This window comes from Atractosteus spatula, chromosome 8, assembly GCF_055471065.1.
Source record: "Atractosteus spatula isolate fAtrSpa1 chromosome 8, fAtrSpa1.hap1, whole genome shotgun sequence".
NCBI classification, from domain to species: Eukaryota; Metazoa; Chordata; class Actinopteri; order Semionotiformes; family Lepisosteidae; genus Atractosteus; species Atractosteus spatula.
Window position 1 is genome coordinate 20,527,710 of NC_142713.1, and position 144,179 is coordinate 20,671,888.

At 35.0% G+C, this 144,179-nt stretch overlaps 1 protein-coding gene across 1 annotated transcript; it reads left to right on the top strand.

Annotated features, from left to right (window-relative positions):
- Nucleotides 1–25,989: 25,989 nt before the first annotated feature.
- Nucleotides 25,990–94,519, top strand: sema3d (sema domain, immunoglobulin domain (Ig), short basic domain, secreted, (semaphorin) 3D). The gene is made up of 18 exons (XM_088923931.1): nt 25,990–26,035; nt 39,220–39,408; nt 50,019–50,179; nt 61,889–61,951; nt 62,398–62,517; nt 63,659–63,752; nt 67,207–67,335; nt 68,530–68,672; nt 74,727–74,841; nt 74,927–74,996; nt 75,238–75,382; nt 77,283–77,505; nt 78,781–78,869; nt 79,767–79,808; nt 81,578–81,735; nt 82,795–82,859; nt 83,134–83,273; nt 93,029–94,519. Exons 2-18 carry the CDS (start codon nt 39,255–39,257, stop codon nt 93,479–93,481), a joined length of 2,364 nt encoding a protein of 787 aa, XP_088780057.1. The 5' UTR covers nt 25,990–26,035; nt 39,220–39,254; the 3' UTR covers nt 93,482–94,519.
- The last annotated feature ends 49,660 nt before the right edge of the window (nt 94,520–144,179 follow it).

The window sequence follows — 144,179 nt, forward strand, 5'->3', positions numbered from 1 at the left end:
TGCCTTTGGAAGCAGTCCATGCAAAATAGAATCAATCTAGCACAGGTAATATTAATATTAATATTTTACGGAGAAGAAAATTCAGCAGAATATAATTTAAAGTAATATTATAACTAATATTTCTCAGTTGTGATGGACACTATAAGGTGGAATGATAATATTTAAATACACAAGCACAAAATGACAACATAAAGCCATCATAATAATCCCTCTGAACTTAAAATAAAAGTAGTACATTAGTTTTCTGTGACTGTAATATACAAGAATTTTGGTTTTCTTTCTCTGAATTCACATACACAGTTTGCAGTGCCTGTATAGGAAAATCAGCATGGATTGGGGGAATACCATTGAACAGTAGATTAATGGCATGGCCCAGACTTCAAGTGGCAATGTCTTGATCATAGTGGTAATCATACAAACTGAGTGAATGCTATTAGTATTTATCACAAATTTTAGGCTAGTAATGTTTTCAATAAATGCACTGCTTTATTTACTGTTGTCTTTCTGTATTACTGACATCATTAGTATTGTATTTTATCTGACAGTGCTATGTTATGAAGTCAAAACAGACACATCAGTCCCTAAGTAATAATAGAATAACAGGCACTTCAGCTGCTGAGAACATCTAATTATGGTATTAGAAGAAGAAGCATTAACAACATTGTCCTCACCCCCTACTGCTCTTGTAGCACATTTGTTGCTCCCAAACTTTTACTTTTGAAGCCAAAGGAAAACATTAAGCATTACATTATGTTGTAAGAACCGTTTTCCTTTTTCGAAATATGCCAGTGAGTTGAAATAAGAGCTAAAACTAAGGAACCTACTGTACCACAGTCATGTGGAATGGTGAATAAGCTTCATGTAAATTTCTTCTCCATGCTGTAATGGGAAGGCACACCTTTGTCTCAGGTAATGTTCACCAATAATTGCATCTATTTTTATGGTTTAAAGCTAGTTCAACACACTCTAATGACATTAGATTTGAAATGAATAAATTAAATCAAGTAGTCAAACAGTTCATTGAAATCAAGTTTAATAAAATGTCTTACCACAAGCAATCTGGTCATTTTTTAATATCAGAAAGGAAATTCCATGCTGCTGATATCCAATTGTCTTGATTATAACAGTCCCGGTGGAAACAGGAAAAAAGGTCATTGCTTGCTTAGGGCAATGTTTTTGAGCTTCACTATAAAATTATGTTTAATTGCTGAGATATTATCACATTGGGTTTTCTTAGGATTTGTCATTTTGCATTGTCACTGAAATGAAGCACACAGCTTGCACATACTATGGAACAATAACCCATGCACAACAATTAGGCAACAACTTGTCAAGCATTCCAACTTAACCTGGGGTGGGATTTCATATTTTGGGGTGTAAAACAGAAACTACAGAAGTTTATCACACGTTCTATGTCTGCTTCTGCAAAACAATTTAGTATATTTATAAACGTTTAAAGCATTTAAAAAATTTTAAAACAGTATTGAATCAGATGTAAGCTTGTATTCCAACCATTTGAATTGAATTTAGAAAACATTTGACCATTTTCTCTAAGCCTAAAATCAAGTTTATAATAAAGTTGTTTTTTAATGTTGGCACATTTTCTTTTCTTTAAAATATCTTTCAAAACAATAACACAATGCTACCAGAAATGCATAACTTCAATACAATATAAATACATAGAAATATTTATATTGATGTTGTGCATTTAAAAGATTCCTAGGATATCACAAAACAAGCAACTCAAATTTCAAAATTGTTAAGCTGTTTTTTAACACTACTGCAGCCTTTTTTGTTTGTGTTTTTTTTCTAGACTTTAATAGGAGGTTTTATTGAGGATGGTAAAGAGCAAGGTTTCTATTTACATGTCTTGGACAAAACACCATACCAATGTTAGAACGCTATGCAAAGTTGGAAAGTGCTGCGCTTGTATGACAGGTTGAGGAGTTTACTTTCTTGATCCTAGTGAATGCAAGGGATGTACTGTACAGGCAGAAAGAAGGCGGTCGCAACAGGAGACACACTGTGCAGGCAGGCAGAAGACAAGCAAAACAGGGGTTGCTCAAGTAGACAGAAGGCGGATGAAACAGGAAATGCACTGTTCATTTGGCTGAACAGGACAGGGGAGGCATGGCACAGCAAAGCAGAGCAGAATGGGGAAGCTGCACATCCCCACAGGTCTGGTAGGTTGCTGTGAAGGAGTAGCAACAATAAGGGGCGATCCAACTAGCTGTACAGCTCTATCTAGAGATAGGAATCAGGCTGTCAGACTGATTTGGGTGGATTCCTACACTTACAGACAGGCTGGATAGCACAAGGAGCACTTCCCTAAAACAGTAGAAAGCTCAATGACAGAGCGTCTGACTGTGGAGAGGGAAGGGTTTAAGTAACTTGGAGCTAATTACATAATTACCCATTAAGTAGGGGCAGGTGGCTTGGACAGCCATCCTGATAGAGTTCTTATCGGGAGGTGTTTGACTCAACGTGTGAACGTGGCCAGTTGCTGCGGAGACCAAGGGCTGGGAGCTCTGGCTTGTCCATGTGTAACAATCAACAAATGTTTTCTGAATGAATCATTGAAAGAAACATTTATCTAAAGATTATTATGGCTTTACACATCTGTTTGGAAATTTTATATATTTAGTTGATATGTTTTCTGAATGATCCTTGGTATATTGACTTTTAATCTAATATTGTAGGTTCCCAAACATCTTAAACCAGTAAAGGCACTAGTTAACAGTGCAGGTTGATATTTATCTTAGTGTTGGTGTCAGAGAATGACATTTAAATAATATTAAATAAGACTATTCTAATCAACTATTTACACACTACAATGCTAATTGTAAATGCCATTTTCCAATAATAACTCTTAAATGAACACAAATACTAATAAATAATGGGCTTTGAATCATCAGTTATCAATGGGTTTTGAAACATCTTCAAGCCCTGTAAAGTTCACCATTACACCTTCTTTGGAAAGACAAAGCCTAAATGACATCATATGAGGACTGGTAAGCTCAAATCTGCCTCTCTCCACTTCCACTTTCTCCAACAGGATGGAGGGAGAGAAAGAACTAAAAAAAACACTATGTGATACAAAAAAATGTTATTGTGACATCACTTTTACTCTTTTAAATTTTTTTCATAACTCTCCTTTACAAATCTTTCTATTTTTTAGCTCTAATTTATTATGTAATAACATTTTGTACTGGGTCTCAAGCAGAAACAAATATTTTTACCAATTGTTCAAATTAACTGTGAAAAAACATACATGTATGAAAGACTTATTACAAAAATATATTTGGCTTATATGTCCTTTGAGTCAATTGATAAGGATGAATATATAAGGATAAATATATATGAAAATATACATATTTTATCAATTATTTTAGAAAGAGATATATTGCAGATAGGTAGAGTGGCATGGTGTAGTGTCTTAGCATTGCAACATGCATACAGTAAGTGGGCTCTTGGGTTCCCAACCTTCAGGGGTGACATTTGTGTGAAATTTGTATATTCTCCCTGTGTGGGTTTCCTGCCACAGTCCAAAAACATACTGGTAGGTTAACTGACTTCTGGGAAAATTGGCACTAGGTGAACAGTAAGTGTTGTGAGTGTCTGACCCTGTCTTTATGTCTGCAATGAACTGGTGTCCCATCTACAGTAGCTCCTCTATGACTCAGAAAATGGATGGATATACTGTATTACAGGTGTCTCCTGTACACCATTTTTAATCAATAAATATAAACTATAAGGTGCAATTAACAAGAGCTTTGTCTGTGTAACTACTGTACCATACAATTGATGAGTTACGTTTGCTAACATACTGTAACGAAGGAACTGAGTAGAATTAAACATTTAAAGAAAGTAATACCATTACTCAGTGTGATGAATTTAATACCTGTGTGCTTATAATTAAGGAGACCCAGCTAGCATTGAAGTTTAAATTAAATATAAGTTTACCTTTTAGAAAAAAAAAACTTGCTTAAAGCTATTTTGAAATGCAGTGAATTAGAAAGCTTTGGATCATGTTAAACAGAAACACTGTGTGCTAAACTACCCAGAACATAGAACCAAGAAGAATCCCAGAAAGATTACAAAAATTACACATTAAACAATTAAAAAGCTTCTCACAGTTAAGTGCAGAAACACTTATTTTTGTCTGATAATTGCTGTTAATTTCTAAAAATAACATAAGATGAATGCTTATTACTGTAAAATCATACTAGTTCAATTATATTTGTTCTATTTGTACAATTCTATCTATTTGTTCATACAGTAAATGCCATCAAATAGTGGGGAGCAACAGCCTTAACAAAAATGCCTATTAATAGATTTTATTAAATGTCTTTATATATTTTAAGCAAAACAGAAATGCAAAACTATTTTCTTTGCTTTGCATTTCTCCATTGAAAAAAGTCAGATACCAATGGTACAGTAATTCGGAAAATACAACTTGTATATACAACTACTTCCTGTATAACAGACATTGCCTTTTTACTTTTTAAAACAAGAAAACAAAAACAGTTTATTGCTCCTTGCCTAGCTTTTAGAAATGTGAACTTTGTCCTTGACATGAACTTTTGATTAATTTTTAGTAATTATATTGATATTGGCAGGAACTTATACAAAGTAAACCTTGAAAATGTCAAAATGTTGATTTCCTTAAGGTTTGTTGATTATTTTTCAACTTTGCTGTAATTATTGGTAATCATGTACAGTAATAAGCTTTGAATATGCTCTATTATTTAGATTTGTGAGCAATATACATATTTATAAACACGCTTCCATTAAATCATTAGTATTTATATTGTTCAAAGCACCATTTTTAAATTATAATTTATTCAGCAATGACAGTGGTATTCTTTCCAGTACTTTGTGGAAGCATATTTACACAGGTCTAGTATACATTTTAACTCTTGTTTTTAACACACATACTTTACAGAAGACATAAATTAACTTTTTAATATGGAACTAAATTCTCTTTATAATATGTCCCTTGAGTTCATTCAACATACACGATAGTATTAAGAAATGTTCTACTTAGACATAGTTTTAAAAAGATGTACAGTATCGCAATGTGTTTATGCAGTGTGACAGTGAGGTGCCTCCTTGAACAAGAATTATTCCTGCCTCTTATACGACTATACCACCTAGTAATACAAACAGGATGCTAGGCCCCCTCTTCTTTACCACAGGTTCTGTTTATCTCCCAGAATCACCAATGCACACACAGACCAGCGACAAGCATTAGTATCACATAAGTGCCCTTTTCATTTTCTTAGTACATCAGCATTTACTATTACCCCAAGACACAAAGAAAACAGCATTCACAGCAACAAAAGGTACCTGAAGGGACATAATGAATTCCTGAGAGTCAGCTGTCCTTTTAGGTGATGTGGAGAGGGCATTAGAAAGTTTTAATGGTACAGAGAAGAAGAGCCATGCACAGAAGAGGGACACAGTCCAATATCCCCAGTCTCTGTCTGGGCTATATCGAGAGTCCTCCTGTAGGCTGCACTACGTTCCCCTTGGTTCAGTATCGACTCACCAGGCCTTGCCAATAGATTATCAGGAGGGAGTTTGGGTCATTTGAGAACTGTGGGTGTGCAGACCCTAGGTGCTTTGGGCGCCTTATCAATTCTTTTTTTGTTCTCCTGCTCCCCCCTTGGCCCAAGGTCTCCCCTCAATTGCATCAGTATCTAAGGAGTGGTAATTCCGTCCTGTCTGGACAACCTGGGTGTTTCCAAATTGTTACTGTTATTCCCTGCCCCACTGTCTGGATTAGAAAACCCGTTGAAAACTGAAGTTGAAAACTTTGGGTGGAAGCAAACATTGACACAGTCCTGGCCATCGACACAACCCAATTAATCACAGCCTGTTTCTCCTTCAACGGCCCACATTCTGCAACATCTGTACAAATTTAATGTAATAATAATAATAATAAAAATAATAAGTTTATTTTATATAGTGCCTTTAAAGGTGGCTTCTCAATGAGCTTTACAGAAAGACAGCAACAACAATAAAAAATATACAAGATATGCACAATAAAAATATAACAATGGGAGGAGACAGTAGATGGTGGTACTGAATACTGTAGGAACAGAGGGGTAGGAATTGGCACCAGATAAGTAAAGGCCCTTCTAAAGAGGGTTTTGAGTCAAGATTTGAAGGAGTTTAGGGAAGGTGACTCTCTGATATCCTTAGGGACAGAGTTCCAGAGCTTTGGACAGGAAAAGGCCCTGTCACCCATAGAGTGTAGACGGGCTTGGGGGGCAGATAGGAGACCAGAATTATAACAGTGAAGGTTGTGACATAGGGAGTAGGATGATAGTACTGTACTGAACTGAGGTGCCAAGCCATGCAGAGCCTTACAGGTGAACATGAGGATTTTGAAGTCAACACAAAACCTGACAGGAGGTCAGTGCAAGGACTCTGAGGATAGGAGTAATGTAATCACTGGCACTAGACCTGATCAGGATTCTGGCTGCCGAATTTTGGACATACTGGAGTTTGCTCAATGTGGATTTAGAAACCCCAGTAAGTAGAGCATTATAATTGTCAATTTGGGAGAAAACAAATGTGTTGATCAGCTTTTCAACAAGTCACCAATAACATAGGATGTAGTCTGGCTTCTGAGGTGGAAGAATGATGTTTTGACCATATGTATGTCGAGTGTCAAGACTGAGTAAAATATCACCCCCAAGTACTATCCATGATGGGGGGTGCTGATAAGCATGACTACAGTCTTTTAACAATTTAAATTAATTTTGAGTCATCCGTGTTTTTATGTTTAAGATGCAATTAGAGAGAAGAAAAACATCCACATTAGTTTCAGGTTTGGAATGGATGTACAGTAGATTTGAGTATCATCAGAATAAAAGTGATAGTTGAGGCCATGTGATCTTAAAAGCTGACCAAGTGGAAACACATAAATGCTGAAAAGTAGGGGGCTCCATGTCAAGCCATGAAGGAACACTAGACAAACAAGTCCAATTTCAGACCTAAATCTGCCAAGAGAGACAAAGTCACAGCAATCAGTGAGGTACTTTAATCAGTGAGGTACTGTAAGACTTGAAACATTTGAAAACATTTATAAACATTGAAACTCCAAACAAAGTCTCAAGACGAGATATAATGTATATGGTATGATATATAATGGTTAACAGTGTTGAAAGCAGCACTGAGATCAAGAAGAATTAGGATAGAAAGAGAACCAGAATCAGAAGCTATTAGAAGATCGTTAGTAGCTTTGACCAGGGCACTTTCTGCCCTAACCAAGGCAGTTTCTGCCCAGTTTCTTACCTTATTAAAATAAGGTAATCAAACCTTATGTTAATATAAGCAAAACATACTGTACAGTATGTGACTCAAACAAGGTTTTTTTCCCCCAATTTAGCAGTTTATAAAACCCAATGAACCATGCATGCAGACAAGATAACTGTTTGTTATATAATTTCAGAAAACAGAAAAAAAATAAGCGTGCAGATTTTTATTGGTAATGTAAGGTAATGATTTTTATTGTGTCACTTACAAGACTGTAGCCCCTTGGTGTAGTGTCTGTGATTCTATTAATTATTGATAATATGTTCAAGTTTAAGGTTTAAATTAAAAATATTTTATCAATAACAAATGTAATACATCCAATGTAATATAATTTTACATAAATATGTAACATCCTAAACTTGAAGACAAACAATCATATCCATTATAGAAAAACAGAGCCATGTATATTTCCTTTCTCAAGAATGGGTTAAGAAACTTATAGGTTTTACTTATGTTTATACACTGGCCCTCCCTCCAAGTCAACGATGAAGGTGATTAATAAGAGACCTGAACACCCTGGAAGATTCACCAGGTTTTATCTCAGGAGATATTGCTTGTCATGTACTGAACAATCCAGTCATAGTGAGCTCTCTTCCACAGGTTGCTCCTGCACTTTCAGGTGGTGTTGGATTTATTCTTTGGCCCCATCTTCTTGTCAATAATAATAATAATAATGATAATAATTGCTTACACTTATATAGTGCTTTTCTGGACACTCCACTTAAAGCACTTTACAGGTAATGGGGAGTACCCTCCATGACCACCAATGTGCAGCACCACCTAGATGATACGATGGCAGCCATAGTGCGCCAGAACGCTCACCACACATCAGCTATCAGTGGGGAGAAGAGCAGAGTAATGAAGCCAATTCCTAGATGGGGATTATTAGGAGGCCATGATTGGTAAGGGCCAATGGGGAATTTGGCTAGGATGCCAGGGTTACACCCCTACTCTTTTCGAGAAATGCCATGGGATTTTTAATGACCACAGACAGTCAGGACCTCGGTTTTACGTCTCATCCGAAGGATGGTGCCTGTTTACAGTAAAGCGTCCCCGTCACTATACTGGGGCATTAGGACCCACATGGACCGCAGGGTAGGCACCCCATGCTGGCTCCACTAACACCTCTTCCCGCTGCAACCTTAGGTTTCTCCCAGGAGGTCTCCCATCCAGGTACTGACCAGGTTCACACCTGTTTAGCTTCAGTGGGTTGCCAGTTGTTATGATGATGCCAGTCAATGATTTGATGTTCATGTGATAATTTAATGATTATTGATGTTGTCCATTTATCAGATGTCTTCCACCAGGAAGCTTGTTTGTGATCAAAAGGAGTACTGTATAGCCCTGTGAAATATTGAAATTGAAATAATGGTGCTGGTTCGCACACTCATTTCACTTCTATCAGCTATCTGAAGTTCAAAGGAATAAAACTAAAAATGTAAATCTGCTCATTTAAGTTAAAATCTTCACCTGGTAGGTGAACCTTAATATGTACATTTTAAAAAAAGATGATTTAGATATGATGTATGGATAAGTGAAAAGGTGAGATTGTTTTAGATTAGAAACCCCAGACTCCACTGCCATGCAACAATAAAAGACATACAAAGTAATAAGATAGTAGTGCTGACACTTTAAAATTACATGGATGCTTCCAAATTCAGTTAGGACTGGAATGAAAAATTTAAGAAGAGATGCCTGCCAAGTCAAAGTAAATTCAATGAGTAATATATTAACTTAAAAATATTTAAACATCATTAGTCTTACTACCACATGATAATAAAAAATAATTGTAATAGTTCACTGTAGGATTTATAGGATTCTGACACATGTGATTCTTCTCTTTACCACCAGTGAATGTCAAAGTCCTGCTTTTATTTTCTTCAAACATGTACAGCTTATGCAAGAACCATAGAAATCACAAAATATCTTTGGAATTTCACCAATGACAATAACTTTCTGCTATTTATAAGCTTTGGACAGCTTCCAGAAAAGATCTTGCTTCAGTATGATCCTGCTCGGTGGGTTCTGGCTCTTTCCCATTTAAGTTAATGGGACTTACGTAATGCATTACATAATATATCGTTTCCTGAAGGTTTAAAACTGAAAACTAATGGTCATTAACTTAAATCCCACTAACTTATTTTAATATTGGAGAAAATGAGTAACACGTAACACTTAAGAACTTCTATCTATATAAAAACTAGCATTTTTCTTCTTGTGATATACTGCACCTTAAAAGCAGAGCATTACTATCACTTTTTAAATGAAAATGCATTCATTAAATTATAATAATATGTTCAGTGACAGAAACCTGTGTTTAAAAGAGTAAAATCAAAATATGGTATATTTTGATGAATAATGGAAACGTGTAGATATGCACTGTATTTTGTGAGAGGATATAACATCCATGAAAGCTACCAATAAAGGTGTGAACTAATTTTAAAAATATCAGACTCCCACAACTCTTTTGGTAAAAGAAGGGTCTCCTCTTTTAATTTAATTCTAAATAGTTTCAGTTGCAACTTCGGGTTCTTTGTCTATGCCTTTGTACATTTTGAATATTTTACAGTATAAAATTATATTTATATAACAGCTTTTAAGTGTAAGAAATGCCTTTAAAGCCCAGACAATATCTGGTTGCTCTTCTCTAGCTGCTACAGAATGTCTTCTCTGTAACATGGTGAACAAAATTGTACACAGGATATGTAAATAAGGCCTTAGCAGTGCATTATACAATTTAATACAACATACCTTGAATTCAGTTCTACACTTTTAACTGCATATTCTAGTATTTTGTTTGCCTTTGTGATTATTTCCCCACCTTGTCAAGAATATGCAAGTGATGTGTCAACTTAAACACCTAAGTACCATCTTCTACCTCAGCGTTTCCCAATTTTTATCTATAGTTTAAATTTTTATGACCTGAATAAAAACCCTGCAGTTCTCTACATTTACCATCATCTTCCAGATGTTTGCCCAGTCTTGAACATTATCTAAATCTTGTTGAATTTCATTTTCTGCTTCTATTGTGTTTGCTAACCCTGCTTACTTGGTATCACTTGCAAACGTGACAAATTTACTAATTATTCAGGAATCTAAATCATTGATATAAATTTAGAAGAGCAGTGTTGCTATTGGAGATCTCTACCACCCACATTTTACCAGCCACATAGCTGCAAATCTTGCCAAAAATAAACTAGAGTGAATTATTTAACACAAAAGTGACTGTGTAAAGTAATAGGTTAGCTTCCTAATTGTCCATGTATATACAATATAGTTTAATTCGGTTCCTGGAGGTTTTATCCTTTTAACCATTATGGCTTATGAAGTCAGATTTTATTTACATTTAATTAATTTGATATTTTGTGTTTTCAGTGGTTGTACCTTTTGCCCTGAAAAAAATATTTCTGGGGCACTTGACATATTTCGGTTTGAAAAGAAAATTCAGCCACACTTCATTAGGTTATTTTATCACTAGACAACCACATGTATTCTAATTCTATCTCGTTCCCAAGATTCACAATTCTAACACCCCAGGATGCCCAATTATGTCTGCTTTTTAGTGCTAACCATGATGGATGCTAACCATGCTTTCCAGCTATCCATCAGATTTGAATTACAGAGTCTAGAATGTTCCATATTCACCATGGACATTACATCTGTATACATCATCACTTCCCATGGTAATGGCTTCTCAAGTCTAAAACACTTAACAAGCATACAGTTGGTTCTCACCTGGAATGCCTTTTTTTTCTACTACCAGCTAAGTGATATTGCCATGGGCAGAACCAATGCTAGCATTTTTGTTGGCTCAAACAAGGAAAAAATCTTCCTTCTATACTGGCTTTAGTCCCAAACTCTACAAGCATTTCATTCATGACTGTTGTTAATGGTTCTACCCAAGCTAGCAATCAATTATAGCATGTTATAAATAACTTTTTGTAATGCAACTTCCAACCATATCTCTTTATTGTTAATGTCAGTTATGTCCTTTACACTCCTTTTGTCTCAGACATGCAAAAAACTTTCTCTTAGTTCTTTAGACATCATCTCTTGTGCAGTGATGAGATTGACTTCTAATAGCATTAAAATATGGCATTTTGTCATGGATAAGAGATAGCTGAGACTTCTCACAGGCTAAAACAACTCTTGTAGCATTAATCTCATAGTATCCACCACCTGTAACACCACTGACTCTCCTGATGAAATGCAGTGGCCATGAGACTAAAGGCTGAATCCAGCTGTGAGTGTAGAAGCTGAACTCTTAGTGTAAGCACACAAAAATGAAACCGAAATACAGTCCAAGTTTATAAACAAGCAGGTGGGGGGTCAAAACTAGTAGTTCACAGGAAGAAAGTGCAGAGGGTAATGCGAGAGAGTAGTCAGAAGCCATCCAAGAAAGCAGGGTTCAAAACTAACAAAACACTAGGCAAAGACACAAATGATAATCCATGAAAGTTGTATAAGTAGCAAACCAGGAAGAACCACAAAAGGTAGTCCAAAGTGCAGTCCTGCAAACCAGGTTGAAGCAGGGAAAACACAGACAAAGAATAAAAAACAAAGCTTTTAAAGACATGGTCAAAAGCAAGTGAGTAACATGGTCAGAGAAAACTACACAGAGAGCACAAAGCCAAAAATGACTGAGCAGAGAACACTGTCATCTTAAATATCCGTTGGTGAACAATGTAAGCGATAGTTGATGGTTAATTGTGCACCAGTGGAATAGTGTGCTTTGGGTGTACAAAACAGCTGTTGTATATGGTTGTAAAAGGTTTCTCAACCATTTACGCCTGTGAGCTATGACAGGCATTTTTCAACCTTCAGGGCACTAAATCACCTGCAAATATACAGTCAACAGCACTTATTATACACATAAATATAATAAAAATTGCTTATACTCAGACAGTGCTGTTCTGGACACTCCACTCACAGCGCTTTACAGGTAATGGGGACTCCCCTCCACCAGCACCAATGCACAGCATCCACCTGGATGATGTGATGGCAGCTATAGTGCGCCAGTACTCTCACCACACACCTGCTATTAGTGGGGAGGAGAGCAGAGCGATGAAGCAAATTCATAGATGGGGATTACTAGGGGGTCATGATTGGTAAAGAACAATGGGAAATTTGTCCAGGATGCTGGGATAACACCCCTGCTCTTTTTGAGAAACGCCCTGGAATTTGTAATGACCACAAAGAGTCAGCACCTTGGTTTTTTGTCTCATCCAAAGGACGGCACCTATTTTACAGTATAGTGTCCCCATCACTATACTTGGGCATTACTACAGGGTGAGTGCCCCCTACTGGCCCCACTAACACCTCTTCCAGCAACAACCTTAGGTTTTCCCAGGAGGTCTCACATCCAGGTAATGACCAGGCTCACATCTGCTTAGCTTCACTGGGTTGTTAGTTGTGAGTTGTATGGTGATATGGCTGCTGGCATATAAAATACATGTACAATCTGGCCATTTTAGGATCACCCAAAAGCATCATACTTGTCTAATTTATTACATTTCTTGCAGAAAGTGCTCTGCCATCACTGGTAAATCAGGAGGAAGACATGTTAAGTGCTCCAGGGAACTGGTCAGAGCCAAAGGGATTGAAGATCTTTCCTAGACGAAAGGCACCCCTTTTATCTCCCCTCATTATGTTTACACCAACCTTTTTGTCTGTGTTCTTTTACAGTACTTCAAAGACTTCCATACCAAAACATATTAGAAAACAAAATCATTCTTAAGCTTTGTTCATACATTCATACCTTCCCCCAACACTTTTAGCAATCGACCAATCTGTTTTTAATCCATTCATTACAGATTGATGGCTTCCATGTTTGAATCTTTAACCCATATTTTCATCTCCCTACACTATATCCCTTTTACTTCCCCATCCACTCTCACATTTTCCCTTTAGTCTTCCCTACCACACCCCTTTCCCTTATATTTCTGCTCTCTCCCTTTCTCCAGCAAAGGAGCAACACCTTGAAGAAAGCCCCACTGTGAAAATGTTTTTATTCGTACATTTTAGCCTGGAATTAACCTCTGTTTGTTCCACTGCTTTCTGTATTCTGACGTAGCTTCCCACTCCATACTTCACATTGCTGTTGATTTGAAATAGGTCAGTAGTGCGAATCTCATAAAAAGATCAAAAGCTAATTCTACAAGAAATCCCACACCAAAAGACACAGCATGAGATTCCTTATTAGTTTTTTATTACCTAACTGTTTATTATTATAGTAATTTGATAAGGTTAAAGTAAATGAATTTAGAGGGTGTGCATCTTCATATACTATATATATATATAACATGCCTAAATAAGAAATGTTTAATTTTATTGGAAAATATTATTAAAATATTGAAATGATCAAGCCAGTAATGCAATGGTTAAAATGATATATGAATTTAGTCATGTAAACTATTTATAAACAAACATTCACTGAGCTGTATTTTAACTACAATAATGCCTGAAGGTTAATGCAGTAATGTCTGTTGTCATCAGGTTTCACATTCATTCCATGTGTAATGAGTACATATTTATCTTTAATTTGTATATATAGATACCTCTATTTAACTGTTCTGGACTCACAAAGTCAGTTTTTCACCAACCAAACAGAAAAGGTGATTGGATAATTAAATGGCAGGTCTATGTAAAAAGCAAGGCATGCACATAGATTACACCCACATTTCTATCCTCAGTGCATAAAAACGGGGCAATTAAATCAGTCTGAGACAATATGATAACAGATATTTCCTGAGAAAAAAAGCAAAAGCCTCATTTATGTGTTTAGAGGTAACACAGTGAATCTCCCATAAAAATAGAACTTTAAGCACATAGACAATCAAGTCATACATTTCTTTGGACTATTTGTGAAAAAAAAAGTTAATGCGTTTTTTCCTCTCGTATATTGTCATTTGATGTTATTAAGTTGAATCATCTTGCAGAGAAACACATAAACCATAATATACTGTATATTGGCTGACGACAGTTATTACTGCTGAAGGTGGATACAGATGGCTATTGGCTATCAAGCTGTGAAGTGACCCATTGAAAATGTTGCTTAAATGTTTTACATTAATGCTTTCTTTGTGTGCTAACACCATTAGTGGACCTGATGCCAAACATATATATCAAGATGGGAATAAAACAATAATTGGTCAGTAAGCTGCAACCAGAAATATCCTGCTGTGTGCCTCTCTCAATGACCCATTAATTAAAATGCACATGGAAGTCATTAACATTGTTACAGGGTGTGTTAGTTTTATATAATTGAAATTTTTTGTACCCTATTTGAAAATACATAACTCTCCAAATACTCCATACTCCCTTGTACATGAAGTTGTCTGACGTTTGAACTGAAGTAAAATTTGTTTAAAAAAATCATCAAAAAAGTGATATTTGAATTAATCAGAAGTAATATATGATTGTATGATTATTACTTTTCCCCAAATAAACTTTTAGGTTGTCACTGCTGTGATATAAAGTAAATTATTTAAAAATATTTTAAATGTTCCCCTTATAAATGGAAAATGGCTCTTCTGTCTTCATTTTTTAATATCTCTTGTACTGAAAGAACCAACATCTTATGTTTCAGATAAATGGTTTAAATGATTTTTTGTACTGTTACATGTAGTTTTCAATGGCGATTTATTTTGTTAACAGGAGTACAAACATTTGTCATAGAGACAGCCTTAAACCCCTTTGACTACAGTATGTGGAACTTGGTTCTCCTTTTGATTGCGAACATCATATTTTTTGTTTGCTTTTAAAAACCCTAAAAGGAGACTTGGTCAGTTTCTTCTGCTAACACCCTGTGGAGTGCATGCTGTGCAAATTATTCACTTTTCATGGGACTATGACCACCTACCCAGAACTGAATAGTTTTCTATTGAAGGGATGCATCCTAATATGGGTATACTGTACCTGATGAAACTTCTTTACCTAAGATGTTCTTTATATAACACAAAATAGTTTTGCAAGTATACTGTTAAGGACATAGCCACTTGAATTTTCCTTTGGGGAAATTTAAGACCTTAGACCTTAGAAATTAAATGACACAAAAGCTATTTACATTAAATTGCTTAAGATCACATACTTACTAGTTTATACATTAATTGATGTTCATACTCATGCAGGTAGCATGCACATGGCATCAGCCTAGTTTATGTAAGAGAATCCTCACATTCTGAAGTTTTTAAAGTTTGTTTGCTTTTCTGGAATGAAATGACGAAAAATGTGGATTTTTTTTATAGATCAAAAGAAATAAGTTGCTTAAACACAAAATGCCACAGGTAAACATATTTTTACTAACATTTTTTTTTTACAAATTAGAAGGTAATATTAGAAGTATATTTTATTTAAATTAAATAACAACTTGTAGTAGTTTTGCATCTGAAAAATCTTCTGAAAACCAAGTCAAATGAGTTCAGTAGTGTTTGGAGTAAAGGAACTGCAGGCTTTTTTTATTTTGGAACATTCTCACAAATCAGTTTTTTACAAGTCCTCTTGATGCCGATGGGCTTTGTTGTTATGTGCTAAATCATTGCACAAAGATGTTACAGAATTATCAATTGTTTTTAGAATACATAAGAATATAAAATAAACATTAGTGTTTTAGTTACTTATAAATTGTTGCTACGTAGCACAGAATTGGTTTTTAAACATCTTTAAAGGGTTTGCAATCTATGCTCTTCTATTAAATTGCTATTTCTGTTAATTAAATGCTTTGCTTTGACTACAAAGGTCATAATTAAATATACAGTAAATAAATATATTGCATTTTGTGCAAGAAATGTTTTATCTAGAAATAATGGATTTCTGTGATCTGCCACTTTGGTCTTTGATAGCAATAAGCTGTTGGGGAATCACTGATTTCACAGTTTACAGTTTGCTTTCCAATAGCAGATTGCAGTCTGTTAATTATGTACTTATTTTTCTGTTTACATTTTATATGCTCATTTTAAGCCAGAAACAGACATAATATGGTTAACTAGGTTAAACCTGCATACGAAAGAAACAAAACTTTCCAACATTGTAAAGAAAACAAAATTAATGCATGGGTTTAGTTCACATAATTTGATTTGGGACTACACTCATAGGATATCTTGGCAGTGTTCCTACAAAATTATTAAGATTAGTTAATTTTCTCTGTTGAGTTACACTAGGAAATTGATTGAAAACATTTCAAAGAATATTTTTGAGCATTTATTGCAAAACACGGTGTTCTTCTGAAGCTTACGGAGATCAAGTAAGTTTCAAGGATAGAACTGTAGAATTCCAAAATTCAAAACTGGAATACTAAAAACATAAGTCTCATAAGGTTAAGATAAGTTACAGTAAATCTCAGTAAAAACTAGGGCGAAAAAATTGAAACATGTTGATCGTATAAGCCTCTGCCTCTTTGGCAGCAATTACAGATGCAAGTTTTTCTGGGTAAGTCTCTACCAACTTTTCATAACACCTTGGTACAATTTTTGTCTGTTCTTCTTGGCAGTTTTCCTGTCTGAAGTTGCGTGGCAGTCACTTATGTACAGAAGTTTTCAAAATATTTTTTTTACATTTTTTACACTTTTATCCTTAAGTTGTTTTGAAATTGCTTGAAATACGCTACCTGACTGTGGGACTTGACAGTGTTTTACAGAGGCTTATTTTTCTGAAAACACGTGAATGCGATATTTACACACAGACTGAGGCTGATTGAGTGGCTTCTTAAGGTAATTGTGAGCACCTAAATGAATTTAGGTTTATGTAAAATAAATGAGCATTAATAATATAAACACAAAGTACATTGACCTCTTTTGAAAGTCAACAAAAAAAAATGACTGTTGTTGTTCGAAACTAAACATTTGTGGAATCTGACATGCAATATGCAAGTCTCAGAAAATGAAATTATAATTAAAAAAAAACAAAATATTTCTGGACAGTATTCCTCTAACAGAATGATTGTTCATCTTCACTTTCAAATAACCCTGTCTTTCTGTCAGACCTGAATAACAACTGCTGGATCGCAGGATTACTGAGCATTCAGCTGGCTGAGCTACAGATGCTGATTAAAGTCAGCCTGGGCCAAGAACACTTTAGCATCTGAGATAATCTAATAGTGTGATTGTTTAATCATTCAGACACTTTTACGCTAATATTTTAAGGCAGAACACAAACTGTAAGTGTTCCCCTGATTGTACTCACTGGCAAAATGCCTGCTTTTGTACCAGAGAATTATACATGATTAATAAGATATCAAATTACTTGCAGATTTTATTGTAGTCTGTTTTTGTTTTGTTTTCTAAAAACATTCCAACACACAATAAATAGAATAGTTTATAGACAATTAAGATAACTGACTTTATTTCTACCTTTTCCTTGTAGAATCTATGCAATACATGAGGTCCTATTGAGTGTACTGCATCTTTAAACAATCCTGACTGGAACTAGACATTTGGTGTCATACTCTGAAAAAAAAAGAATTATTCAGTGTAATAGGATCCCTCAAAGGTTGTGCAACAAAACAGAAACAAGCAAAATCAGCATGAAATGTAAAAAGAGGTGGTCACATCTGTTCCTGTGAGTGTGAGATCTCTCTTACATAGCACATAGTACATAGAGGCCAATTCAGGTTATCATATAGCAAACTGCATCATTTCTGTTTTAAAAACACTCTGCTGTCCTAATGCCAGGGATCTAAAAATCTCCAACCTCCCAAAGTCACAATATACTCCATGGTTACTGTATGTAAAATAATGTCTCTCCCAGTGCAATATAAAGTACTGGGACCAGTTCCACCAAAGTAACAGTAGTGCCATAATCCAATACATGAGGAAGCCTTAAGGGAAAGTTGAGGCAATTTACACTACACAAAATTTGCTGTAAAAGTAGCAGCATTATTGTGGTGAAAAAAAAACCAAAATGAAACTAGCAGCCATCTTAATATCATTCTTCTTTTCAACAGTATTCCAGTTACCCATATGCCAGTTTCACCTGTAACAAAACTTTATCCTGCCTGCTCCAAATGGTTTAAAATGTAAATGTAATATATCAAGGCATAATGAAATAAAATTCCAATTTACCAAGTTAATTTAAAATTGCACATGCCATACTTGCAGTTTATTCTGCAACGGTTGGTTAATGTTTTCTTTTGAGAGCTATTATTTGAAGTGTAAAATTTCACACTGTGCTTTAAAACTAAAGTTAATTTGAATCTGAAGTATTGATGCACATGGTGTCAACAATGACAGCAAATACCCATATTTTTACATGATATTTTCTCTGTTCAGGCAGTTTTCAATTACATTCTGCCATAATATGAAAGTTTGATTTTGAGGGTTAAAAATCAGGGCTATGGTCCAAGGTATATTTTCCAAAAGTTAGAATGAATGTGTAACACGCTGGCCTTCACATTTTTGCAGTCCCAGTAATATAAGGACTGAATTATTTAGGGAAGGAAAAAAAGGTAAAGGCCTGACAATTCTTTATGAAAGATGTCATCTGTGAAATGCATCTGGTGTGTTGAACAGCAGAAAAGGCAATTTTCTATAACAAACTATTTTATCTGTTGTGAGCTTTTAACTCCACAGGGACATAGATCCAACAAAAAAAAGGTTCCAGCTAAGGACTTCACTACTGGTATGTCACTGTGCAATGTGCATAAAAGCTTATTTGACAAAACATTATCACTAAACTGTCAAATACCAATGTGGAGACTGTTTTGTTGTTTTGTGTTTTCTTCAATTGACTGTGCTATTAACAGCAAGCCCCCTTGGTGCAGTTAGAATGTTACAACAAAGGAAATGGAAATGCTTTTTTTATTGAATTAATAATAGCCAAGTTTGATTCCACTTTTTTGTTTTAAAAATATACTGCATGTTTGACTAGAAATTATGTCCTCATACTGATGCTTGGTGTGTACTAAATGGCACTTTATAAGGCCAGTTTCTATTTGTGCTGCAGTCCAGCTGTTTGTGCTTTGTGACACCAAACTGTAACCTTCAAGCCAACCATCCACAAAGCATCGTAAGCTGGCTAAAGGTTAAAAGGTCTGAGGTTGTAGTATAGGCACCACATCATTCCTTTTTTAAATCCAACACCTACTGACAGAAACTGAACCACATAAATTAGTATTAATAAAATTTGAAATCCCTGGCTTTGTTTTTATAAAAATTGTCTAGAGGTTATTTCATTTTAAGTACTGAGAATTCAGCACTGTTGGACTTGAATATGGTGATTCGTCAGGCCTGGTCATATACTGTATATCACATTGAGTGGTCCACTGATCACCTAAAGGTCAATGAGTCTTTGTTTTCCTCTGTTCTTTGATTACTTCAGTACAGAGAATAAAAATACATGCATTATACATTGTACATTTGATACATTGTAATAAAAGAGATTTAAGATTATTTTAAAGATATCACACTGCAGTTTTAGTGATGTGTTATGCATTCATGACTGTTACAAACACTTGCTGGTGTATATATTGTCAGCTTTATTGAGCTACAGAATGAATTAGTTGTTGTTTATGTGTACTGTATGTAGCGGAGCTAGTTCGGATACGGTGGCGTCAGCGCCCTCACTGCGTGTAGCAGGGACCTCAGCTGCCTGGGCTGAGGGAGGTCTCCTTTAGCTCACGCGGTTGGTTCCCTGTTGAGTGACGCCGGAGACCCGGGTTCGCGCCCCAGGTGTGCGGGACGGAGTGGGCGGCAGAGGGCACGACACCGTGCGGAACCGCGACAGTCTAATGTATATATTCACCATGAGACAAAAGCTTTAAAGTAATTAGAAATCCTTAAAGGAAAAACTCTTTCCAACACTGGAAATACTGCACAGAATTTAGTATAGAATGTATTCTGAAGCACTGAAAGGACAAATATCATAATTTTATAGAAATGTCAGATCTTTCATAGAAATGCTGTTTTCTTCTTCAATAACTGCCTTGCATAATCCATCATATATAGTAGTGACATTTTCATCCTAGTCTAAATTTCTGTTCAGACAATTTGTGTTAAGGTATTAGAAGTATTTAATCATTTTTGAGCAACACTTTTTAGTTCATTCAAAAGAATCTGGAAACTAGGGCAGCCATTTTGTGTTTTGGTGGACAACCTGTTTCTTATCTACAGTATATAACTGCTTTCAAGATTGTTTTAAGAGCAAGCAGTAGCTATGAATTATGATAATTTAAATTGTAATTACAGCAGATCATTATACATACGCCAGCAGCCATATCACCCTGTAGCTCTCAACTGGTTACCCACTGAAGCTAAGCAGGGTTGAGCCTGGCCAGTACCTGGATAAGTCAAGATTGCATAAAGAATATACACTCTTTGCTGTATTATACCAAAATTAATTTAGGTGCAATAAATTACCTTAATGATCCAAACAATTAGTTGAGTGGTCTCTGTGTGGAATAATAGTAGTTATTATAATTTCAGAATAAGTCTGTGATATTCCTTAAATAGTGAATTTCGAACATAAAGTCAGTGATGAAGACTAAGGAGCTTTCAAGTCAAGTATAAAGTAGTTCCAAAGCACAGTACAGAAGCAGGAAGCAAAAAAAAGTATTGAGGTCTGTGAATAGTACAGTCTACTAAATCATTAAGAACAGATCACAGCCCATCACTCTAAACTGAGTAGCCGGGCAAAGAAGAAACTGAAAAGGGGTGCCCCTGTGAGGTCGATGGCAACTTTAAAAGAGCAAAAGTTCAATGACTGATTTTGGAGAAAATATGAATCACAACAATACACCAGTCAATCTATAAAGATGGCCTACTGTATATTGTGAAATGGAAAAGATTGTTTGTCAGGAATTTGTTACAAAGCATCTAAATGATCCTGCAAAAATGTGCAAAAGAGTGTTGTGGTCAGATGAGACCAAACTGGAGGTTTAGTAGTTTGAAAGTGTTATATTTGGTACTGACCCAACATACAGTACTACATCTCCCAGTCAAAACTATCCCTACAGTCACATATGGTGGTGGCTGCATCATGCAATAAATATGCAATAAAGAAAGTGAATGTCCTTGACTGGAGCAGTCAAAGTCCTGACTTGAAACCTATTAAGAATCTGTGGACAAACTTGAAAACTGATGTCTGTAAGTGATCCCTGAGGAATTTGAGAGAGTTTTAGTAAATCTGCCAAGAAGAAAGAGCAGAAATAGCACAGTCAGTTTGCAAAGTTGGTAGAAACTTATCTCCAATGACTTATGGACGTAATTGCTGCCAAGCACACTTCCACTAAATATTAAGTTTACAGTTCTGAATACTTATGAAATTAACATTTATCAGTTTGTTCTCATTATACTTGATGACATTTACAGTAACTTATCTTACCCTTAGAAGACTTCAGTTTAAGAATTCAGGTTTTTAATGAAATATAAAGTTAAAGAAATGTGTATGTAATATAATCTACTTTCACAAAACAAGCCATCGTAGAAAAAGTTTGAATGGTTTTGTAGGACACAATATACTGTATATTGGTAAACAAATAGTAGTTTTGTTAAGAATAAGGACCCCTGATTTGGTTTACAATATAAGCATAATCACATGCTATACACCATACAATTTCAAATAATGTAATCCATGGTGTTTTTGTGCTTTATGCATTATAGACTATAGCTAATGTCAGAATCTCTTTTATAAAGTTCTTTTTTTTCCCACTTCAAATGCTTTTGCATAAAGGTCTTTTGTGTGCAGCACATGAGTCTGATATCCAACTAATATTTATTATATATTACAGGGATCAATTGAATTTTCTGAAAATCTATATTGTAATAGTAGTTAAAGCTCTTTATCCTATAAAAAATAAAATAATAAATGAATTGTAGTGAAATTTAAAGCTGGAACAAAATTCCTTTCATTTATGTAATGGTATTCATCCCAGAGGACTTTATATATTGGAATTAACACACTTTATTCTGTATTGAAATATAGCACCCACCTGGTGACACATGGAAGCTATTTGATACCAGATGACCCCTACACACACAGATGAGTTAGAGAAGCAAAAAATTACTTTAATAATTGAATTAAGGCTAAAATTTAGGTAAACTAAATTGAGTAAGCCCAAAGTGGAATTTAGCCAGAACACCTAGGTTAATACCCCTACACTTAGGAACCTGATAAAACTAGAGTTTTTGAAAAATATTTTGTTGCCAAAACAGACTTAGACTTTGATTCCAAAGAAAAGTTCAAAAGTTTACGAGTTATTTGTTTTATAAACATGGCACATCTTCAATGAGCAGCCTCAGGTTGTTGTGGCCTCATCCTTACTCAACTATGTCCAAGATTTATAAAAATAAAATCTTTGACATTTTAAACAAATACCATTATTACAATTATTTGTTAGCCAAATGTGAAAAACAGCAAGGCAGCCAAATTTGGCCTCATGTCCTTGACATCTACAGTACCAATGTTATAGTAATTTAATTACTTGTATCAAGGATTTGTTTTCTTTAAAGAAGGAAGTGTCTTTATCAATGTAATGAAAAGCAGAATTGACTTCATACAAATTAACAATTTCTATCTTAACAAAGATAGAGGTGAACATTTCTGAAACTTTGCCTTTTGTGCTTTACTTTTTTTCAATGTATTTATTCACATTAACATAAATATTACATGACGGAACTCAAGGTTAACAAACAGAGGCCCCAATGGTTCCAAGTCAATTAAGTAAAAAATAAACAGGGAGAAAGAAAGTACTTTATAAAATTATTTTAAAAAAGTCAGGATACAGTTTAAGAAAATGAAAATAATGAATGGCAAATGAATTCCACTACTAACAAGAATATGAGAAAGACCAAGATGGAAGAAAGTAATACTAATTCCATCCATTTTGTAATCGCTTCTTCCAATTCAGGAAAGCAGGGGAGCTGGAGTCTATCTGAGCAAGCAATGGATCCAGGGCAGAGTACACCTTGGATGGGATGCTAGTCCATCGCAAGAGAGACACAAACTCAGATCAGGGACAATTTTCCTAGAAGCCAATTGACCTACCAGTATGTTTTTGGACTATGGAAGGAAACCAGATTACCCAGAGGTAACCCACGCAAACATGGAGAGAACATACAAACTCCATGCAGATAACACGCCATGTCTTGAACTGAACACAGGGTCCTAGTGCTGTGAGACAGCATTGCTAACCACTGCGTCATGACACCTTGCAGTAATAATAAAAGCTCAAATATAATATTTTTTCAGTATTAACTCAACAGAAAAAGAACAATAAAGGATGAAGTAAAATGTATCCAGGATAATAATGGGAAACATCTCAATCATGAAACGGAAATGGCTAATGCATTTCACTCAAGTGTTTACAAGATAGAAATAATAATTATGTTCCAGGCTGAGAAAGGATAAAGTTCTAAATAATAGTACTATCATAGAAGAGGCAGAATTTCTACAAGTATTAGAGGCATTTAACATAAACAGATCTCCAAGGGTTTGAGTGTATCCTATCAATTCTACTTAAGGAAACAAGAGATGATATTCATAGGCCATTAACCAAACGTTTTCTTATATTCAATCAAGACAGGGGTCGTATTCAATCATTAGAATTTGCAAACCCACTTCTCATCCACCAAAGGTTGCCAAAACTAAAACAGGCAATTATAGACCAATAAGTCTCACTTCTGTTGTGTATGAGATTATGGATGTGATAAGCAGAACTAAACTAGAGGATGAAGTATACAGGACTGGGATCCTGGGGGGATAGCAGCTCTCATAAGACAAGCAATAAACATTGAATGTAATGTATATCTTTGGATTGAAAGTACAGATAATCAGAGAATGCTCAAATTGTAACATGGATCTTTAGAACCACTGCTCTCCTTATTTTATATAATCTACTCTGGTACAGGTAATTCAAAACACCTGTTAGAAAGCATGTGGTGAGTGCATTATACACATGCAGAGTATTTCATGCAACAAACAAAAACAATGCTTAAAAGACAGGAAACATTAAGTTTAAAGTTGGTACAGAAAAAAAACAGGTGTGCTTCTAGGCAATGAGCAATAAAAAAGGGCAAATTGAATGCAAGATAGTTAAAAGTATACAGGTTAAATAAATAGATATTTATATTAAAACTGTAAAATGCACTAGTAAAAATCATTCAATATTCAGTTAAAATATATTGTACTATTTTGGTGACAATATTACAAAAAATGATGTTTTCTGCTTAGTATCAGTGTATTTCAATCAGTTCAGAGAAAAGCACCCAGATACTTTCCTTGACAAAAAGGAGTGTCCTACACTGTCAGGTTAAAAGAACTAAACCCTTTAAGTTTTAAGTAGCTCAATAGCTATGATGAAGCCTAATTCAAATACGCAAATTCCTCAAAGTCAGTCCAACGGGATTCTTTAGAATGATCTGTGGAACCTACATAGAATAGCATTTGAAACTGAGAACAGGAGGCACCTGTTTTACAAAAGAAAACTATCATGAATAATTAGATAACATCAATTATAATGCAGGTGTTTATTAAGTTCATTTTCAGCTATAGGAAATCCTGTTGAGTTGCTGTATATTCATAAAGCAATATAAGCCTAAATATTTTTTTTAGCAGATTTTCTTTATATGACATGTAAGGTAGCTATTTTCATTGATATCCAATTAGGGGTGTGAGTGTTAATGTGTAAGTGCATTTTATTTTTAGCACTGTGAAAGTATGCATTTTAAAATTAGATCACTGGGCTTCTTTTGGCAGTTTGCAGTTTACTTTTAAGAATTCTGCAGTTTAAAAACGTTTCATATTAAGACTATTGCCATCGGATCACAAATACCTGAAATGACTTAAAGCAAAGAAGAAATGGTTCCGTAATACGCAAGTAGACTAAAATCAATCAGAATATTTACTGTATATAGTATAAATCACATGCATGTTCATATAATTTTCTGCTATTTGTATCGGACAGTTATTTCCATTTAAATGTTTCCACAAGGGGGCCCCTTTTAACAACAACTGGGATACCAGTTTTTCTTTCAGAAAATTATTTTCCAATTGTTACAATGTTTATCTTTATTACCGCATTTGCTCATTTCTTAGTTTAAGAAATATAGCGGTATATTGCCGCTTTTAAGATGCTACACGTTAGATGCAGGATTGCAATTAATAATATATGAAGTGGGTTCAAATTCTCTAGAAACAATCTTTGAATTTGTAAAGCCTATGACGTTTTAGAGAATTGAATTTAAGATTGTAGTCAACTGACAGAAAGACAGGCTTATTTTGAATTGTTTCGTTCTTGACGTCTGAGAAAGCAAAACAATTCAACAGCGGGTGAGAAAATGACCCCTGATTCTTAGGGTTGGCTCTTCTCTGTCTAGTTTGCATCTGACCACTCCCTGCCTGGAGAACTTGCACCGCTAATTGTAGGTTTGCGGATTCCCGGGACTGCTTGGAGTTTGTTGACACACAAGAAGGTTTAGACAGATCATCTCCCGTGAAAATTATCTAAAGACGCATTAAGAGAAGACTTTAAAAGGACGAGCATTTTATTGTTTTGTTGTATGTTCTAAAAAAAGTCTTTGAAGCTGAGCTGCATTTTCCCCCACCGTATAAAAGTAACACCTTACAGTATATTCAAACCGTTTTGGAGCGCCCTCTGTACTCTCTAATTTGCAGGGAGACTAGGTGGAGCATGAACACATGCGTCTACAAATCTCTTTATTTCCAAGTCGTATGCAGGGAGGGAGACACCTTAACTGCTTGAAGACAAAGTAGAGCGCAGGTATGATGCTTACATTTACATGTTTTTTATGTAAGAATGAAACATAAATGATGCAATTTTAAGTAATCAATGTCACTTTTTCTGAGATATTGTGCATGTTTAAAAGCAATGCATTTTTTTCAGAGTTAACAGTATTATTGCTCGTTTACGCAATCCTAATTTATAGGTCTTGGAAAAAAATGACATTTATTTTACAAGGGAGGACTGAAGCTTGTTAAGACCAAATAACGTTTAAATCTTTAGAAAAAACATTTATATCCAGGAACTCCAAAAAGTATTGGCATGAGTAATGGCAGTAGTATTGCTAGTAGTTAATAGTACATGCTGTACAACAACCACATCTACACAATATGCAGTTCAATATCTTTTTTTAAATATACTTGAACATTAAAACATTAACATTGTATTTTACACATTATCACAGACTTTCCAGATTAACACAGGAGCAAATGAGAATTTATGGTGTCAGCACATCAAGACCTGTCCAATTTAGTCGACCACGAGCTTTTAGTGCATCAATGAAATCATACTTGGTGCAGTAAATCTGGAGGTTGCAAAGTGGTCTCCTGTGACGGATTAAAAATATTTACATATTAGTATAGCAGACAACTAACAGAAACAGTACGTTGATGATACTTATCTTGGTTGAAGTACATGTTCCTTGCTCAAAAAACGGTGTATCTGACGATTAATGGTTTTAAGATACACCACATGTAAATAAAATCTCAGGACATGCAAAGAGACCTTCTTTTAAGAAGTATAAATTCTTAAAAATGAATGTAAAAATTATTGGTGTTATGTCAAAATATAAAAGATTTTTGTTTTGTGGTTACTTTGTGGTCACTGCTACAAATATCATCATTAAATAAGTGGAACAGAGTATTTTAATGTTCTCTTTCTCATACCATAAAGTACAGTATGTACTGTAATAAGATTCAAGACTCATGACAAGTCTTTTTAACATTTTCACTGGCATTCTTCTGATTTTGCAACAGGTGCCAAAAGAAATGACCTCATGAGATATCTGGAACATCACATTTTGGGTCTCTTATCTCAGTTATTGTTCATAGTGGAGAAACATCACTGACATTTCAACCAGTATTTGAAATGACTGCTGTTACAGTACCAATGCATCTGATTTTACAAAAAGGCACACATTAATGAGTTTGTGTTAATTCTTAGGAGATCTGTTTTGCAAACAAACTTTTTAACTTTTTCCTAACATTTAGATACTGTAAAACATATTTGAAGAAGCTTCAAAATCGGACTTGTCTGTGAATGCTTAAGTGATGAATGTTTATTGAGTTGAGTTATTTCTGAATTTTAATCACCTTCCAGTTTTGAGCAATAATAGAATGTGATGATATTAAAAAAATTCAACAGTATGCCAGTTTAATATAGAAGTCTAATAAATTTTTAAGTGGCTGTGCAAGGAGATAGGATTATTGTATTCTCATTACATATTCCTTGACAACACTACAAGGATGATTCATTTTAGTGAAAGTAAAGATCAGTTAGAATCACATGGCATGTTGGTTGGTCAGTTTAGTAGCTATTTTCATTGGAAACAAGTAAATAATAGTCCTATGTAGAAAAAGTTTGGAATTAGATTTAAATGTTAAATGCATAAAGGGTAATGACATATACAGCATGTACATAAAGTTAAGTATTCATTTATTTTAAGCATATAGTGAAGCAAGCTGAATTCCTGTTTTTTGGCATGTTTACGGCTACTTGACAGTATACACGTTTTATAGACTTTCCCTATACATTTTTCACACCTAAGGTTTCATAGTAGTATTCGAATTGAATGCAAAACCCTAAAGAGGCTTTCGCTTTTGTGCCTGCATGTTTCTGTGTAATAGTGTTTTTGGGTTCACAACATATTTCAGGTTTACTTATGATTGTCTTCAAAGACTGAAAGGATTAAAATATTTTTTTCAGTCAAATTCTTAGACCTTGGAATGTTGTTTTTTAGTTAATGGGCAACATTCCAATTACTTTTTTTTCAAAATGACAGAAGAAAATAAATTGTGAGTTTAATTTGTGCTATGTAATTTTAAAAGCAAGTTAAATAAATATACCTGTATATACTTCATTATATAAAGGCTTTATAATGTGATTGCAAATTTCTTATGTTAAATATGGTAGGGGCTAAATTGAACATAGAACAGAAGGGTTCCTTGTGTCTTGCTTATATAAAAGGGGTGTGAATTGTTGTACTGTATTTGATTTAACTTGCATTGTGTAGTGTTCTATGTCCTCAGAACAATGCTGAGGACACAGAATGAGAAGGGAACTGCCAATGAGAATGGCACTAGAATCAAAATAATCAAAGGTGTTTTGGCTAAAATGATAAAATTCAGGGAGTCTGACCTATAGCCAAAGACGTGTTTTTATTAAACTCTTCTTGGCGTAACTTAACAGACATTTGAAGGTACCCTTTTTGAGTGCCATGATGGTTAAGTTGTTTTACCAACATAGCAAATCCATCATGATAAAAAAGTAAAAATATTCCTCATGAATACTGTTGGACTTGGCCCTAATAGTACTCTACAATCAGTTTTATCGTGGTTTCTGTGGCAATTATATTTCATCATCAGAATTAAAATAAATGAGCATGATACCAAAAAGGAAAGGTAGGAAAAAATATGATGTCTTGGAACATTTCCAATCAACCTGAAGCAATATTGCCCTTACCTACCAAGATGGGGTTGGGCTAATTGGCAGACTTCTAAGGCACTTGCTCATCTGGACAATACATTCAAAACTTGAATGTGGAGACAGATGACCCTTTGCTGTTGAATGAGATGTATTTTAGTTTGTATAGCATGGCGCTGTCTACTTACACTCAACAAAAAGTGTGACAGTGTTTGATGTGTACTTAAAAGTTTTTTCACTTTTATATAATATTTAAAAGAAATATGTGAGACATTCCACTGGAAGAAGTGGAGATTAATTGCACACTGAAAAGCAGAAGGAAAGGATAAAAGCATAATGTAATAGGTTTGCCTTCATCAGGTTTCCTCGTTGATGATTTTTTCTTTTTACTTTTCATTGTGGAATTAATCTTTACTCATTCCTTTGAAGCTTACTCTCTGATGTGGCTCCACTTTGCATCTCCAGACATTAGCATTAATTCATATAGAAGAAGAATGCTCACTGTGGTTAAGGTAAATGGATTAATACTAGGAGACTGGGAGGTCTGCGTTATACTTGGTAAGGTGCTTGGCCACCTTGTGCTTTTCCTTTGTCATTTGATAGTAAAATGAAAAACTCCCTAATCACTGTAAAATTATCTTCAAATATATTTTATTCATATTGTTATTACTGACTTGAGAAAGTTTATTGTAAGTACACTGACTTTTATTTGTAATCCAATCATTAAAAATAGTGGAGTTCTTTTGTATTTTGTGTTATTATAATATGTTTAACATGTCTGGGAACAAATAGTGTTGCACAGTTAAGAAATGCTGTTTTAATCCTGCAACTTGTTTTGTGAATGATTTTTTAAAAATTGTTATATACTATATAAGCCAACAGATCAAAACATTAAGAGAAAAGATTATAGATTAATGGAAGGAGCTTATCTGGAACATATTTTCTGTAAATTGTCAAAAAAGTCCCTGCAATTTAGCTTTACGCCGATCAATAACTAGAAAATCTACAAATGAATGAAGGGATATAGTCTTCACACAAGATAGATGTTCTGGCTGCAGTAAAACCCACAGGTAAAAGACATGCATTTACAAAGTTACAAAAAAGTTTAAATTAAAGGCTGAGAACTAATAAGTAAGAAAACAGTTGGTGTGGAGTGAGATTATGAAATTCTATTGCATGAAGTGCAAAGAAATTGATTAACATTTTTCAGATGTTCAATTTGTTTGCTATAATAGGGCCTAATCGAAAACAGACAGCAGGAGAACAAAACAGAAGAACTCATAGTCTCATTGGTTTAATTAACTGAAGCTGCAAGATCCAAAGTCCTATAGAGCCTTACCTTAAGTAAAATAAAAAATATTTTGAATTAAGTACTGCAAGGCCACCATTATCTTTGGGATGCTGTACAGTTGTCAGCCTACGCCTAGACTGCTTGCCCCTCCAAATAAAACCAGTTATAACAAGTTAATCTTATTTAGATATTTTGGTGGTATCATAGAATTTAATGCATTAATACAGGAAAATATACAATAAAGGTTGTACTTTGTGGGGTGGCTTAGTGGTACAATAGTTAGCATTGCTTCCTCACAGCACTGAGGCCCTGGGTCCAATTCGAGATTGGGGTGCTATCTGTGTGGAGTTTTTATTATCTTCCCGTGTTTGTGTGGGTTTCCACTGGGTGCTCATACTGGTATGTTAATTAGCTTCTGGGAAAATTGTCCAACACATATTTTACCTAGTTTCCATTACTTGCTGGAATAGGCTCCAACTAGAGGTCTGCACGGGCACGAAATTGAAGCCCAAACCCGGCCTGTACCTGAGACCTGACCTGATGGTACTGCCATATTTGAAACCTGAAACCGACCCAAACCCAAAATTGGTCACTCTCTTTTCCTCTCAGAGCGAGTAGACACACAGGCACACATGGAGACGGTTTCTCAAGGACGCGGTTTTACAATGCAAGCAAGCGAGCGCGTAAAATGAGTTACGAATTTCTTCTGATACAAAATAAATTTAAAACATAAAATAATAATTCATTTTCACTTCTTAGAAAATAAACCCGAACCCGGCCCAAGCCCGAAGTTGTATGTGGAAAAAACGATCCGTCACCAAACCTGATACTTTGTCGGGCCCCGTCGGCCTCGGGTTGGGTAGCAGACCTCTAGCTTCAAATCCCCTGCAACCCTGAATTGGATGAAGCAGTAATAAAATGGATGGATGGTTGTACTATGTAGTGTGACCTTTAACAAAGGCCATCAATCAAATCTACTTTGATTTTGATAAAAATGTCAAGTATATTCTCTTGATGAATTTACTAGTAGTGGGGGAAATGTTTAATGGCTAAATACATACATAAAAAGAAATATGACTGAAAAGAGATATTGTAGGTAAAACTAGCTACTATCAGTGGAATTCCAAGGTTTACAAAGTGACTGTAATAAATTTAAAACCATCTAATCTAAAATATTCAGGCTTGAACTAGATATATCAGAAATAATGAACAGTTTAATCAGCATAAAGTGAAATGTAATGTTTAGGCTAGGCCATGCACCACGAAGTGTTTGTCTCTCACTTGCTCATTTGTAACACATGAATGGATAGGCAGACCCTTTAGCTAAACCTTTCCTAGAATATCTGATTTATATGACAGAAATTGTAAATTTAAAGTTTTGGAGTGATATTTGGCTCAGTGGATGAAAGACTCAAGAACAGTGGATAAATTAGATTGTCCTGTCATTTTGCACTGCCTGAATAACCTTACTTTTAACCCAGATTTATTCATTGTCTTCAGAAACATCCATTCAACTTTGTAAACTGTGCATTTTAATACGTGTTCTGTGAAGTATATTTCTGGCTGATGCAAAAGACATAATTGTGTAAGGTTTTATACTATTTCTGTTGTCAAAACAAGGTTTAGTAAAAGGAAATGTTAAAAACAACTTGTTTTGAAAATATGTAGATATAAGAAATGGATTTAAGAAACTGTTTTCCTTGCAACTTTAATGTTCAGAATTTGCTAGGATTCCACATTTTCAGGCATGCTTTGACAAAGAATCTAAAAATTCCTTTGAATAATGGTCCTTTCACTACAAAGAATTTCAACTAAAATAAAGTTCTGGAATTGCTCCAGACTTCAACAGGTAAGTAATTACAGCTCAATAGAAAGGCTTTTCCTAAAAAATGTCATGTAATAATTATACCATTAAACGTTGATTCCATTTGAGCAAAAAAGAGTCGTCAAGTTGATATTTTTCCAACTACACGTAAATCCCTTTTGGCCGACCTTCCTGCTAAAATTATCCGTCTGTTTTAAGTCGTCCAGTATTTTGCAGTTTGCCTGGCATTTTCTTTTTCCCTCGCTTTTCTCGTGCTACTCTGTTGTTCCTTGTTATACTCATCTGAATTCAGAGCCCAAGTCTTTGTTCTGGATAACAGAACCTGCTAAATAAATACTAGTTCTTACAACTACTTTGTGATTTCTGCTGTTTTCCTTATTATTGTCATTTCAATATTAATGTTTCTCTATACAATATATATATATTTTCTTTTTAAGCACTGGTTCAAATGAAAATATGCTGCTGTGGCAGAGTATCAAGGCAGTGGTCAAACGTTTAGGGACACGTGCTTAAGATGCACCTTCCTTCCAATGAGTGTCATAGCTCAGCACCTACAGCCTCCTTCCCCCCCATCCACACACACCTCAACACACTAATGTACAGTAACTCGGAAATTTAAAAAAAAATGTTTCTACCACTGGTAAAGCTTTACTTTGTGCATATTAATTCATATACAGTATGAAATTGAAGGATGTCTAGTGCAAAACCAAATCTCTTATAAAAGAACAAAAGTCTGAACTTAAGTGTATTTTTACTTGGTTATATAAAATAAATGTTTCTGTCAGTGTGGGTAGGGTTTGAGTTATTACTTCTTAAATCATACTGCTTTCAGATGCTGAGACTGAAACACCTGGATCAATTTGAACTTGAGCTAGATGAAAACATCACGTTTAAGCCAAAATAATTTTTACTATTCCAGTTCTTCCAGTCACCTGAATCTCTTAACTAATGTTTGGATGCGCTCATCCATCTTTGACTTTTGTAGTGTAGATGTTGTTTTGAGAAGGTCTAGAATCTAGGTGTATTCTGTCTGTTTTGCAGGAAATGGCCAATAATGGCTTCTGCACAGGAAAGTACTGACATCATCTTTGCCAAGTACAGTAACTGTGTGGTCAAAGGTGGCAGTCAAGAAGACATATTCCATTTTTTTTCTCAGATTTGATTTGCTAACTTTTAGAAGCTTTAAAATTCAGAGTTTTTTTCAGGGAAGATGTTACCCTAGCTAACACTGCTCTGCTACTCTGTTACTATTTTTTGAACAAGCACATTGTTGCTTTAGCAAAAAATGTAATGACATTGTGATACCTTCAGTGGTTTGGCGATATCAGATTGATCTTTTTATAGGTGGGTCTCGAAAAACAGACATTTATTTTCAAACTGTGGTGTTTATAGTGACATTGTGATGAATATGCAAAGCTGGAGATAGAAAATATTAGTATAACATGTTTTTTAGAGAATTTGGACACAGGGATATTTGTAAATCTAAGCTTGACAATATGAAAGAAGACTGGACACATGATGTTAGTATCAGTTCCCAGGCAATTAGTCATTGAGTTAATCAGTTGACACGTGGACAAAAACATGAAAATCCCAGGCTTTTGATGAAAAACCAAAATATTCAAACATGCCACAATCACTCTGCTGAACAGATTATCCAGATTTTAACTGAATGCATCTTTTTTTAGATAAGAACATGGGAAAGCATAACAATTATTATTAAAAGCATTTAGCTGATTTGAGCTCACTATGTTCTGCTATTAAAATATTCCAGTCTTACTCAAAATGTGAAATCCATTCCATAAGTTAATAATTTTCTTTTTCAAAATGTTTTTTTAGAATTGGTGCAGGCTTACAGATTTGCTCTTGTATTATGCTTTTGTTTATCTGAAATTGCTAAATCAACCATTATCTTTTTAAAAATTGAAATTCAGTGATACCCCTTTAGCAATACTTTACAAAAACTGTAAAGTCATGTAATGAATCATGTTTATAATAGTGTTTGAATAGTGTTTATAATAATTTTTGTAATAGTACAGAAGTGCAGATTGATTTTCTTAGTTTGTCTTCAGTGGTGTAAGGTATATACATATAATCATCCCATGTGCTTTTTGTATTGATCTGTGTAGTGACTAGATGCATGAAGTTATGATTCTATTACAATGCCTCTTTTTCCTAAAATGTATTTTCTATCTGTGTTTCACAAATCATATGTATCTGCTTTACACTGGAATTTCCTTTATGCAGAATTCACATTATAGAAATAAATATGCTATGTGTTTGCCAATTGTCTTATCTCTAGGATCCTGTATTATCGTTATTGTATTCTAATTGTACAGTAAGCTTTTATCCCTTTTATCTTCAGCAAAATCAAACAATGTTTTTAAAGAATATTTTAGACAGATATAGGACATTATTATTATTGTTGTTGGCACTCTTGGAGTTATTCTTGTTACTGTACATTCACCAACAAAGGAAAATAATAAATAAGTTGTATCTTTGTATTTACTTACAAGTATATTTGCAGCCTCTTTTGCCTCACTGAGTGCATGCTGTCTTCATTATAACATTCTGAATTATGTAATAACCATAATCTCAGGGAAACACAAACCAAATGTAGTCATAAATGAGAACCTTGAAAACACTATTGACCTTAACAGAATACCTGTTTCATTGAGAAAATATTAATTAAAGTGTACAAAGAAGACCTTTTGGTCAATGTTATGACTGTTATTGAAATATTGAGTTAGGGAACATACTGATTTTGCCTTACAGTGTTTGCAAAATTTCCCCAGTGATTGTTGATTTGGGCAAAATATTAATTTTCCACAAAGGAATCATTTCTAAAGATGTAAGAGAATAGCAGCTGATAACAAAAAAGCGAAATTAGAAGAAATATAACTTTCATTTCCTATTTCAGGACATCAAAAGACATTTTTGAGTTCTTGCTCATGACTTACTGATGTATGCACATATTTCTATTTAAAAAAAAATCATAATCCACTTTTCACAAAATAATTCATAGCTGTGTTCAAAAACATCCATTTTCTGTCCCTTTATTTTTCCATTATGTTTTCAAAAGTGAATATTCCATCTATTTGCTAACTGGTTTATCTAATACAGGGTTACAGTGATTCAGAGCCTGTCCTGGCAAGCAAAAAGTGCAAGACAGAATACATCATGGATGGGACATCAGTCCAAATGCATGGGACACATAGACACAAAAACCGTATGCACACACTCAAACCAGGACCAATTTACACAGACGCCAATTAATCTACTAGTATGTCTTTAGACTATGGGAGGAAAACAGAGCACCTAGTGAAAACCCATGTGAACAGACAAACTCCATGCAGATAGGATCCCAGGAATTAATCTCAGGACACCACTAGGTAGCTGTACCACCATACTGTACTTATAGTTAATGCATCTTTGAAGGGTTGTACTACCATTACTGAAACTAAAAGAATTTAAGATGCACTTTTAAATTTCTGACTACCAAGCCCTTACACCTTGAATTTAGATTTATATAATTTGTACTATAATAGTTTTGATTTCAGTGTTTGAGCACCTGAAGTGTTAGGTGAACCTTCTTTAATGCTAAAAATAAAGATCTCATCTGATCTTTTCAATTAAAAAAAACATTGATTAACTTTCAAAAGCACTTCTTCTTAGTTTCCATTTCTCTCCTTGTTTGTTTCACTGTTGATTCTGAAGATATTCATAGTGTTAACGTTTTCAGTGTCTTTTAGGATTTTGAATACTTGAATCTAGTCCCCTCTTAGTGCTTTCTATGCAAGACTAAAACATTCACTTCATTTGAGTTTGAGATTGTATCTGTTTGCCCTTTGGACTGTTTCCAGAGTGACAGTACTCAATATTAGTAGTATATATAGTCAATATTTATAACTAGTTCTTTCTATGTAGAGTTTTAACATCATATCCTTTGATTTAAATTCTAAAGTTTTTAAACTCTAACATTGTTCTCATTTGTATTTACTTGCCCACATTATCTAGAAGATGTGTATATGTTGACACATCCTTAACTTCAGTCTTTCTTATTTTTGTATCTGTAGTTTGACTTTTGCTGTGTGCCAAATAATACATTTAAATCTCCTGTCAGGTGTTTGCACAGTCTTGAATTTTGTTTAAATCTTTTTGAATTTCCTCTGCAGCTTAGTCTAATCCTCCTAATTTAGTATAATCTGCAATCTTGACTAGTTAGCTTTTCCAGAATCTAGGCCATTGATATAAATCAGGAAAAGCCAGGGTCTTAATACCAATCTCTGCGGTTTGCCGATAATTGCATCACCTCAATTTGAACATTCACCCCTTATCTGTACTCACAGTTTCCTGTAAATTAACCAGTCCATCAATGGCTACCAGCTGTATTTTCTGAATTAATCTTTTATGAGGAATTTTACTTAACATCTGAAAATCTAAATATAAAATATCATATGTTCTGTTTATGTCCATTAGTAGTAGTGTTTCAAGCAAAACCTTACTTTTTTAAATCCTTGTGCACTTTGCCATAGAATCAATCCTATTGCCTATCCTATTATAGATGATCCGCTATTTTACTTATGATTAGGTTCATTTCTATAACCTTACATGTAACAGAAGTACAGTAAGACTTACTGGTCTCAAATTACAAGGTTCAGTTTTGTTATCCTTTACATGAATGGCAGTAACATAAGTCCATATCCAATCAGTGGGCATTGTCCCTGTGTTCAGTGACAGTTTGTGACTAAAGAGTTTTGTTAACAACCTATAATTAACATCTGTTGTCTCCTTAATTGCAATCTGAGAAACCTGACCAATACAGCCATTTCCTATACATTCCACAAAAAAAACTAAACAAGGAAGCAATCATTAGACATGTATCCTATTTCAGTTTTTGCTCCTGAAATCCCTGATGATTTATCACAAGCCATTTAAGGAAAGTTAACATTTCCCACAATAACTACTTTTACCTGTACATACTTTTTCCTGATACAGTAATTACATAATATTGCCTAACACATAATGTTTGAATTTTTAGGCCTGTAGTACACTCCAGAGCCTGTTCCTTTACAGTGTTTTTTTATGTTTGAATCATTTATATTCTAAAGCATGTGATTACTTTAGTTTAAGGTTGTTTTTGTTTGCTCTTTCTGAAGTGCTATACAGTACCTCAGTTTACTCCATCTGTCCTATCTGTTCTGATGTTTAAAAAAGATTTTGTACATAATCTATAAAAAATAAATGTTTTATGAAGTATATCATTACTTATTGTGTTTATTACTGCCAAGTGCTTCTGGAAAGGCACTTAAGAAAACTTGTTTCTAATTTAATGAAACATGGAACCTTAAAAGTAGTGATTAGAATTTTCAATAAACTTATGTTGACTTTCTCAGCAGCACATACAGTAGGTAGTCATGGGAATATCTTATACACTCATCCCCTTATCACCGTTGTCAGAGATATAAAGTGAGTAGAACTGTTTGTTTACATTCTTTAGATAAAAAAAATTACTAACAAAAATCATTTGTAGCTCTACATCCTCTTATCCCCAGTAAGACACACTAAAGATAAACTGATGTTCCCTTGTGTAGTAGTTTGAACCATCTAATAAAGCAAACAAAAAGCTCTGGAAAAAAAAGTTGCTGTAACCTCAGGTGAAAATGTACCCTTAGTATTTTGTGTGGACTTGAACATAGATTGATTAGCTGTCCCATTGGAGAATGTTAATTAAGCAGTGTCAAATACATTTGTTGGGAAAAGTGACATAGAAGACCTTAATGAAAGAAAAAAGACTGCTCTTTTCCAGCATGAAAATGTAGAAACTTATTCTCTCTGACTAGACTCAAAAAGCATAAAATCTTGTCGCTACTAGCTACTACTTGGCTTATGTAGTGAAAGTTTTGCTTAAACGTTTGCTTAAGGTTTTGCTTAAACACCTGAAGAAGGCTCCACGGTCGAAACGTTGTTTTCTTTCTTCTTTTTTTTCAGCATGGAATAAACCTATTACTTGTTCTTATGTAGTGAAATGCTACTGTCGCAGTTTTAAATAACTTTGTCTTTCTTGACTCGGTAATTTAACAAACAATACTGTTTGCATTTTGTTGTTAGGTCGCCTGTCATTTACATGAAAATATGATATATAATCTATTTTCATTTGGTATTTTGTCTTTGCCATATAAAAACAGATAACGGTTTGTTTCAGATAAACCAGCTGTCTTCTTTATCAGTAGGAGACCAGCACTGGTAGCAGGGTGCTGCTCTGGGTGTTTGTTATCGCAGAACCTTAATTAATTTAGCTGTGAAATGTAAATATACGTGATACAGCACATCAATAAGTGGATGAAGTAAAGTTCCAAACACTGAAGATGCAGCAGTATCATTCTTACATGTGAAAATGTTTGGCATAAAATGTAAATATTTCTGATATTTAAAACTGTTATTTGGTTTATAAGTATATGAATGATTTAACATGTTTGTTTCAATATTTGATTTGGTTTCAGTATTGCTTAAGAATAACTTAGTTTAGAGTATGTTATTTCATGTATTGGAGAAATGGTGCCTTAGAAAAAAATCTAATGTATTTCCTGTGCTCTGCTTGATCTCTTTTTACCATGCATTGTGATAACATTGTTAGCCTAATCTCGAAATGCATTCTGCAGTAACCTTGAGACAAGCAGTTTTCTTAATTACAGATTTTTAATTCAGAATATTATGTATACTTTTTATGTGAGTGTGCAGCAGATTAGATTGATTTTGTAGTGTATTTTTACAATATACAGTGATATGTTTGGTGTGTAACTCAATTTCTTTGTGAATTGGTTGTCAAGTCATTTATTTTAGTAATGGAAAGGTTTTGCTTAAAAGCAATTATCTACTTCATCATTAAGTAATACTTTCCCAAAGAACCTTTAGGTCCTTCGTGTGACAGATAGTTAATTCTTGTTTTAAAGTTATCAGTGTTGCACAGTTGCTGCTGACTACAATCACTTCTTGGTTATAACCATTATATAATTGTGAAATAAAAAAAAACAAGACAACAATTAAAAAAGAATGAAAATAAAACAACTAAAAAGCAACTTCAAAACTAAATACAGCTATTGAAATGTGGAAGTGAAGTGAGATGAGTTTTATCAGAATTTTATATAACATGCTCTTGAATCATGGAAGTGCTTATTGTGCATTATTATAAAGCCTATTTGGCTCATTTTTTTTATTGAAAGCAACATACACTAAAGCACATATGGGTAACAGTCAACTTACAACTTAACAGTCAAAAGGACAGAGCCCTAACCACTGTTCCACAGTGCTGGGATCATAGGAACATAGAGTACGATGGGTACTTCTACTTCTCTTTTAGAATCAAAGCTTGGGTGAAATGTAACCTGAAATCTGTTTCTTTATTAACAGTGCTGTACCTGACTGCATTGTAACAGAAGAAGACAATGGATGCAGAAACGGAGGCACATGAAGTGGCTGAAAGAAGCAGACGATTTTGTTCATTTAATCTCTTGTGTCTCTTTGGGATGCTACTTTTGACCTTACCTCAAACAGATTCTGTTAAGCAGACTGTTCCTAGACTCAAGCTTGGCTACAAAGGTAAGAGGTTGCTTTTCAATAATACAATTTCTGTGGAAAATAATCAATTTTAGGGAAGAAACAGATTAACAATTGGCAATTATGTCCTCTCAAGTGCAGATTTCGTTTTAACCCTACTTTACTGCACATCCTTGTCTTATTTGTGTATCTCCCTTTAAACATGTTGTTTTGCTCCATTTGTATTGGTGGTTAAATAAACATTTAAAATGTCATCGAAATAGTTTTATTCCAAGAGTACATAGGGAACGAGAAAGCTGTTTTACCTACAATTCCTGCAATAAAACAATAATTGTGGCTCATCCCACACCTGTAGTAGTTTGTGACTCAAACATCTGATACTGCAGAACTTTAACTGCATTTCTGGTTAATTGGGCAAATGGAATCTAAACTGTGCAAATTGAACGGATGGTGTAACAGAGATACCAAAGGGAATATGCTCCCTGGAAAAAGTGAATACTTAAAACACTGTATAACCTTACTTTATTGACTTGTTTGTGTTGTGTGATTTATTTTGCCTAAATTAAAAAAAAAACATCAGGAATTAAAATGTCTCATTTGTGAAAATTACAAATTTTCAAATACAGTAGAAAACTCTGGTTTTTATGTGCTTTTTTAATTACCATGATTTTGCAAATGCATTGTATTTTCCCCATCATATAAACAATGGTTTTTCTTACTTGCCTATGTGCTAATAACCAGAAAGCAAGTGATACAGCTCACTTAGAAAATTAACAAACATTTGCAGTTTATATAAATTTAATAGCATATTTAGATTTCACTTGTTTCTGAAATAAGGAACCACACTTATTGAGTGCACTTTAACAGGCATTTTCATTTTATTTTAAAAATACATATGAAGAAAATTAATTCCTTTAGCAAATGGGAAGGCTTGTTTGAATATTTAAATCATGACTTAGAAAATCTCTGATGTCTGGATGATTATAGATTTTTTGAGCGTACTACATTATTGAAAACAAGTAATCAAGTTGGTCAGTGAAACTTACAGATGCGAATAGGAGTTGCAGAATTTGACCAATCTTTTCTTAGCATCTTCTGAGTTCAGGGAAACATGAGGAAAGCAGAGGGTTTTTATGTTACTTTTTTTTTAATTTTTCAGTTTGTTAGCCATATTAAAATGTCAACTACAGAATAAAAGGAGCACTTATCCTGTCATGTAGCACTTGACTTCCAATTCAGGTTTTATGAGCTGCTGACTCTTTTGTAACTGATGTGTATTGTATAGCATTATGCTAAATTGTTAACTTATTCTACAGTTGGAAATGCAAGAGATTCTGTAACTACAGCAGGTGCTGAGTATTTCTTGAAAACTATTGAAATATCTGAAATTATTTCCAAAAAAGTATTAGTAATTTTGTTTAAGTTAACCACACTACATTTTAATATTTAATAACTCTTGTTTTTCATTATTTTGTCCTCAGGATGTTAGTTTAGGATACTGAGATAATTATCAAGAGTGTTCAGTGCTTTCTATTATGCATATGGAAATCAGTAAACCTCCTAATATAGAGATTCTTAAAAATAGTTTCTAAACTAAAAAAGGTTAGAAACAATATATAAGTTTTTAAAAAATGCAAAATGTATCCTTTCCTGTTGCATAAGAGTGCAATACTTTTAATAATGTTCTACAGCTTCTTTTTATTCTGCACTATGTTTTCACATAAATTATATTGTGAGTGCATATGTTATTATGTGAGTGCTTTGACAAAAAAAGAACACTTTGGCCACAGTAGTTATGAAAAACACATGTTTTATTGAAAATTATTTTTCTTTTCCTGTCAGATGTTGCATGCAAATATAATACTTAAGCAGCTTTCATTTAGCCACATTTAACTTCAGATTCAGTAGCAATGGCTCCCTGGAGAGAGCAACTTCAATGGCAGGGTAAATCACTTTCTCTCCTGTCAGTTTTCACTGCTGCATGTATCTTTGTTATTAATGGCAGTGATGACAAGTTGAAAACACAATGCATTCCTTAAGTAAGGTATTATATAGGAGGTAATTTGAAAACAAAATTATTCAGTGTTTTCTGTGGTAATTAACTATTTTTCATCTGCAAGATTGCTGTATGTTCCTTCTTGCTGTGGGGCAAAATATTTTCTTTTCAAAATCTCCGTCCCAGTAATTGTGCTTGCATTTGTCCATGATAACGTTACCTTAACAGAGTATCTGAGGGCTAAAATTGGCCATGATTCTTCACTTATCGGTTTGCAGTAAAGCTAGAAAAGCTTCTCCAGGTGGTGGTATTTATATGAATTTAATGACGTACTGTTTTATGATTTGTTTCTGAAATATGAAACCACACATATAGAGTGCACTTTAACTGGAACAGAAATTTTCATTTTATTTTAAAATTCTGTATGAAAGATAAGACAAGAACATATGAAAGAGGGTAGTAAAGAAAAAAGTTATTCTAGATTAGACATACAGTACAGATACTTGTCACGGTCATATTGTACTCAGGTGTAACCTTCCATCTAAATGTCAGTCATTATGACATGTCTTATGACAGTCAATAGTAACATTGAAAAATATTGAACATATTTTTCTATATATATATGAGGTTCTGGTTTTAAAATTTATATGTCCCTTTATTATGTTTATCAGTCTGCTTCTACTGAATATCCCATACAGGTGTAATAAAATACAATATTTATTGCTGAAATTATTGCTATACAGTTAATGTAAATAATTTTAAAATAGAGTGCTCACAACAATTTTGTACAGTATCTTCATCAATTGCATACAGTGCTGTCATTGAAGTAGAATGATGACCGTTCTGAGCTGTTGAGGTAGGACATGTGGCTGTGTCATGCACGTCAAAAGCTCTGTCTTAAGAACTCAAAACTCCTTCCTATACAAATATACAGTACTACTACCATCATATCTGTCTCTAGTGTATTCATGTCCTTGTAGTACAGAATGGTGTTTCCAGGTCTGTGTTTAGCAATCTGTAAACATCTTTCCTTTGTGGAAAAAAACACTGATTTACACCAGAAACACTGTGTGCCTAGTGTTTCTGGTCTTTATCTGTCTTGGGTTCTATACTGTAATTTAATCCTAGGCCAAATACTGAATTTTGTTTGCTGGTCTTTTGGAACTGACATTCTTTTGTGTAATAACAATTCACAGTATAGTTTTAGAGGTAAAGATTGTCTCATAGTGCTTGTTTCAAGAGAATTCTTGGCCTTCCGCTGGGTTACCAATGTCAGTGTAGTTTTTCAAGAGGTCTATGATTAATATTAGAGAAAAAACACAATGTCATGAGTCAGATTTCTGGTTTTGAGCTTGGTTATGAGTATGTTTTTTTGGTTCATTACTTTGTCTATTGTATTTCTTTTCTTCAAGTCTACCAAATATACAACATTTTTCTCATGGTGATAATTCAGTTTTACTAATGAGCAAAAAAAGCTAACAGTTTAAGTTTAAATTAAAATTTAAATTAATTTAAAATTAATTTAAATGTGCATTCTGTTAATTAGGAAAATAAATTGAGTGCAATACACTGTTTTTTTAAAAGAAACACAATCTGTTTTGCTAGTCAAATATTTTGTGATTAGTATTGTAAAAGAAAAATTGTATTAGTCATCTTCATAAAATAGAAGGAATCTTGAATCAGCAAAGACACTTCATCATGCTATTTACAGTATGTGTGTTAGCATACAGTATGTTAGCATGATAGCAGACTTTATCTTTAAAAACCAATGATCATTACAAGCTGTATTTTTAGTTTTTTTAATTAATGTTTCCAAGATGAGTTTGCAAAAATTAATTTCTAAAACGATAAAACAATATGCTTCATTGAGTGGAGAAATTGCTGTGCTCTTCAAACTGCTTGAATGTTAAATTATACTCTGAATATAACTATAAAACCAAAAAGTGAAATGCAATCAGTAAAATTGGAGAGTGCTCTGTCTTCATCAGTGAAGTGGTGGTGTTTCCATCTGAAGAAGGCTAAAATGTTTTTTCTTGTTTCTTTTTACTTTTCAGCATGTAATTAATCTCCACTTGTTCCTGAAATTCATCAGTCTAGAGTATTCATTTTGTTTCAGTGTGTACTGTATGTATACTGTATGTAAGATGCTTGACTTTCATTAATGGATGTTTTATCAGTTGAAGTTTGTCACCAAGTAAAATATACTCATTGGACCAGTAAAATACACTTATAGTGAATTTAGATAATAAATTATTGCTAGGGTCTGTCTGCAACATGCCATGCACAACGTGCTGTATAAAATGCTCAAAAATACAATGGTTCAATGTGATATCACCATCAAAAGTTGCTGTTCTTTGAAAATATTGAAATAATTACATGAACATGATTGAAATAATTGAGCAAGCAGATCAGTTGTTGAATATGGCACCTTTTCCTTCCCATATGTTGCTGGCTAATTTAGAAAAGGCACCAAGAGCAAATGAAATGATAAATGGCAAATCAGTTATGTGCAATTTAGCAGTACTTTTCTACAGTATATCTTTGATATAACTGGTTTGTTTTAACCAACTTCACTGTGGGAAAGAGAATTCATTGGAAACCCAACTATTGTCTTTGACCAGCTGAAGGTCATTAGAGGTTCATATCAATTCCTTGTGTATATATGTTTTGAAAATAATAAAAATACATCTGCTTTTGAAAATGTTGCTTTTGGAAAATAATTCTAATTGGAATAGAGGTTTTTCTGAGGTCATGTGATGAATCAATGTGCCGTGTTCCATAAAACTGTCTGTGAGGTGTTTTCAACAACTCTAGAACTCAACTCTTTAAATCAGGATTTTCTTACAAGTATTGTAATGTAACACAGAATTATTACATAAATCTAACTGCTGGGTTAATTGGACAACTTTATCCTTTTATTTTGAGATTTTAACATACTTTATAATTTTTGCATTTGAAATATCTCTTTTGATCAAATGACTTTGTCATTTCCTCAGCCAGGTGGGTTAACACCAGTGCTGGCTGAAGATCAACAGTGTCACAACCTCCCTCCTATGGAGGCTTGCTAGGAAAGATGTATAGCAAGTTGTGTGCAGCCAGGAAGTATTTACTCTTAGGGAAGCTGGAGTGCAACATTAGAATTTGTCCTAGACATCCTGTTAAATAAAATCCATTTCAGTAGTTTGGTCAAATTCTAATAATAAAATAAGCCAACGAATATAAAGATGTAGAGTACTTTAGCATTAACTCACCTGGCTGATTAAATGACAACTCTGTCCAAAGATCCGCTCTGTCACAACCACCCAAAAGGATCCCCAAAACAATCATGTAGATCTCGAACACTGAGCTAATAGTGAGTTTCTTCGGCTGCATGAGACTGCACCCAGTGCTCTCACACACTTGAGTGGAGGGAGGGTCAGGGCCTGGGGTAGGGGGGACTTCTATATGGATAGCGAAAAGTAGGATTTAGGAATAGGAAAGAGACAAAACTATATAAACTAGAGTTGTAGGCACAGTGACTTTGACACCAGACCAAAAACGAAGAGAAAATTGTTGAGGGGAGCAAGTGGAGTGAGCGGAGCTAAGAGAACAGAGAAATGGGGGAAGGAAAATGAATATGAAACAGCCTTGGCTGTTTGGAAATCTTGAGAGGATTGACAATATCAAGAGAACAGAAAGAAAAGAGCATACTGCAAGATAGGAGCAGAGTTGGTTTTTCCACTCCACTCCTAGCTTAAACAAGGTGAATATTGAGTAATATTGAGTATAAGATGTCAGAATCCCATGGGAGTGGAAGTGCAATGTTAGAATATGACCCCCTTCCAAACTTCTGTTAAATAAACACCATTATTCAATCAGTATCCTGGTTTGTATTATACAATGTATATAAAGTATACCACTCTAAGTATGTATGAATGGGGTACCATCTGCTTGGAGTTCTCCCTGTGTTAATGTGGGTTTCTGCAAGGAGCTCTGGTTTTCTCCCATAGTCCAAAGACCTACTGATAGTTTAACTGGCTTCTTAGAAAAATGACTTTGCGTGCGGTGATGTACTGGTACCCTATGTTGGCTTTGCTTGCCAGGACAGGCTCCAGTTTCCCTACAACTCTTTATTGCAGTTAGAAAATGGATGGATGATCATTCATTGCTGATAGTGATGCACTTTAAATCACAGTGATTTAGGCATAAATGAAAGCAATTTCAACTCTTATGTCATGCCTAGTGAAAATCAAGAAAGAAAAACACAGAGAATAATGCCTTTGTGCCATTTGAATGCTGGAGGCTACACAAAGTTATCTGGGGTGAACCTCAGCGGTGAAGTCAAGTCCTCTTAAGCAGTGAATAAGGATTTGTGTAGACCACCCTGATGGTCTTCAGAGAGTGTAGTGCAGAACAAAATGATAGTTGTTTTGTTCAAAAGACCAATAAATGGGGAGCTCTAATTGTGATGGTCTAAAAATGAGTGTCTATTCACTGCAGGATTACACTTGATTTATGGTGATGTGACAGCTCAGGGCTACATTGATCAAGACCTGAGGCTTCACTTGTTGCCCTTCCTGTGAGTTTACAACATTCCAGCAGCACAATGCATGTACTCATGCTGCTTGTGTAACAGGATTGACAAGATGGGAAAGAGACTATAACTATTTGCTATGCTATAGATACCCAACTCACAAGTTTTGAGTCTTTTGTGATGATTTTTGTGATGATGGTGGGGTGTGAAAGAACTGTTCATAAAGTTATTGTGGAAGTGTTTTGAGAAACTAGTTGTGTAATAGTTCTAACTAAATCCCTTGCAATTTCATTACACCATCTGTGCAAAGAAGAAATGATTTTTGTCAGTATTCACATGAAAGTTTTAATTTTTAATGGTGTTGGTGAAAGGAGCAATAACCATACATTTCTAAAGTGAACAGGAATAAATGTAAATAGATAATTAATTTGATTAAGAAAACTATGATTGACTCACTATTCAATTTAGCTGCAAAAATGCATTCATTTCAGTATTATTATAGCCCGTGTACTATGTGTAGAGAAGAAACAGTACAATATTTCCATCAGTATTCACAGAAGTTATATATCGTAATGGTGTTTGCAAAAGGAGGTGAAGGTGCACTTTTCTAAAGTCGACAGAAATAAATCACATCACCTTTATTGCTAATTTGCTGCTTTTAAATACACAGCAAACCAACTAAAGAAAAATAGTTTGGACACTTGTTCTTCACCCAGTTCTATAAAATAATAACAAGTCTTTAAAGTTCTAATCCAATGAAGTCTCTGAAAACAAGCCATGGCAATTGTGTCTAAAAATATGCCATTTTTGTATATTAAAAACTCCTTCACTGTAAAATGACTTACATTTAAAGGGCAAGTTCTGAACCAGTGCCATAAACACAACCTTACTGTATTAGTTTTTGTAGAAAATAATTGCAACTTTTTTTCTCAGTTAAGTTCTATATACTATTTCCTTTCTGAAGCTTTTCATAAGTCTACAATTTTAAGACAGCAATGTTTGCTTATGTGGAATTTGCTCTTTTAAACCACTTAGGGTCCGCTCAATTATTTAATGTGTATGATAACCAACAAATAGAGGCTAATTCAGTAAGAATAGTAGAAACAACAATAAAACTAGTTCTCATTGTGGAACCTTTAAGTGTGTGGACCAATAAAAGCAGCAATATAACAATAAGTTGAACTGAAAAATGAGAATGCACTAATGAGAAGGAAATTGACAAAGGGTTTATAAGAAGATGGACAATTGAGAAACACATTCTAGGTGAAATGTGGAGAGCTTATTTTATGGACATTTTAGCTTCTAATGTTGTTCTGAAGTAGAAGTCTGAATATCTATGAAAGGACAGACAGAAAGGTCAGAGTGATCGTGGCTGTAAAGGGTAAAATGGGGAACTGTTGTCTTGGCTTGGTCTTTGATCTTCATTCCTCACTGCACTGACATGTTCCTTGAAATGAGCCTTTTTTCCTGTTCCACCAATGTAAGCGATAGAAAACTTTCTGCAAGAGATGCAATAAATGAGATTGCTGTCCAGACATAGTGCCTTCTGGATTTCATGCGTTTTGCAGTTTTAGCCTTAGAAAATTGTCAAGGGGTGTAAAGTTACATCAGAGTTCTTTACTCTTCAGATATTTTTCTTGTTTTAGTAATGTAAAAAGACTGCAGAGTATATACTCTTATTGCAATATATGGAAATACACTAGAATATATCACTAAAGCAAAAAAGACTGAAAACTGTTATTAAGGCATGGATCATGTATCAATTTGCATTACAAATCACTAATGTTGAAAATCTTACTAAATTATAACATCTTTTTGTCTTTTAAATGAAAACGATCACAATGATTTCACAAATTCATGAAAATGATTTTGATCCAAGTACAGTATTTGTCCCCGGCGAAGAATGTCAGTGTGGCTAAATCTCTCACACTGTCATCTTATAGATGCACATATATGTAATTTACATAAAAAGTTTTTTTTGGTATTGTCCTTAAATTTCAAGGGATCTTTGGTTAAAGGCAATCTTATGATTACCATTATGTCCTGCTTTCCTTTGGTTTTAATGGGCTCTGTCTCTCTGAATCTTAGTAAATGTACATTTTCTTTTTATGTGTTATCTTTCACTCAAGACAGTATGTGGGAACTCTTTTGTTATCCACTTATTTCAGATTCCACTTTGATTATAAAATTAACTGTAAATTCAATTCACTTTAGATCAAGTCTAAAAAAAGGTAGTGAAGTTTAAGAGAAAGAAATTAATACTCAGAGCATTGTAGCAGCATATGCATTTTAAACCAGTCATTGTGTTGGAAAATGTAGATAACATTTTAAAGCAAGAGAGGTGTGTTTAATAAAGCTTACAAAATGGATGTTGAAATGGACAAAATTAAATATCCTGCAAATTAAATGTGGATTCTTTGACTCTAGCTTTAAAGTTACTCAGACAAAAACCTTGTTGTTCAAGGTTAATACAAAACACATTCTAGGGTATTATTTTTATCTTGTAGAAATAATTAAATGTACTGCTTCTTCTGTGCTGGGATTGAGTGGGACTTTTTAATAAGTTGAGAAAACATGCCTTTATTTCAAATGTCAATACAAAGTGTTAGCTAGGAGGTAAAACTAGTTTACCTAGTAGTTTTGGTCTTCTTTCATTATAGTCTTTATACATCCTATTTACAAAGCAGATTAGAAGTGAACCAGCATGGCTAATCTCTCACCAGTAAAACAAGAAAATGTGAATGTGCAAATATTGAATATTTGTTTATATTCTTTTCAAATCCTCACCCCTCAAATTGTTGTGCTGTCATTCCATTCAGCCTTTCACTCTGAGTGCCACCACTCTGTGTTTTTATAAATGTTTGTTAAAGAAATGTAGCATTAAATGGAACATGACTCCGCTGAAGAGGTTATATCTATTTGTTTACAGTTCTAAAGCAATCACAGGAAAGTTCATTTTTGAAAGACAGTCTGTCCACTGGAGTGAAGTGAAAGGGAAACAGAGGTGTTTATTTAAACTGAACACATTTTAATATAACAGATATTCCCAAAATGACCTAGGTAGTATCTCATGAACTACACGCATCTTAAACTACGATTTCTCCAGGTAGTCTAACGTCAAAACTCACAAATGGCAGATGGTGTTTAAAGTATATCTGTGAAAATAACGGATTTTAGTTTCTGGTGGTATCTCAAAGTAATAGGCCTGTATCATTTTTAAAGTTACAGTACATTAAAGGTCTCAGGGATTTAATGTCTGGATTTCTGTTTGAATTGTAATTGTCTGTATGCATACTTTGTCATTGTGTGTGCAAAGATTGTGGACACTGACTGAATGTTTAGTTTCTGCTTAATGAAAATCTGGTGAAAGTTTGAATTTGAAGGGTACAAGGTATCTTGCAAAGTGATACACATTTCTCTTTCTGTCAGAGAAACACAGTGTAGAAGAAAATGAGCCATTCACTGTATCACAAGACTTAGAGTTGTGCTGTATCCATTGTGATTGGAACATTGATCATTGTATAATCTGAGCTTTTCTTTGACAGATAGGCCTGTAGGCAATGAAAAGTCATAGTTACTCATGTTGGTAATGTCAGTATGTTCATGTTGTTAGAGTGGCACTATAATGAATTAATGATTCATTGCTTCATAGTGCAAGATGTCATTATTGGTGTTAGGATCCATGCTTTAAAAGTCATTAGCTATAATTAAACACCACCATAAGAACTATTAGATATCATTATATAGTTTTGCTTAATGTTGGTGATATGAGTGCAGAGCAGTTAATATGAGTGCTGCTCAAAGTCCATAAATCCATTAAAAAACAATATATTTATAATTAATTTTTATTTTCTGGGAAGCTTAAAAATGTATTAATTTATTTTTTATTTGAAGTTGAGATATTTTTCAACCGTCTGTTGTAAATGTATATGCTTTCAGTAAACGCATGACATTGGGAGTGAAGTAAACTTTTAAAAGCTTTTATGGTTCAGAGTACTGGTGATGACTAAAGAAAAAGCTTTTAATTTTAAATGGAACCTAGTACTACAGAGTTTAAAGTGTAAGATCTTTGGTATGTGTCTGTATTTATTAAGACTATGATGAGTCACGGCATTTATATGGCCTCCCTTCTTCCTCATGCAGACCTGCTGTTCTCAAACAGTTCCACTCCATTCCTGGGCTCGGCTAAAGGGGTTCACTTTCAGACCCTTCTTTTGGATGAGGAAAAGGGGCGCCTTCTGCTGGGTGCCAAAGATCACATCTTTCTGCTTGACTTGGATGATTTAAACAAGGATCCACGGAAGGTATGTTTATCTTTGAACTTGGTCTCCCCTGCCATTCAAATGCTGTCTGAGAACATCTGTGCTGATTTTAATGAGCTTTTGTCACTGCTTTATTTTCCTGAGAACAATGTTCTATTGAGCAGGTACTGGGGGCATGCACACAAATATACAGCGTGATTTATGTCACATTCATTTTGTAGTACCTGAAAGCACCTGAAAAGAGAGTGTTGCTTTGAATGATAAACATGTTTCAGAATTTAAGGTCATCCAGAAAGAGTAGTTTTTTTGTAATGCAGCATGGTGCATTTTTAATAGTGTAAGAAAAAAAAACAATAAAAGAAAGCTTACTGATTGAGTTTGACAGCTGTACAATGTATAATTTGCTTTTTCCTCAAATGGAAATGCCAATAATCTAAACTGTAAGAATGTTAAATTTTTCTAAGTTTATTGCTAGTCTGTGACGCTCTTTTCTCTGACAACATGTTGAGACAAAGATTTTTTTTGTGCTTGAGTTGATGCTAAAAAAAACAGCCATAATTCAGAGTTAACTATGATGTCACAAAACTGTTTTCTTAAAATTGTCTCAGTAGAAGCTGGTAGAACCTGAGACCGAAGAGGTAACATTACAAATGTAAGGGTTTGAGGATGGGGTGGTGAACAGTTAGATGAAACAGACACCTAAAAGGATTTTTTTTACATACTGGTACTGTGAATGTCAGTGGAGGCTGCCTTGATATTAATGTATTGTAATATAGTAAGTTATCACAAAGTGCCTTAGAGTGCAGCCCAGAAGATGATAGTGTTGTTAAAACTCCCTTGATTATTCATTAGAATTTATTGCATTTTCACTGTTCTGTGGTTCAAAAATAATAAAGTTAGATTCCTCATTTTAACATATACTGTACATACCCAGTATTAAACGTTAAAAATATAAGATTATACATTGTATATGTTAATATTAACGATAAACATCATAAAGCTTACTGCTTTCTTCAAATCTCACATTTGGGTTTTTCACCAACTAATGTAATTCTAAGCATGAATGTAAGACATACTGTACCTACACTTGACTAAAGACAGCACAGTGTCTCGTCAGGGTAGTTCACTGGGACTAATCTCACAGGGTTCGATGGGTTGGTTGGCTTATTGTTTTAAACTTGTTCTCTCTTTCTGTCTCCACTCTTCCTTTCTCTCTCTTTGTTATAATAATACTTTTTTATTACCACATAATTGATTCTCACTTATTAATGCTTAAAATATACTGAAAAAAACATTAAAACAATAATACAGTATATTGAAATATTTACAGAATTATGAGTACATACATTAGAATACAGGTTTGACAATCTTTTTTTTTTAAAATACATTTTTTTAAACTGATGTAGATATTTTTATATATAATTGTTTAATGTTTATTTTCAGAATAAAATAGTATATAATATTTTGTAGTATGAGCTAGATCTTTAATGATTCCCAATATAGATTAATTTAACTACCAAAGCATGGTAGCAACAAAAGCTTCAGCATCACTTTTAACCCCTCCCCTTTCTACTCTCAACACATTTCTTCTCTGGCATGTTTCTAGTTTTTCTGCTTGAAGGCAACATTCACAGAATGTACAGGCCCTGATATTTTTTTATCTAGATTATTGTAACTCCCTTTTGGCTGGTCCCCCAGCCAACACCAACCTCAGATTCCAGCACATCCAGAGCTCTGTTGCTCTTCTTGTCTTTTCTTTCCCTCAGTTTTCTTATGTTTCTCCATTACTCCTGTCCCTTCACTGGCTCCATGTTGCTGCATGCAGCCAATTAAAGTCCCCTTCTGAGAGCTGTCAGATGTTCTCATTATATTTGTCATTTCATACAAGTCTAAATCAGACATGTCATATTTTTGTGACTTTATAGTCAAATGTTGTAAACAAAAACATCTTCATCCCTAGTCAATGATACTTCCGATTTCCTATTATTATACAAAGATGTGCAATGCTTAGGTTGTATTCATTTCAATGTAGCAATGACACAGCAAAAATATACAATGTAAATGGAGCAGTAAATCTTTATGTAAAATATGTCTTTTTCATATATTACTGGAAACGAAATAATGAGAACAGGCCAGTGAAAAGTGACTCATGAGCACCTAAACTGACAGTGATGAAAAAATTATTACAGAGAACAATAAAGGAGAAAAATCATTGGAGTATTCACAAATGACATTGAGGCATAGGTATTACAAAGAAACTGGTCCATGCCAAAAAGAGCGAGGAAAAGATATGCTGATGAAGAATATTTACAGTGATTACACAAATTTGTAAACAATTTGATAAAATACCCATGACCTACATCACCAGGTCATTTGCTTGTTTGCCACTGGAGATCAGAGATTTTCAGGGATCTGGACAGGCCGTGAGGTCTGCTTGATTGTAACTATTATCTTTTAGACACTGACTTGTCAGTGTGGCTGTGTTAGGTCTTTGCACCTTAGACTCGATCTCCTTCTTCATCCCTCTCACCCACATTTCCCCATGTCAGATTTAACCCTGCTTTTCCGTACTCTCATGACCTCACCTCACTTGAGTCTTTCCAGTGGATGTTGTTGATTTACAGTGACACTCAGGTAGTGCTGAGAAGTTAAACTGTCAAAGCACCAAACACTTACTGGAGTGCCCAGGCAAGAACTACTGAACCAGTGAACCATCATGATTAATATTTGGCTTTATCCAGAGTAACTCTTATTTAAAACTACTATTAAACTGTAAAACTAGAACACAAAATAAAAGATAGGGAAGCACAAAGTCACTGACAAGATACACAGAGTTACTATGAAAACAAAATTAAGGATAGCTGATTTTACACTCTGAAAAAAACATAACAACAACACATGTTCTGTTTCCTTTTCTTCTTACAGATTAACACCAGGTTATGTTTGAGGTGTGATTACATACTGTTAAATAGTTCTCTAAACAGCTTTACATATTACTGAAACCAGAACATCAAGTATGTAGTTTGACAGACCTTTTTAAGGTTTGTTTTCTGTCCTTTCAACAAAATGATGGCAGTATAATTTTCATGGTAACTCAGCTCTTATAAAACTTCAAGGACTCCCTCCAGCAGTTATTGATCTTAAACTAAAAGCACTTTTAGAGTGTAGAAGAAACAAAAATATTAATTGTTCTTTATTGTAACCTCAAAATTCACTATTAAGTTTGCATCCTGGAATGTGCACAATTACTCCTGTAACCATGTTTCTCTATAGAAGGCACTAAACAATAGGATGTCACCACTGCTACCAGGGGACAGAACATCGACTAATCAAAAGTGAGACACCTTGCTTCCACCCTTTCCCTGAGGAGATATAAGGCTGTAAACAGAGCTAGTGCTAGAGTTATGTTCTGCTCTCCCTTTTTCATTTAGACATCCCACTGTAGGGATCCGATGTGGCCTAAGGAGTCTTTTTAGGGAACCATGGTTACAGAAGTCAACAAAGTTCTGTTTCATTTTGAGTGGTAACTACAAACCCATGGGTTAGTATGCCAATGCTGTTGAATGATAGAACTAGAGGACATGTTTCAGAAGTGCTGTGCTATCTCTATAACAGATATGGGCAGCAGATGAAACGAGAAAACAGTTGCATCCCAACAAATAAATGTGTAGCATAAATGATCTGTGATCTGAAAGAGGACCTGCAGTATAGGTTGCAATTTCTTTTAATAGAGTGTGCCAGTGCTTGGTCTGGAAAGCTATGAACTGTGATCTCGTTGTTGTCAGGCAACAGAAATTACATCAACAGTTCAGTGTAAGAAGAGCTACTTCTGCAGTTCCTTACAGAACACCTTAGAACCTCAACGGCTTAATTGTTGGTCAGAATGGCATATCACCTGAGTCTGATCTATGTAACAGATCATAACGTGTTTAGACACTGGTCTTAATCTGAGGCGAAAAGAGAAGCGTGGAATGTCATCAACATCGAGATATGATTCACAAGAAAAATGTAGATGATTTTAGAAAAATGCCAGACTATGGCAAATCAATACTCTGGAGCTGTAACAAGAAAAATGTAGATAAACATTGTGTACCAAAAGAGTATGGATATCATTAATATTTCTTGCATACCAGCACCACAAACAAACCAGCCTGTGGAGTCTGGGTTTTGACACCTTACATAGGTATAGGTGAGGCAGACCTAGGGGCAGGTCCAAGGTGAAAGCTCTTATCTGCTGCATGAGACTTCAAGCTGAGACCCAAGAAGGCGGTCTGTTGTTCTGGTGCAAAATGAGTGTGACCCTGAGCCGATGGAGGGGTCTAGAGCAGCAGCTGTATTAGAGCCTGTCTTTGGATGGTATGCAAATCAGACAGTCAAAAATAAAAAATAATTCAAAACACTTATGCCTTGCAGCTACATATACTGTACCTCTCGTGCACTTGGAAAGCAAGAGCCCAAACGGGTCAGTGTCCAGGATTCTTGCCTGCATCAGCAAAAGTTTGCAGTGCCCTCCTGTAACAAATGCAATAATCTTTCTGGTAGCCTTTTTGGAGGCTAATGTCATTTTAAAAACATTTGTTTTCACAAGCCGCAGTTAAGCGTAGTTCAACTTTGAGAGAACAGGATGTCATTCCTGATTGAAGGTCACCCGATATACTGTAGGGTCTCGACATTCGTGAGGGCTTGGTGAAGAGAACCTTCCCAAATAGCCAAATATGCATATAATGCAAATAGTTGCCACTTCTATGCCCTTGCATAATATACTACAGAATATGGCATGTATGACATAAGCAACCCTCCCATACATGATAATTAAAGTACTAATGCTTTGGCTTTAAATTAATTGAAATAACATTGATCAACGGAAAAAACAACAGTGATCACAAACTAATCAACTACAATAAACAGTAAACAACATGAATCCTTCTTCTGCATCCAGAAGATGTCAATACTTTCTCTCTCTGCCTTTTACAGCTATTTCTCTGGTCCATAATTATAGGAACAGGTAAAAGGTTCATTCTATGCTGGAAGGTAAGGAAAGAAAACACTGTGGCTGTGTAGCTTTCTACACATGCGAGGGAGAGAGGGAATCTAGCAGATAAATAAGGCATAGGAGAACAAAAGACAAGAGTAGGTAGGAAGGCACAGGGAGCAGCAAAGTACAGATCATAGGGCTGCAACTCCAGGGCATCAATCGGAAGCAGGAAGTACAGATGAAGAGGCTGTGGAGGGGAATAAAGTGCAAGAAAAACAAGCAGGAAGAGAAAAAATATATAAAGAAAAAATAGTCTCTTTTAAAAAAAAACCAAGAAGCCATATTAATCAACTGCTTAACCTAAAATAAAACAAGGTAACAGAAAAGGAAGGTTTTGGAACACTTGTTCCTTTTTTTTCCCCTAAAACAGGGGAAACAGTTCTAATCATCTACTCAAAATTTGCACAATTTTAACCAGTCTTATTTTTTAAATGCCAAAACAAACAGGGGGAAAAGCAGTCCCTTCTTTCACTTGTGTAGTCTATGTGCAGAAAGTGACCACACACTGTAAAATTTAAACCCAGTAGCTTTGGCAGTGTAAGAAAGTAGGGAGCAAGGGAAGTGGTTTGCCTTCACCAGAGAGACACCAAATACAGACCAAGCCAAGGGAGGGGAAAAAGCCAGCTTCCAGCTGGACACACAGATGCTCATTGAAAGATATTTAGCAGACTAGCTCAGTGACTCACACTGAGAAATGGAAAAAAAGGAGAGCAGGAAGCATCCCAGCCCCATATCTGCACAGAGGACGTCCTGATCCTGACTGGCCTATTGGTAGTTTGCTCGTCTCCTGGAGCAGCAATATTTCATTGATTGGTGGCTACTCTTCAGAATGATGATGGGGGAATGATGTCCTCTATTATAATACATTGTAAACACAGATGATGAAGTTGTCTAAGGCTGATGACAAGCCAGTTTGTACTTCTTTTACATGGAAATCTGTACAGTTTTTAAGTAATCTTAATATTCCATATTCAGAGTTCTCTGATACATCCAAGGGTATTTATATTAATTTTCTGTGTCTTCTAGTAATAGGAGTACATTATGGATTGACTGCTCACTTACACTTACATTTTCTAAATATAAAAAGGCAATGGTTATATGTTCAGTGAGTCAAAATCATAGTGAATTTGGGGATGAAATTGAAATTGTTTTTCTCCTTATCCATCTGCATATGAAGTTTTTTAGTTTTGGAAAATTAAAAAAAAACTAATACATCAACAGAATGTATTGGACAGCAATTGCATTCTCAAATCTGTCGACAAGATGACATAAATATATAGATTTTGTTTCTCAGGAAGTATTTAAGTTATGTTGTTCAGAACTAAAAGCAATGCAAATACGTTCTAACATGTGCAGTGTTATGTATTTAATTACCATAGATATTACTGTTTTTCACTATCGTTTTCTCTTATAATAAAGCATGTCTATAATTGCAATCACCATAATCTTGAATTAATCATTGGGAATTGCACTTAATTTTGATAAACATGGATATTAAATTCTTGTGAATATGATTGTAATGTACTGTAGGATGCACTAATATATATCATGTAAGAATTATATGGATGGATGGATATTTGCCCATTATGCCTTCCAGCACTTGTTGCTGTTACCATAACATTTGGTTTTTACAGGACAGGGTTGTTAGACTTGTGCCCAACTCCCAACATGGAGGAGCTTGCACCCAACATGGGATACGAACCCGCTACCCTGAGATAATGAAACTCATGCTTTACTACAGAGCCAGCTGGGGCACTAACAATCATATACTGCAACATATATGTTTATATACTGTACATATGTGTTGATATATAACATCTATGCTATTTATTAACAAATACAAGTTAACTATTTGCATTGGCGGCATTATAATCTAAAAATGTTAATCATGGTGGTGTATAATATGCTCATGAAATTAAAAGGCAGCTGTCACCCTGACCTGCATGACTTGACAAGGAGAACATCCAGATCACATAAATGTTCGGGTTAATTTAGTTTTAGCACGGGGAGGGGTTCACAACTGGTGTACATCAAGTTGTAAAAACAAGTTAAAATTTTCTTTGGCATTCCAAATAGCTAATTTGCTAGACATCAATTGCCCTTAGACCTTTTTTCATGTTTTACTCTTCAATGTCACTAGTATGTGAGTTTCTGCTTCTTCTACACCATCATGGAGTGTGACATAAACGTGTGCTCATACATCACAGTCACTTAGAAAGCCTGCAGTATTGTTCAAATTTCGGCAGTAGCAGTGAAGTGACAGAATGTAGTGTTGTGTCTGTGTTGTATTTAGGTTGTTACTCCATTTACATTGGCTTAGTGCCAGAAGGCCCCAGTCCAGCTTCACTCCGTAGGAAAAACAACACGTCAGGAGAGTGAGGCTCCAGAGTCTGGCCTCTGCCGTTTTCTCTGAATGCTTGGCTCATACAGAGCAAGGGCAAAAGAGGCTGAAAAAACATGCCATTATAATCTGTTGCCCTCCACGGAAGTGTACGTGATACTTAATATTCCATTCCTTCCATGTCCAAATACAAATGACCTCTAATGTGGGGTAAAATCTTCAAATATCTCTATATATCTGCATCAGTGCCAGGGAGACAGGTCACACGTGGCTGGCCTTGCAGTTGTGTTAGAGCATTATTGGTCACGAAGGTTTTCCAATATCAGATGTCACGTGTTTTATTTTGTTTTCTAAAGACAGCTGGGCTTAAAGGGATTACTTACTTGCAATTTGTAATTCAGAGTTATTTTCGCAGCTGCTAACCATTTGTATGAGAGCATATTATATATTCAATTTTGAGGTAGTTGTTTTTGTTTCAAATCAAGTTGTGAAAGTGTTGCTTCCTTGTCACTGATGCACAGCAAGATTAAACTTACAGGGTTTGTTGAGATCCTAATAAAAAAGAAGACTTGCCATACCCAGGAAAGTAAAAAAAAACATGCAGAAAACATACATATGCAATGTTGTCTTTTCAAAAATGTTCATGATTGTTTAGTGTTCCAAAATATTGCAGATAACTCCATATCTTAATATGAGCAGGGTTATGTTCAAATTTTGAACTTTCATAATATATTTAAGTAATATATTGAAATTACTTGAGATTACGTATATTTTACATAGAATTAGTCTACCAAACAATTTCCTCATATTATTCTGTGTGTGTGATGATGGCAGGAGCTACAGTATAGTACCTCTGCTCTCTGCATAGTTTTCTTTACTTTTCTGACTGAGGGTGTTGATAGAAGAACCAGGAGTCTTGCCCATAGAATTCCCACAGAGTCAAATAAAAGATTCCCACGCCACCAAACAAGCCAATTAATTCACTTCAGCAGACTCCAAAGCCAATGAAATATGTCAATCACTGTCAGCCACGTCTGGGGCATTTCTGAGAGATAATGTGTAGACAGGAATCAATTGCATGTGATTTGGCACTTTCAGTTGGAGAGATGCAGAAAAGATTTATAGCCTTCCAATCACATAACTACCTCCACCCACTTGGCTTAGGTACATAAAGTTAAAATGGCATTTCTGAGGACTTCATGCTAAAAGTGATTCCGTTTTTTAGATTTCATTCTACTCTGAATATTAAAATCAGGAAAAAATGTAGCAACATATATTTTGTATAATATGATAGCAAATCAGCATGATATTTTAAAAAAGAGAACCTTTTTTGTGTTTCTATTTTCTCACTTACTATATGCATCCATGCATCCATTATCACAAAGCCACTTATCCTAGAAGCATAGAGTACAAAAAGACAAAACCAAGACCCTAAAGCTGTGTGGCAGTTGGACTAATTTATATTCCACCATGTGACCCAGGTACCTCAATAAATGTACAGTATACAAAATGTCCTTCTGTCTTAACAGTGCTGGTTACATTTTTTTTTCCATTCTTTGAAAGACTTAAACCCCAGTGCCTTATTTATGAATGGTTAAGCTTCTGCTGCAATTGATAGGGTTATTTCTTGCAAAATAAAGGAAAAACTTTTCATTTGTGAAATGAAGGAAAAACGTTTCATAATTGTGACATCCGTAATTAAAGACTAAATTAAAGTAAGTGAAATAATTAAACTTTTCTTCCGTTACTTCAAAAATAAAAGCATATTTTTAAAAGCTTATTTGAAATATATTCTCTGATTTTAAACCAATTTCAATATATTCATTTTCTGAACATGTTCTTTTAAGTCAATCTGCATTAGAGGTTAAGTTTTAGTTTTAGGTTTGGGTCCTTTTACTTAGTTCATAGTATTTTACTTACTATGTGAATGAATTTCACAGTTATCTAATACAAAGATTTCTATCTCAGTTGATTCCAGTGTTTAGTTCCTTACAGTTGTAATGGCAATCACACAAATTGGAATAAAGTGTTTAAATTCCTAGTTTGCTGCTTTTAAAAAGTTTTTTATTGTAGACTTTGTTTTATTTATGTAGTGGAATAAAGTACAGAAGGATGGCATGGTGGCGCAGTGGTTAGCATTAGACCTCGGTTGTTGTCTTTGTGGAGTTTGTAAGTTCTCCCCATGCTCATGTGGGTTTCCTCCAGATGCTCTGGATTCCTCCCACAGTCCACAGACAAGCTGGTAGGTGAATTGGTTTCTGGGAAAATTGGTTCTGGTGTGAGCCTGTGTGTTTGTGTCTGTGTGTGCCTTATGATGGACTGGTCTCCTCCAGGGTATACCCTGTCTTGTGCACCCATTGCTTGAAGGGATAGGCTGAGACTCCTCTACGACCCTGAGCTGGATGAAGCAGTTATAAAATGGATGGGTGGGTAAGGTACAGAAGCCTAGTTTTTACTGCTGAGAACTTTGCCGCCAGCCCGTGAGAATACAGAAAATTATTCCACATACAGTAGAATGAATGTGTGCTGGTTCTAAATCTGTCCTTAAAGCACTGGCTATCTAATTAGAGCAACACCTTCAGAATGGCTTGGGGATTTTTTTTGTCTTTCAGTTCAAACTATTCATTCCAAAATTGCTTTTACACACTCCATATACAAATAAAATAAAAAAAAACATAAAAATCACAGGTTCCTCTTTAACTTTCTGTAGCCTACACCCGAAGAAGGCTCCACAGCCGAAATGTTGTGTTTTCTTCCTTCTCTTTTCGGCATGGAATAAACCTATTACTTGTTCCTGTTACTGATAGGTGTTACAATTGTTAGGGTCAAACTAGAAGTTCAGGAAGGATATTTTTATACCACCCATTATTCATTAGAATTACCACCTCACTTATTTTGCCAGGCAAAAATACACAACAACAATCTTGAGACACGATGTTCTTCCAGAAGAAAGCTTCTATATATATATATTGGGTTAATTAACGCCACTGTAAAACCAAATTGAATGTTCTGCATATTTCACCATATTATTGGGAGGGATGTTTGGAGTATCTTGACTAATTAATTTAACCAAGGTAAACATACTTCTCCTCTCCATTCCTAAACTGCTGTAATCAGTGAGGGTGGTGTGCAGTCCAGATGAAAGTAATACTAATTCACTGTCAGCTGAAAATAATATTCCAGTAATAACATGACGTGTTTTGTCCTGTATGCGTGTTTTTACGTGCAATAACAAAATAGCTTTTAAATAAAAAAACATACTTTTATAAAGAGGTCTTGAATGTGAATTCCAGATAATACACATCGGAAAATAGTCAGACATAGTCAGACATTGGTCTTTTGGATAGTATTGTTTATAACACACAGTGTTAAGATTTTGCTGGAGAGAATTGAGATATAGAAATACTGTATCACTAGTAAGATAAGTACTGTTATAAGTTCAATGTTGAAATAATAATGCAAGAAAACACATGAACAGAATATCACACTAAATGTTTAGAATTTCAGCACCACAAATTTAATTATAATAATCTTTTATGCTAAATTTCTCAAAACATAAACTGCATGCTTAAGATTCTTTGAAGAAAGTGATGAAAGTAGTTGGCAGTTTTAAGAGAAATTCCAGAAAAATAGACTATCCGATCTATGACTATTACTAGATATGCTGTCAATTACGTTAGCTGGATCTGATCTGTAATGCTGTTTCCAGAGGTGAAAGCTGGACTCGAACCAAAACACATTATGGTAATTTGCAGAGTGTGTTGGTATAATGTTTAACAGCTCGAAGTCTTGGCTTTTGGTCACAAAATAAATATTTTATCTTTATCCTTCATAAAATGCTTCATACTTCAAAATAATTGGGCAAGCTGTCAGTGTGTATTGACAGGGCACAGTAATGCAGTATTACTGTTTGACTAAGTACAGGATATTTTTCATTCAGTATCATTCATGAGAAAAAAATACAGTATGTAATTACTGTTTAAATACATGACTCATTTTTACATATTATACCTGTACTCTTTGAAAGGGTCAGAGTTTGTGTACTGCATAATTTGGTGAAAAATATGGAAATGGACAGGAGGAGTGAAAGACTTTAAAATCATGTAATAAACCTGTTAATTATCTCTGTTTTACAAAAAATCCTAAGTAATTATTAAACTTGGTTTGTTATTATATTTAAAGAGCATAAGACTATTTCTATTTAGAAAAAAAAATCGGTACACAATTGTGTCACGACTTGGAAGAGATCCCTGCCACACTGCACTTGAGTAAAAAAAGATTAAAGACCTTTTTTGCTGGTAATGAGATACTTACATAAATACTGTAAATCTTTGGAATGTATGTCATTATAATTTTTTGCTTTTGTTTTTGACAGATTGACTGGCCTGCTTCTAAAGAAAGAACAGAATTGTGCAAACTAGCTGGAAAAAATACACATGTAAGTGTAATAATTTGTGTGTAATTGTACCCTTTAGGTTTCTTTATACTGTATTCCAACTAATAGACGTGTTATCACATTACCAATATTTAGTGCTCAGACGTCATTGAGAATCAAAGACATGATTATTGTTACCCGTTTTCTGGAAATAATTTAACATTAAAGGTGAGAATCTGAGAATGAGAATAAAGGTGAGCAAAACAGTTGTGGAAGTTACACTATCAGTATAAATTCCAAAGTTACATTATTAAGATGCTTTACTTGTTAATGTCTGGCAGGAAATCTGCTTCCCTTGCAGATATATAAGCCAAATATTGTTGATGTGTTTTTTATATCATAGAGAAATTGGTTTACTTTTCTTTCTACTGGTTGATTAGCTGTGATTTTTTCAGTGTGACTTTACTCCTTTCCTTAGTTAACTAAGACTTTTCACTTTCTACCAACAGACAGAGTGTGCAAACTTCATCAGGGTTCTACACAACTATAACAAGACCCATGTATATGCCTGTGGCACAGGGGCCTTCCACCCCATGTGTGCTTTCGTTGAAGTTGAAGGCCGTGGAGAGGTAAAATAATCTTAGTCACTGATGGCTGAGGATTGCAGTGCATGGCAGAAACTGTGCTGGGAGCCATTCCTCAGCTCTCATCAAAGATATTGGTTTGACATCAAATTTTACTTGTAGATGCTTAAAATAAAACCGTTCCTTGTTTCAGTAATTACTGAAGCTAGTCATTGTCTTGGAAGAGAGCTGTCTGTGCAAATTATAATAAAAAAAGTATGTTGACAGCTCACCGAAAAAGCAAACTGTTCCTTTACAATTCTGCCTTTTTCATATACTGTACACATACAGTATATCCATTGTAGCTACCTGCTGTAGCCTTGTTCTAACAACTCCAAAAACAGTTAAGCAACCACCTCTCCTAAATCTATGCTATCTCATGATCTCCTATTTCTATAGAGATGATCCTCTTGTTCAAATTATTGTTTCGATAACCTTACATATAATACAAAACTGGAGCAGGTAATTATAGACCAGTATGTCTAATTTGACTTATTGCTCTGTAATTACCTGCTTCAGTTTTGCCACCCTTTTTATAGGTGTGTGCTACTGTACATTAGCAATTTTGCAGTCAGTAGGTGTTATTCTTGCCTCAAGAGACTGCTAGAAGGGTTTTGTTAATGATCTATTTTAATGTCTCTTGTAACCCTAAGTACAGCGGGTAGAATAAAATTATTTGTGCACATCATTGTGTGCTTCTAGTACCTATAATACTTTTCTTTCTTCTGGATATATGTATTCCTTCTTTGGTAACCACCTCAGTAAAATTAATACAGCTGCCATTATACTGTCAGTATCCTATAATATCCCCATCTTTAGCTCTACAATACTTTACTAACATACTTTACTGTGTAAATATACTTTTATTTTAGTTTCTATTGCAATATTTCAATGTATAAATTTACCTTTCTAACAGCCTTTTTAGGCTGTGCTTGCAGTTTATGTATTCTTTTCCTTTAACTTGATTTTGTTCTTTTTGATTTTGTCATGCACTATATAGACAACATGAAATACTTACTAAATCCAGTTAATGTTTTATATGTTAAAATTTGCTTTGAAATCTTGATTTTTAACTTGTACATAAACGTTTTTCCTATAGTCATTTCCACCACTGTAGAACAGTGTTTCATTTTGTCTTCCACAACAGGAAAGTACATTCCATTTGAATACTCACAGTGTCGAATCCGGTAGACTGAAATGCCCCTTTGACCCACTGCAGCCATTTGCTTCGGTTTTAACAGGTGAGAAATAACCTCAGGATTACATTTCATCCCAATCTGAGTCAAACTTCAGATTATCCTATCCAGTTTTCCACTGCTGGTCTGGTGGTATCAGGCAAATATTAATTTTTAAGTGTATACAATAAAATGCATTCTTTATAATGAGAAAAGTAGATTTGGAATGCTACTGAATATGTCTAATATTCACAAACTCAGAGATAAGAACAGAAAGTTTGTGAATTAATTTTCTGCATGATCCATTTTAGCTCTAAATTTAATATAAAGTAAATGTAGTGGGACAGGACATTAGGAGAATGTATTGGCCTTTCCTATAACAGATATAATAAAACATAATCTTTCTACATTTATCTGCCTGAATTATTTATTTAGGTAGAGATATTTCTTTTGACCTGTATTTTAAGGAATTAATGGGTTCTCATTCTCATTAATTCACCATGAATCTTCCCTGTTCACCATATGTAATGGAAAAGCCATCACTTTGAAGTTGGGGGGTCCCAGGCTATGTTATTAAGGAAATGAGACAGTGTTCAGTATCAGTTTCTTTTATAATGAGGGACATGATTTGTGATCATGACTCTAGCAGGAGATCATTTATCCTGCCATACAGATTTGAGTGGTGACAACTGGTTCTTCATGGGCTTCAGAAGTTTTTGTTCTCCTGCTGCTAAGTCTCTGTCGGAGTGAAGCTCATATGTTCAAAAACTCCCAGAGTCTTATAGACACATAAAAAAGATAATTTATCTACATTAAAGTAACTCATAATGAGCATAAAATACTGTTGTCATATGTCCGTTTTCAAAAGTTGGTATATATTCATGGGGTGAAAGAGGTGAAGAGTTCTTACTCTTTCATTCATAAATCAAGTACCACTTTTTTTCCCAGTATTCAGCAATTTTGGTTCACACACATTTACTAGACAATGCCCTCCTAAAGAAATCAGATATAGTATTAAGTATTATTGTGAATGCCAAACATTTTGTTCAACATAGGTGATTTGAATTTAAGTACATGCACTGAAATATACCTTGATATATTTTCAGATATATGTTAATATATCATATGAACATCTTATTTGGAAAAACATCATGTACAGTAGTTTGAGCATGAGGTTCTATCGTCATGAATTGTACAAAATGGCAACACTAATACGTATAAATTTTGTCATATTCAGAAAATTTTCTCTTGTGCCTCTTATGTAAAGAACAAAAGCAAAAAATTGAAATGCCTCTTAGTAACTCTTAGAGTTCCAAAATACACACCTTTTGTCCTTTACATAATAACATAATTTCACCTTTTCTGAAAACAAGTGTTGGTATAGTACTCTATAGTTTTACTGTCAAATATTTATCAAATGTAAAATATGAAGAAAAAATACATTATTTCAGCCTCGTGGAGCCTTTTCAGGTGATATTTAATGTTTATTTACTGACATGGTGATGTTTTTTCTTTTCAACATGGAATTAACCCTACATATTCTTATGCAGGCCATATGCTGACACAGCTCCTCACTTGAAACCTTTAATTTAAAATCAGCTTTTTTGTATTACATTGATCTAAACTGGAAATCCTGCCAATGCTCACACAACTTTGTCATTGGTCAGTCATTTTATATTTAGTCATCATAACAACATGCATAACAGTACAGGCTATATTGCTCTACTGCATTTTTATAAAGTGAGAATATAATGTGTGGGATGACATAAGATAAGAGGTTCAGGACAAGCTGTTTTGTGATTGTCTGGTTTATTTTTTATTTACTGTAGTGTGTATGAATGAATGACTGTCTGGCTTTTTAGAAGTGCTTTTGCATCACTGCGCCCGAAGTGAGTGAAAATAAATCTGCTGGGGCGAATAACTGCTGTAAGAAATGTTAAGGGTCTTTCAGCAGTGCTCCTCCCTGGATGGGCAATGGTCCTTGCTGGTCTGTCAGCTAGGCAAACACTAATTATTTAACTCATTTCTCATCATGACATCCAGCTTTCTGGAAAAATGCTATTGCTGCTTCCCTGAAGAGGACCCTGGCTGTCTGATTGATGTATCCATAAACACTCGGTATAAAGGGTGATGGAAAGGAATGATGTGGTTATGATAACAAATAACAGTGGTTATGATTCCTCTTTATTTATTTAGCTAAAATACCATTGTTTGATCCGATACCATCCATGTACCTGAGGAAACTGCAAGACCTAAGTCAGTATCTTTCATTAACTCAACCACAGTCTTTCAATACATTTTTTTCTGCATATGGCCAAGGTAGAAGTGTTCCCTGCAATAGCAAAGTTATAATATAAACAATAAGAAACAATTGCTGCAGTCATGCAGTGGATGTTTTTTTTCTTTTTTTTCCCTCAGAGTACAGGTCAGGGCTGTTCTTTAAGTTTGGCAGAAGTGATTAGTTTTTGTGAATTCTAAAACAGACAATGATGCAATTATGCTTTGACAATTCATTCTTTGTTGTTTTCACAGTAGAATAGAGGATGACACACAGATGGCAATTCTGCCATATTCTCTGTTGTTCACTAGTCAGTTTGTGTAGTTTAAACTACACTTTTATTTAATGGGTTTATTAAGAAAAGCAATGTTCCAGTATTAGGGATTAAGTAAACATCTCATAAGTAGCAAATTGTAATTATTATAAGACTGCCCTGCGTGTTAGTAGCTGTTAAGCTAACATGCTAATCTGGATGATTAAGAATTATTTTTTTAATTAATTGCAATGGGTAGGTAACTTATTAAGGGAATTAAAACTTAGTTTTCAAGACTTATTTCTCCAGTTAAAAAATATATTACTACTTTTTCATTTTTGTCATTTTAACTGCTTACTTGTTCTAATGGACAAAAAAGAAATAAAGATAAGAAAAGCTGAATTATTACTACTTGAAATGTTTCCATATTAAATCCTGTTTATTTGGAGCCTGAATCATAAAAAAAACAGGAGCAAAACATTTTTGCTTTAAATTATAAGATGTACTGTGGCATTAGTAGCACCACTGAGTTGTATGAATCATCAGGGAGTCATGAATACTGTACATCAAGTCAGTCTCATCCAATTGATAAAACATCAAAGCACTTTCTGTTTCATGAGTCTAACTCTAAAAAGAGAACATTAGACCACGAGATAATAATAAAACATAGCAGACCATTCATCAGTCTTTTTTGCATCTTGGTAGCACATTTGACATTGATAGAGAAAACAAATTTCAGCACATATAAATTGCATATAAGATGGAGTTTATGACTGGGTAATCACACAGCTTATCTTTCATAGACACAAATGTCTCCAATATATAAATAAAAAGAAGAGATGTATAAATGAGACAGATGCTTGATGTTCCTGTGTTTGTGTGCATGCATTTGCAAGAGAATTTTAGGACTTGGATTTAGTGTTATTTTTGTTGTCCACCCTGTTGTTTTTCTTGGCCAATAAGAAATTTGTTTGTCTATTGATTTACAGACGAATACCTCTATGCTGGAACAGCATCTGATTTTCTTGGCAAGGACACAACGTTTACACGTTCGCTTGGACCCTCTTATGATCAGCATTACATAAGGACTGATATTTCTGAACATTACTGGATAAATGGTAATGCCTTTGAATTCAAACTTCCTGTCTTCTCAAAATCAGAATATTCTGCTTTGCTGTTGCCTTTCTGTTTGACTCTTAAAAAATATTTTTTGCTAAAAGCAAAATTGATTTTTTCAGAACTATATTACAATCTATATTGAATAAACACAGTAGTTCTCCAATCAGAAAACATCAATGATCAATAATCTTTACTTTGCTGTTTTCCTGTAAACCACCATAGCTGGGTTCTACTGATCCAGATTATCGCACTTTCACCTATGAACAGAGGGTGAAATTAGTTGGTTTTCTTTAAATCACTAGGTGACCTTTACCTTTCCACATAGGACAGTCACATACGAAACCAAAGAGAAAGAAAGAGTGCAGATCCTTAGTTTTATTGTGTTTCCATAGCCTGTGATTCCATAGCCACACTACCCAGATTCCTATGCATTAAGTGCATTTCGTAATAATATACTGTCTGAGAAATGCCGATTTTATTGTGTTCCAGTTGTTGACACATGTTTTCCAAATATGTGGGAATGCCAAGTATAAAGACTTTGCTTTTTTCAATTTCTTTTTTTTTCCTTTCTATCGCAAAGTATTTTAGAATGCTGTTAAATATATTATGGACAAAATCACTTTTCTGTTCCTGTATTCACTTACAGTATTGCTTTAATTTCAATGCTTCCTGATGAATGGGAGATTTTACATGATTGTTATGTAGTATGCTTCATATATATTTTTTGTTTCTTTATTCATGCAAAGACTGTGAAATCATGTTATGGAATTGTGTGCAATATAAATCACTTTGTGTACATTTTTTTAAAGTGTTTAATATGTTTCTACTGTATTTTGGTACATTATTATGTTCAAGAATATATTTACATTTATATGGCAGATTTAAGCTGGTAAGGTATGCAATGGAAGCCATATTTAAAGCTGGGGAAAAACAAGGCCCAAATATATGAGCAGCATTAGAAATATTACAAATGAGTAATGGAAATGATCACATTGTTGGTCTCTCTGTTTATATGTAAAGTGAATTTATAATTTATTATTTATATTGGACTATATTCTAAATCCGCTTTCACTGTAAGTTCCTAAATTAACAAGCATTTCATAGATGTGTTAACCATAAGGTTATTGATAGCACCTGATTTTTCATAGTAAACTGTAAAATTTGATGTTACTATTTATTTTGTATTTCAACAGAGGCAAAATTTATTGCAGCCCATCCTGTTGCAGACACCTATAATCCAGATGATGATAAGATTTATTTCTTCTTTCGAGAATCTACTACAGAAGGCAGCACTAGTGATAAAACTGTTTTCTCCAGAGTAGCCAGAGTGTGCAAGGTGAGATCCTTGGAATAACCTATTATTGTAAAAATAAAATATTAACTTGAAATTTGACATTCAGTGTGGATATACAGTGTACACACTGGTTACAATTTAATACTGTGCAATGTGATTACTAAACAACACCATTAAGTATCACATTTTCCTTGCAATTATTTCTTTCAAGCATGGAGCAATTTCTTTCAATCATTACTATTCAAAAAAACTAAAACATTGCTATGGACTCCATGAACTGGCATCTGTTAGATATCTGGGGAACGGCAGCATGTGCTCAGGGTGGAGACTTTATTAAACTGTTCTAAATTTGACTGTTAACCTTATGTTGCATTTCACCATCATCTGCTACACTGCTAAATTCATTTTCTCATCATTATCTCTGCACTTAAGATTTCATTTCATCTCAAAGGTTTTGCTGTTGGTAGAGAAACTAATTTTTTCCTGAATATTTGTCGGGAAATTCACTAATGAAGGTGCAGGAAGCTTTGATGGAGCCTTCCTGGAGTTTCCACATGTGTGTTAACTTGGCTGGAATGCAGGCTTTAGAGCCTGTGTGTTTAACTGAGGAGAGAAGCTTGGGGAATGTAATTGACAGAGATATTCTGTATACAATGTGGAAGACATTACCTTTTCTTATATATTTGAAAAACAATATGACTTTGTACTGTTTTCACAGTTACAAAAGCTGTTTTTATCTTAACACCATTTTGTTTTGCTGCTTAAGATTCAGTCTTCCATTTGAAATTTCAATAAGAAATAATACCTTCATTATGGAGTGAGACTTCTGGGTTGTTTTTCACATTTCTAGTCATTATGTTTGAAATTGATCATGAAAACTCAGTGACTCCACAATTAGAGGCACTAGAGTAATGTTTAGTCTTATTTACCCTTATATCAAATATCTTAAAATGTCAATGTTTATTTATGACAAAGCACTGTTAATGGTCGACATACTGGGAAGCTCAACCTAATTATATATTTAACTTAATATGAGCAGCACAAACAGCTTATAAAGGGCATGCCATTAATTCTACAAGGTTTTTAAATATTTTCAAACCATTCTTATGCCATTCTTCTAGTAGAATTATCTTCACTTGATGTTGTGACAAGGTTAATAGTATTTGGAATTGAACTACATAACTTGCCAGATTCTCTGGTGCTGATTAATGATGAGATCTAGGGATTCCTCTAGTAGGGATCCCTAAGCTGAGGGAAGTCTGTCTCATGTTCCTTAGTCAAGGATGCATTGCCTGGCACTGAGAGAGTCTGTTTATGTAACTAGGAATCCCTAATATTTTTAAGTGGAGAACTGCAAGTTGCGTTGGCTGCACAGGCACAGGTATTGTATCAACAGGGCCAGAAACAGCCCTCGCAACATCAACCCAACAAGAAATTATCTGAACAATATGCTGCTTGTGCTTCCCTTCCTCCCCAACACCTTTTTGCATTTCCAGGATAGTCATAGATATTTTCTTCATTCTACAGGATGAGCCTTAAACAGGAGTGTTTTTCCCAGACCCCCACATCATGTAATATTGCCAACTAACTAATCCATGCAACCTTCTTGTCCACAGTTTATTTAACAACCCACAGCTACTATCCCCACCAGCACCTTTTCCTGTAACAGAAGCCACCGCAAATATGTGTTTTGCACCACAAATATGCATGACCTATCGAGGCATTTTAAAATCATCTGGAGAACAACTTGTGTATCAAGTACTTACTCCGTCTTTTAAAGAAAAAGCCCTGCCATTTACATTATTTGCACTGGTGAGACAAGAAGACGACTGGCTGGACATTTCAGGGGATCAAAGGTCTCTCTAATCCGATAGTTCCTCATTTCACTTCTCCTGCTCATGATTTTACCTTTCTTTCTCAATCCTTTTACAGTATTCCTTCTGTAGTATTCAAGAAAAACAGAGATCAAAATTATCCTGAAAATGTGACAACAGACTATTTTAATTTTCTTTTAGCAACAAACTACTGTATATTTCTTCTTTTAAATCCTCTCCATTAATTTAAATTTCAAATCCCCACACTTCTCTCTCCTAGTACCTCTTCCTGTACTTATTCTTTCTCACCTGTATGCCCATTCTCACCTACTCTGTTCTTTGTTCTCCTGTACTTTATATTCATGTCACCTTTCTCTTTTTCATACACACCCCCAAAGAAAGCTCTACAGCCAAAACACTGTTTCTCCTAGTTTTCAGCATGGAATTTCATCATTGCTTCTTACTAACATTTTAGCCAATAAACATATCAAATTTGTTGCAATATTGGACCACATATATTGGTGATTTAAGATGTTTTATTATATTCTTGCTTTAACCACAATATTTTTTTTTAGATTTTAAGATGCTGCTTTATAGTTCAAATACGATTAATCAAGATAAGGGTTTAATTATCCATTGTTGTGTTTTTGCATAGACATCTGAACAAATGTGTTCAGAAGTGGTACTGTATATTTGTGCTTAACTCTGTAGTGCTCAGGTCATATGGTAAAATGACGAGAGAATATATTTACATGTGACATTTTACTGAAAAAGTGCTGGAGTGTTTATTCTCATGAAACATCCTTCGCCTTGAGAACTGCTACAGTTCTGCCTTACAAGACTTGCACCAGTCCATTAAGGGTTCATGCTCAGTTTCTAATGCACCCTGGCTTCATACCCAAGTCAACAAAAAAAATATTTTTGCACATTTTTTCTGCCAAGTGATTATATTTTGAAACAACTGTTCCATTCATTAACATACACACCGGTGTGTGGTCACATTTAGTATCTCCTTGTGTAAATCATACAACACTATAAATGAGCTACATGCACTGAATGACCCTCTTGTCTGTAAGCATTCTTATGTTTTTTTTTTTATTTTTCAATAATATCTGATATAAATCATCCGTTTTGGAAGATATAACTTCAGAAATACAATTTCACATATTCTTAAAAATCTGGATTTTACCCTTTTTTATCAGTCTATAGTAAAAATGAATAATGAATGAATAGTATCACAGGTCTTAAAATATAATCACACATTGTGATTTTAATGTAGGTACCATAGAACTTTATTTCACTGTAAGGCAAATTGAATGATAAGAGCAAAATTACATTGTCGTACAAAAATTGATGATTTTGCTTTGGGAGTAGGTTTTCATTTGATCTTCATTTTTCAGTTTTTGACAACCAGTTACTTGTCCTGATTTGGCCATCTTCAAAGACCAAATCATCAGGAAATATGTACTTCTACAATAACTCAAATACACAGGCTAACATTCATGTTTTGTTTTTTGCTTGCTTTTATTGAGAATGCATCTGTTGTATTTGTATTAGGAATCCAATCACTAACTTTATAAGATAAGATCACTTTATTGGCCATATACGATTTCTTTTATATGTTCTTTTCACATACCCCCAACTCCATGAGAGACACAGACAGAGAGAGAAGCTTGGGGTCACAGCGCAGGGTTAGCCATTTATACAGCTCAGGGGCCCAACGGAGTAGGATTCCTCTGCCGGCCAGGATATGAACTAACAACCTTCCAGCACCTTCCACAGACACAGATCCTTAGCCACAGAGCAACTGCACCGGACTGCACTGCCCCTTGTTACTTGTTTTGTTTCTGTGCATTATCAGTATGAAATCTGAAAAAAAGTTGCTAGAATCTACTAACTGCTGAACTGTATCGTCATCTCTCTTTGTTAATCCTGTCATAGAAACTCTAAGAAGCAGCTCTTCTCCTGAATTGATAAATGGCATCCTTTTTTTAACTACAGCTCATGTTTGAACTATCGTTTACCATTTCCAGTCTTAACAAGAGTGTGAGTTAATTGAGCACCCCCCTTTTTAATTCATTTGCCTTTCGCTTTTTAAATACTCATACAGTATGTATGATGAAAGTGCCAAAGCCTGACAAGCAGGCATTCAAATTAAATTTCTGACACCTATTTTTAGCCAATATCTTGCTCCACGGGAGCATAACATTTCCCAGCTGCTCAATTTTAAAATTTGCTGCAGAGATGGGCCTTTGCTTTTCTGTACATCTTGTAAACCTTCCTTTCAGAGTATGTTAATTCTTGCCTGCTCAAGAAAGTGTCACCATCCATCCAGCCATTTTCTAACCACTTTATCCAATATAGAGTTGTGGGGGAGCTGGAATTTTCTCTGGCAAGCAATAGGCACGAGGCAGGGTGCACCTTGGGCAGGACACCAGTCCATCACGGGACACACAGACAGACATACACATACTTGCACGTCTGTTCAGTTTTCTCTGGAGCCAATTAACATACTAGTATGTCTTTGGACTGTGGGAGGAAACTAGCACTCAGAGGAAACCCACATGGACAGCCAATGCTATCCACTACACCATCAGGCCACCCCCATATACTGTTATTATAACCAAATTAGAATCATGGTTGTTCAATAAAAGGGAGTGCTGTACATCTACTAATATTCTTTAGCTAACTCAAAGTTTCCTAGATGAGTTATAAATGTGTATATTGATGCTGTTGTGGACTTCTTGCCAGCTCTATTAAAGTTTAAAGGGCAATATAAAAAAATAGTTATGTGTTTTATAACTCTTGTTCTACTTGCAAAATATTATTTTCTTGTTGAAGTTTCTAAGAATTTGTAAATATCTGCCATGAGAATTATTATCTAGTACATTACTACTCAGAGAAAACAGTACTTGTCATCTCTGTTAAAGTGAGCATCACAGTCCAGGTAAGAGCAAAGCAGATGTGTTGAGTACAAATACACTTGTAGTTCTCAAGATTTCATTAGCATACAGTACATTAACTCTTTACTAATTATAATGTGGAAGTCTATGTATTAAAAATGCAACACAGTCTATAAAATAACATATGCGAACAGACTAATGCAGTTTTTTTCTATATGCAACCTCTTTGACCCTTAAATATTCTGCAAAGAAAATCTAGGCATTACATTTTAAATATCATTTTTCTAATTTGGTGCTGTCAACACAAAGGTTCCTCACATGATACTAGATGTGTATGTAATGAATGTGATGGGTGACTACATCCCTCTAAAAGCTTTCTCATAAGAACATAAGTATGTAAGAGAGGTTACAAATGAGAGGAGGGCATTAGGACCATCTTGACCAATTGGCACTCAGTAACTAATTGATTAAGAAGCTAATCCAGAAAGAATCCTTGGTTTCAGATCCTTAAACAAGGCAGAGCACATTGTTCCATACTCTTATACTCCAAAGTGAGTAATAACACGAAAATGAGACCTTTCTTTAAGGTCTCATTTTATGTTATTAATGCTACTATCAATGCTGTTATCAATTATAAATATATTTATAATATCAACAAACCACAATTTAGTACTCATAAAACATATTTTTTACAGTTTTTTTTTACGTTTCACATTCTGTCAGTATGCCAATCAACTTTAAATATAAAAATATAACACCAGTGTTACATGATATCACAGTATATTTGAATATCACACAATTACTATTATATCTTCAATATTTTCTGTTCCATTCAGATCTACAAAGATATTGTTTATATGTGTACTTAGAATTTATCATTTGTTTTTGCATTACTGCATTTATGTTTTGAGTCACCTGCAGATGGAGTATATGCAACCGCTCCATGGCTTAATAACATGAAGATACTGTACATGTAGTTTTATTGTGGTGGTACTGTACATTTCAGTTTGTAAAAAAATACTTATTTTTTTAATATTTCAACAGTTTGAGAAATGATAAACATGAGTAATGCAGATATAAGTCTGTAGTACCCAAACAGATGGACTTTTGACAACTTGTGGATATAAAGATTAATGGAATTCAATTTCATGTACCATCCAAGAAACTGCAGTAAAACAAAAAAAAAAGGTTTCATGTCACAAAAACACTGAAACTTTAAAGAAAGTTTGTCATTTAAGATTTTTACGTATTGCTTCCAGATAAAAAGTTTTTGTTTAATTTTATTAAGATACATAGCAGATTTTTTTAGTTTGCTGAGTTTAAACTCTAAAGTAACTTAAAAACATTTTTTCCTTTATTTACATTTAATTTAATTTCAGAATGATGTAGGAGGTCTAAGAAGCTTGACCAACAAATGGACAACATTCCTTAAAGCTAGATTGGTCTGCTCCATCCCTGGGCTGGATGGTGTTGATACCCACTTCGATGAACTCCGTAAGTGACTGTCGTGATCCCGAATAGTGTTTTAAGCAGGCCGATTGAACCATAACATAATTTTCTTTTTTGTATTTGTTTTTAGAGGATATTTTTCTGCTATCAACAAGAGATTACAGAAATCCTGTTGTTTACGGAGTGTTCACAACAACCAGGTACACAGTCACATTGCTTTTCATTCACAGCAGCACAGGCTACTCACAGAACTACTGCACCTTCTTTTTCAAGTTTTTTGTGATTTATGATTGACTAATGCAGTCACCTGTTGTTAAAATGATTCCTTTTGTCTTGAATGGTAAGATTTGTTATTGTAGGTATGAAGTAACTGATAAATACCAGGGACTATGACTACTGTTTTCAGTGCCTGTTATTTATTTAAAACCAATATCTTCTCAGTTCAATATTTAAGGGCTCTGCAGTCTGTGTGTACAGCATGGCTGACATCCGTGCTGTCTTCAATGGACCATATGCCCACAAAGAGGGGCCTGACCATAGATGGACAGAGTATGAGGGGAGAATACCCTATCCTCGGCCTGGGACTGTAAGTACAATCTTGCAATTGCTATTTTCAACATCCTGAAGTTTGACACAACAAAAAAAAAACATTAATCTTACTGTAAACACAATCATATAAATGAAAATTAAACCTAAAATAATTATATGTTAAATATGTTTCAAGGTGCCTCTAGAATTCAAATCCAAAAGGAAAACAAAGGTGTGTTGCACCTTCTGTTCAATAAAAACAAAATAACGCTGTTGGTATAATTCTCAGGTTCTTTACTTCAGATGAGATGTTAAACTGAGGCTATTGTGGTTGAAAGTAGGGGTGTTAACATGAGTGTCCCAGCTAAATTCAACCATGATTTTGTGTAATCTGGCCTATCTAAACTCTTTTTCCTAATTCAAATCTAATGTGTACTAGGGCTTTTAGTCAGTATGGCTATCATGTGTAAACTATGCAGGAGATTACTGCATACTTGTAATGTGACTGTAATGCATTTGCAAACATGACAATAATCCTTTAAAATACTTTTAAAGGGTAGGGATGGAGTTTTGTTCATTTCCTACCTCCCTAGTTCTCTAGATTATTTTGAGCAAAAATCTGAAGGCCCTTCATTACTCAAGGGCTAGCATTACCCTAATTTTAAAGAGTATTTCCTTAATTGATCAATTACTTCCGATGATTTTTTCAAATCTTTAAACAAGTTGATGTAGGATGGACCATAACTAACCGCACTGAGGCTCTTTGGAGTCAGGGTTGGAGATATAATAGAACAATTAATTTGTTGCCCCTTTAAAATTACAACCACCACATTGTTGCATGGAAGTAAATGGCTTATCTTACTAATGAATTTTAAAAACCTGACCCTTTGAAACTCAGCATGAAATAAAGTTATCCAATGAAAGGTATTTGTTGTAAGTACAGTAGTAGATCATCTCAACGTGTGGCCCCTAAAATCTGCTCAGTTACACTATTTAAAAAAACAACCAGATCTTTATTTCCTACATTTCCTGCTAATTATCTAGAACTCATTGCTATCAAGTAGTACAATTGTTTAATAAAGTGGTCTAAGGAGTCATAGTAGTCCTGAAATAGGTGGTGTTAGATGATGCAACAAGAGATGTTTATATTGCAATTAATCCACAGGTCAGGAAGTTTTTAATATATATATACAATGTCTGTATAATCAGTTTTATATAGTTACATTTCATATATAATTTCATATATTTATCAATCACACATGAAATTAATACCCAGCTAACTCTATTCTTTAAATATTACATACAGCTTGTTTAACTGTAGTTGCAGTTTTATATTTGAACACTAGAGGGAAACATTTACATATGTTTTAAAATGTGTTACACATTCATGATGATGGGCCTATAAGCACTGTATTGAAAATCTTTGTTAATGTTCTGTATCTGTAAATGACCTTAACATAAAAATTCAAGAATTTTATAAGTCGGTATCTATGAACGTTTGATAAAAGAACAGTGGCTGTATGAAAGCTCTTATTTAGCTATTACCATAGCAGTAAGATTAACCCAATGCCTGGTTTGGGAAGAGTACATACAGTATAGGTCACTTTTTGTATTAAAAATAGTCTTCCTTTGATGAATTAAACTGTACATATCGTACAAAAAAATTAGCTATGTTTACATGGCAACACTTTAAATTTTTTCCAAAATTGTTCTTTTTTAAATTTTATTTTCCACCTTCTTTGTTCTGATTTTCAAAAATTAAAATTAACTGTATGCTCTTAACTATAACTTTTTAAAGTTATAGGTTTGTTTTGTCCTTTGCTTGTTCGTTATGTTATTGATAATGTCACTTCTTATATGTTTAAACTAACTAGTACAGTAAATGTTTTATGTATTTTATAGAACTTATGTATTGAATTATAATTATAATTTAAATTATATTCCCCTCTGTTTTACAGTGTCCAAGCAAGACATATGATCCACTTATCAAATCAACAAAGGACTTTCCTGATGATGTCATCAGCTTCATTAAATACCATCCCATGATGTACAAACCTGTATATCCTATTACTGGAGAACCCGTATTCACAAGGATTAATGTGGACTACAGGCTGACCCAGATTGTTGTGGATCGCGTTGTAGCAGAAGATGGACAGTATTCTGTTATGTTTTTGGGGACAGGCAAGAAATATTGTACATTTATTTTAACAAAAAATTGTTTTTGTAATCTGAGGAATGCATTAGTGGAATAATATATGTACAGTTTATTTATTTAGTTCAGACTTGTAGTGTACACAGGACTCAAAGGAATTTAGATATTTACTTAATGTAATTTCAGAGTTTTGTATCACACTCTTGGAATTTCTCCAGTATTGTTTGGAAAATCCTGAGGTGTGTTAGCACATTTCTGTCAGCAGATGGTGATGTATCCTATCAAATAAGTGGTAGGGAAAAAACTAAGATTGGTTTCTGACCTTTATGGTTTTAAACCTTATGTATCTTCCTTTAATGTTTATCAGCTTATTATTTTGGTGGAAGCTAAAATATATTTAATTAAAAGCGGATATCATCTCATTGTTGAAGTGTAGCAGTATCCCGTTATGCTGTAGTGCACTATTTTAACAAGTCACTCATGTTTTCAACACTCTTGGCAAATACTCTAATGAGGAGAAAAGGGAATACCAACTTTGGGCTGTTGTCAGCAAAGCCCTTTTGTCATGAAATGAAAACATATGTTCATGCAATTGTTCATTTTACCAGCTTCCTTTTTGATGTTCTGTTTTTTAGCCCAGGAAACCAGACCAAATATTTTTATTCAGTATTTGGCAAGACTGATGTTGTTTATATATATATATTTTATATGAGTTAAAATATGCTAGTGGTGGTATTTTTAAAAATGTAATATTCAGAAGAATATGGCATATAACATATTCATGATACATAATATTTTGATTATTAACATTTTTTATTTATTCAAAAGTTGCCGGTTGCATGTCCCTGAAATTCAAATGTTGGAAATACACACTCTTCAATACTCACTCTGTTGTCATTTAAAAAAAATCAAAATGTTGACTAAGGTAATAAAGCTAACCTTTATGGAACCTATTTTTATGGAACCTATCACCTATTATTTTTACATTACAGAAATGCTTTTTACATATGTCTGAAACATGTAAAGTCAGACTCTGGATTCAAATATATATTTTAGGCAGAGCTCTGTGCACTCTAACCACACAGACCAAGAGACCAACCTGCTATAACAAAAGATCACAGTCACAGTGGTCAGAGATACAATACAACCTTAAAAAATTAGTTGCAGTACACACAGTGCGCTAGTTATATAATGCCAGGAGCACTGGTGCCTGAAAGAAGGTCTTAATGAACTAGCCTATTATCCTGCAGATATGTTTACTTCTTAGTCTGGTAAATAATATTTCTCCATTTTCTGTTTCTTAGATGTGGGGACTGTGCTAAAAGTGGTAAGCATAACACAGGAGAACTGGGTTACGGAAGAGGTGGTGCTGGAAGAGCTGCAGGTGTTTGAGGTAAGAAGGGAAGCACAAAGGCTTAAACTGGCAGAATTAAATTAGTCAGCAACAAAAAAAACAATAATTTTAAACGGGGCCATCACAGCATTATATAACACCAAATACCTTTTTTCAGGGCAGGAAACACAGGCAAGAACAGGCTTATTCAGGAGATGAGCAAATCTATCAAGACTTGACAGATATATAAGCAAGACGTTGTCTGAAAATTACTGGAATCTCCGGAAAGCTTTGACTCTCTACCTGGAAACGACACAGTGCTTGACATTTACATTCATAAAAAATGTAACCAGAAGCTCTCTTGCCACCAATTGGCAGATCAAACAGAACTAAAGTATTAATACCCTATCTAAATACAGAACAAATATTCCCATAACAGCTCACGCCAGCTCAGTAGAGTGAAACTAATCAACGCCTTGCCTTTCTACAGAGAAGCTATTGAAAGAGGCACATTTTGCAGGAGACCTTTCAGTGTCAGTATCTGAAACTATATTCTCTTTATCCTTTCCATATCCCTGCCTTTGGATCAGTATACTTGTACCTTATCTGCTTTCCAGCTGGATTTAATTTAGTTTGTATGAAGAAAAAGGAATAATAACAAAATAGAGTTCTGATGAGCAGAGAAACCCCCCCTGGTGACGTTATGTATTGTGGGATAGTCATTAATCAGAAATGCTATTCCTTTATCCCTTTTGAAAATAGAAAAAAGAAAACAGGATTCCAAGGAAAATAAATTGTAGCTTGACATTGGAAGCATTTTTAATTCTTCTGTTGGGGTTAATATTAAAAATAAAATGAAATGTAATAGTATTATATGGTAGTGGATTCCCAAATAATGTGCACTTTCTCACATCCATAGATCTTTCACTGCTCTTTTGTGTTATTCACTCAATGTAGGTTCCTTCACCAATTCTGACGATGGAGATATCCTCCAAACAGGTATGCAGTGAGTTCTTTTTACTTTATATCTATGTCTTTTTATGAGAAATGTGAAAATGCCAGGACTGCCATGCTCTAAGTTGTAACTTTCAGAAGACATTGATATAAAAATGCTCATTTGTAACTGATCTTAGGCTGTACCAGTATGGAACTGTGACACCTGAGCCGGAAAAACATTCTCACTTCTGTCAAAAGAGCAGCGGGATGGGTGTTTATATAAATCTCACAGGATGAAAAGCCTCCCCACACATAGAACTCTCCTGGATGAAGAAGTTCAGTGAAAGGTCAGGGTCAGTTGGAGATACAATGTTAATACAATTGAGAATCCCAAAAACTTAATGTGCAACACTAATACTTAAGGGCTAGAGGATGTGCTAATAGCCTAAAAAACTGGCTTTTATTTTTATCACATAGTAGGATATATTGAATATACTATCCTGTGCATAAAGAGTGAGCAAAGAAATGAATATATAACAATGTACTAGCGAATTACAAATAAATTGAAAGGTACAATAGGGAAGGCATTCTTCCAGTTAACCCTATCTTAACAGTTTCCTTATTACTTAAATTGTTATCTGCTATGTTAATATGTTTTTAAACTGGACAGTGATTCACATAACACAGATTTATCTGTCATAATATAAGTGCATTTATTTCTGAAATCTATGAGTAGCTGGGCTGCGATTCAGGAGTCGTGCTAGGATATGTATTGGATAGACGAGAGTACATTGACTAAATCATATAATGTTTATTCTGTTTGTATTTTTTTCATCTTTAATTTGGAGTCATTCATTGTTTTTTTCCATTCTTGGAACTTCCAATTGTAAATCATCTCAGTTCATTGCTACAACCTTTGAACCAAGACAAGGCAAACAGGTCTTACACAAATACTTGCAGGTACCCAGGGGAGTCACTGTTATGAGGCAAATCATGATACTCTGGCCAATTTGTATCCAGCTTACCCAGAACACAGCATGTTGTACATTGCAGCTTGCACAATCCTGGTCACTGTTGTTAAATGACAAAATCCAGCTGGAGAGATTTTGGAGTGTAGGGCTCAACCTGTGGTCTGAATGACTGCTAAAGTATGTAACCCTTGAACAACTAAAAGCCAGATTCAAAGAAAATATATAAATAAAGGGATTTAAGACAATTCAGTGATCTTGGTACATTATCACATTGTATTATTAATTTTAATTATTATACATTATTAATTTAAATAATAATGCATAGTATACAATGGCAGGTCTTTGAAGGAAACCCATAGTGTAAGCTTCCCTAAGTCTGATCCTCATGACCCGATTTGCTTGTGGGTTTTGTTCCAGCTGTGCTTTCAGGTACCGTACTTACTGTACACTGAGCTCTTAAATGAACCAGTAACTTGCTAATTGGACCATAAAATGACTTTGAGCTCCGAAATTATAGGCAACGTCAAGTTGCTTGTAAATATTCATGTACCTGTAACTATTTAGGTCCTTAAAATGATTTGAAAAATGCTGTCTCTGAGGGCTGAGCTGGAATTAGAGCCAGAAGACAGTTGGATTTTTAACCAGCTCAGCAATGGTGTGTCTAAATCTCTGTGGGGCTATCATAAATCAAAACAGAGAACAAAGGCAGACTTTATTACAGTATGTCTGGTAAGATTCTTGTAATACTAATATTCTCAGGTCACAGAAATCTGTTTTTCCACCTTTGTTTATGCATGGAACCATTTCAAGAAGGTCATTGCACTGCATATGTCTAATGACATTTTGTTTTGTTATTTTTAGCAACAGTTATATATTGGTTCCAGAGATGGCCTTGTACAAGTATCTCTGCACAGATGTAACATTTATGGAAAGGTCTGTGCTGAGTGCTGTCTTGCAAGGGATCCCTACTGTGCATGGGATGGATATTCCTGTTCAAGATATGTCCCAGCACCTAAAAGGTGAAGAGTCAGACCGCCTCATTAAGAAAAAAAGAAAATTGTCAGTGACTCGAATCATGTTACTCCCTAATTTCAGTTTCGCTATCAGTTCATTATTCCTTCAAAGAACAGGATGGTAAACAGAGCCCCTGAAGCTTGCATTTGAATTGGATGTAAATTATCTATTTTTGTAGTGTAGCCAGATGTAAATTGTCAGTTTTTGAATTATTTTTGTTTGAAGATCTTCAGAAATCGTGTAATGTTACACCAGTAGATTGATGTTTCTGGGACTGAAGCTTTCTGTTTCACTCTATGTTACTGACATTCCCTTTGGCCACTCTTCTAGGCTTTAAGGTTTTATTTCTGTGTTCTCAGTAGAGCATGTGAGGAGGAGATTTAATCTGATGAAAATGAGAGGTTCTCCTTTTAATGAATCGTGTACAAGAGAAACAGAATATATCAAATAACAATATCTTAATGTTTTGTTTTACAAGGATTCAAATTTACTACGTCGTACATTGTTTACATACTTTTTAGACATATGTAGGAATATTTCCTGGGGGTTCAATAACAGTTTAAAACAATAAAACATGTACTAACACTTTCAGAGCTCTTAACATTCCTGCTCTATATCTTACAAGCCTATGCTCAGGAAACCTAACCTAAAAAGAGGAAATTCTGCAGTTTAACAAATATTCTGAATTGAACAGAATTTAAGAGAAAAAAATACAATTAAAATATTAAAACAACACAATTATGACACTGATAAGACCATTATTTAGTTACTTTGTTTTATTTCAAAAACAGTAAAACAACATCCCCTTCAATATGTGCAGAGAATTTAAAAAGATCGAATGGCAGTGCCTTATCTGTCAAAATCTCCAAATCTATAAAACTTGAAATGTACAAAATGAAAAGAAATAAATAACTTTGACTCTTGCAGACCACAGAAATAGAAAAAAAATTGTGAATCTATTGCAGCCCATTTATATTAAACATATTAAGAAGCAAGACATGTTATGTGAATGAGGAAGAAGATTTAATAATCTGACAGTAGTGTCTCTGGTATTGCTTCTGCAGACGGGCCAGAAGGCAAGACATAAAACATGGCGATCCTTCAAGCCAGTGTTGGGATCTAGAGGACAGTAAGTATTTTTGTTGGCCCTTAAAAAAACTTAAAGGTAAATAATGAAGGTAATTTGTCTATGGCATTGCACTGAATTGCATATTATGTACAGTAAAAGGATAAAATAGTAATATTTGCATTACTGACATTTCATTTTTACCTTGTTTAACAAATAAGGCCCCAACAAAAAGAACACATCTGTTATGCATTCGTCATTAGTTTAAAAGACAGGATGTTCTATGTATCGAAACAGCTATTTGTGTAAAATACTGAATATGATTTTTTCCCCCTAGCTATGGGTAATCAGTATGCTGAAGAAAAGCTCATGTTTGGCGTTGAACATAACTCAACCTTCCTGGAATGCATCCCAAAGTCTCAGCAGGCATACATCAGGTGGTTTCTGCAAAGGTCTGGGACTGACCATCGGGAAGAGGTAAGATCGCTTTTCACCCTTCAGTTAAATTAAACATTTTTCTTCTTAAGTTGTGCACACAGCAGTCAAAAACATAAAACCATATCGTGGCAAGGGTCACTTTTAACTACCTTAGTTCTATTATAAAATTCTGTTTAAATTAGTAGTTGGGTCTTGGTTTTGGTTTTCTGTCCTAAAGCATTGCATGTATTTGGATATTTTTCTGTGAACAAGTACTGTTTTTGTAAGCTCTTTCATGGAATGTGTGTGTGTGGTCTCTTTTGTGGTCTCCCATTTTTGACACATTTTATTTGCAGCACTATTAGTTCCTGTAACCTGCCAAGCCATAGCACTGAAATAGTGGTTACAGAAGAGCAGAACTGGAGAAGTGCAGGACAGTGGCACAAGCAAGTTTGCACTCACCTCTGCAATGGTCCACTTGCATAATAAAATACAGCACAAATAGTTTTTCTTAGTATTCCAGGCAAGCAAAGTGTATGTTAAAAGTCAATATCATTTTTGCAATATTTGTGGCACTCAGACCTAACTTTTCCCAGTGGCAATTGTAATATTGGAGATGTAGGCGAGAGATCCTCGTTTCTGTTTTTTTAAGAAAACTTTATATGCGTTATACAGTACCGTGGGCAATGACCGATTTGTATACTATTGAACTACAAGCACAGTGAAATAGTATAACTCTGAGGTGTCTGAGGTGTTCCCATGTACTTCACACCAGTGCATTTAACTTCCTCTATGAATGCCTGAAAGATTGACCTTTACATAAAAACAGCTGGCAGCTGGGACAACCCTGTCTAAATGCCAATAAATGTGCCCACTCTGAGAAAAAGGCACACAACCATAACATCTGAAATAATCAGAATCAGTGGTTGAAACATTGTCAGCTTATTATTGACTGGGCACTGCAATTTGCTCCTAAAGGAGGTTTCGAATTCTATTGTATCATTTTTTACTGTAATGTGTAGCATTTTGAAAAATATGTTTCGGATATCAGTTTTTTGGAGGATCTTGTTTTTTTTCTGGCAGGGCGCCATATTATTAAAATGACCGCAAGCTGTGAATAATAAGATATAACTCTTTCTAGGATTACTCCTCACCTGGATATTTACGGTTATAATTTCAAGGTGGTCATGCAACTAAGTGCAGAATAAATGAGATCAGATAACCAAGATGCCTGGCTGCTCGCCATTTAAATACTATTCTTAAACAAGGGGATTTCTGAAACCATGACCTGGACATACGACTATTGGGAGTTTCCAACTCTGCCTGTAAAAATTCTTGGTCGATTTAACCATTGAGAATTGAATGGCTGCAGGCTCTGTTTAAGAATTTTTCCGGCCTCTTGTTGTATAGTTAGTTGAGTGCTTAAAGAAAGATTAGCTAAAAAGTAAACGCATCCTTAGCACACATTTTTGCCAGTCATTAATAGTGAATAGACAATGTGCTGAATATTCCTACTACAAAGGCATAGCTTTATTCAGATTTCTTATCATTAGTTCCACAGGAATATATACAGTATGTATTAAGAGGAAATTTAAACAATAATAAAAATACTATGTAAGCTTTCAACTTGTGACAGTTTTCGGTCATTTTTAATTGTCCGTTTTTTGACAGAAATATTAACTATAATGTACTGTAAATACTGTAGTTAACTTTGTTAACTATAATGTTTAAAATATGATAATGTTTTAGTGTGACTCCTACTACTGGTTCAACTACTGCTAATGCCATAATAATAATCCAAATCTATTTTCGTTTTTTAAAAATAGACTTTCATACATATATGCTCTTGGAACATGCTCATTTCTTTCTGTGTCTGGTCTTTCTCTCTCCATACTTCCCCCAACACACACACTCCTTATCTTAATTGAAATTTAATGTTATAAAATAATCAACACATAACGATTTATCCTTTTGGCTATTTGTGTCTTCCACTGATCTGATAACCTTTTTCTAGGTCAGATCTCGAAGGAATATAGTATGTCCTGTTTGGCTTTTGCCATTGCCTGTGAAATGCCGATGTGTGTGTAAATATAGTTTTCAGTGAGATCAGATTTGCATTTTTTCATTGTATCTCTTTGTTGAAGAAAACATCTTTTGAAGATGATATTCCAATTGGCAAAGTTTCTAAGAATGTTTTTTTTTTCCACAACAGTATCATGTGATTTTTATGGAATTGTCATTTAATTTTCACTAGTCTCTAAAAAAGAAAAAAAATACCTGGAAAGCAACTTTTCATAAAACAATGTGCAGCAAATCATGTATTTCTTATGTTTTTGTGAGATCAAAACTATTTGTCTGATTAAATGTAAAATTAATATGTAATTTAATACTTAGCTATAATTGCATATTCGGCTTTAGTTGAACTCATTATTGGTTTATCTGGCAACTGGACACTTCAGTGTTCTTTGTTTCACAAAGAGGTGATGAATGACCAATAGCAGAAACAGCAAACTTCTTCAGGCACACGGAAAGTAAGTGTAAAGAAATGCTTGCTGATCTCTAGCTTGACGCACATCTACAGAATGGATTGACAAAGATGAGCCTAGTCAGCAGATTCAATATCACCACTATTCTGCTTTTAAAAGAATGCAAACATAAAGACAGGTGCTGAAACTTCAAAAGACAGAGAGCTTTTTTATTATTCTCTGAAGTGGAAAGCATATCCCCAACAGCCAGGATGTAATGGAGCTGTCTGTATGTTTGTATTTAAAATCACACTAGTAGTTTGAGTTACAGTATATTCACTATGCTTTAGGTATGAATATTTTGCAGAACATATGAGGTTCATGATGACTTACAGTTATGTCTGAGCTTTCTACTCTGTGGATTTGTTTGGTCGTCCTACCATTAAAAGTAATGGCTTCTAAAACTGTTTTGTGTGTATATGTGTGTGTAATATATGTATGTCATAAGGAAAAATAAGGTTCTGATTAAGAACAGTTACAAATAACATGAGGCCGTTTGACCCATTTAGCCAGTTTACTAGTTAGTAGCTAGTTTCTGGACTGGATGTCATTCAGAATTTCTTGAAAGAAGCCAGGATACTTCTGCAACACTATGGCTGGGCAGCTTTTTTCATACTCCCACATCCCGATGGGTAAGAAGTATCTCGTGTTCTCAGTTTGTTAATGTAATACCATGTACAGTAGTTTCTACCTGTGCCCTGATCTTCTATGTTTTAGACTTAAATAAGTTCTCTTCTGCTTTTCTGTAAGTGTAGGAATATATTCTGAGGCATGATAACTTACTAAACTGTTACTTATTCTACAGTTTAAACAAATGTCTTATATAGGGATTGCCTCAGTGCTGTTAGCACTGAGGTAAGAGCTAACCAAACATTATTCAAAGACCAAACATTCAGGACAATATATATATTAGCTTACATTGCAGCAATTCCAGGACTGTAGGAATTTTGCATGCATCAGGATTTTATTTTTTTGTGGTAGCATAGCTAGGCATGTATTATGAGTTTATCAGTTATTATCAGATTATCAGTTTGGACTTGTTGGAGGTAAATTATCAGCACTTAATAGCAAAACCTGGGTGCAAACAACAACAGATTGATAAGATCACTTTATTGGCCATATACAATTTCTTGTATTAGTAATTTCTTTTTGCATACCCAGAATTGCTCTCCATGAGACACATAGACAGGGAGAGAAGCTTGGGGTCAGAGCGCAGAGTCAGCCATTTATAAGACACCCCTGGAGCAGTTGGGGTTAAGGGCCTTTCTCAGGGGCCCAGTGAAGTAGGATTCCTCTACCAGCCGTGGGATACGAACTGGCAACCTTCCAGCCACAGGCGCAGATCCTTAGCCACAGAGCCACCGCATCACGTATTACAGAGAGTCCAAACCATCATGTGTAGAATCCAAGGGAAGTAAACATTTATGTACAGTGTCATGCCTTCTACAGTCCCTTTATCATGGGTCTTCTCCCTGTCTAAGTTACGTTCTTTATAGTCTTTTCCAGGTATTCTGCTAAAGTGGCACCCAGTAATGGCATGATAGTATTGTCAAAAAAAAACAGAGCAAAAATAGTTAGATTTAAAATAATAATTGCATTAAAAAGTAGAGTACTTTAAGCTGTTTGGAAAGAAATAATGGTGCATAACCTTACGGTTTAAATGGTTTTTCAAAATAAAATAACAGTACAATATGTTAATACACAGTAAAATCATGATAAAACATAGGGAGATATAGTGAACTTTAATATAATCCATGGCAGAATGAAGTAAATGCATTGTTTAAAAATGGCAACAACTTGGAAGAACTACTTAAATAATTTCCCAAAGTAATCTCTCAAAGTTCACTATTGCCCCTTTATTCTGTTTTTTCATCTTTCCTTTAATATTTTTAGGAATCCTATAATTATTTGACAACTAGCATTGTTTACATATAAATTATTTTAGGGAGCATGTAAACATTTGTCTACAACAGCAAAACAAGGCAGATGATGATGATCTAAAAGAGGAATTTGAGCCAATGTGCACCAATCATCTTACCTCTGCTGTTTTTTCAAGATTATGCTGACTCGGGTATATGTTCACTCTTTAAAATTGCCACGTATTCTTATCAATCTTCATAGTGTAATATTATATGGAAGAATCCTGTGTTTTTAATGGCATGTCGGCTACAGTAATGCTTCCTGTATTGAAATTAATGTTTCTGTCCCTCTGACATCAAAAATGTAGTAGTAGTCACTTGTGGACTACCAGTCATCTGTGATTAATAGTCATGGGATTTAACCACTTCCTTTATGTTAAGGGATTGAGCCATTTACTGAACAGAAGGTTGTCATTGTTATTGATTGTTGAATTAATTAATAGCAACTCAATTGCAAAGTATTGGGATCACTGCTTCCAAGCAGCATATCCTTATTTCGATGAAAAGCCATATGGAATTGAACTGCAGGGATTTCATGACATTCTTATAAAATGCACCAGCCTAGTGTAATATCCTGAAATTATGGTCAATTTCATCGTAAAATGTAAAGGAATGCTGTGGTAGCTTTCATTTTGCACAACTTTCTTTATTTATTATGTGTGATTATCCATTTCCTCTCTCCCTAGACTCCTTTTTTTTCCATTTCTGTGCTCTAAATAATCCAGATAAAGGCTTACTAGATCAAAATAGCACAGTATTGTATGTATTGATTTAATACCAGTTCTCTTTGCTGTGTTCTGGTATACATTTAAAGAAGATGTATAGAAATTCCTCTTATAGAAATAAAAGTGCATTACTGATCATACAAAATGGCATACTAAACTTCAGAACCTAGGATCTTTTATCAAATGCATTTTTTTTCTTGTAAAACAATTGTACCAGCAAACAGATAAGTAAATACATTACAAAGACATAACATATATTTAAAAGTGTGCACAACATATATATACAGCATTTTTAGTACATATATACATACGTTAGTTCATTAATTCTGATCAAGTGCCCTTTACAAAGTGTTTCAGTTATTCAACCAATATAGTGAAGGCTGACCGAGACCCATTGTAACTGTTTAGTATTCATGACGCAGTCTTAGCCTGAAAGATTGCTGCACTGCCTTCGATACATTATGACACATTTCCTTAAGGAAGGAAAGGGAAGGGAATCAGAGGGCCACATCGGAAACAGTTGGCTCAATGAGCGTCTCCTTTTTGTCACCTTTTAGGTCTTGGCATTAAATCCCTGTCTGTCTCTCAATAGCATATGGGAGGAGACGGGATCTTTACTGGAATTCGGGTTGTCAGTGGGTCATTCTGCTGTTTCAGACACCATAATAGACTCCTTTCCATAGTGTTAAAATATGCACAGCAGCGCCTACACTTTTCTCACCCATTTTAGTTGTTGGACTTGTTTTGTAAAACCAACTTTATTTCTAAGGCCCAGCAACCCCGTTTTATTACCTTTTTCTTTATGACCAAAGCTTTGTGAGAAATACAAGTTTGAATGTTTCCATTTAGTAATTCACATCTCTATTTTCTGGTTATTATTATGCTACTTAACTTTTATTTAGTTTTGTGGAGGGAAAAATCAACATAAATTGAATAAGATAATCTAGAACCACAATTTCCTCCATGCCTCTTACACATCTTTCCCAAAACCTTCCCTAGGTGGTAACCAGTATGTTCTTCCTTTGTTCTACCCCCAGATCTTTATCTCTACCCAGGTGGTAAACCCCTCTCTGTCTAAATCCCGATGACCGTCAGTCATACACTTTCAGGGGTGTTTAATATGCATGACATCACAATGGAGTGTTTAATATGCATTACATCATGAAAGGACAAGACCCAGGGATGTCAGGAAATAGTGTGACCATCCACAAAGCATGTCAGCACACCACATCTGCCTCGGCTGCACTGAGAACTATATCGATGTATCTTTATTCGATGAAAGAACATAGAAACATAGAACAACCATAGAACAAGGAATGTTTTCCACCAGAACAGTAGATCAAATCGAGGGACATAGACCACAGGGAACATGGCCACATCTCAACACTCCTCTGTTATGTGAAAAATGGTGCCCGCTATTCTTTGAGCAGAGACATTCAGGGTGTCATTGAGACTTATTAGGAAACATCTCCAAACAGTTCTGTGCTTAAAATGAATCATGGATCAACTGAAGGTTGTGGTTTTTAGAGGCCAGATTCAAATTGTGCTGGCCTTATTTTGCATTTTGTTGGCTTGTGTGGTGTGCACATGATTGTTACTGGAAATTTCATACAGAATATCTAGTGTATACTGTAAGTACAAGGTATTTCCATATATGTTTTGAAAGTCACCCAAAATAGTGGAGCCCACTAAGAACAATATCCAAACATCATGCTTTCATCTTCCACAGGTATGTTTTGTCTGCTAGATACTGATCTAGAACTGATTACTACTGTAGTAGTTTATATGAGAAGCTAAATATACAGTATATGCATAAAGTAAAGAGAATCTCCAGATTCAAGTTCTGCCCCTATGTTCTGCATTTCATGTAAGGTGTGAAATGGAAGCGCTAAGCCTTAGGGAACCACATAAGCATGCATTGCAGAACAAAGAACTAGATAAAAAAGAAAGATGTAGCCAGTAAATTATAGAGTGATTGGATTTCCTGGAATGTACAAAAATAGTTCTGTTATGTGACATCTGCTTGAGTGTGAAGTCCCAGATCAGAACACTGAGATAACTACTTGATGTTTCATGATGGGTCTTACCTCAACCAGTAGAGGGAACCTGCACCCCTAAGAACTTTCCGATTTCAGAAAATGTGTTACTTGCCATCAAAGGGGTAATATATTACCCTTAATTACTAACATACCTGGTCCTGCCAGTGCATGAAATGCTTGACCTACTAGGTTTACGGCAAATTTTTATAGACTTCTAATATGTTTAAAAGATTTATGTAATGGCAGGAGTGACCTTTATCTAAGCATGGCTTCCAACAAATGAAGTAATAGTATTTACCTCTCGTGAAAACACCAATGCATTTTCTTTTTTTTATCACACTATGATTTTTAACAGCATAAACTTTGCTTAACTAGATTACAAGGCAGCAAGAGAGACCTATGTATAAAAATGCAGCTTGGCATGTTTCATGTCATTATACTTTAGTCACAGATGCCTTGTCTTAAGTGAAAGGGCGACTATTGGACAAGTAGATGTCTGCTATACTGTGTGTATTGAAATTGAGCAGCTCGTTTTAATTTCCCACAGTCTTTCCTATGAAGATAAACAGACATGTGTCGGAACCTATGAGAAACAGTGGCACGGTTTCTGAATAAGGCAATAAAACAATGGGCAGACCAACCCAATGTTAAATGTTAATTTTCTAGAAAAGCACTTTTTGTAATTGTCTCTTTATCTTGTCCTTATGTGTTTAAAAGATTAAACAAATAAATGAAAAAATCAAGGTTTGAAGATTGAACATTTATGAATGAGGGTCTTTGGAGGCTTCCCCAGCTAAGTAACATACATTTCTGATTCAAAAGATAAAGTACAAACATATTATCTATCATTGGGTTTAGTGTTAAGACAATATAATCCTAAGGCAAACACCAATAAGTTTAAGTCAAAGGTTACTGCTAATTTTGAACAACAACTTCTAAAAAGTAAAGTTATGTTATGGAAGACTAATCTACTATTATTTAGTAATGACTGGAGTAAATATTTTAAAAGGGTAAACTGTCCTTATATTTTTTTCTTTGTTTCATCTTATCCATTCTGCTACTTTGAAAACATACTGCCCTCTAGAATGAGGCTCAGTTGTAGTGATTTACGCAATCTTGAGCCAAACCATCTAGATTAATGATAACAGAGCTCCAGTCCAGTCCAGTGTAACCTATTGTGTAATTTAACACTTTAGTCAGCACTCTCAGAGTGAATTTATCAAAATCACTAATTGTGTTTGCCTAATGAATGGGAAAATTGGCTGCCTTATCAGTTAAACTGATGACCTTTGACAAAGAAAAAGAATCAGATCACCCCCGCTGCCTTTGAAATTTAGCAAGGCAAATTAATTTATTCATTTAGTTATTTGCTTACTGTATACATTAAAATGTTGCATTATGCTGAGTATGTGTGCTGTGTCAACCTAATGCTCAATTAGGACAGATATAAATAATTTAGCCTTTGAGTCCAGGTACTACTTAGTCTAGGAAGAATGATCTTGAGTCTTGAGTCTAATGTACTTTATTTCACACTTAAAACCATAATCAAAAGTTGGCATTTCACTTATAAGTATACAAAAATACTGTATATGCTGTACTTGTTTATGTAGTTGTAAAATAAATGAAAGTAGAAACAATGTTTCTCATTGAAAAAAAGCTAAGTTGTATGTTGCTTCTAATACTTTGCCAAAGACATAGCTCACTAAAACAAAATTAGTAACTTCATGTTAGTCTTCTTAAGTAGTTTTTTACACAGTTGTGTATCCTCAAAAGTTTCCTTGGGATCTGTAATCCTGCAACTTGTGGAGACAAATATACTGGAGAAATATACTGGAAAACTAAAATTAACCTTTAGAGTAAATAATCTCTTAAGTAAACTGGAGCTAACTAGATGGCAGGAGCTGGCAACTGTTTAGTAAGGATGTGCAGAATATTGACCCTTATTTGCTTGAGTATTTCACCAGAATGCATTCAGAAGAAAAAAATGAATCTATTGTTCTCTAAATCTTTCTCTGTGGTCTATTTTTCACTTCAGACGGTGAAGTGAAGTATGCTTTGAAGCTTCATCTTCCCCTCTTTAGCAGATGTATTGTTTTAGCTTTGACAGCACCATGACGTGTGATTAATTTGTAAAGAAGGAGCTATTTAAACAGCCCATTTATGTAGTTCATAGGGAGCTGACCTTTACCTGATGCCATCATGTCCCGATCATCTGCCTTATGCCATCTTAATGTAAAAGACATTCAGTGCACTGTGCTGACCTTTGAAAGCATTGAGGCTGTTTCCCCTTTGTTACTTCAATTTGTTTCTCATTATAATGATCATTAACACATTAACCCCATATTGCATGCATCTCAATTTAAATTCCTGAATCTTTAATGTAAGTAGTATTATCTTTTGTTTTCACCAACTCTTAGTCAAGACCTTAGAAGGCTACATTTTAAGTTTAAGAGCCATCTTCTGATTGTTTTCTTTGGTAATTAACCATTTGTGCCTCTATTTAAAATTCAGATAGAAGGCTGCAATTTGGGAGGGAATGATTTAAAACAAATTCATGGAGGTACCAGATTTATATATATTGTATATATTTATTCACTTTGTATGCAGGTAAAGCCTGATGAAAGAATAATGAAGACAGAGCTTGGCCTTTTGATTCGTTCCCTCCACAAGAAGGATGCAGGAACTTATTATTGCGTTGCACAGGAACATACTTTCAGCCACACTATACTCAGGCTGAACTTGAAAATAATTGAGAATGGCCAAATGGAAAACAAGCAGGCCAAATCGGAGGATCAAGTGTCACGCACACAAGACGCCATAGCAGAGTCGCGTCTCGCATTGGAATCCCGCTACAGATACAAAGACTATCTCCAGCTGTTAAATAACCCTCTCTTTACAATTGATGAGTACTGCGAACAAATGTGGTACAGGGAGAAAAGGCGTCAGAAAAACAAAGGCTCCTCAGGAAAATGGAAGCACGTGCAAGAAAGTAAGAAAAGCAGAAACAGAAGACATCACACCCGTCATCCAGACCACAAGCCTGATGCTGTTGACACATAAAACCTTTTTTGTAGCCAGTATTCTTTTGATTTTTAAAACACAAAGACAATATTGAACTTCATTACCTTCAGTATGTGTTTAAAATGGAACTTTTTAAAGATAAAGCATACCTTACAAATTCATTATCATACACTTTAAGTATACTTCTGAAGTGACTGTGGACCATATGCAAGGTATTATGGTTCTGGACCCTGTTTTGACAATACATGTGTAATACAATGCATGATGATACATCCTTAATCATGAATAAATGTAAATATTCAAATGGCTTTTACTGTATAGCTTTAGTACATTTGTTAGAAGTTCAAACGTTTTGCTTGAATTCATAAGTTTGATCTATAACCAAAAGGATACATTCATGACCTGTTCTCCCAAAACCTGGCTCTTCAATGTGGGTTTTTGATTTCAGCAGATATCTTTAGATGTTTGTAACTGTGAAAATAATAAGGATAAAAAGGTGCCTATGGCTCTGTAATAAACCACTAAATCACTCCTTCTGATCATGTTGGCAAAAGGATTAAAAATGCAAATATGAGAACTGAACTTGAAAATCCAGGTTTCTGGAGAGCAGACTATATTTTACAAAAACTATATGTAATATGTTTGATTATTTTTTATATTGTACAAATCTGAAGTTCATTTATTTTGTGTAGACTAAGTATTCAACATTTGTGACAATGTTATTTATTATAGTTTGGGTTTTACAGGCCTTCAAAACATTGAGGTACTTTCCCTGTCTTAATGCATTTGATTGTGTTCAGTATCTTTTGAACTCCTGCCTTTTAGCACCATTAGACCATTAATATTTCTCAGAAAGTCTGCTTATATTTTTAGTTAATTTACATTTAACTTATAAATCATTTCGTTTGGACACCCCATCCTTGGTAAGTTGAATAAATGCTTAAGAGTCAATGTACTTAACATTCTTGTGGAATGTTACCTTACAGTATATATTGTATTTCTGCTGTATATTTCTGACTTAAATCACAAATAGTTGTTGTATCATTTTTCAACAATATTAAACCAGTCTGAACATTCCGTTTCTGATGTAAAATATTAAGTGACAGATTTTGTCTGCATTTATATTTGTTCACTACAACACATAATCACATTGCCACAGCTAGGAAGTGAAATCTGAAATGAAAACAGTAGCGGTGAAGCTCTATGTGATAATTTAGCCATTACAATGCACAGCCGCCCCAGAAATTCTTATTATAGAACCAACAGCTCTTGTGATGGTAATGTAAAATGTCAGACCAGATTCAGAGTAACTAGCATTGGTACTTCAAGTAGTTCTGTGTCTGCTTTAAACACTGTAAATCAGTGTGATATACAGTGATTTTTTTACCAAGTTGAGAATAACATGCAATGCTTGAGTCCTTTGTCTCAATGCACTGGGTTTGTGGCCTTGATTTAGAATATTTTCAGACAGCTATTCTGAATAGCAGTTTCCAAAACGTCATTGTATTTTTCAATAAGCTTATGCTGATTTAATTAATGAAAATGTTTATATATTGTTAAAATTTCAATAAAAGGTTGGCAGTGTAGCTTTGGGAGTCTTACTAAGATGATATAGAACTGTATTTTCAAAATCTGAAAATTTTTTGTGACAAGGTCCAAGGTACAGAAAGGCCCGAAACCTTTAAATACGCTGTGTCTTTTTGGTTTATGCTCCAGCCGAGTTATTAATCATGGGCTAGTTGATTTCTATTTTATATTTGTGCATATTTGTTTTATATGTTTGCATCTTACCCTTGAAATAGGGTATCTTTGACACTCAGGACTGACTGAAGAAATAAGTCAAAGACAAAATCTAAACAAGCAAGCAGATTAATTAAGTCATTATTAGCACTGGAGACTTAGATCCCAGCTGGAATAAAAACCAGCAGACACAAGGTTTTCCCAGGACTGGGTTTTTAAAACCACTGGTCTAGATGAAGACTCAGCAAAACATGGTGGCTTCTTATTATGCACAAAGATGAATAAAATAATCAGTCCCGGTACAATAGCTACTGCAGCTTTTGTGTCTCTGTTCTTACTGATTTAGTATGGATTCTACTACATAAAGAGAGTGTCCCAGAGACCTGGTTCGATCACTATGGCTACAGTACCTTCTGCCATTTACACATACTGTATTACCTAGTGGGGAAGTGGGCAGCAATTAAGTTCTTTACATACTGTATACAATTGTGAGGACAAACCAAGACCAACATGAAATAAAGATAATACTGTAGGAATAATACATTTATCAGAAATTCTAAGCTCTACAATCAGCCACCTACTGAAAGCTAAAATTACAAAGAAGGAAACTTAAAGAAACATTTATACATTATTGATTAAGCAAAGCCTTTAGGCACAGATGTAGATGAACAAACAAAGGCGAAAAACCTCCAGGGGTCCATACCCTACTGCTATTCCCCCCAGCCACCCCAACAACCACCTCCAGACATCAGTCTTTGTATTTTAAGAGTCTAAGGCACAAAAGAGATTTTGGACAACAATAATGCTTTTGTATATTATTTCCTATATTGCAGTTTCTAAGAAAAAAGTGTGTAGTGTCTGGGACAAGGATAAGTGACGCATACATGATCCAGTGGCAATTAAAAAAGAAGTCATTTACCTGACATAATTATGTCTTGACCATTACAAGTGTATCTTGTGTACTGTGTTGTGACTAAAAATAATCGTATTCACACAACATGCTATACAGTGATTGTTTCGTGGCCACAGCATAGTATGTTGAGTAGTTTTGTCAAACTCTAATTAAGGTGGAGAAGAGATGTGATTCACATTGTGAATTAGATTACTGGTGTAACCTACTGGGCTGAGGAGCTTGAAACCCTGTCCTTAAGGAAGGAGCTTTTAGTACTCCACTAGAACCCTTTAATAAATAAGAAGTCAGGGAGATAGTGCTGAGGTGGTGGGAGAGATGCAAAAACAAAGTGCACAAGTGAATACTCTAAGTATGAAGCATGATATGTATACAGTATGGAGATAGGTGAAGTGGCAAGATTAGAATTTGACCTCCTCCAGACCTATTTTAAACTCAGTTTGTATACAATAAATGTAAATAGTTTTCCCCATGCCCGCTCCCAGAATTTCATCATCAATTCCTTAAAAAAAGACACAAGAGGAAGGTGTGCGGAAACCAGCAATCAAGTACAGAAGAACAAAAAAAACCTCTACAATTGGAGCTGGAAGAAAAGGCAAATTGTTCACAGCAAGAGTAAGTGCTTAAGGTACCTTTCAAAATCCTGTCTTAACATTCATTTGATAATTCTCTCTTGACGGTCATTGCATAATGTGATTTATTATCAAATCAGTTACTTTGCACAGAACAAATTAAGTGTGCATGTAATAAGTTAAATGGGCCATAAATACAATTTGAGAGCCTGGAATATCACTTTACTTTCAGGTTCTTTTTATTTGATTAGTTTGAATGATCTCTTTAAATAAGCAAGCCAGAAAAGAGAAAACTTAAGGAAACCATAGGTAATCCATAGACAAACCTTTTCAGATGTGTGGTGGAATGTGAACTACTCACCCCCAAATGCACAGGAAGAGGTCACCTTAAATCATTTCATCTGCAACTGAACTACATTTGAACCAGGGACATAAACAAAATGATAACCTTTAAGAGCAAAATATCGCTTTTTTTCTTTTTATCTTAGGTTTAAAATGGATTTATATTTTGCCATTGATTTTGTTGAGTTTCTGAACAGCATCATGACAGATCTGCACATAAGGTGGGGTTTTAAAACTTTTGATCTGGAAAGATTTAATGGGGTCAGATGTTAACACAAATTACCAAATGGTCTGGGTTAGCCTTCCCATTTAGTCATTGCTAATAGGATTTTTTTTTGCTAAAGCTGAAGAGAAAATACTTTAATGATACTGATAATGAAATACTTGTATTTAATGTTCAAATTAGTGAAAGTGTCAAGTTATTGTAACTTCATTTGTAATAAAATACTTTAGTAACATTAACTTTTAAAATTTTTCTCAGTACATTATACAATCAAAATGTACAATCTGACATTTCAGGTGAACTCAGTTTTTAAAATGAAAACATGCCCCAAAGTTGAAATTTCCTCAATGTTAATGTACAATGGAGATACTAATAAAGCAAGCAATTCTTTATTTCTGAATTTAGTTAGCAGTATATTCAAAAATACCAAAAATAACACACCATACAAGTAAATACAATACAATAGATATATTGCATAGATTATACTTTATTGGCTAGAATATTTTGTGAATATTTCACTTGCCAGGATAGGCTCCAGCTCGTCCATGACCCTAGACTGGATAGAGCAGTTAGAAAATGGATGAATTTTGTTTTTGTAAGTAGAATTTTTTAGGATTTTTAATAAAGAAAGCATACAGAAGAATGAGGATCTAGTTCTAATATATACCTAATGCCTAGTATATTATCTTTGTCATCATAAAAACATAAAAACTGCATCTGTGTAAAAAGAATGTTGAAGAATATCTTGTCAGTTGTTGTTGTTGTGATTGTTATCACATGTCTTTAAAGCTAATGAACAGCTGTGTTTGATTCCCAATGTGGCATATCTGCACTTACCATTTCGGTGCCATAATGTAAATCATAGTGAACAATGTCTATCTGTGACTGAGATTGCTGTAGAGGACATGGAGGAATTTAAAAGGGGAAAATGTTACAGGGCTCACCTGGCACTGAGCCAGTTGCTGAGGTGACGTAATTCCCATGGAACCTAGATAGCAGTGACATTTCCGGTGGCAGGAGTCTTAGTCTGTTGGTGGAACAGAATTCCCCACTGCCTGAGGAGTTGCCCTGTGTGACTCTGAATTAGGTGGGGGTGCCCATGAACGGCTGTGTTCATGTCTCAACGGAGGTGGAACTGCACCTGTCATAGTTACATAAATTGTCCACTTAAATGAAGTGACGGGAGGCCATAAAATATTAAGGCATAAACTGAGGTTATCTGAGTTTGAAACTTGAATCTTAATGTCTTTGAAAGTCAAAGTTAGGTCCATTTGTTTAAAGAGGCAGAAGTTGAAATTTTCAAATGTACTATGTACATAACTGTAGGATCATGCAGTAGATGAGCACTATAATACATGTTTATGGGCAATTTAGTTTTTAAACTATTCACATCTCTTTTTAGGTGGATTTTACCCTACCATTGTGGCCATGTACTGTATACATGAATTTACTCAATGCATCAATCCACATCTGGGAAAAAGCAGAGTGAAGGCATCTCATTGTCTTGCCAGATGCTCTTTTACACTCGGCAAAAATAATCAGCAGAATTTGCCAAGTTATTGAGCCCAAGAGGGCTGAGCTCAACCTAAGTAATCTCTGCCTGGCCTCACTACTCACACGGGAAGCATGATGAAGCTTAACAGCCTCAGTAAGGAGCTCCAGGTTATTGTCTTACCATGGGAGAAAGGAAAAAGAAGTCCTGTACTTTATTGTGTATTTGCTTTAGGGTTTAAATGTAAAGCATTGTATTCATTTCTACGATTTACTCCTGTTTTATTTAATGGGCTAAAGCCACAAAAAAAGACAAATATTCTAGGGGAAAGATGAAGGAACTTTCAGACACCTGTCAAATTGCAATGTGAATTGTTGACCAGAATAACTCTTCAAAAAGGAACACTTCGCTTCAAAAAGGAACATTTTTTTACAAAGCTTTTGTAAATAGTTCAGAAATAAACTTAAAAGCTCCTGCAGGCACATTGTTTATTTATTGTCAGCAGTGAACAATGCCAGTGTTATTTTCCTTTCACAAGTAAAAGAAGATGCATAATTTTATTTTTCTTTCTATGACCTTTTCATTATTCTATTCTTCTAAAGTTGAATGTTTTTTTTCTAAATGAATAATATTTTTATTCTGTAATTTTTTTCCCTCATTTTTTTTATTTACATTCACCTGCATATATTCAGATGCAGACCCTGTCTATATTGTTTTCATATTAATGTGAATTAAAATACAGAAACAGAAGGAATGCTTTTTTAACCTATGTTAAAATATACATGGACTGTGATATTGCTGCAATTTAGGATACCTGTTAAAAAAAGTAGAAACCCTGATATTTCCATTGCCAAAATACTTAGTTATCAGGTTTCTAACTAACAGAAAATATCATTTGTTTTAGGATTTGGATTTTTCTACATACAGTACGTATTGCACACATTAATTAAATGCAGACAGTCAAAACTTCATCCCCACTAAACAAATAGAGTGAGACAAGAGCAAATACAAAATGATTCAATAGACTTGGAAGAATTTCCTTAAAAGCTTAGAGTAATTTAAAACAGAAGAACATGAATATTACTGAGTACTGAGAACTGAGTATTACAACCAGTAGTAGTTGTTGTATATTAATACATCTCAGTATACAGTATAATATTAAATTAATAATAGTTTGTTCACCATTAATTTACCTATTCAAATTCATTTTAAATTAAAATAATATATTTTGTGATAAGAGGGTGTTTTGAGGGAATGCTGATAAAACTGCAATTTGGATAATGATTGGGGGATACAATTAGCACTGGCTTTAATACTAATCTCTTCACTAGTTTTTGCTTTGTGACGTCTGAGTCAGTCACAGTACCCAAATGTAACTATGCTAGTAAGGGATTCTGCAAGGTATATTTTAACTGAAATCTCTTTATCTGCAATAGTGTTACCTGCTATCTCTTCCAACCAGTTCTACCATGTCTGAAAGTGGTACATTATCAGATCGCTGTACATTTGCAAAAATCCATACAGTGCCTTATTTTCTGGTGTTTGCTACAGTATGTGAACAAAGTGTTTGGTTTTAGAATGTTCTACATACTAAAACTCTCTGCAATGCACCATTTCTGAATGTGAACGACATGTAATGTAACAGAAGTCACTTGTTTTTTTAATTAATAAGAAAACTTAAGTTTAATATTTAAATGTAAAAATGTAAACCTATTAAATCATACGAAAATATGAACTGCGTAATATAGCTTCATGCTAAGAGAAGACACATGACAATAAAAAGATGTAAAAATACCAAAATAACATGCCTTACACGTAAACATGCAATAGATATATTGCATAGATTATACTTTATTTGCTCAACTATTTTGTGAATAGTTTTTTTTTTACTGTGTGAGAGTGATTTGAGAAGGACTCTTTCCTTTTGAGTGTCATTAAATCCTGTGCCTCCTCAATTGGAGCATGATACTTTTGTATTATTCTTGGATTCATGAAAACAAGCAAGATAGTATAAATTACTGTCCATGTAAAACGGAAGCAAGACACACCAAGAGTTTCAATGGCAATACAGCTCTTTAAATAGCTGAGTATTTTTCAGCTTGTTAACCCTTTTAACTTTCACTTATGCAATACACTTAATACAGAAGTACAAATAGAGAGCACAATAACTTATACAGAATCACACTGCTGAGGAGGCGATCATATTATTAAGCAATAATTAATTATTTCAAAGTTTAACTCTCTCTTTTATGTATAAATAAATAATGGTTGGGGTGAATATTTTAATTATTCTTAAGAATTTATTTGCTAAGACTGTAATAAAAAATCTTGAGTCTCAAGAACTTGACAGGCGTAAAGGAGAGTAGATGATAACAAGACCAGAGCCCTGCTGCAAGATGACTGCTCCCTGATGTCAAACTGGGAGGAACATCCGCAGAAATAATCATCCTGGCTACAAACGAGAAGGATCAAAGGCCAGGGATTTAATGTTGTCACAATAAAACTTTTTGGAAGAACTAAGCAGGTGTCTCATAAGACTTCATTGATTAGGGCAGAATAAGAATAACACATTAACATTAAGTGCCTCCGTTTAAGAGATCTGCATTTTACATTTAACCTTTTTTCAAAGTGACAGGTATTTGTGGTATCTGTATTGAGAACAAAAAAGTTTCTAAGGAGACTACAATTAAAACAATCAGGATGAAACCATGAAACGTAAATCAAAGGTGGAATTTCTAAGACCTTTCAGTGCCCTCGTCATGTATGATGTGATCCATATATCCAAGCTATTCACATAACAAAATTGCCACAACAAAAGTTATATGAGTATTAGGCAAACCTAAAAAGGCTGTTTAACTAAAGTAAGATAATATAAATAAAGTGAAAACAGAAAAAATGAATAATATGTCAATAAAACAGTACAAATAAGATGTGTGTTATTAGCATCAAATGTATTAGTAGAAGTACAGTATATGAAAATTTAACAAACCTCACTGAATTACCACAATAAAGAAAAAGAAGCCTTCAAGTATGAATCCCCAACTGTTTTTTTTTCTTAAATGCATGAATGTGAAATATTTTTTAAAGTATGTTTAATTATAAACATTGTACAGCTGAGTGCTGCAAAGCCACATTCATCTGGCCAGACTTCTTTCCATGTATAAATCATCTGTTGTTCAATACCCTCCAAAACAAAGAGTTATTTACTGTACTTCAGGACTGTTCTATATACTGTATACAATTGGAAGAAAATACTACACTGCAGGTATATTTTAATGAAACCCACATGAAACCACATTTAAATGAAAAGTGATTGAATAAACCAGAAATGCATGAAAATATGAAGATAACACCTGATAAAAGAGTTTCACTACAAAGATGCTGGAGTCCATCGTCACTTGGAAAACACTTCCTAGTATACCTCACATGCTCAAAACCCTCACGATCTGCCAAAAACCTAGCTTATTGAGGTTCACACTCCAAGTCTATCGGACTCAATTGGTAATCTAATTTCTGCTCACACTTCCTTGCATTCAATCTCTCTGATTTCTTCGCCTTAATTGCCCTCAATCTTTCTTATTTGTTTCTGCTTACTACTTCTCTCTCCCTGACCCTTCCTTTTCTCGATCATAGGAAGCCTAAGAATACTTCATCTTTGTGTCAGGGGGGCGTCATGGTCCTGGATTTACTTCCATTGGATACAGAATCGCATTCCCAATCTTCCTCCACATATGCTGTTATTGTGAGAATGTACACGTCATTCCATGTGCCCTTGGCTTACAGCTTCCACTTCAAGTCTTCCCCTCAATGATTATTATCTGTGTTGTGCAACCATAGAACACACAATGTAGTTGATCATGGTGGAAAGGCAAAATGTCTAGTTCATAAACTAGACATGACTAACGCATCTGAACTAATGTCTAACAGGGCTTCTAGTTCTTCTACAATTAGGTCTGAAACAAATACTGCTTCACAATCCTTCAATATGTTTTGTACAGTATGTCCCACAGCAAGAACACCTGTGGCGACTGGCCACATGTATTGTCTCACATCATTTGTGGAAATGTAACACTATTATTGTTGCTTTTTGGCAATTCCACTCAGAATCCTAAAGAAAACTCCTTATTCACATTATGATAAGGATACTCAAACTCTTTACACATTAACTTTCTCAAATGTCTCACCTACTGCAGGTCACCAAGAAATTTGCAGTTTATCCCAATTACTCACCTACTCTCGTTTACAAAACAATACAAACAAAGGAGGTCACAATTCCTTTTTTCTTAAAGTCTAAGTTCTGCATTGATGGTTTGGGGTCCTATCTGATTGGTCTTTCAATATGGAGGTTATGTTAGAGTTTCTTATGCCTAAATCCTCAATAAACAGTCCTAAATGTATTGTCTTTTTGAGTGATGTTATTCATTGTTTGGGAGGATGACTGTAACTTCACCGTTATACTGCTACTACTATAACTAGTAATTCTAGTAAACTAGTAAGTCCAAAAAAGATAGACACTAAAGTAAGTCTCTCTCTTGCTGTCATTCGTCTTTCTGCATCTCTCCTTCACCCTGTCAACCTATCACCATTTCAATTGCCCCTTGTTAATTGGTGTAAAACAGGGTAAGCCAGAGTTTCTGATGCCTAAGTCCTCAATGAAGATTCGTAAATGAATTTACTTATTGAGTGAAGTTACTGCTCATGAACCTTGATTTAATGTGGTTGGTTTCATGAGAGAATAGTTACTTTCTGGAATTTGTTGGAGATCATGTTGAGAGAAGTGATCATGTCTTGATGACAAACTAGTATAAAATATAATGCTCTGGCCAAATACTCTCCAAAGGTCTGTCTTGATTGATAAGTGGATCAGTGTCAGAAAGTGTCAGAAATTCACAGATAGCCGGCCATGGACAGAATGACCAACAGTGTAAATGTGTGTTGTTTGATAAATCACTCAATATGTTTATTTGCAATATGCATAAGGTTATTTAGTATATATGTCCCCTGTATTTGCAGACATATTTCAGTTCAGTCAGTTATTCAAAACATGGAGAACATGCAAGCCACACATATAGTACCCCAAGAAATGAACATAGGGCTCCAGCTCTGAGAAGCAGCCATGCTAACCACTGCACCACCATGCTGTCCCATTTATAATTTATTTCACCCTAGCATGGTAATATGTCATATTTTATTAAATTTCAATGAAACTTTGATGAAAGAAATGTAATGAAAAGAAAATGAAACATATAAAGGAAGATTAATTTAAACTGTATAATTTACACGTGACAATTATATTAATATATAATGGAAATATATACACTGAGGTATAATTATGTAACTCCATGAGTGAAACTATTTTACAGAATTTCATATTGAAAATTCATTGCTTCGTTGAGTTCATCAAAGTGAACAAAGTTTAAAAAAGTGAAAACACAGTTTAAACTGGTACACATTGTCTACAGTGTAACAGATGTCATAAAAGAGTTGTACCTAATGACCACCATGTGGCTGACACATACTTGAAATCTACAAGACAGCAACAGACCCAGACACCTCACAAAAGGTTGTCAGAGTGCTGTCCAATAATGCTGAAGTGTCTGAACGTGACAAACCAATCCCAGAAGTATTCAGCTGGGTTTAATCCAATATTTGAAGAATATGTATATGAAATAATGTATCCCCTGCTATGTGGGGATAGCCAGTATTGTCATGTTAAAAATGTGTGTTTGTCAATGTTGAAGGGGGATTTTTCATAAGATGTTGTCCAAAGATTACTTGGCACTGAGACTACTCTGTGCAATTTGTTCTGGTTGGGAATGAGCATTTAATACAACCTACTCCATTTCTTCTCTTCAGCCAAAATGGTCTGATTCAACACACATCTACACAAATGTTTCAAGGTGACGTGGTTGAGTTAGGATTTGGCCATAATAATGTATATGCTCTAATACAGCGTACAACAACACTTTTTCTGTCAAACGTCAGACCTTTTTATAGCTCTAGCTTTTGAGTAATTGGTCATTTTCTGATCCTGTAGTGCCAGTGGTGTAATATGGACATTCAGGTCAGAAACAATCAATAACAGTTGTCCTAAACATTTTAAAAATAAGAAATGGTTTATAGACATGAAACAATGGGCAACCAACCACTACAAGATTCCGGCATTCACAATTTCAACTGCCTGCTTCTTCTTCCCAGCTGGAAGTCATGGTGTTGTGCAGATAAATGATAAAACACATTACTATACTATTTGTATAGGTCTGGAATGTGCACAAACATGATATTCTTTCAATTAATGACATTACATCAAATTTGTTTACTGTTTTTTTTGAACATCTGTCATTAATTCAGAAAACGTTCAAAAACGTTTTTCTGCACTCAAAAGTTCCTCTAAGTTTTTTTTTATTTTTAAATTGGTGACAGATGTGATCCAAGGATTTATTTCATGATTCCGCTGAATAAATGTTGCTGCGTTATTAGTGACTCTCAGTGTATTTACATCTATCGATTCATCCAATTTCTTTTTGAGGGTTGCAGCAGTATATATGCCTTCACCCAAACAATGTACAGATACTGTATTTACAAATCATGTAAAATATATATGCTTTAAAAATATTTGTTCATTGTTTAGGTACTGTACAAGCAAAATATAGCTCATACTTCTTTTTTTATTTGGAAAAATGTACTGAGCCTCTTTTGATTCGTCAACACTTCAGTGCTGGAATTAAGTTATCATTCTTAAACTGTCAGGAAAGAAGATGAACACATCTAGTTTGCTGTTCTGATCTTTTGACATATTACAGGGCTATTACTTACAATACAGATGTTTGTGGTTGTGAGTTGTCAAAAGGGAATGTCTGTGTTTTTCATTACCATCAGAGATCTTAAATTGAGTTCTTGATTGCTTAGTATTGATGGTGGCCTGTGGCAATCAGAATGAAAGTATGCATGATACTCAAAGAAACAGTTGTTCATGCAGAGCTCCATAATTACTACTTTTTCACACACAAACTGATATATATCTACCAAGATTGCTGTAACAGTTGTGGTAGCAAAGTGTTTCTAAGATTGGCAAGTTACAAGTCTTATGCAAAGGCATTTAAACTCTTTTAAGTTTATTAACTGAATGAATATGAAGGAAAATTCAAACATTCAAAATATGATACTTTTACGTTTGATTTAATTGTATGCAAAATAATTCCCATTTGTTCCAGAATTATCATAATACTTTATATCGGAGACGATTTTCGCTTTTCTCTCTGTCATTATCCCTTATTGAATTCAAAACATGCTATCTCTAAAATCTGTTTTAACCAGAGCAAAAGAATACTAAAAAAATACAAAACACAAAGTAATTTTTGTAATATTGTATTTTGGGGTCAGGTAACTGAAGATCATGCTTGATAATTAAATGGTAATTACAGTAAGTAATTTACAGCATGAACAGGCACATTTTGTACTATATAATACCAAGTAAACTTACTGTATGTTACTTGCAATTCAATTTTATTATTAATTAAATATGAATTGTGATAAATTTAGAAATTGTTTTCATTAACTTTAAAGAAAATATTTAATTTCTTATGTTAATACCTGATATGCATAACTGATAACCAACCTCAAACTCAAGTATCCTTGCTTTAATGTCTTAGCCTTTGTACATACTTCTATTCCATTTGCAAGCAGCACATTTTTACAATACTGTATATCATTCATCTGATTTACACCTTGCCAAGTTTATGTTCCAGCATAATCCGCTTCTGTTTAACTTCCGTTGTTTGCCATTCTCTTCTTACCATCACTTTCAGATTTATTACTTTAATTGCAGTGTTGGGATTCATCTATCCAGTTACTTTCTTTGACTTCTATTCAAAAGTCAAGCACTATCATTAGTGCCAAGAGTAGATAACTAAAGGTGTCCAGACATATGTATGTCATGAAGTTACTAATGTTGATAATCATTTGCAAACTCCTGGCATATTGTATCTCGGAATGTAAAAGTTGTAATCCATATAAATAATAATACTGTACATATTGTCTCTGACTTTTCCTCTAAGAACACAAGACATTAATATACCAAAAAATAACTACTTGAAAAATATGATTTTTGCTTCTTTTTCCCCATGGATTACCACCATCAGTTCAGACTGCACACGGTTTTCAAACACAGTCAAACCTTCAAAACTTCATTCACATTCTTCACAGTTTTTGTTAATGTTCACATACCCCTTTCCAGCACTTATCTATTTTCCAGATTTTAGATATTAAATAATAAAACATGTAGACTTCCAAATGCAAAAAAGTTTTAAAAATAGTGCAAATACAAGAAGATTTCCAAAGTAAAAAGTCAAAGTAAACATTTAATGTACAGTAATAACATGAGGAAAGACAGAAAAAAAGGCCTATTTCACATTACCTACCCATCTGGATGCAATTGTATCGTTACTAATATTTAATCAAGTTCTTTCCTGAGGAACTCCCAGAATAAATCTTCAACATCATTACCCAGTAGTTTGTTCCATGCACCCATGACTCTTTGTGTAATGATGTGCCTTCTGTTTTTAGTTTTAAATGCATTCCTTATAAAGCTGGGGAAGCAGACCAGACCCTGGAGTGGAGGGTCATAGGTTGAAATCCCAGGTGGGATAGTATTGTTGTACCCTTGAGCAAGGTACTCCTCTCACATTTTTTTTTCAGTAAATCCCCTGCTGTATAAATGGGCACTCTCCAGGTTGTCATAGTAAATGAGAATTAGTTCCCAATTGACTTATCAGATTAAATAAATGGTTCAATACTTTCCACTTGCGCCTTTGGGGCCCTTTTAATTAACAATCATGGAGAAGTCCATTAAGTCATTAACAATGTTTGTCTGTCAGGGATTTTAAATTCTTATATGAAATTTAAATTTTAAATACTGAAATGAAAATAATATCTTCTGTTAAAGACTAAACTGACTCATGGCTTATTAAAGACTGAAGTAACAAAATAATGGTTGTTGAAAAAATTTCCCATTTAATGTTTATGTAATGTTTGAACAAAGTGTTGTTTGTTCATGTAAAAATCCTTTACAAAATTGTGTTTAGAACCACATTAGAGTTCTTGAGTTAATCTCTTTGTAAATTATAAAACTTTGACTTTATTCTCTTTTACAGCAATGGAAGCAATAAGTTAACAATGGATAACACTTGAGAAAGCTACTGTAGTCATATTAAAATGATCTCTTTTCTGTTTATTATGTTAAATCGAATGTTAGGGTGTGTATGTTGCTACCATGTACAGTAGGTCACCTTGGGTAAAGACATCAGCTAAATAATAATAATTACACTCCTTAGTGCTACTTTGCAAAGGTCATTCCCCGCCACTCAAAAAGCTCCTGTTACATCTTTTTACATTTACACTGCAGGCAGTTGGAGTGGCTAAAAGTAATACTATGGGACAAAATTACAACCAATATAGTAATATAATATTGGAGTACATTATTGCTAAATTCTGGTTATTCTAAACAAAAGGAATGCAAAGAGAACACAAAGGTTTGCCTCTGGGTATTTAATCTGAGTTAACTTTTATTCCACTCAAATGGAGACTTTTAACCCAAGTTTGTATGCCATTCTATTTAGACTAACTAAAATACTTAATATTTTTATCTCTTTCCAGTAAAGTGGTGTCATTGTTTTAACATGGGAACCATAACTACAGTATGTACACAATTCTGAAGATCTCAGTGTATTGAACCCTCTTAACACTAATGAATCTGTTTTAACTTTCCACTTTCTGCTGTGTACCATGTCACATGATCTTTTTGGCATTTTAAATTGTTTGTCCATATTGCCAGAGAAAGTCAATGATGAGTCCACATAGATTTCTTTTGCAAGTTGTTTCTTCAAGTTTGACGCACCACTGTTAATAATTGAAATATCAATTATTATTACACAATTTTTATATAATAGAAGAGTAATAGAGTAATATTACTCAATTACTCTTCACATGCCTACATTAAGATACATATGCCAGCGATTTTACAGTCCTTAAGATTGCCTTAGCTTTTGTATTTGCTTTACTGCTCTTCTAATTTTTATTAATGTCTGTCATTCTATTGACTGCAAACTTTGCAAATGTATAGAGATATATAGAGATATAGATAGATATATAAATTAGTAACACCAAAGGTCCTAATGCAGTCCCTAGTGTTAATACCACTAGCAGCCTATAAGTTTTTGATCCCAAGATTTCATCTATTTTCTAACTGGTTTATTCAAGTCAGGGTTCTATCTTGGCTAGCAACAGGTGCAAGACAGGATAGACCCTGGATGGGATGCCAGTCCACTGCAGGGCATACACAGACACAAATACAGGTATGCACATAATTACACCAGGGACAATTTTCTCAGAAGCCCATTAACCTACTAGTACTGTTTTTGAACTGTGGGAGGAAATCAAGGCACCCAGAGGAAACCCACATGAACAATAGGAGAACATACAGTATAAACTCCATGCAGATAGAACCCCAGGAACTGAACCCAGAGCCTCAGTGCAATGGTAACCACTACACCACCATGCCACCTTACATATGACACTTATATATATGACAATGTGACACATACTGTATATTGTGTGTGTGGGTCAGAAACAAAAATTACATACATAGGCTCCACAAGTGTTAGCTTAGGCTTGAGTTTTTACCAGATTGTGTGTTAGGTCTAAAAAATATACTCATTTTATTGCAAATACTGGATTTGTTTTATGTGTCTATGGGGTATAACTTCATAGCTGAAAAGCAATAATTTAAATGGTATGCCAAAGTAGAAATACATTTTTTGTTTTAAATTTATTTTTTGTTTGGGGTATGTTTTCTTTATGTTTTTACCTTTAGTGTAATACTTTTCACTGAAAACATACAGTATACAGAAGATCATTAATACTAATGAAAAAAAACAATTTAATTTAGTGATTTAATTCAGTGGAGCACTGAGATTTTATTGGGTTTCACAAAGTGGACAGGGTAATCTTCTTGTTGCACAACAATGACTGGGCTCTGCACTGTTAACACCAGGCCTGCTGACTATCCCATTTGTACTTTCTTTAGATGGTTGGTTAAAAATAACTTTTATAAATAAAATGTGTTTGGTATAAATAAAATGTGTTAAGAGACTTATTTATGGCACAATGAAGAAATAAATCTGCTGACAAACAGTAGCATATTATTGGAGGCTCCATTCAAGAAATGGCTGGATGAAAACCTTGAATTATTTAGCTACTACCTACCAAATGGTTAAGATTGGCTTTTGTTTGTAAACATTTTTATATTTCATCACAAATTTCTGATAAATAGATCAAAAGCCATATTGTAAGGGTCACATTTTGCATACAGGTCAGATCCCCTTATGTACAGTAAGTGGTCAATACCTGGTGTTTTTATCTGTAAAGCAACCAAGTGTGCATATTTTGTGTTATATACTGGCAGGAGTGTAACAAACGGACCACAAATGGCACAACAGCCTGCTAACAGTAATCAGGTTTACGTTATTTCCGTGATGCCCAATGATTTTAGCAACAATTTTTGTTTTGCTGTGTGCAATTTTTATTGCTTTAAGTGGTTCCTCCTAATCTGGTTATCCTGTGGTAGAGTCATTACATAATGAAACAAGTAATAGGTTTATTCCATGCTGAAAAAAAGAAGAAAGAAGGAAGAGAACACAACGTTTCGGCGTGGAGCCTTCTTCAGGTGTGAGAGAGACAGGGCAGTAGGCAAAGGTAAAGTAGCGGGAGAACAAAGGTTGGGAGGGAGGAGGAGTGAGAGGCGGGAGCAGGGGACAGAAAGAGAGGCCAATCAAGAGGTGTGAAGTCAGAATGGGTGCAGAGAGGTGTGAAATGAAACTTCCAATGAATGGAGAAATTTTAAAAGAACAGTAGTCTGTCGTTAAGAGAAGGGAGAATGTGTGATCCTAGCTGCAGAATAATTTTGGTTTCGGTGGTCTTTCTGATGTATGAGTTCGGAAAACCGTCTTTGAGAACACAGACGGAGAGATTAGAGTGGTCGTGGCTGTCAGAGGTGAAATGAGAAACAATGGGCTTGGAGAGATCTTTAATCTTCATAGCCCTGACGTGTTCTCTGAAGCGGTCTCCGAGTCTCCTTCCTTTTTCTCCAATGTAGATGGATGGGCATTTACTGCAAGAGATACAGTAAATAAGGTTGCTCATCTCCTTCCTGTTTCTCCAATGTAGATGGCTGGGCATTTACTGCAAGAGATACAGTAAATAAGGTTGCTCATCTACATTGGACCACTCTATTGGACCACTCTAATCTCTCCAGACTACTGTTCTTTTAAATTTTCTCCATTCATTGGAAGTTTCATTTCACACCTCTCTGCACCCATTCTGACTTCACACCTCTTGATTGGCCTCTCTTTCTGTCCCCTGCTCCCACCTCTCACTCCTCCTCCCTCCCAACCTTTGTTCTCTCGCTACTTTACCTTTGCCTACTGCCCTGTCTCTCTCACACCTGAAGAAGGCTCCACGGCCAAAACGTTGTGTTCTCTTCCTTCTTTCTTCTTTTTTTCAGCATGGAATAAACCTATTACTTGTTCCTTTGCAGCCTACGCAGCTACCCACCTGAGTCATTACATAATGTTGACTCAACCTGAGTAGATCATGTGTGCTTCCTGTCAGTTGTTAGCTCTGCTAGAATCTAGTGATGGTATACAGGTATACCCATATATTATCCATAACGTCTGCCATCCTTGTGTCTGTGAGCTGTTGCAACACTCCAATATGGTTAAAACTGAAATCCTGTGTATATTGTATGCATATACACATTCACCTTTGCACATACAAACTACCAAGTCTAACTGTTCTGTCATACAAGTCTTGTCATTTTTTTATTTTTTTGTCAATTCATAGTCAGGAGGAAATGAAGAGGGGAGAATTAATTTGTAATGTTTTCTAGTTAATGTTGCATTGATTAACACCTGTGGTGGATATATGGTGTATTTCTAAAGAGTGTCACACCACCTTTTTGAGGGTATCACAGTTCAAAAGGCACCGGAAATAAACAAGGCAATCTGGCAAAGGCAAGCACATGGTAGCACTTCAATGCAAAAGTATTAATTTTTGTGGTCGCCTTCTGGAAATCCAGGTACTGTATATACATGTATATATACTGTACAAAGTGAACCAGAAAAACATAACAAAGAAAAATAATACACACAAACGATACTTAGTTTAGTTAACCTTCTATGCTGTAACTGTGCAGATGAAGATCTTGCATTTCTCTCTCTCTATTCCACACAAAACCCCCTTATATATCTCTAGCTCCTCCCATAGGAACAAACCATTCAAGTAAGGTGTTAATTAGTACTTATTTGTAAAAGTGAATATATTACAATGGACTGTAAAATTCACACTGTCTACAATATTTTAAAAATCCATAGAATATTTTCATATTAAACAACATTTTAAAACATCTCAATTGCATAAATAATTTACATTATATAGCAATAGTTGGTATCTTCCAGCTATGGAGAACCTTTGTCTTCAGACACAATAAAGCCACCTATTGGTGGATTGCTCTGGTTGTTTTGGAATCGTTTTAGGAGGAAGTAAGTATTACTTTTCTTTGTTATTTTTACATAAGGATTTGTGATAACCTTAAAGAAATTAATCACTTCCATCTTTACCTTGTGAATAATACACAAAGCAAATTAGAACCTAGTGTTGTTTGTATACTGTAGGTAGGTTTATTTATCTTTTCTCCAGTATTCTGGTTTTTATGGCTTGGTGGTGTCTGTAGACTTGATCTGACTCGTTCACAAAGGTTTTCTGTACATTGTATGTTCCTTAAGTATATTTTCATGTTCTGGGACTCATTATCGAACATGAAAATTAAGCGAGGATTAAACCACCCACTAAGAGCAAATTAGTATAATAGTACTAATATAAATTTAGTACTTGTTGGCAGGATTTGACTGAGTAAATATAAGATTGGGGCAAACAAAAACAAGCCATCAAGTACTATTTTTGTATTAGGGAGTTAGAGAGTGGGCCATGGTTTTGATTTTATCTGGATAGTCATCCTGAAGCAGTATATAGTATATACTGCAGTAGCATAGTACTGAGACATATACCTTATTATGAAAACTTTAACACATATATGAAAGTTTATTATCTGAGAATCCCTGTTTGAAGGATCAAAAACTATGAAATATAAACCAATTTCATGTACTATACACAATTAGTGATTTTTTTTATGTACATTTGTTTAATCCAGATTTCTTTCATTTTCAGGCCAGGTTGCTTAACCCTCTGATATTATATGCTTCTGACATTAACCTGTCAGATACTGATAGACAAAATAGTAGATATTCTTATTAAATACCTCAAAAGGCCCAAAATGAACAAAAGAACAAAAACCTTAAAAAACAAAAGGCTGAGCTATAAATAGCTAAGCTGCTTACCAACTCCAAAATTGTCTCCCCTGAGACCAAAGCAAAGTTTTCAGTGTCCAAGGGGTTTGTCGATCGGTTGCTTCTTTCTCTGCTCCCTTATTCTGGTACAATTGTGGTACAACAATGGCTTTGCTAGCTTGGAAACCCCATCCCTCTATTTCAATGCTTGTTCATTTGACTAGGGAATCCTAAAATATTAGAGAGACTGTGTTCATATTGATATAGAAATGCAACATAAAAATCTAACACTTTCATTTTAAAACAAAAACCAAGGGACCATTCGGCTATACCTACTTATAAGTACAGTGGTTTATTCCTTTGCTATTTTATTGTTTTTGTTGGGATGCACCTTTAACTTATTCATAGCTAGAACAGTGGAGGTTGAGATTTATGTTATGTTAGTTGTCACAGTTGAGCATAGTACAAAGCACTAATTAAGTTAGTGTAATATGTATTTAAAGCCTACTTTTACCACTATGCAATTCTGTGATAAATAAAGATCAGCTGACCAGCAGAAATCTGCTCATTGAATGAGGTTACATGCTTTATCATTTAGCAGGTTTGTGCTGAGAAATACTAAATAAAAGGTAGTATTTGAAGCCACAATGTGAAATGCAAGGGGTGAATAACTTCAGCCAGGAACATCAATCACATTCACTTGCTCCAGGAAAAAATGTTTGACAAATCAGCAGAATGATTCTATCATGCTGTCTGCATGAAAAGCATGCTCAGAGACCATTCAAGGACAATTCTTTCACAGTAAAAGTCTTTTGTGGGCCAGGTTTTTGATGAAAGAAATTTCAGATTTCTCATGTTATGTTGATGGTTGATGGTTGAGTTACCCAAATGGTGTGGGGTTTTAGGTAGTTTAATAATATCCTTGACAGTCCTAGAATGTTATTTAATAGACATCATAACAGGTATGTGTATATCATTTTTTTCATTCTAACAGTATGGCTTTATTTTACAAAATGAGTCCATTGTGTAATTCCTAAACATGTAGTTCATATTTCAAACTTGAGGAAACAAATAATTAAGCTAAATAAAGCTGATAAAAGAAAATAATTCCTGGTGTTGTACTTTCATGGAGCATACAGTATATATATAAATGTACAAATGTAAATGATACAAGAGTTGCAGTTGTATTTATTTAATTTAACTCCTTTCTTTATTTTAGCCGTCACACATCTAAAAGTGTTCAGTGTGTTAACATATTTTTTTTAATTTTTAAATCTGGTACTGTGCATGTTCACAAGAACATTTGTAGAATCAGAAGCAGGTCCTGAGATAAGCTCAGAGAAAAAAGTGATATGAACCACTTATTTTTTGCAATCACGTCAAAGCACATTTAGTTTCTTGAAACAAATTTAGGTTTTGTATTTTCTTTACTGTACATTGCTACATATTATTTTCTTCTACAGTCATTTTCTGTTAAAATACTCTGTAAGATTCAACCAGCAAGAACATATATGTTCAAGATATATTACATTTTTGCTGAAGCATTTTCCTTTCCAATAAGACACCAGCACAGCCGTTTGAGTAAAATGAGAATAGAAGTCAAAATCCCTGTTACCAGTGTAGAAGCAAATTGGTAGCTGAATGGATAAATGTATCTGAAGCTAAAATATCATTGCAATACTGTATAAGGTATTAAGGAATTATTTCAACTGAATATATACAGTAGTATACACATGCAGTATAAATATACATACCTACATATAGATAGATAGATAGATAGATAGATAGATAGATAGATACTTTATTGATCCCGGGAGGGAAATTGCAGTGCAACAGCAGCTTAACACACACAACACAGCCACAGTGTAACGAATTATATAATAATAGTACAATACATACAATACAATACAAGAGTTACTCACAGTCCGGACGCACAAGAACAAACTAGAACAGAACAGTACACAGAAAATCGTATCACACTCATATCACACATATGAATATAAATATAGATGTAACTATTGATATAAATATAAATGTATTGCACAGGTCCCTGGCATATATTGCACAAAAAGTGGTTGTAAACGGGAAAAAGAAAAAAGAAAAAGAAAGAGAACAGATGTAGCAGTAGATGTGTAGATGCGTTTAGTCCAGAAACAGGTCACTGTCGATGTTGCCTCTGCCAAGACGCAAGGTGGATGCGTTGTACAGTCTTATGGCAGACGGCAAGAATGACCTCCTGTAGCGCTCCCTGTCGCACCGTGGATGAATCAGTCTATTGCTGAACGTGCTCTTCATTCCTGCCAGCCTGTCAAAGAGGGGATGGGAGAAGTTGACCATGATGGCCTCTAGTTTGGACCTCATTCTCCTCTCAGCCACTACCTCCAAGGAGTCCAGGTCAAACCCAATGACAGAGCTTGCTCTCCTGATGAGCTTGTTCAGCCTTTTGGAATCTACTGCTCTAATCCCAGAGCCCCAGCACACCACTGCGTAGAAAATGGCACTCGCTACCACCGACTGATAGAACATGTGTAGCATCTTACTACACACATTGAAGGACCTGAGCCTCCTCAAGAAGTAGAGTCGGCTCTGTCCCTTCTTATAGATGGCCTCGATGTTCTTAGACCATTCCAGTCTATCGTCGATGTGCACTCCCAGGTACTTGTACGAGTCCACCATCTCCACGCCACTCCCATGGATGTAGACAGGAGTAGGTTTGACCTTTTTCCTCCTGAAATCTACCACCAGTTCCTTTGTCTTCGTCACATTCAGTTCCAAGTGGTTCACCCCACACCACTCCACAAAGCTGCTGACCAGTCCTCTGTACTCCTCCTCCTGCTCACCCTTGATACATCCCACAATTGCAGAGTCATCTGAGAACTTCTGCAGGTGGCATGACTTTGAGTTGTACTTAAAGTCCGAAGTATAGAGGGTGAAGAGGAATGGAGAAAGAACTGTCCCTTGAGGTGCCCCTGTGTTACTCACTACCTGTTCAGACACACAGTTCTGAAGTCTCACAGACTGTGGTCTGCCTGTCAGGTAGTCAGTGATCCACGAGGTCGTGGAGGCATCGACTTGCATCTCCTCCAGCTTCCTCCTTAGAAGTAAGGGCTGGATGGTATTGAAGGCACTGGAGAAGTCGAAAAACATGATCCTTACAGTGTTGCCAGCCCTGTCCAGGTGTGAGTAGGCCCTTTGCAGCATGTAGATGATCGCATCCTCCACACCAACACTGGGCTGGTAGGCAAACTGTAGGGTGTCCAGTGATGAGCTGACCAGGGGTCTCAGGTGGGATAAGACCAGCCTCTCCAGTGTCTTCATGATGTGGGAAGTCAGTGCAACTGGTCTGTAGTCGTTGAGGACAGAGGGGCGCCCTTTCTTTGGTACCGGGACCAGGCATGATGTCTTCCAGAGCACCGGGACTCTTTCCAAGCGCAGGCTCAGGTTGAACAGTCGCTGGAGCACTCCGCTCAGCTGATCAGCACAGGCCCTCAGAACTCTGGGGCAGATGTTATCTGGTCCTGTGGCCTTACCCTCGTGCAGCCTCTTCAGCTCCTTCTTCACCTGGTCAGCTGTGATGGTCAGCCTGGCCTGGGGGATGGTGCTCATACTGCTTTCAGTGCTGCAGGTGTTAATGGCGGAGGTGTTGGAGAGTGGCAGCAGTGGGGGATGGGTGGGTGAGTAGCCGTCGGGGGTTGTGGCTGTAGGCGGCCATGTTTGTGGGGGGATGGAGGAGGTATTGGGCAGTCGCAGCTGTGAAGGGTTAGGGAGCGTGTGGCAGTGGGGGGATGGGTGTTGCGCCACAGAGGACCCAGAATCAAACCTGTTAAAGAACTGGTTCAACTCGTTGGCCATCTCCAGGTTCCCTTCTGTTGCACCCCCAGCCTGTTTGAAGCCAGTGATCTCTCTCATGCTGCTCCATACATCTCTCACCCTATTCCTTTGCAGCTTGTCCTCTATCTTCTTTCTGTATGCGTCCTTGCTCTCTCTTAACTTCTGCTTTAGCTCCCTCTGTACACGCTTGACCTCTTCCTTATCTCCCCTCCTAAAGGCTCTCTTCTTGTCATTCAGAAGAGCCTTCAGGTCGCTGGTGATCCAGGGTTTGTTATTGGAAAAGCAGTGTACGTCTTTGGTGGGGATGGTGTTATCTACGCAGAAGTTAATATAGTCAGTGACACAGTCCACCATACTGTCTATGTCGTCCCCATGTGGTTCGCACAGCACATCCCAGTCGGTGGCCTCCAAAGCACCACGTAGATCCTCCATAGCCTCCTGAGACCATCTCCTCACAGTCCTCATGGTCACAGGTTGGCGCTGGACAATAGGCGTGTACAGTGGTGTAAGCAAGACAAGGTTGTTCTCTATACAAGTATGTTCTCTATATAGCTACAGTTATATTCCTGAAAAACAAATTTAATAAGTGACATTAACTTTCATAGAGAGCTGTGTTTGCACCTCAGTTTTTCCCCTGGTGCCTTCTTTGATTTTTTACTACTCTCCTTAGGCATTGTTCTTGTATTTATGTTCACTCTTCAGGAGTTGACGTCTAATACAATCAGAACTAAGTGGCATTAAAAAAACAATAAATGTTATTGGTTCAAATATTAATTTTTGTGTCTCTTTAAATGTCTGATATTAAATGTTTTCATAGGTATCATAAGTTCATTCATATGTGGTTCTGTCTTCTTGTCTGAATATACAGTATAACAGTGTATTTCTGCCAGTGTCATCTCCTGTACCAGAGAAGCTCCTAAAAACTTTATGTCAGCCAGTTTTTTTCTTGAAAAGGCTTGAAAAGGGAAAGCTTTGTAGTCATACAACTTAATACAAGTAGATCAGGAGATCATTGGCTTTATTTATAGTTATGTATGACAATGTAACATAAAAGCTATTTTGCTCTTGCAAATGACCAACACAGGACTCAGATCTCCATGAAAGTTTTAAGAGGTATTTGATGACTAGACCTCTGCCACTGTAGAACATCCCAGCATGCTCTATGATGCTCAGATCGTGGTGAAACTTGTAGGCTTTGTTACCTGGTGATTTTGCAGACCCATTCCTATGGGTCATATATCATCACGTTCAAGTCAAACCCTCTGTGGCACATTTTAACATCCAGTGAAATTAACACAGGCCTGATGACAACTAAACTTATTATTGGAGTGTCTCATTGTCCATCAGTGCAGGATCAACTTTCAAAGATGTAGTGAATATCACAATCTGCTAGATGACATTGAGTTCTCTCCTCCTGATAGCTCAGTCTTTGTAAAGGATGAGGTTCGGGGAAGAATCAGCTTTGAAGAACATTGCGCCAGTTTTGTTAATCCCTTTCCAGGTGTTGGTGAAAATAGGATGAAAAGGCCCGTCTCTAACAAGCAGATAGTGAGACACAATCCACTACAGTTCCAGATTACAAACCCATTGATTAAGCCATCTAGTTATGGTCTCTCTCTGTCCAAAACTTCCTATAGTGAAAGGTAGCACTGCTGGAGGAATCAGGAACGTCATCCCAGAACAGGAAGGGCTGACCTGCTCTCTGAATTAGTTACTTTGGAGTCCCTTGCTTACCAAACATTTTAATTAAAAGCACTTTTATTGTTTAAGAATCTACAAGTTCATTGGAATTGTTTTCTAGTCCCTTACATAACAATAGTGCATTATATGTTAAAAGTGTTCCCTTTTGCTAAATTGCAGGCTTTGATTTATTCTTCCATCTAAAACCAAAACCAAATGACCAATGAACAAAACAATTTGTAAAGCTGGTGAATCATTGCATGACTTTCTTTGTGGAAAAGAAAAGCTTTTCTGAAAAGATTTCTGGGTTTTGGTTTTCAGATCTCTTCGGTAGGACAGTGATGATGTATGTATCACCATTAAGACAAAAAAAACAGCTGTTTGTGGATAAGGTTATTAGGTTTTTTTTTAAGACTTTCATGCAACATTTCTAGAAACTTAAGTAAAACACCATCTCCGCCCAGTAAAAGAATTTTCATCTGATTGTGTGGCTGGATGAGTGTGATTTAGAAGGAAAAAATGTTACAAGGATATTTCTAAATCCTCTTTGGTTTTACAAGGCTCCTTCTTTCTTTATTATCCCTATATTTTAACCTGTTGAGCTTCTGTTTTTCATTTACAAATCATATAAGTCTGTGTTAAATGCTTTCTAATGCATTTTTGCTTATTCATATATTTTAAGAGACCCAGGGAAACATATAAAGCAACCGTAGGTTGTGTGTGGTCTTGTTCTGCAGCTTACTTGCAGATTTACATGGCACATATACCAAGGGGTGGTCTTATAACAACAGTAATTTGCACACCTTCTTTTCAAAAACCACAGGAGTCAGTGAATAAATTGAATTTTGGGTATAATACTTAAGGCACGCTTATACCACAATTCTGTGGAACAGCTCAGGGTACAGTATGTTCTTCAAATTGGCAAGCATTTTTCTCTATTTTACCAGAGATATTCTGAGGTTTTTCTTCTTCACAAATATCAGTGGACATTTTTCTTTGTCTTCATTTCGGTACATTCTTTAGAGAGGCTTAGAGGCATAAATGTATTTTTAGTATTTTTCTTCGATGAATTTTGAAAAAATAAAATATGTTCTAAATCATCCTGAAGATTATTTCATACACCCTGGATTAAAAGTATGACAGCACAGTGGTGCAGAAAAACATTGCTGCCTCACAGCTCTTGGGTCCTGGGTTTAAATCTCTTTTCTGGAGAACCTGTCCCTGGTGTGACTGTCAATGTGTTTGTATCTGTGTGTGCCCTGACATGCACTGGCATCCCATCCAGGGTGTATTCTGTCTTGTGCCTGTTACTTGCTGGGATAGGCTCTGACTCCCCCAAGACCCCGTACCTAATAAAGAAAATTGAATGGATGGATTAAAATGTAACTTAAGTCATATTTACATAAAAAAAATTATGGCTAGATGACAAAGTTAAAAACTAAGCATGCAAGGGTAAAGCTTTATTCTAAGTTTTTTTCTAAAATGTTTTTGAATTGTGATGGTTCATTACTTGTTTAATGAGTGTTTTAGCAGTGAAGAACAACTTCTAAAAATGCATCAATTAGTATTTCCACAATCAAGAAAAGTTATATAAATTGAAAACTGAGAGAGTTTAAAAGAAAGAGTGGAATTAATTAAACTAGAAAAGGTCTCTAAAAGTGAGCTTTAATGCAGGAAATCATTAGATTAAAAGCCTTCACAAGCAAGAACATGCTAACAAAAATTAAGTTGCCAATAATTCTTTAAATATATCATTTGTCTTCGATTAGTTAGATTAATCTATCAGTTTTTCCACTCCAAATAACTCTTCTCAAGCCTTGGGCAACTACTGATTGCATATTGGATTACATATATCTCTGTATCCAATTTCCACAGGTCATGATCACTTGGGTCTGCCTGTAACCAACTACTCGGTTAAGTCATCAGGGATGTTGAATGGATTATATATGTTAAAGATGCATGATAATGTGGGACAAAGGGTTTTAATAAATAATGTATATGCTTTTATGAGATTATGATATTCTTTGTTCAGTTTTACAAATACAAATTATTTTAGATATACAATACCCTCCAAACATATTGGGATGGCAAAAGCAGAACTGTTTATTTGTAATTTTGTGAGGAGATAGTGAGATTAATACAAATAATGAGTACAATATACACTACCAAGGAACAAGTTAAAGGTTTATTCCATGCTGAAAAGAGAAGAAAGGAAACACAATGTTTCGACTGTGGAGCCTTCTTCGGGAGTGAGGAATGTTACTCTGGGTGGTGTCAGAGTCAAAGGAAAAAGTGTTAAATTTCAGGCAAAATCCTTTAGGAATGATATTGTAATGATGACATCTGTAAAGGAATAGGAGGTGATTAGAAAGCCTGGTCGTGGAACAGATCACTGTGAAGAGACGGAACGGTGGTTTAGTTAGAGAAGGGGGCAAATGACCCAGGGAGGAGGAGAAGGAATGACGAAGAGATCTAGAAAAAGATTTAGAGAAAGGCATAGTGGGTCGCAGCAGGAGTAGGCTGAAAAGAGAAGAAAGGAAACAGAACATTCCAGCTGTGGAGCCTTCTTCGGGTGTTCCCTTTCTTCTCTTTTCAGCATGGAATAAACCTTTAATTTGTTCATTATCAGTCTACACATGCTGACGCAGTTACCTATTTGAACTACTTAAATATACTGTACACTACTATGCATTTTATTTTTGGTAATTCCATTCACGTAACTGAATCATACTGCAACAAAAACATTATTTGTGTTCAACCCAGTGATTTCAAGTGACTTCAGGTGATTTCAGATAACGGGACACCTTCACTTTTTTACAGAGCTTAAAAGTCAGTCATGCAAGGAGTTGCATACAGTATTTCTTTCAGGCAATCTGAATAAAGTTTGCTACACATTGAGCTCTCCTAACTCCTCATGTAATCTTTTGAGATTCTTTGCCATGTCTTTGCAGCAGCCACTTTGAGTTGTGTTATTGGGATGTCTAACAGTTTCTTCTTTAGACTGTTCAGTTAGATTTAAATCTGGAAATTTAAATTTGGTCATTCTGATATTTTCACGTTTTCATACTGATTGCCTCCTTAATTACGTTGGCTATATGCTTTAGATCATTGCCATGCTACATGATTAAGCAATACTGTATATCCAGTAATTATCACCCAACAGGTAATAAAGCTTTTTCTTCTACATAGACACATACATCTTCTGAAAATCTTAGGATTAAGATTTCATTCTGGTTTTCCATCATTACATACATCAATAAACGGCAGTAATGGCTATCCATGCCAAAACCATGACTAAGAACATTAAAATTCTCCTGGCTCATCCTTTTACTGTTAAGCAACTTAGAGTTTAGCTTTCCTGTTTTTGGTGTTCTTGGTGGCTCAGTCTACTGCAAATTGTGAATTTTGTTGTTTTCACTATTACACTGTAGGGAATTTTGGAGATTTCGCTAATTTTTTTTCAGGGGTTGTTCTGGACAACACTAATAATGATCTTTTTTCTCTCATCAACTCATCAACTGCAGATGTTTTCTTGGCTGTCCTAGTCTTGCCTGATTGGTAATTAGAAACCACAGGTATTTCTTCACTATATTCCAGTTTTTTTTATTTTAGTATGCATGAATTCTGTGCCATGGTTCTGATTAAATCGTTCTTTTATTTTAGCTTCATAATTGCCCATTTTTCCTCAAAGTTTTCTGGTTTTTGATTTCGACTAAGGACTCCAAACACTAAAGTAAAACCAAGGCAGGCTGATAGGATGTTTACAGCTGTTTTATGAAAATTCGCTTATCCAGTAACAAACACTTGACCAAAAAGATACACCTGTGAGCACAAGGATAGATCTGTAATGTCCCAATATTTTTGCTTCTTCAAAATAAAAAGGTTCAACACTAGAATTGAATTGACTGTAATCTTGGGATTGTATGTTCATAATTATTCCTCATATATAATACAAAACCTCAGATAAATTATCTGAAATTGTGAGACCAATGTGTTCAGGCAGACTTATGGAAAAACTAAAATGCCCTGTACTAACAAGTGCCAACATAAGTGGTTAGGGACTGCTTAGTTGCAAGGGGCATACTGTACTTTTGACATCCTTTAGGTCTTCTTTAGCCAGGTCTGTTTTGCTGTTCCCATTCGAGAGATCATGTGAAGTTGAAAACGAATGCAGTGAGAACCTGAAGCTTGAAAGCATACTTATATATGGATTCAACATATTAGTGTTGTGATACCTAGAGGGTAATAAAGTAATATGGGAATGGAAGGCTCTTGAAAGCTCTGGGAATGAAACCCTGACTACCAATAAGCTATGTAATAAACAGAATCTACTGTAAATCATTAAAGGCTGATTGATGTACAAAAAGTCAAACAAAGAACAATTAATACTGGATAAACCAATCGAATTTGATATATTTGGGGTATAAAGTAGTCAATAAAGGAACTAAGATGAGAATGAAATTTGGTAGTGAGCCCAGACTCACTCACCATAATGAAATTGAAGAGATGCTTTAATAGTCACATAGAAATAGAAGACAATTTACAGCAGGATTGTAATATTGTGGTCCTCCACACTGTTTTGTAAATCTCTTTACAGCACCTGAAAAGTGGGAGAAGCTGTTAAATTGGTTCAGTTTATAATTCCTTTACTCTAAGTGTTAAGTAAACTTAGAACCTCTTATTTACAATGATAATTTAGGTAATCCGACAATTAAGTCAGGCAAATAAGACAGTAACTTCTTGAATTGTCCTATTAAGAACCAAACTGGAATGAAAGTCTCCTGCCCTCCTTGCCAGTGAGGACACATTGACCCTGCTGCTTGAAATTAATCTGCCCTGCTTTAGAATGAGGCAAAACCACGAGGGTTTACAGAGCAAGCATCTCAATATAAAACACAAATATATTGTGTGGTTGGGGAAGTCCAGAGAGTCCAGAGTTTCAAATACATACTCAAGCCATGTCTTGCTGCACAAATTTAAAGATACTGAATGGACTATACAGCATTAGAGAGATCAAAACTCAGTCAAAACAGTAATACAGTAAAACATTACTAAATTTGTAATAGTAGAGTATTAAAACTGTACCATATCACGAGCAGACAGCATTTACTTGTAAACAGGAAACAGAAATCTTAATACATTAAAGGAAAAAAAGGAAAAAAAAATCAGTGTTGCCCCTGTCAGGTGATCAAGGACAAGCTTTAGGAGCAATGTGCAAAATAATAATGTTATACAAAATGAATCTGAAGCTGACATTGAACCAAATGGATGCCAGCCATTGTGTCTGGAGAGAGTGATGGATAACTGTAGTTCAAGCCATATTTATTAGCTACTGTATATCAATAGCAGAGGCTCTTGCATCAGAGCTAACATATTGGCAATGCACGTCAGAGGAGATATGATAGAAAAATCTAAACTAAAATGGATGATTAAGCACAGCAGATCTTTGGAGGAGGACAAGAAAGAGGAGACACTTGAATTGGCACATTCTTTGCTTTTAAGTTCAAAGGGGAATTGGTTTTTTGAAATGGGGTCACAAAAATCCCAGTCACAAACTGTTTTCTCTCCTACCGCCTGGTAAACAGTACCGAAGCATTCAGTCAAAGATCAACAGATTATGGAACAGCTTCTACCTCCAGGCAATAAGACTGCTAAATAGCCAAGCTGCAGCTCCTTCAGCAAATCACCCGTAATGGCTGCATGGACATTCAGTTTTCACTGTATTCTGCATACTGCACTAGTTGGGCATCATATATTGCATACACCATGGACACATAGCAGCTCTGTTTATATTCAGTTTAGTCTGAGTTTATTTTATTCAATTTCCATTACATTATATTCTATTATTATGTAACCTTATTTTGTAACCTTAATTTTGTGATTTTTATCCCACCCCCTGTGAGCTTGTGGAAGAGACATTTCATTGCCATCAACTACTGCTGCATGCTGTATTGTTGTGCATTTGATAAATACACTTTGATTGATTGATTGAAATAATTACATGCATTACGGAATAAGACATTTAATACGTTCACAGCTCTAAGGGCTGTTACTTGGGCAGATGTAGCTGGTGTTTGTATTGCAAAAAGCCTTTGAGTTGACTGTGCAAATATACTGTAGGATTTAGCATCTGAACTGCAGGAAGAGAAGAAAATGTTAGGTTCAAGTAACAGCCCTGAGGCATTAGTGAAAGATGAAGGATTTCAGACTAGCAACAAAACTGGAGTCCTATGGTCCAAGTCTTGGAAACAACAGGTAGCACTGGTGAAGTTGAAGATACTGTGAATTAGAGGATTTATCAATATAAGAGCAAAGGTGAAGAGTGAAAAGAAGCTCTACTGACACTAGTTACCTTTGGTCAACTGTAAGGTTTGCAGTACAGCTGTATGCATACAGATGTATGCAGATAGGAAAAAAGGTAATAGACTAAAAGAGAAAGCATCACTTAACAGGGCAAGCCATAAACTGTAGATAGAAATATTCAGTATAATCTAATTTGCTAAGATTTATTAATGAAAGTATGGCTCAAGGAATTGTGTGTATGATATTGGTAATCCTGTTTCTAAGCATTGTGTTCATATTAAAACATTAATTACAGAAATATTGGGTAGTAAAATTAAATACTAAATCTTAAGTGAACTGTTTAAGCTAGGAGAGAGTTCTATTTCACCATAGCAAAAGCACTAAATGCCCTGAGGCAATTCTGGAAAACCATTAAGAAACTGTAGTGGCAGGTGATAAATTTACCCAATGAACCCAATAACCAACGCACATTGATCTGATTGTCAGGATATTTTGGATGTGGCAATCAGGTGTTGTCCATTTGTTCTTCTAGCTCAAAACATTTAATGTATGCATTACTTCAAGATCACAAAACTTAGTTTACTCTGCTACAGTTTGTACAGTAGAAAATAATCCCTTGCAAAAGTATTCAGACCCTTGTAATTTTTAATGATTTATTCCTTTAAAGTTTACAGTTGTGACCGCTGCGGTTCCGCACGGGCTCGTGCCCTCCGCCACCCGTTCCGTCCCGCAGCACCTGGGGCGCAAACCAACAGGGAACCAGCCGCATGAGCTAAAGGAGACCTCCCTCAGCCCAGGCAGCTGAGGTCCCTGCTACATGGAGTGAGGGCAATGATGTCACTGTATCCGAACTAGCTCCGCTACACAGTCACGACAATCAAAAGTATCAGGACGATGACAGCAATTAATGTTTTGATATGCACAACCTACTCCACAAATTCCAAACAAAAAGTACTGTTAATAGGTTATTCATATGAAACATAAAATGAAAGGATTACATAAATATTCAAACTCTTTGCTGTAGCAAATCTCAATTAATTTAGATGCACAAAATTACCTTAACAAGCCACACAATTAAATGAGTGGCCTTGGTTTGTGTCAATACTGGGTCCCATTATTTCAAATTAAAACACCTGTCCCTTTGATGTTCCTTGGTTAGGTTGTTAATTATAAGCAAAGACTCCCCTATAGTTAACTCCTGAACTGTGAAGACTAAGGAACGTTTTGGAAAAAAACATTGAAGTGCCTTTATATTCCTGGGAGCACAGTCTTCTCAATAAAGAAATAGAATGTGCAGTGTATTCCCCAGACACTGCCTAGATCAGACCATCCCTCCAAACTGAGTAGCTGCTTAAGGACAAAACTAGTGATATACCACAGTGAGCCCAGCGACAAATTTGAAAGGTACTGATTTAAAAAAATGTGCATCAGTAAACAATATTCCGGTCACTCCACACAGACGGCCTATATAGCAGAGTGGGAAACCCTTTCATATCCTGCACCGAGTCTGCAACAAAGGACCTGAGCGATCCTGAAAAGATTTGTCAAAAGGTATTATAGTCAGGTTAGACCGAATTGGAAATTTATAGCCTAGATGCCAAACATTACATTTGATGTAGACCCAACACAACGCACGTTCCAATCAGCACCATCCCTACAGTAAAGCATGTGGTGGAAACATCATACTATGAGGATGTTTTTCCTCATCAATCACTTGAAAGGTTGTTAGAATTGAAGGAAAATGAACTGAATGAACAGAGGAAAGCCTAATTCAGTCTGCTAAACATTTAAACGGTGGTGGTAAGTCAGCTTTCACCAGAAGAATGATCCAAAGCACAAGGCCAAAGCTACACTGGTGTGGGTAATGAATAAGAAAGTGATTGCCATTGAGTGGCCAGGTTACAATTCTGTTTATATCCTATTGAGAATCTGTGGAAAGACTTGAAAACCACTGCCCATAAGTGAACCCCAAGTACATTGAGAGAGCTTAAGCAGGTCTGGCAAGAAGTGTGGGTAAACATGCACAAAATGGGTGTATGTATCCACACATTTTCTTTTTCCAATATAGGGTTGTGGGGAGGCCGGCAAGCAATGGGTGCAAAGTTGGGTACATTACATTCTAGATGAAAACAGATACACAGGCACACACAAACTCACATCTAGGAGTTGCCAGAAACCAATTAACCTACCAGTATGTCTTTGGACTACTGGAAGGAAACCAGTGCACCCAGAAGAAACCCACATGAACAAGGAAAGGACATACTGTAAATCCACACTGTTAGCACCCCAAGGCCCGAATTAAACCAAAGACCTCTGTGTCACAGTGCTGCCCAAAATGATATGTATTATTAATGGAAATATTTCATGATAATGTTTTTCCTTATAATATTACCTGCTATTCAAGTATTATCTGAGCATATTATCAGCATAAAACACACCAGTCATTATAAATCTTGATTTGAGAAATATAGATGTATTAGCTTAAATACACATAAGCCTTTTAAACTGTGCATCAGAATATTCTTTAAGTCAGGGGAAAAACCCATTTCAAGATTATAAAAGGGTCTGATGTCTGATGAAGCTGTTTGCTTTCAATAAAGATAATTTGATTAAAATAGATTCCAAATGAAGGTTTAAGTTTTCAGAAAGAACAGTGATGTTATAGTTCTGCTTTAATCAGTAGGAATCCAAGGCAAAATTGTATACCTTGATAAAGTGCAGAAAATGGACCAGGTACAGGTAAATAGTAGGAACAGTGTTTGCCTTTATCTACAACATTGAAAGGTAATCCAGAAGGATTAGATTTTATATAAATGGGCCCAAACCTGGAGAATTTAACAGACATACAAAGAGCGGATCACAATCAGTCTGTAAGATTACAAACATAAAATAGGTGGTCTGGAAATTGAACAAGCAGTGTTTGAAAGAAATCTGGGTTGTTTGAAGGCTTATCACTCTCGTCAATCATAAAATAGCATTACGTCTCAAAAACACCAATTATGACCCTTGGACCTAGAGAAAAATGTGATGAATGAAGACAATACTAAAGCTGTATGGTTTCATGCTTATCAATACAAATACTAATGTTACTTCCATTGTGAGCACCCAGTGACATAAAACTAAGAACAAACTAGACTGCTTTGACAGGTTTAGGGGATTGAACAGGCTTTTGGGAAACTTGTCTTTTAAAATGGGAAATCCATAAATCAATACTAATGTATCCATTATGAAGCACAAAGACTGAGATAAGTTATTTCCTGGAATTAAATGGAAAATGTTTCCTGACTGATTATTGGAGGTCCTGTTGTCACTCAGAAAATATTTAATTGCCAAAAAATGACATTTGTACTAATTTTCACAGCAGAAAATATCTGTAGAATGTTTGGTCTCATGAAAAAGAGAAATATGACTATGGGACTATGGGAGGAAATTGGTGTACCCAGAAGAGACCCACATGAACAAGCAAAGAACATACAAAGAAAACAATAAATAAGGGAATAATTTCAATGTTGGCCACTCTTTATTGATTAAAATACTTGGTCAATTTAGATTAAAATGTAACTATAACAGTTTTCTGGAGAAAATTCCCTGTACTAAACAGGCTTGTTTTATAATTTTCCAAAGTTTATCTTGTATAAAATGTAGAAAATTAGCATTGACATACTTTTAGGTTTTTGCTAATATGGATACTACTCAATCACCTATTACAATTTCACATCTTACACATTTGTCAGTTATTTTACTCTCTAAACGTGTGCACATAATTATGGTTTATCTGTCACATTATCTTTGAAGTGGGGATACTAAATGTATTTATATTTTTAAAAAGGGATTTGTGCCCTCAGTTTGAAATACTTCTAGGTTTTTGCTAATATAAACACTATTCAATCATTTTGAATTACAGTATATAATTTGTCTTTCTTGTTAAAGTATTATTTTTAAAGCTCTGAATACTGTATAAAAGTTTGATACTCTTCACTACCAAAATGTTAGATCTACAACTCCCTTTAAGTTTTTTTTTTCTATTGATTATTATTAACAATGGTTTCAAATACAATGGAGTGAAGTCCTCAAATTAAACATCAGACTTGAATCGTGTGACTCAGAACAGCATGTCTGAACAGCAAGTTTGCTGTTAGCATACTCTAACTTTATTTGACTTTGATTTTTAGGCTCTTTTGTGTTTTCTCCCTTTTTCATCTGAATGTATCTTTTGGGTACAAAATGTGTCCTTTTATTGTTCTTTGATATATAGCTGCTTTTATGATGTTAGAAACATTTATAATTTTAGAAACATATATTGGTTCCAGCTGAATTGAATTTAAACCTACTTATCCATAATTGATAACTTAAAAGGACAAAGATGTAGATATTATGAATATAATTATGTGAAATGTAGTATATTTTCAGTGTTTTCTTTCTCTAAGTATTTAAATTTATGAATGTACATTTGAAATGTGTATGTGTTATGTGTTTGCAAAAAGTGAAAAAAAAGTTCCGTTACACGGTATCGTCTTTCTAAAGGTGGAGTTTCATCATTTCCTCTTGGTGTATAAAAGCTGACTCCGCGCAAGACTGACAGTAATTTGTTTGGAGTAATTGGTATAGGGCTCACCTTATCTCCAGGCTTCTAAAAGATAATGCTGACTTTGTGTTTCTGTAGAACTGAGATCATTCTGTATCAGAGGTACTGAATGCTTCTCCTTGAGTTTCCTGAATTTCCACTAAGCCAGGTCAGCTTGTGACTCCTATCACGAGTTTCCTCCATAGATTTATTTTTCTTTTTTCTCCAGTATATGAAACTGAACATGAACAGATTATAATTGCAGGGTGTTTTGTAAAATGATTTCTCTAAGATACCCCTCAAAGTCTTTCTATTTTTTCTCTTGGATTTAATGTGTTTTTAGTCAGAGACTTTGATTTTTAGCTACCTTTATGAACCCCCCCCAAAAAAATACATATGAAATTATGTTAATTCTTTCAGTCCTTAAACAGCACTGGTCAAGATGGCAGTAAATGTCTTTTTGCTGCTGACAGCAAGGTCTAGTCAGCATTTGTTCTGCTTGATCTACCAATGGTTTCCTCCATCATTAACTAATCACCTTGTGTTGCTGAAAACTTACTGCAATACATATTGAGAGTAACTTTGCTATGTTCACATGGTTATAATTCATTTCCTACGATTCATTTAATAATTCCCTATTTTCTCAAGATACAGAACTAGTGAGGAACAATAGTTTCGTACTCCTGTAAAAGACAGACTTTATTCATATTGTGGGAATCACCTTACAGTACAGGTATTGGTATCCTGAGTGATTGACCTACAGTAGGTGATAAAATGTTTTTTTATTTTTCAGGAATTCCATGTAGGCAAATCCAAACTATTGCCTCTGAGCCCTGAAATTGTCACATTTCAAAACATTTTACATGATTTATTTTATTCCTCATTGCTTCTGTTGCTGTGCCACATTCTCAATCCCTGAATAAACAACTAAGGATTCCATTAAAACGTATCGATGGATATTCTTGATTCACAACATCTTTATACTGGAAGAGCCTCAATACAATTCATATAATCCCCTTTTTTTATTTTTATTCTAAACACAGTTACATGTACACACTCTGTATGTGAGATATTTACAGTTGTAGTGCAGACAATCTAATAATACCCAGTGTTCATTCTCTGCTGACCAAACTGATTCTAAATCTTTTCCCTTGGTGCTCTTTTTTAGATCCAATTAGAATACACAGTTAAATTGAAACTGATCAGCTGAAGCTATTTAATTGATCTGAATTGCCTTTTAACCCTTTCAAGTGCAGATAATGCGGGGGACACCGAAGCCTAACTTGGCAAGCAGTAGGTGCAAAACAGGATACAGCCTGGATGGAAAGCCAGTCCATCACAGGACACCCACAGACAAACACACACACACACTTACTCCAGGGCCAAGTTCCCAGAAACTAATTAATCTGCCAGAGCACAAAAATGAAACCTAAGTGAACACAATGAAATCATACAAGCTCCACAAAAATAGTACCCCAGGATTTGAACTTACTGTAGGACCTAGTGCTGCATGACAGCAATGCTAACCAAAGTGCCATAAGCATCCTCATAACATTATTCTTCAGCAAAAGAACAAATAATCATTCCTATAGTTGCCTGTTGTGTCATAAGTGAGCCAATAGGAGAGATTTGTGTTAACCTATATTGCATCACGAATATGCAAATTGGTGAGATTGGTTAATCTAGTCCAATCATGGACAGGTTAATTGTGAAAGTCTTTCACTTTAGCAGGGCAATATTTCACTCACAGAGTTAAGTGCATTCCAATTTTCTTGACTAAATATTTCTCATCATCACCCTGTTAAATACAATTCCTTTGTGTAAGATGTTTTTAATACTATGAAAAACTTTACCCCTTATTCAGTCTATCAGATTAATTAAGGTTAAAGTAAAGACTTTTTGGCTCTGAGGAAAAAAATGAAAGACTAAGGACTAATCATCTACTCACCCGTTACATACTACAGTTAGGTCATTCCAGTCAATTCTGACACGTCAGACTACCTGCTGTTTGTTTCAAGCTAATTAAACCCAAATGGTTAAATCATGTTTTGAGAAAAGACATCCAATTACAACAATCTGAGTTGTGAATCTGTGACATGTTCAACAACCCATAAAAAAATGGAGCAAGTGGTGCAAATAACATAAAAGTTTGCTTATGAAAAGCATAGAAATTTTAATCAAGAAATAATTCAAAAACTTTTACGTGCAAATTCGTTTTGTTTTTGTTTATGATGCATACATTTTCAAACTTAAACAGTAAACTGCATTTTACCGCTCTGTGTTACACAGCTGGCTTCTCTATTGTTAGGACTCATTACATTGTTTATATCACACAGTTTGACACATCTGACAACATCTGTTGTTGTCCATTTAGTCATTTTTGCTCAAAGTATGTAGTACAGTTACTGTATGATCTTTGCAATTTTATTTCTTATAGCTCTGTTTCTTATTGTATGTTCTTTGTCTTCCTTCAGGGCAGGGTGTGTTTTATACTGTATGTTTTATATGTTTTCAGGTCATGGGATAACAGTAATATCACCTAAAAATGCAGTAGCTAGTCAGTTGATTATTTGCAATGTGCATGTAGTGATGTGGAATCCTTGTGCTGAGTAAAATAAAATAAAAAATACTGCTGTTTAAAGGTATTCTGTCTTTTCTGTACACAATGCTTTCAAGCCCAACCTATTACATTTCATAGGAAGGCAGCTGATGAGTTCAATAAATCCAATTAAGTCTGTTATTGTTTTTTTAATATATTTTATCTTTTCATTTTATACTTGCCCGTTTTGAACTCGACAAAAGCCTGTTTCCCCCAACAACTCATAAATTACAGCAGAAGTATAAGGTTGACCAGATGAGCTGCAAGAGCATAGCCTGCTCAAATATGTGATTACTGGGAAATGTTCAGCTCCACTGATCTTTCAGGGGTCCAAAGAGGTGAAAACTAGACTGGACAAGATCCAAATTATAAAGAGGATTGTGTAAAAGGTCAGAGTGCAGTCAAATGCTGAAGTTCAGGATTTCATGAATAATAACCTGGTTACTGCCTTTCCTTATGCCAACGTCATTAACAAGCACAACAATAATCCCTTTACAATTATCACTGGTGGCTGTAATGTAATCAGTGATGGTGCCTTTGGGGAATCCAGGTCGATCTCTCTCCAATGCTGATATTCTGGACTTATTTTTTTCTTTGCATCACAAAATTTCTGTGACGTGGAAACATCATCCACGGTTTCTTTCTTTCCACGACCCTGTCATCCCACAGAAATTAAAATAACAAATGTTGCATGACGGCAACTGAGAAAAAGGGTACTGTAGGTGAAAAAGAGTGTCCAAAGTAGAAGAACAAACTGGACTCTTTCTCTTAGAGGGTGAGGAAAGGAATTTTGCCAATTCTCCCATGCTTCATTCTCTGTTCTCTGGAATCTTTCTCTATGTACAGTACATCCTCCACCTCAAGGAGGCTCAAACATTGAGCCCAGAATATTTTTTTCTGTCCTTTTACTTTTCAGCATGGAATTAATCTCATCTGAGCTTTCACTCATCTCTGCTTAGACATTGCATTTTGAACACGTGCCTGCCTTCCAATTTTGTTTTTCTTCCATCATTTTTAGTTTGGCTTATTTACTTTCGTATACTGTACTTGACATTTTTTTTACCTTTACTTTATTATGTATCTTGTCAGTCAACCTTGACTTGTTGCTAAGCAAGTAGTAAATAATAATTTACTACTAATATTAGTCTAGCTTCAGGAGGTAAAGATATAAATTAAATTATAAATGAAAGTGGTTTATGTAATAGGGTTAATCGTGTAAGGGATTATTGAAAAAGGTGATGTGTGTATATATATTATATATTTTGAAACACATACAAGTGTAGAATTCTGTCACAGCGGTAGACCCAGTCCTTTGGAGCTGCTCTCTGAAGAGCTGCATTGTGTTTCTCTAAGCCTACAAGCAAGAGCTATCGAATCCTGGCAGAAACAGTGCTGTAACTGTCACATTTTCATTCAGTTATGAATGTTTTAAATATAAAATATTTTATGTCATGTCTAATGATGTGGTAGCTTGTTACTTAAGCTCCACATGGCAAATATCAAAATTTGTTTTTTTATCATGAAATCTCTGTGACAGACTCAGTCATTAGGCTGTTTTGATATTCCAGACCACCCACAAACAAACACTTAGTAAGCAGGTTTTAAGTTTTAGGACTTTCTTTCCCCTTGATTAATTCATTAAAATCTAACTAGATCTTTTTTTCACAGCTTTACATAGCGGCAACTAAAAAACATGTAAACAAACAAAAAAACTATTTTTTTCAGTTTGGGTTCTCTTTCTTTATTGACAGCAGCCATATCACCCTCCAATTCACAACTGGGAGCCCACTGAAGCCAAGTAGTTTTGAGTCTTGTCAGTACCTGTATGAGAGACTTCCTGTGAAAAACTAAGGTTGCTGCTGGAAGAGGTGTTAGTGGGGCCAGCAGAGCGTGCACCCCCCTGCGGCCTTTATGGGCCCTAATGCCCCAGTATAGCAACAGGGATACTATACTGTAAAGAGGTGCCATCCTTCGGATGAGACATAAAACCATGGTCCTGACTCTCTGGCGTCATTAAAAATCCCGGGTTATTTCTTGAAACCAGTAGGGGTGTTACCCCGGCGTCCTGGGCAAATTTCCTATTGGCCTTTCCAGTTATGACCTCCAAATAATCCCCATCTATGAATTGGCTTCATCACTCTGTTCTCTTCCCCACTGATAGCTGATGTGTGGTGAACGTATTCGCACACTATGGCTTCTGGCGCATCATCCAGGTGTTGTTGCATGTTGATGGTGGTGGAGGTGAGTCCCTATTATCTGTAAAATGCTTTGACTGGGGTATCCATAAAAGTGCTATGTAAGTGTAAGGAATTATTACTATTATTGTTGCAAATGTTTTTAGAAGATCTCTCAGACTCTTCTTTGGTTTGATTCTTTTCTTTTACTTTTCACATTTATTCTCTCTCACTTCAGCTATATCAGTGGTTGTTTAATGCTGGGACAACTGTGGAATATATCACATTATTTGATCTGTCCCAGGTGTGCAATAGCTTTCTCAGACCCTTTCCCAAACCTCTCTTTAACATGGTCATGTCACAATTCCATTTTATGAATATGGTATTTATCCACCCATCCATTTTCTAACCACTTCTTCCAATTCAGGATTGTGGTGAAGTGGAGCTTATCTTGGCAAGCAATGAGAGAGAGACAGGGTACACAGACACACACAAAATCACATCAGGGCCAATTTTCCTACCTGTATGTCTTTGGAGTGTGGGAGAAAACCAGAGCAACCGGAGGAAATACACAAACATAGGAAAAACATATAAACTCCACATAGATGGCACCCCAGGTCTGGAATTGAATCCAGGACCCCAACACTGCCAGGCAGCAGTGTTTGCCACTGTGCTCCCCTATGGTGTTTAACTTATATAATATTAATTTAAATAATGTATTCCAGTTCCTTATCATTATATACAGAATTAATAAAGAATCAATAATTTATCCTGAATTAGACTGGCTCTCCAATTTTGTTAGCTGGATAATATAATAATAATAATAATAATAATAATTGCTTAAACTTATATAGTGCTTTTTCTGGATACTCCACTCAAAGTGCTTTACAGGTAGCAGGGACTCTCCTCCACCACCACCAATGTGCAGCATCCACCTGGATGATGCGACGGCAGCCATAGTGTGCCAGAACGCTCACCACACATGTATGTAGCAGGTCTATTTTCATGACGTTGGTTCACCACTTTGAGCAAATTCATTGGTCTTTGAGCCATGGTCTAAAGTGCTTTAATTGCATAAACATTGCTGTGCACAGGCCACATGATTTTAACACCCATTTATGCTGGGATCACTCTATCCTAATATTTTTTTTTTACCTGGCTGGTGACCTGATATTTTCCTCACTTCCTGCATGTTAATGCTTTTTGCAGCTTCTACCTTTCTATGGTTATGTTAAAAGAACTTGTACCAATTTACTTTGGAACTGATTTACCCATGAGAGAGCAAGCATGTATAGCAGGATACAAAGGAACAATTAGTAGGTTTATTCCATGCTGAAAAAAACAAGAAAGAGAACACAATGTTTTGGCCGTGGAGCCTTCTTCAGGTGTGTGTATAGCAGGGTATACCAGGCTAATAAGTAATTTAAAAAAAACAGTTCCTTTCTCATACTGAAATACATCAAGATAAAAACCAGACGTTTAGTCTATGTTCTAAAGAAATTTGTTGGCCAGTACATTTGGTGTAAAAGATTACACAACAGTGAAATTATAGCAGATAGAAAGCCAAAAAACAAAATTAGTAATTGTTATGGACTTACAAGAAAACAGGGAAAGCATTTAAGCTTAAGAAAAGTACAAAAGTGAGTGGAAAAGCAAGAAAAAAAAGTTATGCTGTAGGCTTTCTTTAAAATTCTGTGATAAAAAGAAATAAAAAATTACAACACTTGCAAACTTTATGTAATAGTCCAAATGCAGCCAGCAGCCTGCATACAGATTTGGATAAACAACTATTGTGAGAAAACAGAAAAAAATAATTCAACAGAACCCTTTTATTCTGCAAAAAATACATAGTATATGATTGTGAAAAAGAGAATTAATGTTATTTTCTTGTTTTAGTTTTATAAAATAAATGATTTTTAGAAAATATAAGATTCTGTTTGGATAGTTTTGTGTCTACCCTTTTATACAATCTTTTTTTTTTTGGTAAATTGGTGAATGGTTTGTTAAATCAGTCACAACACACCACTGCAAATCAGAAATTGCTGCTCTACTCTGGTGGATTCTGACAACTGCAAGGCCACACTGCTCACTTCCTTACTGGTCCCACAAATATGCAACACATGAATCAGAGGGGCTTTTCATAAGAACATATACTGTATATGTATCTTGGAGGCATCACATTTACCCATTTTGCACCTAGAACGTGCCGATGCAAATATTTCCTTTATTTTATGAAACACACTCTATGTGTAATCTTAATGGCACACAAAAGAGTTATATACTCAGTCTGTGAACATGTGTGATTTCATACAAGAAGAGGCAGTATATACAGTATATGCATATATTTAGAGGCTAAAATGGGGAAAGCTTTTCCGTAGGATTTTTTTTAATCCACCTTTCACCTCCTTCGAGGCATTTCTACATATATATAAAGTTCTCCTGGGATTTTCAGGGTTCTTGCTTCTAATTTACTGCCTTAAAGGGACAGAAAGCCAAATAGCTCTTGCTAAATGATGTCTCCAGTCTTGGCCTCTTGCACCAGCAGGAACAGATTTGGTTGATGTGCATCTCTGCAGCTAAAAAAGATATTGATGCTGCGTTGGGATCCTCTGCATTCTCTCCCTGGGCATCATTGATTCCCATCCTATGTGGAATATATATATAAAGCTTTCTGCTGCTCAGATCCAAGGTGCCCAGAGGGGAGACTGAGGAGGCTTGATTGCTGCTGCTGATGTGGTCAAATCCTTACTGCACGCTACTTCTACCACAGCTGTCAGATTTAATTGTATGGGTGCTCTACTAGAAACGTCGGAGGAGGGTGCCACTGACTGGAAGCAGTGAGGGAACAGGGGGGTGGGTTGGGTGGTCTTAAAGTTGTATTGTTGTGTTCTCTCTTTGTTCTTTTTTGAGAAAAAAATCATATTGTCTCACAAAAAAACAAAGATATTTACATTATTGCCATAAGGCCGGGATTAAAGTAAAACCACCCCGCCCACAAATGAGATATTCCAAACATGTCACTTGGCGGTGGCTTTCATTTTACCACAGTCTGCTTGTGAGTGTTCAGTACAAAGCTTTCTATACGGGTTTGGAATTTGTGATTGTTGGTTGAGTTAGAATTTTGATTTAATCCACAGTAAACAGGAAAAAACATATAAAAATTAAACTTTACTCTAATGTACAAAATTCCTAGACATCTTAGACATAATCAGGACTTATTATATATGCATGAAAATCAACAGTTTACTCAAAGCCGCTACCTTTGTTTTTCTTTTACTGTTAAAACTACTGTGTTATACAAATGTATTGCATAACAAAGAACTGAATAAACTATTTTATTAGGAATCTTCAAAAATGTGATCCCAACAACTCAAGTTAAGCTACAAATGAGCAGCCAACTTCATGTATTAGTTAATCCAACAATTTTTGCTAACCATCCACCTATTTTATAAACTGCTTTATCAAGTACGTAGTTGTGGGGGAGCCAGAGCCTATCTAGGGAAGCAACAGGCACAAGATAGGTTACATCTTAGACAAGATGCCAGTTCATTGCAATGCATATACAGACACAAACACGTACAGGTACACACTCACACCAAGGCCAGTTTTACAGAAGTCAATTAACCTATCAGGATGTCTTTGAACTGTGGCAGATAACTGTTGTTCCTGGAGGAAACTCACATGAGCACAGGGAGAACATATAAACTCATATAAACACATAGCACCACAGGAATTGAATACAGGGCCCCACCTCTAGTACTGAACTACTGAGTCGCTGCTCCACCCATCATATATACAGTACTAATTAGAACCACTGTATTTGATGTTGACTGTAATGTTGAGGCCCTTACATCACATAGCTATTAATGACTAAACGAATGGCCTCCTTTTGTTAACAAAATGTCTTATTTTCTTATGGGTTTCATTAATATCAATGGTTCCACTCTCCTGATCCATAATGGTAACAAGGGTAATTTTGTATGGAAAAAATAGCTCTTTTGGGATATTTTGGGATTATCAGGTTGTTTATAACAAAAAAAATGTCTAGAATTTCAGTAGATCACTAATTAATTTCTACATTAAAGAAGGGAAAACATTGAGTTAAAAGAATACAACAAGACTTTACAAGAGCATCATCTTGTCCAGTGTTAAAGTATATATTTCAGTTAAACACCTCACGTCTTTAGAACATAATTTTACTGAGCAAAATGTATTTTATGTAATGATATGACTTAATTTCAGTTGTGAATTCCAGCGACAGCTTTATCTGTGATCTCAACGCAATATTGTTTCCTGAGCAAAGATATTAATTTCCACTTTGTTGTTTCTTAAAATATTTTGATTGGCTTGTTTTTATAAATCCTACCCCAAGATAAAATACAGTGTATTGTATGACACTGACATTATACAAAATGAGCTGAGTATTTTTCTTCTATGATTTGTAACCCTGATAAAGGCATCTCAAGTTTCAATGTCATTCATTAAGGATAAAGAAGTGTTATTCCTATTGGAACAATTTTTGCAGCTGTGCCATAAAGTTTATCAAAGCTATAATGAAAGAGGTAATATATTTTACTAAACTTTCTATTGATAATCCACCCATAATACAGGTTGTCTTACTACTAGACAAACTAGAATTAGTCACCTACTATTATGGGTTGTGGTGTATGTTCTATTTCAACCCTAAACATGCATCTAATACAATGTACACATGTAGACATGTACAACTCTATAGGAAATCTTAATTATAACATTAAATTACACAATCAATCCCATTTAATTTATAAAGAACAAAAGGTTTGCAGTTACTTTAGTAACTACATAAGGATTTACAATATAAGGTCAAATTGTTTTTTTTTTCTTTCCTGTAACTCTGTAGTATACCTTTGAAGGAGAGCATCTGTTACCAATGCCCTCTCAGCTGCTAGTATTACAATTATACACTTTTAAAATTAAGTATTTTGAAAAAAGAAAAAAAACAATTGTGATTCATATACTGTATTTACAATTTGTTTTATATTAATACAGAGTTTCACACAAAATCTGTATTAGAAAATGCATTTAGAATGTCTTTTGGCTTTAACCTGCTTTGCAGAAGGGTAGCTCTTAGATGTTACTGCACACCAGGTGAACCCAGGGACTGCTGTAATTGTAGTGAAATGAGGATTAATGAACTGGAGAGAGGTGGGGGGTTGCTGAGCTGTGGTTACAAGGGCAAAAAAAATCAAATTTAAAGTGATTGGAGATAAAGGGGTGCTTTGTCTTCCTCCTGAACTTGTGTTTTTAACTCCATTGTGTGTATAAACCCCTATTCCAAAGTTGTAAATCTACAGTAAACCATGTGTATAGAACCTTATTCCAATATTTTAAAACAACAATAGATATTTTCTGAAACCCTGATGATGTCTTTATACACAGAACAAATATTTATTCCTTTAGGTACTGTATGTTACTAGAAAGATGGCTTAATAATAAAGGTTTCATTGGGGACGTTCTAATCATTACATGATTGAATTCCTATGTGACCATTATTTTGTTTTATTGTTTGAATCAAATTACATGCTGCCTACTTTAGTGATGTTTAAAACCCAAATGTCTAACCCTAAACTTTCATTTGGTCTTCAATATCAGTATCCATTAAAAATATTTATTTTTCATTTTGGCAGCTGAAACACAAAATAAGCCAAATAACTTCAGCTGAAAATTCAAAAACACTCCATGGATCACATATGGTTCTAATATTTACAGGGGTCATCTGGATACAGTAGCTTGGTTTGGAACGATGTAACAGAAATGATATTGCATTCCTGATTTTTTACACTACACATTTCATTTCTTTTAAACTTCTGTACTATATGTGTTCTGCAATAGAATGTTTTTTAAATTTAGCAGGAAAGTAAGACCAAGTTACACACAGCATTTATTTTTCAAGTTAACTTCTTCACAGTGTAATGTACTGTATGGTGTTTTTAAACAGAAGTTGAGAAGTAGAGCAAAATCTAATCTTGCCCACTTGTGCTTTCATAAATATAAGGCTGTATGTATCACCAGCTGAACACCTCCTGTCTAATATTCCTTCTTCCACCCCATCTTCACCATTACAGTAGCTCCCTGGTTCATTCCCCATCTCATCTGGTGTCTCCTCATTTCATTGCTATGGCACATTAATTACGATTTGTTTGAACCACTGAAGCTTGATTTGCATTCAGTGAAACTAACAGGTGTTTAAGTAAAACTGTATTTCATTGAAAACATTTATTTGTAATTTTTATGTAAAGCAAATCGGTTAACTCCAGCAAACACAGAGAAAAGCATTACCCTTTTTGATGATTTCATGCATCATTATAAATAAAAAGAGAGAGTAGAAGGAGTAACATTTGAAGTCTGAAATCTTAAAAGTTCATAGCCTTGTCAGAGAGTTAATGAAGAAAACTAATGACCTGCACATAGTCACAGACAGGGATATAATCACAGGTGGTCTATGGGGTTTTACTGTGCTGACGGCAGTGGTTCCACCACAAGTCTGTCTCAGAGACAGCTTGTTTTTTTAGAACTAGTATATTTGTCTTTCCTGATTTCAACAGGAAGAGTGGTGAATGTTAGTTTTTATTCCAAGATTGGCCCATTAGGTTGTTTAAGACAGTACAATATCAGTTTGAAATCAAGTGGAATACGATGGTCCACATAGCTTTTTTGATTAGTAAGCATTTTTCTCCCCCCCCACCCCCCAGCTACCAACCCATTCCGGAAATGTGCTGAACTGTTATGTCTTTGAGTAACTTCAAAGGAAAAATTATCCTTTTCCTTGACTCAAATAATAGTTATAGGATGTTTTATTCTGAGCAATCATCTGAAAAGAAGATATGAAAAATATGAAAATGACCAAAAAGGTATTTAATAAGGAAAAGTACATGTGGATTTAAGTTTTTAGAACAATTTCTCAATTGTATCCAAATACAAAAAAACAGGAGCACTATCGTTGTGGAAAAAAATATTTTTGAATAATTCAATTCATTTGTTTGTTATTTGGAAACATAAAAATATTATTAAATAAAGCTATTTTGAAGCTCTGCCAATTTTAGTCTGTTTAGAATTAGTGATAGTATTTCTACAGAACAAATAAACACTGGCTCAAGTACAGGTTAGCTAAGAATGCAGTTGGGTAAACAATTTCAAAAATGTGTTCTTGTGACTGCATAAGATATCCATTTCTGCTAAGCTGTTTTTTTAGAAAGCTTAGTACTTACTTTATAGTGTGATAAATCAGGGTATATCGATTGATACAGGCTCCCTTCATCATCTTGGAGTTGTGTAAAGTTTGCTTCTTTGTTTGGCCTGTCCTACATTATCTAGTTCAATAGCTTTACTATCTTAAATAATGAATGAGTCAGTGTTCAACTGATTTCCCACTCCTTATGTCAACATTAGAGAAGACAGTGTAATTTAAAATGGATTATCTTGTCACATGTTATGTCTATTCCGAACATTTTAGAAAGGTAAGGTGCTGTTTTACTTAGGGATTTTTAAGACTATTGTTTCTTTAGATTGATGGTGAGAAGTGAGTGACCTCTATTGCCTTGTGTTTAACTTACAGAGTAAATAACTTGACTGGACAATAAGCAACTTCCAACACTTTCTCTGGGAGATAATTCTCAGAACTAAAATGCTTTAAGCATCTGTCAAAGGCACTAAACCTTGCTACTTTAAAAGACAACATACAGTATGTAAAAAATAATTATATACTGGAAGAGTGCTGAACAGTCTATTAAATCCAAAGAAATATTACCTATTATCTAGGGTGTCGACAGATATACAGTACTTGGGAAGTATTGTCATGGTTCTTGATTTAAAACTGATTTTTAAAATGATCTTTTGCTCTGATATTTTATTGAAAAGACCAGACAAAGAGGTGTTCATTATGTTTTCTATCAGTTGATTACAAGCATTAAATATCATACTTTGTCCCAGCTCATCATACACATGTTCAATACAGCTCATGTCTGGCAAGTAAGCCATCAATAGCATATTTCATTCATTCTCAACTTGCAAGAAAGCCTTCTTTACATTAGGGGCATGTGGGCATGAATTGTCATGCTGAAGTATTGATGTAGGATGAGCATACTGGAAGGCCAGCATCATTGTAGGACTTAATCAATGTAGCTAAGTGCAGTCAGGCTGTCATTGATAATGTAAGTTCTGTAGTGTCTAGACACTCTTCCTTGGACATCCCCATTGGTTTGTCTTCTGGACTCAACAAGTCTTCTGTATGAATATACCTCAATTACTGACTTCCATCAAGGTGGTTTACATAACACCTTGGTTCATCACTAGAAAGGCCTTTGCTTCAATGCTGGAGAGTCCACACGATGTGACGTAATCTAGTCTCCAACATATCTATAGCACAAAAGCATTGATCTCTTGATTGGGACATATAACTTCCTTTCCATACTAAATATGTACACTCATCTAATCAACTCTGCCCAGCCTATTCTCTCATTAATGTGGTGATTTAGTGTTTATGTATCAGTCTAGATCCGTGGTTCTCAAACTGTGGTATGTGTGGTACGCCAGACGACCCTGGAAATTTGTTGTGTGCACTGAAAAATTGGGACGGGATTTCTTATTTTCTATTTTAATAAAATTAGTTTGTATCAAATATGCAGCCTACGTACTTAGCTACGAAGATACGGTGCATGATAGTACTTGAGTGGACACAAGCGCTACTATGTAATTCTATACCATTGTATAGGAATGTGTGCTACAAACCTAAGTTCACCAATTATTTTAAAGAAGTTATCTTTAGCAAATAGGGAGGTACATTAGGAGAATGTACGTGATTTTAGAACACTGTCAATCTTGTAAGCACAGGAAAGCGTGATAGATAACAGAAAAATAGTGACTGTTCTACATGAATTTGAGAAAAATACGGTGAGCATCTTTGTGTTTCACTCCTATGTGCAAGAAATAAAAACTTCTATTAACTTCTGAGACGGACTCCTGACTGTCTTTTAAGAGGAAACAGGAAAATAAATTCTCCAACAGTGCCATATTTGCCAACAGAACAATTGATAGAAAATTAATACCTTGCAAAAATCAAGTATTATGTCATGGCTGAAAGGAATAGACGACAAGAGTACTGATCTTTCTTTTCCAAAAGCCGCTACCAACAAGAACTACAGGAGAGTACATATTTCAACTTCTGAATGAATGTATCGAAGAGAATGGCATTGACTGGAAAAAATGCGTCGGAGTTTGTACAGATGGTGCTAGAGCGAACATAGCTGCATGAATTAAAGAGGTTTCTCCAGATATGAAGTGGACGCACTGCAGCATCCACCGCGAGGCCTTGGCAGTCAAGAGAATGCCTGAGGATTTAAAATCTGTGTTAGACTCTGATGTTGTGAATTGTATCAAGGCTCGACCAATGAATTCACATCTGTTCAGTGTGCTTTGTAATAAAATGGGCAGCGAACATGTGCAGCTTTTGCTACATATTGAAGTGAGAGGGTTATCAAGGGGCAAAGTGCTCACGAGGCTCTTTGAACTGCACTACAGATGTTTTTGCATGACCAGCAATCTCCTTTAAAAATTAAAGCCTAATTTTAAAATTTAAAATTTTAAAATTAGCCTACCTGGCTGATACATTCTCACATTTGACTGAGCTGAATATGGGACTGCAGGGGCTCTCTTTAACAATTTTTGACAAGATCACTGCTATGAAGTAAAAGCTGCAACTTTTTGTTGATAAAATCAACGCAAGTGATGTCTCTGCTTTCCCAACTTTGGAGAAATATCTGCACACATATGGTGTGGCACTTGATGCCGCTGTTTGTGATGTGATTGCAGTGCACCTCTTGTCATTGGAAAAACAGTTCTCAGAGTATTTTCTAGTTGAGGCCACACCAGAG

Excerpts from the sequence above, each read along its gene's own strand:
- sema3d (XM_088923931.1), top strand. The coding sequence starts at position 39,255 with ATGGATGCAGAAACGGAGGCACATGAAGTGGCTGAAAGAAGCAGACGA. Across the intron at positions 61,952-62,397 it reads TAGCTGGAAAAAATACACAT|ACAGAGTGTGCAAACTTCAT; the intron begins GTAAGTGTAATA and ends TTCTACCAACAG. Across the intron at positions 62,518-63,658 it reads AAGTTGAAGGCCGTGGAGAG|GAAAGTACATTCCATTTGAA; the intron begins GTAAAATAATCT and ends CTTCCACAACAG.